Raw genomic sequence first — 144179 nt, 5'->3', positions numbered from 1 at the left:
CCAGGACTAGTCAATGTGAGTACAGGTCAGAAGCTGTCCCCCAGAAATGCCACCAAGCAGGTACTTGGGTAAAGGCATGAGTGCAGGGAACTGCCTCCCTGCAGTGATAGTCATGTTTCACCCAATTTATTCAAATACATCAGTTACAGATAAGTCAAAGGATTGTGTAAAGGTGTCATATTAATGGTTAAGCCAAGGTAGCTATCCATGGCAATGAAATAAAACTTTTTGCTTTCTCCTGGGCATATGATCCCACTTTCCCCTAAACCCTACAGCGTGAATTCATAACACCAATAAACACCTAACTAGGCAAGGAGGAAGTTTTCTGGCTCACTCAGGGATCTGAAAAACCCCAGAGTTGGCCTAAGGGAACAAAGCTGTGACTGGGACCAGGATGGTCTCCTTCAGCAGCAGTGAGCCTTTTGCTGTCGTCAAATTATGTCCTAAATAGGAAATGAAACATAAAAACACCTCTCTAGCACTTCTTCACTACAAAGATAAAACACAGCTGTAATTTGTTGACCAAAGGCAGTGATCCAACTTTGTAAAAATCACAGGGAAATCACATAACAAGACTATAAGCATTCCAGCATCACCACATGGTATTTGATGGCATAAAGAGATTTGGACCTGCACCTTACACTTTACCTCCAAGATACCTGCAAAGTAGTATCAAATACAAAGTGCATCTGAAAACAAAGTAGACTGCATTCAGAAACTGCAAGAATTTCAAATACCCAAAATAATTTCTAATTATTATTTAAAACCACCCACAAAATAAAAAGCCCGAAGCTCTGCATGTGAAGTTATAAGCTCATCCCACGATTAAGAACTAGAAAACTAAGTATTTGTAAGAGAAAGGACACTGATAGCAGTGTGCCAGCAATGATCAGAAGTACAGTGCTTAAAAAAGGACAATGAGATGCTTCCATACAAAACCTTGATGCAAAATATCATGGGGTAAATTAATCTCTCCTTTGACTTCAATGGCCTTTCACTGAGGACTGAAGCATCTGAATTTAGGAGGTAGAGTTTTTTTGCTAAGATAATTAAAAACAGAAAATAAAACTATTAGGCTTCTAAGTTTACCTCTAAAAACCATATGATTTTTTTTTTTTTAAAGTAAACTTTGAAATCCCAGTATTGGTACCCCATCATTTGCAGAAGAATATCTGGTTTCCTATCTTATTTTCTATGGATAGAAATATACCCTTCCTACTCTTACAACACTAACCAGATCTATATTTACTTACATTTTTTCTTCAGTAAGTAGAAGGTGGTGAAAGCCACTATGAACTTGATATACTTACTTCTGAAGGGGAAGCCCAGTGAAACTATATATATAGTTTTATTCTTCCTCTGGAACCTAAACAAGTAGAAAACACAAGTATAAAGAAAATTAGACAATTAAGAAGACTTTTTATATTCAGAAAGATACATGGTTTGACCAATAAAAGTTTGACATAATTGTTTCAAAAATATTTACCGTTTAAAAAGGTAATCTCACACTATCAGTTTAGCATCACTTTTTGCAATTTGAAATACCAGAAGTCAAGAAAAGATAGTACAAATAGGTAGCACTTTTACACTTCAATTTTCTTTAGCTCTGAAACTAGCAATGAAGTTTAGTGGTTTTCAGTCTCTGGGCTTTTTAAGGCACATTTGGCAAGCTGTTACACAATTTGTATTGCTTTGCTTTTAGAGAATGGTTTTGTGGCCAGAGCTAGAAAGCACTGACTGATAGTTCTGAGCTCAGAAGACAAATACAAATACTCAGAAGACAATACAAAAAAAAAGTGGTTTGGAGTTCCACTTATTTATAGGATGTAATGCATCTGGCATAAAACAAACCCAAGAAAGCATAAGGTTGTTAAGTTTTTGTCATGTTTTATTCCCAGCCAGCACTCAAATCCCACATAGCTGCTCGCTCACTCCCCCACCAGTGGAATCAGGGAGAAAATCAGAAAGCTAAAAGCTGGAAAATCCATGGCTTGAGATAAAGACAGTTTAAGAGCGACAGAACACAAGCAAAGAAAAAACAAGGAATGAATTCACTGCTTCCCACAGGCAGGCAGGTGTTCAGCCATGTCCAGGAAAGCAGGGCACACCCCATCACACTCCAAAGCCACCTGAAAAACAGAGCATCCCTTATATATGAAGTTCTGATTCAGCCCCTGGTGGCCATAAGAGCTTCTATGAGTTACAGGATCACCATGAAAACAGGAATCAGGATGCGCTTCCTTGGCATGACTCTATTTAACCCCAAAATTATTTTTTTCTCTTCAAACTGGGTGAATAGAGTCTACTTAATATTCCTTTATTTCCAAATGAAAACTATTTCATCCGTAAGGATGGATATTTAAATTAATATTATTTTTTATACTATTTTATACTATTTTTATACTATTTTATACTATTTTTTATAGTATTCAGAATTATGTGTACAATTTGTTCCTGAACCCAAAGCCTCATGACCAGAGACAACGGAGCAATATACTCTTCCACCATATGCTTTGGCCTGTGCCAAAAAACACCCGATCCTTTTCTTTAATCCCTGGGTTAGTGTTCAATATAGTAAAGAAAATATCACTTGTAATTGTTTTAAATTACTAGGCATACTTGGATCAGACATTTGTCTCATACAGAATGATGAAAGACCAAAGCTGACTGCCTTTGTGGCAATAATGACTCAGGAGCATCAAGGAAGTGATTCCCTTTCTGCTGATATCCCCACTGCCCAGTCTTAATATCTCTTTACCTCCAACAGTATCTCCAGAGAGGAAAGCTTTCCTGACAGGTTACACATTCTCAGTAGGAGTCTACTGAGCCAGGTGCTGTGCTCAGCTGCACACACAGGATGCAACACTGCACTTTCATTACTGAAATTTCTTTGCCTGTAGGAGTCCCTGCTGCAGAACAAAAGTTCAATGTGCCCAGTGCAAGGGAGCATTTGCTCCACTGAGGAATAAATGCCTGGTGCAGAAGGCCAAAACAGAAATTGGTGCATTTTCCTATGTGTATATATATAAACTTCCCACAGACATGCACAGCTCTTCCTGTGCATGGTAACATCAAGGATTCTTGCTTTTACAAAACCAGTAAAATCCAGCTCTGCCTAGCAGCTACCTGCAAAGCACGGGAGCTTTCCTTTCCTCATGTGAAGCACATGAAACGTTACTCCCTGCCCACACAACCCCAAAACCCAAAGCTGTTGTTTCTCTGCACACTTGCTGCTTTGCTGTCTCCCCTCAAGGGCAGAATCTTGGGGGTTTCATGTAATTTGTATGAAAATGTAATGCTTTCCAGCTCTTTCATTTATGTTATGCAAAGTCAGTATTCTCCTCTCCAGAATTTAAAGCATACCCAGTGAAACTTGACAGGTAAGGGAGGGTAGGTGGAGGAAGGTCTTAGAGGTCTGAGAAAGTGAATATAATTTACAACGCCTAAACCCATAAAACCTCATTAAATATGTAAAGGCAGCAGACCTACCAGGAGAGGAAACTGGGTAGGGCTGGCCCCAAGCACAGAGGACACGCTCTGCAGAGACTCCCTGGTGACCTTCAGTGGGGAGAGGACTGTGTGAAAGCCAGGGAGCTTTCCTGCACTGTGGCTCAAGTCCTGGGGGATGCTCTCCAGCAAGGCAAGCTGCTGGGAGACTTCTCCATTCACCCTCCCCTGCATCAGCAGTGCATGAATGTGGGTCTGAGTGTGGATTTGTCCACTGTGCCACTCCTTTGCTGGCAGGGATTGCTGGGGTGAATGAGAAATCATTACCCATTTGCACTACATCCAAAAACCATTTCTGTGAAGTGTCCATGGGTTTTTTTTTTGCCGTTTCTGCTATAGATCTGATTATCTAGTGTTTTGGGCATATAGGTAGGGTGTAGGAAATATAGCTGTCCTGTGAGCTATGATCTCAACTTACCCTTGTCTCATTAAATTCTCCCCCAAGTCCTCTCAAACCAATTATAAGGAGACCGTTATTAAAATGCTAAGTCTAGGAAATTCTCAATATTAACAATTCAATTTTTCAGACAAATGCTGGTCTTTCCCAAGCATGTCACACTTCGTCTGCAGATGGGGCCCATCTCCATGGTCTCAGTAGGAACAGCGTCCCTAAAGACCCCACACAGACAGGTACAGAGCCAGATTCTATATTTCATGTGTTAAATCACACGTCCATTGGTAAAAAAAAAAAAAAAAACAACCACTTCCAAACATTTTAAAATGCCCAGTGTTCTCTAAAAGGAGGACTAAACACATATAATTTACTACGACACCAACTGAAATCCATCCTTCTCCTTCTAGTTCCTTACCTTCTTTTTTCCCCTCTCTCTCCTTTTTGTTCCAGTGAAAAAAAAAAAGAAATATTCCACCTTAAGCATGGCACTCAGCCTCTCAGCTTTACTATGAATATGAAAAACAAAAGCTCAAAAGAAATGCACCTCACTCTACGCAGGTCTCTAAAACACAAGATGCAGTGAAAGAGCTGTCACAAATCTTACTGCAAGTATAAAAAAAACTCTGGGGTTTTTCCTCTGCATGCTTCACATCTAATCAATTTACAGCCTGACAGTATTCCTAGAAAACCTTCTTTCTCACTGTATAAAGGTCTGGTATTCAAGCATTTTTGAGTGATAATTCAATAGGATTAAATTACACTCATGTGACAGCTCAACCTCACTAATGAGGTACATTTCAGTAAACTGTTGACAGAACTGTCTGGAAGGCTTCTTTAATTTACCAACATGTAACAACATGGGAAAAGCATTAGTCAACTAGATGAAGATGAATAAGCACTGGGGTCTGGGGGCATTTTGCGTTAACACATGACAACCTAAAAGTGTTTTTGTCATTTGCTCTTTTTAGCCCAAGGCAGTCACTGAATAACTGGTACCTGTTAGTGTGATTGACTTACCAAAGCAACAGAAGGGATTATATTTACAAATGTCTGTATGGAAAACAAGCCAGAGAAATGTCTTTCTTTTTTCTTAAAAGATAACAGTTGTTCTGTGGGAAGATATCTTACAGCTGCAGCCAGGCTGAAAGAACATTTAAATCTCCTCAGCCTGCCAGCATGCTACATCCAATATCTCATTTCAGAGGTTCTTTTAAGATCAGAAATTTTTAAAGCTTGTTTAAAATATGTAATTCCATAGAGCTGTTAACTAGCAACCGTATATACAACTTTTACTAAGCAGAGAATGTAAAAGGAAGAGTAAAGGATGCAGAGACAAACTCTGTGGCTTCAAGTGACACGAAACACTTCATGTGCATCAGTTTCTGAACATACATGCTATTAGCAGGCTTAAATAGAAGCTGGGAGGCACTTAAAGAACTGACGACATCATTAAACTAAGGAGACACTTAGGGAGACTAAAATGCTTATGAAAGTAAAGAAAAACAATGCCAGCAATTTTAAATGTGCAGCTTCCTGTAGGTGTAAATCAGTGCAGGCGATTTTAAAGACGTCATGGAAAGTCTCTTGCCCAATGCATTCAACTAATGTATCTGCTGCATTTTTAAAACTAGGAAGATTAAATACTTACAAATAGCATAAGATTTAAGCAAAACAGGTTGCACCATGACTCGTGGGAAGTGGTCCACTGCAGGAAAAATATGCCTATTTTATCAGGTTGCATATTCTGTATGTGTGCGTGTGTGTATGTGTGTGTGTGTATTTTATTCTATTCTTCCTTGGTATCACCTGGTGCAATGCTCACAGTTCTGTGACTTTACGTCCTCAACAGGGACTGTCTGTTTCAGAAGAATTAAAACTTTTCTTGGTGGAGAAGGGAAAAAAAGACAAGTGAACCAGTTTTCCAGTGTAGTGGAGACAAGATAAGCATCCTAAAATAAGACTGTGATAGAGGACAGAGGGGTAGCAGGAGATTTTGTAGGCTTACCAAAAGAGAAAAATTCAAAGGCTGAATTCACTTGAAGGGGAATCAGACCCCAAAACCACATAGCTGTCTGATTATATTGAATTTAAACAATATGAAAAGAAGAGAAACAAAAGAGGCATCAATTAATCTTGCCATGAGTAAAGTTGATGAGGTTAAGTAATAGATAACCACTGAGCCTTTTAAAAGATTCATCTTTTCCCATTTGGATTTGTGCTAGTCTGCAGCTGAAGGCTCTACAATTGCCTTAATTTTTTCCATCTGTACTGGCTGTACTACCTGAAGTCATCACTTCTTTGGTCTGTTTCTTATTAGAACTAGACTTTATCTCACCAAGGTAACCCTATTGTCTGTGACCACAAAATGAAAAATTCCAAGTTTTAACACCAGTGAACAGCCCTCCCCAGTCTCTTCAGCATTTGAGACTGGTAAATATGACTGATGAGAAAAGGGCTATGTAGGCATCACCTGGGGAGTAGCATAACTGCTGTGGTCCCATGGGGAGTGTCCCTGTCACCTCCCTGTCACTGAGACACCGATACCCCAGGCTCTAACAGCAGCAGATACACAGAACAACTCAGGCACAATATTAAGGGAAACCTTAAAAGTGCAGAGTAACCCACATTTTGGTCCCTTCACACAAGTTACTTCCTGCAAGACTAAAAATACTGAAGCTCTGGTGCTGGTAGGTGCTTTTGTCCTCCTCTGCCAGCAATCCTCTGCACTCCTTCCCCTGTGACCCCCTCCCTTTCCAGCTGTGGTGCTGGTGTTTTGTATGGGCTATGCTCTTCTCTGCAGCAAATAGTGCGGAGCCAAGAGCTTTTGACTGCATTTGCAAAACTGTTTTGAAAATGTATGGAGATACGTCTCAAATGACAAATACCCAGAAGAAGGAAGAGCAGAGAGGAAAGGTGATTCTCATATATATAAGACCTTTCTTAAAATTGTTTCTGAAGAACCTTGCACCTTGCAATCCCAGTGATGGCTGTCTGAAAGCAATGATGCCACAAAAGTAGAGTAGAAAAATAGATGTGTGCTGTGCTTATAATGTATCTTTTTTTAACAGTCTGAGTCTCTGGGGCTAAAAAGGGCTGGTGCGTGACTTTGTCTCTTCCTCAACTCAGATGCAGGTGCATTTATTAGGCAGCAAGCTGAAACCTTTTTGTCACAAAAAGTTAACTTTTTTTTTCATTGAGTTTTACTATTTCCTGGAAAGGGGATATACTTACACTGTTTTCATGAATGCCATGCCAGAGCAACTCACAGTCCTGGTGCATTCATCGTCACGGAATTACTTGAAGGACACTATTACCCACTCTGTGTATGGTAGAACTTGAGCTCAGAGCTAGTGCATTAAGACTCAGTGACTTGCCCAACATTACATAAATTTGTCTGCCACAACAAGGCCCTGAGCTTGGGCCACCCAAGGTTGTCTATATGGAAAAATCAGCAATTCAAAGAGTCTTCTCTTCGGACAAACCAGCTTCTGAAAACACCTAATTCCCTTCTTAATTGCTTCTTAGGTCTACCAAATGTCTATAGTTACCACATGACACCTTGAATAAAGTTCAGGATGATCTTGAATAAAGATCAGGTATATTAATAAGTCTACTGATGGCTTTAAGTGTTTTTCCCGTTCTTCTATTTTATTATTACAGTAATTTCATGATTATAAGCCGCACCATTTTGACTAAAATTTTGGTCCGAACCCAAAGTGCGGCTTATAATCAGGTGCGGCTTATATACGGACAAAGAACAAAAAGTTGCTGTTTTAGTTTGGAGGACAGGTGTCTGCTGAGAAAGGCAGGAGTTTCTCTTTGAAATGGAGAATGCAAACCCCCTCCCTCCAAATTATTATAATTTTGAAATCAAGGGGCTTTCAGGCAAAGATATGGGAATTAGGAATAACAGTTCTTTACTAGGGAAATTAAAATAGAAATACAGTACTACAAAAAACAAACCCCAAACACTGACAGAGTCAGAGTACAACCTGACACCCCATCAGGCAGGGTGTTGGTAGCAGTCCCATTAAATGGTGGCTGCATCCTCCTGCAGTGACAGATGTGGCTCAGTTGGAGCAGTGCTCCTGTACAAGGTGCAGTTTCCCTCTAAAGGTCCTTGGTGATGTGGAGAAATCCGGTTTTCCTCTGGAGTCCAGTGGAGAAAGGGGTTCCCTTAGTGTCCCAAAACCTCTGTTTTTATCTTGGTAAGAAATGTTGGGCTCTTCCCCCTGGCTGGAGCAACTTTCAATGGGATGCAGTAATTTTATCAGTCCCACAGTGGGACTCAATGGCCATGAGCAGAAAATGACTCGCTGGAGGAAGGATGGATTGTGAAAAGATAAAGAACAATGCTCTGCCTGGTTTCAATGGATGACCCATTAGCAGAATATCTGCCATTGAGATAAGGATCACTGTCCCCACCCTCAACAGATGGTGATAGAACAGATACCTTTTATCACACTCTGTATTGTAACCCAAGACAGTTGCTGAAACCCAGACATGCAGCTTATAATCAGGTGCGGCTTATATATGGACAAAGAACGAAAAGTTGCCGACACCCAGAAGTGTGGCTTATAATCGTGAAATTACTGTAATAATTTTTAATTATGGCATACTCAGTAAGTGAGACTGACAAGTCTGGTGTGTACTGGTGAGCAGGGAAAGGCTAAGAATCCTAGCCTCCAAAATACCAAGAGAAGTAATTGTCTAGCTTGTTGAAAATATAGGGATTCTTTTTTTTTTTTTTTTTAAAGCACAGAACTTTCCTAGCTAGTCACCAGTATCCTTAGGAATAATTTCAACTGGTTTCCAGGGGAAACAGGCAGGAATCTCGTAAATTCGTTCCTGCCTATGAATACCTGACCCTTTACAGAAACAGAACTACAATTATAAGGAGAGGTGCTCTTTCAGACACCAGAGGTCATAGGTTTCCTCCCTTTTCCCTTCTAGCAAAAATACTTGGAATTAGTAGGACTTAAGAAACTAGTCTGATCCTCTGTAATGAAAAGCAGCCTTTTTCAAGTCCATCTCATGCATTGCCAAAAATTTGTAAAAAAGAGGGAAAGTTGAAACATCTCATTTACTTTTGGATGACAAAAGGCAGTTTCAGAGCATACATGAACCTAAAACACTTCTCTTCCTTGATCAGGCAGGATTTAGGGACATCCATGGATTATGACCTAAGCTGTGTTTTCTCTCACATTCTCTGATTTTCTCAAGCTCAACAGATGATGCTAAGGAAGAGAGCGTTGCTGAATGAGCACAAAGATCTAAATGCATGTAGGCTCTGCAAGTACAGAGAACCACAGAATATTCTGAGCTGGAAGGAATCCACAAGAATCACCAAGTCCAACTCTTAAGTGAATGGCCTATACCGGGATCAAACCCACAACCTTAGCATTATTAGCTGGAAGCAACCACATCACAGACATCCGGCAGAGAATTCACCAGTGAGTCAAAACTGACACTCCTCCGGCACACGAACAGAATTACTAAGTTTGTACTCAATACAGGGGGAGCAACTGGTCAGTGCAGAACTTGAAATAGGACACTGGGGTGACAGAAAATCTGTTTTTGAGTGCTTCTTGCCCAACAGCACCAACATGCACACCATCTGAGCTTGTGGCACTGCTCAGCCTCTGCAGCACTCTCAGCAGCCTCCATTGTTCCATCCCATAAGGGAAGGACAGTAAGGCCATCACATCTTCCTGACAGTTTTATTGTGCAATTCCAGAGCTGGATCTTCAGGCTATTTTCTCTCTGTGTTGAGACATCCACAAGTTATTAATTTACTATATGCCCATCACTGTCTTGATTCTTTTGTTCAGTCAAGAGTGCCGTAAGTCAGTGTCCTTTTTTCAGGACTGTAACACAAGCACCTTACCGGTGCCAGTGCCTTCGGGCAGCGATATCTGCAAATCCTGCACTTCCCAGTCCACAGCAGTGCAGGCAGCTGTCAGAAATGGCAGCCAGCTCCATCCTGTCCTCCTTGGCTCCAGTTCCTGGAACACAAGTCCCATTCCTATCTCTGCTGACCAAGGGTAACCTCTGGGGCAGAGGTGATGGGCTGGGCTGGAGATGCAGTACCTGCACATGAGTCAGCAGCGCAGGGTGGCTCCTGCCTGCAGGTGTGGGCCTGAACAGCAGTGCAGCAATGACCACAGGTAACACCAACCTGGAGGCATCTCACAGCCAACAAACAGCTGAGCAAATGGCTCAGGTCCCACCTTGTCCTTCAAAACATGTCCTTATTCAGGTTCGTGCAGCACCAGCTAATACAAGACAGAGACTGCAATTGTACTAACAAGTACAGCACCTGTCCCAAAAAGTCCACATGGCTTATTGGCAATCCATGGCCTTGAGGTGTTCCAAGAGAGTAGCTGGGGGGGCAGAGTGTGGAGATCCTGCTCCATCTTTCAGCTGAGGGAGGAAATCACACCCTAAGCTGCTACTGCTGTTATCACCCTGTTCCTGCAGCTCCTGACAATTCCAGGTCTGCTGCCCTTATCTGCTAGAAGATCTGCCAGCCAAAAGACGACACACACGTCTTGTTATGACAAATTGCTTAATTACAAGTTTGGCAATATGTAATACTTTGTATTTGCTGCTATCGTTAAAGCTGAAGAAAATGAAAAAAATATCCATTACCCTGGGAAAAAAGTCTACTCTTACCATAAATTTCTGATAAAGAAATGAAGTAGGTTCCAGTTTAATCACACCAGCAGTAAATCAAATATCAAATTTAAAACAACGAATTACAAAGAGCCTCCTCACAGTCACTTAGCATTGATAAATTAGTAATGTAATATTAAATTATTCATATCTTTTTTTTTTCCTTAGGACTATAATGATATACTGTACACAGCACTGATAATTTACTTAGGCTGAGTCCATTCATTTAATTATGCTGCTAAACTTGGTAGGCCAATTGGTCATCATGAGAGTTTCCAGGCAAGCTAATCACAAATATATAGAACATGTCCCTTATTGTCCCCAGCGGCTAAGTGCTAAAATGCTATTTAGTGCTCAGAAGGTTAATGTCCTGCTTATGTAAATTGTCCAATTTAACATTCAGCAGCAGTATCATAAATTCTGGCTCCAGGATTTCATTAAACGTATGTTCAAACTAGTTGACCTTAAAGGTTAACAAGCACAAGTTAAACAGGACAATTATTTAACTCGCTTCTTATCAAGAGACTGAAGCGCTCTAGCCATTTAATAGTTATGCATACTTCACAATTAGAATTCTTAAAAGGTCTCTGATAAAGCGGCAGGTCATGAATTTTCATAAGGATGTCAGATAATAACTATTTATCTGCACTTGTTTTTCTTTCTTATAAACTTAAACTTTGATCTTAACATTCAATTAGAAATGATTCCACAGAGAAAGACTAGGTGACTCAAGGAGCTTGTCTTCACATTAATTTGAATCTAAATTAAGCTTTAAAAACATTGCATCCATATTGTCTCCTACAGAAATTAATTCAGAAGTTAGCGACCTATTCTTCATGCAAAAACCATTTCAGCCTTTCAGCATTGGGCGATCGAAAACCACTGAATGCCAAATTATTACATCAGGTTAACAACTGCATTTTAATGCAAATCACAGGAAGAAAACTCTCCCTATACATCACGAAATAATTTGTATCATACACAATCAGCTTGCCTCGTACTACCTAACCAAAGATGAAGACAGATTAGTCGAGATCATTCCTTTTTTACGCTGCCCTATTTCTCACACAGCCTCTTTTCCGGAGGCCTTGGTGAAATATGAACAGCAGCAGCTCCTGGAAGTGGCTGCCAAAGCCACTGCTACCAATGGCAGTGGTGATGCATTGAGAGCAGCTCCTCTGCTGACATTTCAAATCCCAAACACAACTTCTAAATGCAACAGGATCAAGTCATAGCTTCAGGGATACATTAAAACAGTAAACATACACGAGAAATCTCTGGAGATGACAGTACCTATATTCCAAGGAAGTCATAAGAAACCTTTTTTATTTTTTTCCAAGCTCAAAGGTACAAGGTGATTTCACTTTCAGATAAAATAGCAACTACAGTTTTATACTTATAAATCATGCTATTGCCACAGTATTTTAGAAGGAAAGGAAATGCAAGAGAAATTGAATAGTTATCTGAGAGAGAAAAAGTCTTTTCCTTTTTCAATATGATTATGCTTTCATCCAGCTCATGAGGCTTTTTTAATTTTTTTTTTCAGATTGGTTCCTGAGGGTGTCTGCTGAAAATAGGACCACAGGCCATTTTAGAACTAGGGCCTCATTTTTTTCAGTAATACATATTAAAAAAATGCAGGTCAGCTAGAGTAAGTCCATGAAGATGGGAAGTTGGCTACCATTTTCCAGTCCTCTATTTTAAAAGTTTTCTCTCCTAAAAGAGATCAGAAAGCCACAGACTTTGGCAGTCAGGACAAATAGTCAAGAATAAAGTTACGTCATCTAAGGTTTGAGGGGAAGGAACTAAGTCCCTGAGAGAGCTGCTACCTGCAGTACATTTAAGCAGCCCAAGGAAGTGTGATATATTCTAATTTTGTGAAATTAGTAGATTACTTTGGCTTGCTTCGCCAGAGTTTTGTTTCCTAAAAGCACTGTAATTTAATGATGGCAAAGCAGCACATGATGAATACTCATCTGTCTTTCTAAAGGTAATTGAAAACGTTGCAGAAAGAAAAGAATTTTCTAGCATCCTGGAAGTGACAGCTTTTTATGACCTCATGTGTGGCTCCTTTTCCAAACTTCATCTTTTGAATTCTGGCTTGAAATTCTTCCTGAAAGAGGACATAAATAAAACTGAATGGCTAATGGACTAAAAACACTTATGATCAGGTTTTCATAACGAACATTATTAATGGCTTCCTTTGCACATGCACTGACATATAGTGCAATACTCATTTCTAAAGTAAGATTTAGAGCCCTATTTGCAATAAAAAGCTAACAGATGCAAATAAAAAATGAGAGATTCCATTACATAGCTACACACAATGGATTTCTATTAAAGATAAACAGCAACATTTTCTTCTAAAGGCAGAAAGAGCTTCATTAGAAACTCACACATGTATGTAGGATTCACATTAATCTTCCCAGACATGGGTATGTTTGTTTTATTGCTATCAACAGTACTAAAACCTTGGGTCGGGTTTTTGAGTAGCAATGGATACACACATCCTATTTTGGCTCTTCCTAGAGTTGTGAATCTTCACACCTGAAAAATCAGGTTGAGAGAACCCAGATTATCTCCAAACAATGCAAAAAAAAACACCAAGTAGCAAAAAAACTCCAAACCAACCCTTCCAGAAAAAACACAACACCACCAAAGAAATTTTATATCCTTCTGCCCGACTTCTAGTCTTTCTCCCACATCATACTACCACCACCTTTTTCTCTTTAACAAGCACTAACAAGACAGAAATTAAATCCAGAAAGGAAGACAGACAACTTGAAGACTTACTATTGTATAAAAGTATGTCCAATTATTGGTTAAGATCACCACAAATCCTCTGCTCACAAATCCAAGATTTAGGTAAAAATTTTTTCCCTATTTAGAAAGGCAAGTCATTTTTCCTGCTGCCACCCTGGGACCCCAGGCAGCCCCATTCCTGCAGATCAAAGGAAGATCCTGTCAGCATGGGGAGGTTCACTCAGGCAAGGAGGCTGAACAGCTCCACAAGCCTGATTTATTCCACAGGACTTACTCTCACAACAAACCCATGAACATTTACAGAACCGCTTTTGAATTTAAAGGTAAAGCTTATTTCTCCAACTCCAAGTTCTTTCAATAATTTCCATAGATCCATTCCAAACATCCAACTCATTGCATCAAAAGAAATTCTGAGATTTCACTTGCATTAATTATTTCTGGTGGGGTTGTGGTGAAAAAAAACCAGTTTGAGTTTAGTGTCAGTATTCAGATGAAAGCTGAAAGAGCACTACTATAACAGTTTTGCTCACTAGTAATTCCATCATTAAGATACATCACTAGAAGTGTATAGGCAAGAAAATGAACTTAGCAAACAATGACTAGTAATTATGGTTTTGCACAGGCAACAAAAATACGGCATGTAATTCTATTTTGCTGGAACACAGTGAGGGATTTGCTTCTAAATTTGGGGGAACCAGGAATTTATTCACTTGTCTTTTACTAAAAAGGAAAGACTCCTAAAACACTTTGAAAAATAGTCCCAATGTCAATTGGGAGGGTGCCTGTTGTTAGAACCCAGGGAAACTTGATGATGACAGATTGGATGATGAATCTCTCCAGCAAGTTTCTTATGGAATGGGCTTCTGGCTTGACAGAGCCACCTCTTCCTTTAATTCAACATGTCTAAACATACATTCACTGAAGAGTTTATGTCCCTTTAGATATATCCCAGGGCTGGTAATACTCTTGATAGATCTCACCTCAATTAAATGAGTCTTAACTACTATTGTTGGCCAAGTTCTCCTTCAGCTGAAGGAGTATTAACTGAATTCACTGACTTGTAGATGATTTTCACTGTGAGGAGAAGGGAGTGGAGGAAGTGGAGGAATTGATTTTTAGGAATAAATTAGTTTGCAGCAATACATCTGAATGCAAAGTTTAGTTTTGTATGTTTAAAGTATTCTTGTGACCTTACTTCTAGGAAAGTTCAGGCTTCTAAAAGCATACTAATCTGAGAGTTATGACAGGAGACCAGTTGTAAACCAATTCCCATTGTGCATCAGTTGCTAGGAGGAAAAAAAACCAAATATTTTACAGAATATTTGCTGATATGAGAATTATGGTTTTTCATCAGAATTGGGTGCAAGTAGCACACCCCAGTAACAGTTCTTGTGCCTGCAAACTCGTGTATTCACCAAGGCTTCATCAAGGTAATTACACACAGGCTTAGTAAGCATGTTTTAAGAACTCAGGGAGAGATTCTGTATGCTGAGAAGTCACAGGCATAGAAGTCTTGCTGAAGAGGGGTTTAGAAGCTTTTTGAATCTGGACTTCATTTGGTTGTTTGGGGTTTTTTTACTGACTGGTGTAGGATAACTTCTGTGTCAGGTGGTACTGAAGGGAGGTCTATCAAAATCTGGTATTAAATGAAGTGCAAGCATTTGTGCACCTGCTGATCTTGTGCAAACAAGCTTGAAGTAAAGTACAAGTTCAGCTAAAACCCAGAATTTTCCTGTCTTAGGGTTTAAAAAAATAGATCATGAAAATTTTAAGCTAGTGTAACATGATTTTTCTTTGGCTCTTACACCATTGCACAAGGGTATTATCTCATCTTCCTCCATTATCCCAGTACAGATTTTGCTTTGTAGTTGCAATACTGTTTTTGGCTCACTCTTCTGCATCTCTATTTTATAATGACTTTTATGGCCAATGTGAAATCACTGCAGTGAGGCTTCAAGTGGTTTTGTGAAGACTGTTATAATAAGGAACAAAGCAGATCTGGAAAGCTTTACTATTTGAAGTAATAATTAAGTATACTATAAAAATATTTAGGTGACAAATATATAAAGCTTTCAACTAAAAATATATATACACTTCCCCGAGATTATTCTGTAGTAGGAAATGACTCATAATTAGTCACCTGGCAGAATTATCTTTCTCTGCATTTTGTTGCTTTGTAACTTGTGTCCCTGCACAATCCTCAGTGCATACAAGCTAATTCACTATTCTGGCACCCTTGTCCCACTTGGAAGTTTAATGACGACTTGGGCATTAGGCATTTGGATTTCCTTCTACTACAGACAGGTCTAGCCACAATCTCTTCTGTGATTCCCAGGGAGCAGGAGACAACTTTCTGAGCTTACCTAAGTTTTTCTGATTTTTCATACATGCAAGTTTGTTCTTCTCTTCACTAATGATTACTGAGAAGTCTTGAAATTATCAGCCATAGCTGACAATAATTTAAATGTAAAAAACCCATCCCTAAAGCCTTAAAGATTTGGATAAAATATTCATTGACCATCTTGTTCTCCCACCTGTCCTCCTTGACGAGTCCTTAAACATTTAAAATCTACTCAGAACACAAACCCACACTTTTGGGAACAAGCTCTCTTTCTCAGTTGCTTATTGTAGCTCCAGCCAACTCTTGTGATGCAAGTATCAATAAAATGGAAAAAATCTGACATGAATTCCTACAATTCCAGTTGGTTCATGTTTTGAACTTGATTATGTCAAGCAATACATCACTACCATAATTCATTCCTGTGAAACATAGGAATAAGAATGATTATTGAGTGTGAATAAATGAATGAATGGGGCTAGGGAAGAAACACAGAAAAAAATAAGATTTAGGTACATATTAGGTAAATAAAGTCCTTTTATCTCTTTTTCATTTTTTCATGTTGATGAGGAAGAAAATAATAATTGCTCCTCAACATGACACATAAACTTACACATCATTTAAACCAGGAAGCTGTTTTGCAAATGGCACCATGGTGATATATAACAATCAACAACCGCATGCAGAATAAATGGTGTCAAATAATAGGGATAGTTTCAAATTCAAGTACTTGAAGTTTAGAAAACACAGATTTAAGACTACCCAGCATCAGTTCACGCATACACAGGGTGCAAACCTGTTGCATTCAGTGGGCAAGATTTTAGAATTTCTTTTTAGAATAATTTTTCAGTCCATGATTCTGAGCTTGGGGTTTTTTTAATGTGCACAAGAGGTCTTGTATTTTCTATGTTTTTCATTGCTGAAGTAACTAACAGTTGCACTCAGCTAAGTCCACAAACATGTTTATGTTTAAAACTACAGGCATAAAGGTTTGCAAATGTTGTATTTACCACTCTGTGTCTTCCTCCTAAAAACATTAAGATTTACTGCACTGGTGTTTGTGAGGTTCAGGGATCAAATGAATTCACATGGAAAAAAGAAAGTTTCCACCTGACCTTGCTGGGAGCTGGACTAGAACTCTCATGAGGTAAAACATTTGCAGAGGACCAGGCAGTACTTTATTATGATTTATTAAATGTCAGTTTATATGAGTTTTATTGAATATGAGATTAGAGCAGTAGTTATTATATGACAGCACAGTATTCTGTGATTTACTCATGAACTGCTCTTTTTTTCTTCATCTGCAAATAACCTGCAGAGCTGAGGGGGAAACATGGCATCAGCTAAACCAAAGAAATGGAAATGAGAATAAACATGTTTAAATCTTGGGGCACTGGAGAGCTTTATCATGCTCATCTCCTATTTGGTGTTATTGATCTCTCTTAGTGCAGGAATCAGGCAATGAATATGACCTACAAAAGTGGCAAAGATTTTAAACTTTATTATACGTGGAATTCAGTCGTCATTGGAACAGAAAGGACAATTATTCAGGGGATATGTGCAAGTCAAGGCAATTTGTTCAGAAAGGGAAGAGGAAGAGAGGGATAGCAGCCATAGGAGAAAGGTGGAAAAGAAAAAATAGCTGGAAAGATTCAAAACACTTAAGCGTTCAGCTGGGATAATATGGGCTCAGATCTTGGGAAGCTGAGGATAATGGCACAGGAACATGGGAGGGTGGCTACAATTCTCCATTTTCACAGATGCCGGTAAGAATTTCCATCACAGAACAAAGGGTTACATTTGTAATTATCGTATTATTTTTTTCATTTCTATTCTATTGAAATTTAAGCATGAAGAACTTGATACAAAGGCTACTGAAGGCATCTATGGGTGTCTAAATTTATGTCCACACCCATCCAAATAAGCCAAAACTGGAGTCCTTTTATTTAGGCTTTTGGTGGCCTGTACCCAAGGTATCGAGAGGCTCCACTCCAGAATGGAGATTACAGCCAAGAACTACAGCATGACTCAACTTTTTTAGGAAGGGTAATCCTGTCTGCCTAGGCAAGACTTCCTTTGCACAGAATGAGACAAGCCTGTGGAGACTTTCCCACAGGAACTAAGAGTAGTGCAAAACTTACCCTGTTTGCTCAAGCACAAGGTATGTTACTCTGACCTTGTTTTCCTTTATATAAAACCACTGCACATTTCCCTGTGAGTCTGTACCTTTGTGTTGAAAAACATCCTGCAAACTTCCTAGAGACAAACTGAAAAGAGACTTATGCAGATGTTGGTCACTGTGTTGCTGGGATCTACAAATTCATTGTAACTATAGAACACACCAGGACACAGAAACTGTACAACTCCAAAGAGAAACCAAAGGGAAGTTTAGTCTTTATTTGTTTTCTCTTAAAAAGACAGACAAAGAGACCTGGGGTTATTCAGCCTGGAAAAGAAAAGGCTCTGGGGAGACCTTATAGGACCTCTCATTACCTAAAATAGCTTAGAAGAAAGTTTAGAGGGACTTTTCACAAGGTTGTGTGGTGACAGGACAAGGGATGGTGGCTTCCCACTGACACAGGGCAGGTTTAGATGGGATATTAGGAAGACATTCTCTGCTGTGAGGGTGGTGAGACACTGGTGCAGGTTGCCCATAGAATCTGTGGATGTCCCATCCCTGGAAGTGTTCAAAGCCAAGCTGGACGGAGATCTAGCAACCTGGTCTAGTGGAAGGTGTCCCTGCCCATGGCAGGGATCTGGAACTGGATGAACTTTAAGGCCCCTTTCAAACCAAACCATTCTATTGATTCTATGTATTTGCTGTTGCTATTTTTGTAATGAGGAATACATAGCCACTGCTTCAACCGAGTTTTATTTCAGTATAGTTGATATTTAAACTTTCAGCCAAAAAAATTAAATTTTAGGGAAAAAAAAATTAGGATTGCAAATTCCTGTGCCATCCTTTTTGTAGTTTTGGGTTGGATTTTTTCCTGATGTTGGCCCTGGTCCACCCACAGATCAAACTTTTGTGCACTTGTTTCATTAGCTAAGGTTTAACTGCAGACCCATATGCCAGCTTGTGCCTCTGCTGCTCTTCAGTCACAGCTCATAATAAACTGATAAACTGGGATGTAACTGCTGCTTTGTCTGGTTTGGAAAGAGTCTGTAGTCTGGTTATGCCTCCAGCATTCCTCAGACCACAATTTCAACACAGAAAACATTCAGACCAGAGTGATGGGAGACAATGACAGTCATCTGAAATGAGGTTTGGCAACAAATTTTCTGACAAATGCTCTGGGATAATGCTCGCAGAGAGAATTGTGCTCTCGGAGATGTGACTTGTTAATTCAGTCTGAGGGAAGAAGATTCAGAGCCGTCATTTATTGGAACCTATTACAGGACTTAATCTGAAGATTCTGACATACTTCCAAGACAAATAGGCTACCACAAGTGAGACATGTTCAATAAGGTGTGTATTGTAGGAAATGAGGGCTGTAATTGCCATGCTGAGAGAGCTTGTTGTCTATGCAATTTAATGACCTTCCCCTCGCAGCGTCTCTTCCGACACAATGTGGTTCAGAGATGAATCATGCCAAGCACATGGAAAGGGTCTTTATCATCACACAGCAGACTTGACCAAATGGTTGCTGCTTATTATTGGTGGGCACCGTAGGATTTGAGCCCCACAGAGTAAAACATTAGGAATTACACCTCCTGTAATGCTTGGGCCTCTTCATTAAACATCATGGGGGTGTTTATAGTTTCCTTGTTACTCTGCAAATCACAGCAGTGGCCCCAGTTTTTCAGCACACATTTTCTTTTTGCTTGTAACCATGAGTTAGACTGAAATTTGTATCAGATAGCTCCACTCAGCAGCACAGATTATGACAAAGAAACAAGAAATCCAATCCTGTTTGTCCTCAGCACTTAACCAAGACATACTCAAGCCTTTTAATCTTTCCTTGTGAAACAGTTTCCCCAGTCATGTCAGAATATCTGTCATCATTTTCTGACCTCTCTCCAATTTCTAATTTTCCCACCTGATGCTGAGGCAGGAAAAGAAATTTCCTATCTTGGCTGCAATCCACATCATTGAGGAAAAAATGTGGAATGACAGAAGTGCAAAGACACAGGTCACTTATTGTGCAGGTTTGCAGCAAGAAAATAAATAATTATAAAAATATAGGGTGCAGAAATTAAACAACCTTTTTAAGATTTTTAAACCTGAAAAATACTGAAGACTATGCTACATGTAACAATGTACATGTAACAATTTCCCCCTGTATATTCATACTACCTATATTCATACATACACTTGGCAATGTCCATGGTTATTTCTACTTCACTGCTTTGGGGCTCCAAGGAATCCTGGAGCTTCTGCCCCACTCCCAGCACATTTTATTGCTACAAGAACAGCAGCTCTTGATAACTGATTTTCATTCATTTAGTTTATAGCACTTTTATGTAAGAAGTTGCCTAAGATTTGCTTCTTTTACAGTTCTGGTGTTCCATCGAGGTGGTGCTGTTCTCAGGGTGTGCTTCGTACAGATGCATAAACTTCAGTAAATGGATGACAGGCAGGGCTACAATCTGGCCTTAAAATCTGAGTGCCTGTTTAGTGGTTGTGAAGTGAGAAAAATTTAGTGTTACTAAGATTTCTCTCACCACACACAGTGGAGGATCTGCTGTTCTGACCCCCCCCAGTGCCAACAACAAACACCACCAGTAAGACAAAGCGATTTCAGTACATCAGCTGGAATTTGCAAGTATTTTCAGCCCATACTTTTGGGCCTTCATAGTAAGCATGGTGGTGGAGCCTTCAAATCCCCCTTCGCACCAGGCAGCCCATGCAGCGCTGTTTATTTTACAGCCCTGTTTATTTTACCCACGGGCCCATGTCTGCCCGCCCGGAGCCCCTGAGCCGCCGCACCGCCCCGGAAGCGCCGCCGGCCTGCCCGGAACCTCTGGAGCCGGAACGCAGGTTGGCGGCGCGGGGCCGGGCCGGAGCGCGGCGCTGGGTGGGCCCCGGGGAAGATGGCGGCGGCCGTGGCGGGCCCACGTGGGCGCGGGGCCGCGGACACGGACACGGACACGGACAGCGGTAACGGGAGCGGGAACGGGGCGGGCCCCTCTTCTTCTCAAAAATCGCCGGCCGCTGCTGTGCGCTGTCTCTGATCTTGGAGGCCTTTCCTCTCTGCCCCGTCCGAGCCCGCCGGTGGCCCTTCATACCCCCGCTCCGGACCCTGGGCCGAGGGCCGGCGCCAGGAACGGGAGCTCAGGCCCCGGCCCGGCCGCCTGCTGGGGCCGCTTCCCAGCGGTGTGTCCCGTGGGTGGCGTTCCCGCGGTGCCTGGTGCTGTGGCTGCTCCTGCCCGCCCTGCGCTGACCCTTGGGCTTTTCCCTCTCAGCCCGGAGAGTACGGACAGCAGCTCCTCAATTCCCTGGGCCCACCAAAACGGCTTTCGCTGCCCTCTTTCTTGGCAGAGGGGAGAAAGACTGTGCAGAGCTGTATGAGTTCCGTGTCTGTGCGAGACCGAGATGTGCTTCTCTCCTAAGGAAACGCCTGGGACGCTCTCGTTCCAGTGACTGACCCTTAATGTGCGGTTCTGCCCCGGTTCTCGCCTCCTGCCGCGTTGTGATCGCTCCCTAATTCTATCCTGTAACTGGATTTCTTTTTTTCTTTATTTTGGGAGGACTCAGGCTTGTGCCCGTTTGGAGCTGTGGCGCGCATTCTTTCTGTAAAGAGTGAAGTACAGTGATGCGAATGTGTATTTCACAACACACACACACAGAAACAATTAGCACTTTTTATATTCAATCTGTGCTTTTGTATTCAATCTGTGCCAGAAATCAGTCTTTTCAGTCCAGAATATGGCCCCAGGTCCTACTTCTGATCGAGTTAATCTGGTTTAATTTTTTTTTAATGGCTCTTCTTTATCTCATGCTGTTGACTGATACTCTGATGTATTAAAAAATAAATTATGGCTGGTAGTGGAAACCTTGATAAATTTTCTGTAATTGTTGAAAGCAAAATGTTGTTGGCATTATTCTCCTATTTTATTGGCAGAAGATGTTATGTAAAGGAAATGATACAGTACATGCTTTTGCAAATTTCCTTTCTGTGAGTCTGATCTGGTTTTTATGGCTATCTGCAAAAGTTGGATCTAAGCAGTGGGGGATTCAGGTTTGGACTTTTGGTAGTTGTTAGCTTTTGTGGGGGATTCAGGTTTGGACTTCTGGTAGTTGTTAGCTTTTGTGTGTGTGTAAAAAAAGTCACAAGCGGGAGTTGATTCCTTGTTTAAAAGCTAAATAGCAACATCCTAGCATGGACAAGGCCCGGGGTAAAAACTTGACATTGTTTTATGTGTAGGAACCAGGATGTGGTTCCTATATGTGAAATGTCATGTGGTGATGCAGTTACTTCTTTGCAGGTGATGGTGTGAATTTATCTTTTATTTGAAACTTGGAATATGGATGCAAATACCTAGAAGGTGTTAAAGACTGAAAAGGATGCCTTTAAGTAGTTACTGAATGTGTTGAAAAAATTTGTCAGTTCTAAATTTCCAATTTATAGTAAGGACTCTTGGAAAACACCCCATAATTTATTTTGAGTGCAGCATGACATACCACTGTGTTTACCTTGGTGGTAATAAAATTCATACTGATAATGACCAAGTATTCAGTAATTATTTCTCTTCCACGTTTGTTTTGTAGCCATAGACCCTTACTTAGTTCCATCAGGATAACTAAATGCTCCCTAAGCCTCTAAACATGCCTGGGCAGTAGAAGTTTTGTTTTAAATTGGTCAATGCCGCTGTTTTGCTGTTATGTCGTTTGTTAGGTTTTTTCCTGGTTTAAACAGGCACATGGAGAAGGCAGAATAATGAATTAGTGTGGCAACAGAGTGTATGTTTATGTTAGCTTAGTAATTAAATAGACAGTTGATTAATGAGGAATATCATTAATAGCTGCCTGCATGGTTTTATAGAGAACAGATCTTGTGAAGCATTCCTGGCTTCATCCTCTTAATGGTTTGGTTGATAAAGGTACTTCATGTGATACAGGAGTGCTTACAAAGTAAAGCTCTTGGCTCAGTAGTACTGTGATTTAAAATTTAAATTTTGTCTTTTAAGGAGTTTGAGAGTGGTAGATGGATGAAAGTGAATCAGGTGGGGAATCAGTCCCTTGCTGGTGGGACTGACTGGGATCAGAAACCAGCCTCCTTCTGTTCAACCCTTGATTTTGCAGCCTTGAAAGTTGTATATAAGGTCATTAATTTAAAATTTAGTGTGACACAAATATTAGTGGAATAGTTGTTAATGGTGGCAGGACTTTGTTGTGCTCTGCTCTTGATTACGTAGTGAAGTGAAATAACTGAGCATATTTTAGCACACCCTAAACCTCCAGCCCATTTCATTCTAGTTAATTATTTGCACTGTTAAATACCTCTATTTTTGCAGTTTGACCCACTGAACAGAGTAAGGAGGACTAATTCTTCATGTATTTGTTGTGCTGTCAATTGGGCTGTTTTCAGCCATCTTAATGTTGCTTAATTCCAAACTTTGCTATTGTAACTTCAGTTCCTTCTTTTATTTTGAAGGGCTCACAGGAGTAAGGAAACTTGACTTTGGGGTTTTTTTATTTGTGTAACTTGAGCAGTTACATACCCCAGAAAAGCTCAGTGCCTCTGGTTTCTTTTGAGCTGCTTGACTGTCTTGATGCTGTATTTCACAAAGCAGTCTCCCCTGGGTTCATTATGCTTAGGTAATTGTATTTTTGCTGGCAGTATTCTCTCTGAGCAGGTTTTGCTGTCACATAAGAAATGCCCCCCAGCTTCAGTTTAATTCCTGTGGCTGTTTGCACTCAAACACCAGATGTCACTGTTGCAGTTTCTCTGTGAGTCTGTACATACATACACACATATTTGTGTGGATAGGCATCTGTAAGTTACACTTTTTGAACTGGAAAACAGACAGGTTTCCCCTCACAATTACCAGCCCTAAACATAAAAATATTCAATAATGTAATAATAAATATCCAAGGCTGCCTGTTCCCTTTTGCCCAGCCTCTTTCAATCACTTTAAATCATCAATGAGGTAAGCAAGCACTTGCACTGCATAGTTTCTAATAAATTCAGTATGATGGTGTGTGCCTGCTTGAGGAATTAATTGTAACAGCACATTTACAGTAATACCTCACTCTGAACTTGGATAACATTTACATGTGGAGCCAATGGCACTAGTGAATGATTCTTACTAGAAACAATTCCTGACACTTTTTTTTTTTTTTTAAATCCCTAGGTTCTGAGTTAAGCTCAGAACTTCCAGAAGACAGCTACTCTTCAGGAGGTGAAGCCCTGGATGGTGATGATGAAGATGAAGCAGCAGCCCCTGGCAACGTGGCTGAAGAGGCGGCAAGCTCCAAAGATGGCCCAAGTTCAGGATGGGCAGATGCCATGGCAAAAGTGCTCAACAAAAAGATTCCCCAGAATAAGTCCACCATCTTGGCCAAGAATAAAACCCTGGAGAAGGAGAGAGAGAGAAAAAAACAAGAGAGGCAAGAAAAGAAGATGAGGGTGAGAAAGAAAAAGATGCAGTATTCCCTGTGCAGTGACTGTCAGATGGGCTACATGCCATATAGTCTCAGAGTATTCTCTCAAATCTCTGCTGAGGCTGTCTCAGTTTTGCAGTCTCTCCTTCATGGTGATCTTGATTCGCTTAATTTTTTTTACTTCCAAACATGCTGTGTAAAGTTTTTTCCCTTACTGCTTCTTCTGGGTCATCAGGCAGGCTGAACTTCGGCAGCAGGAGTGTTCCAGTGTGTCAGCTTAAGGTGTTTTCTTCTTTGAGGGGGTGAAAGCAACTGCTTTAAGCTTGATTTTCTAATTGGTGTTGTTAATTTGGGGTGAAATTCCCTTTGTTGGCATTACAAATTGAAGTGGTTCTCTACTACAGAAAGTGAGAGGGAGAAAGAGAAGAAAACTACTTCCATTTCAACTGTGCTATGACTTCCAAAATCAAGGCATCTGGGTTGAGGTTGCAGAAATCATTGATGTGGTTGTACATTTTTGTTTGCTCCCCTCAACCATTTTCCTGATTGGAGTTTTCTAGTACTATGTCAGTGCCCTAAATTGCTTCTGGTTCTGAAACTAGTATGAAGAAAACAAAACCATGCTGGCAAGTAAGTCATCTGTTTGTGTCTTCAGTGGAACTTTTAATTTCAGGCTCTGATTGATTTACCTTCAGGCTAGAAACACCTTAATAGTTCTAATGTCTCATCCTACCAGTTCTGTTTCAGTGGGATAACCAGGTTATTCACCTGACAGTTTGGGACATGCTGCAGTTGGGCCATGGCTTGCCTTTTAACTACAGAGAGCTTCAGTACAGCATCTGCACAGTTATGGCTGTCCTAAATACCTGCTCTCATCCAGTGAATATGTGAGAATACCGCAAAACAGAGATGGGCCACAGGTTCTCAAAGTGACTTGTTTACTTTAGAAAAACTTGAAAGCAATTTGCCTTTCATTGATTTCTTGCTGATGAAAGGTAGGATAGGGCAGTTCTTTTGATCGAAGGCCAAAACATGGTCATAAACTCAGAAATTCATAGTAGTCTGCCTGGAATTATAAAGATAAGGACTCTGAAATTCCATTAGAGACTTCTTGCATAAAACAAATTTAATGGAACATCACCAGGCCTAAAACACTGTAAATTGTTCAGAGGGGAAGAAAAAAGTCTTTACCTTACTCCTAAAGCAGAGGTCATGAAATGCAGTGGTCTCCTATTGCAGCAGGAACAAAGCTGGTGGTGTTGTGTCTGCTGGTAATGGAAAAGTGGATCAATTTGGTTTTGGAACAGAGCCTCCAAAAAAAGACAAAAAACAACATTGTTCACGACTTGTCATCTGCTAGACACTTGGTGCTCTTCCTGTGTTAGAGTTCTGCCTGTTGGTGCTCTTCCTGTGTTAGAGTTCTGCCTGTTGCACTCTTTGCTGAGTGTCACTTTGGTCACAAAGCCATGCTGGGACCAGTTCTGTAGGGGGAAAGTCAAATTCCCAAGGCTCAAAATGTGACATGCCTGTCTTGATGACCCAGGATTTTATTATGTATAAATTTTTCTGTGAAAAAGAAAAATCTCAGCTTGTAAAGTCTGGGATTTGAAGGCTATCTTTGAATAGTTTCCTTGCTCAAGGCAGTCAGTATGGAAACATCTCTCTCCTGGGCTTTTGTTCCTGAAAGCAGGTGACTCTCTGAGATTTGTGTGTGGCCCCTGTTGTGTCAATGCAAGAGACTTGCTCAGACCTCTTGTCCAGCCTTATATTACAGCTCCTTTTGCTTTCAACCAGACTGAACTTTGCAGATACCTTTTTTCCTCCTGCTATCAGATCCTGCTGCATTCTCAAATGTCCATGTTGTTTCACATAACAATATTTATAATGCAGCTCGATAAAAAGCGGGAATGGGAAATGATGTGCCGAGTGAAGCCAGATGTTGTCAAAGACCGAGAGAAGGAAAGAAATCTTCAGAGAATTGCCACAAGGTAAAAGTTTTTCTGAATGCTTTCCTTAAATATATGTATATCAAAAAGAGGAGGAAAAGGCTTGTGCAGGTAATCTGTTTCCAATCAGATTGAACTCTTAAGAAGTGACTAGCAGGAGCTGAGAGATTTATAGACAGGTCTGCATTGTACAGTATCAATTTCAACAAAAGATTTCAGAAGCTTTATGAAAGAGTAAAAATTTAGGTGGGAATCTAATGTTTGCTTAACAGAAGTGCTTTGTTGGATCCCCTAATTTTGTTAATTTAATGCCTTAAAAATGCAGAACAGTTGTTTCTACTGTTCTGGTTTTTTGCCTCTCCACAGAGGATTCACCAGATCCACAGCTGTGAAGTTCAGCTGCCTGTTCACATTGTGGTAGTTTGGTGTCACAGAACTAGTTGAACATTTTGATGTGCTGCCTGTGTGTGTCTCCTTACCCATCCCTCTGCCTTGTCCCCCAGCTTCAGCTGCCATTAAGAAAATTGCCTGAGTAATTTAATAACTGATTTTAGGACAAATAATATGCTCCCAAGGATGAAACATGCTCTAGGATGAAATTATCTCAGTGCCATGTTAACCAGGCTTACTTCAGAGTCTGAATAGCTGTTTGTAGATTTGTTTGTTACTGGTTCCTAGGAATAAATATGAAGGAGGACTAAAAATCAAAAGTCTTTTATGCTGTAGTAAATTGAGGTTTGAGGTAACCATTTTGGGGAGAAGCAGCCATCCAATATCTGCACTGATTAGCTTTAGTGGGAAGTTCATTTCTGTAAAAGGAACTCGAGTTTAAAAACTTGCTTTTTTGTCCTTTTCCCTGTTGCAGAGGCGTTGTACAATTATTCAACGCTGTCAGGACGCACCAGAAGAACATGGAAGAGCAGATGAAGAAAGTTGGGGGCTCTGAGAGGAAGCGTGCTAAACTGATGTCTTCTGTTTCAAAGAGAGATTTCATCGATGTTTTAAGAAACGTGGATGGGGCTAAAGGGGGCAAGAATCCTGCTGGAAAGGGCACAAAAAGTAAACAGGTAAGCTTCATCTGTGAGGAAAAAAAAATGCTTACAAGGTACCTTCTCAGTATAATGATTCTGTGTTAATGTGCCTGCTCTTCGTAAACCTGTGACCCAAATGGCTGGGATGTTCTGACACTTCTGGAAGGGAACAAGTAGATCTTAGCCTGTTCCCTTTCTTTTGATTATCAAAATACAAAAACACTGGAAACTCTTCAGATAAGACATCGAACGTTTTATGCAAATACCTTGGTTTAGTTGTGTGTTTAAAAAAACATTATGAAACACTGGATTTTATCTTGGATTTTGCACCAGGCATGGAAAAAACTGCTAGATTATGTGGGTTGTGACATTTGGAATTTGGCCAGTAATAGTTAGCTCCTTGAAATTGTTAAAGACCTGGAGGCTGCTCATCTTACATGGTGTGTTAGACTGTACTACTTGTGTGTCCCCACAGTTTGGTCATGTCAAACTCGCTTCCTTTGAGTGATGATGGCATCTGAAACTGAAGGATTTGCCACACAAAATGAATACCACAACAGAAAGAAATAGAGATGCATGAAACCTTCTATGTAGGCTTTTCTTTCTCTGATTCTCTGTGCATTGTGCTGGTGTGGCTTTCCTTGCTCTTGTGATGTTTTGGAAAGAAATACTTTCCACTTTTTCCAAATGTGTTTGAGACACAGTGTAGTTGGACTCGTCCAACTTCATCAGTTCTTTCAGCTCACCAAGTAGCTCAGGGTTGAAAACAAGTTGCTCAGACACACTCTTTCTCATATTTCAGAAGCTGCACGTTTTTGAAGCGTATTTGTGTTCAGGTTTGAACTCTGTGCTTGGTGGTGGGTGGAATACTGCAGTTGGCGCAGACACACTGCAGTTAACTAAGTGCTTTTCCGTGCCAGGAAGAAATACTTTAATCAGTTGGGAGACAACAGTTTGTCATATGTTTTTTGTTTGTGTGCACTTGGGGAACATGCTGAAACACTGCCTGGCATGGACTGCTCATACAATTTTCATGCAAGTGCAATATTAAAGTATTTTTTAAATTCTTGGGATAATGAGAACAATTTAGCTTGGTGCTGACACTTTATTTCTCCTTAAATAATTCCAGCTTGCTTATTTGGGTGGGGGGGCATATGTATGTGTGTGGTTCTCTTTTTTTGGTTTGTTTATTTGTTTTTCCTCCCTTGGAATAGCAGAATATTGGAACTATGGCACTGCCAACTACTATTGTAGTCAGCATTGAATCAATAGCTGAGCAAGAACTGGGACCTTTGTTTTGTGTTACATTGTAGCAAGGCAATTTTTTAATTACTAGGTCACAAAACACAGATTGCAAATGTTTCTATACTAAAAAATAGTTTTGTTTTGGCAGCATCAGTAACAGCATATTTCCATTCAAGACTTCTGGAGATGCTTTAGATGCTGGCTGCTTAGTGTTGGGTTTGAGTATTAATGTAGGTACTGCTTTCACATTGCTTGTGCACAAAAGCTGGGGTGGGGATCAGGGTTTTTGGTTAGGTTTTTTAATTGCATGTCTACCTAGACAGGCCACCCCCCTTCCTCTCTCCCTTGTTGCCTTTGCTTCAGTGACTCTCCATTCAATTTAATACTGAACCAAACTTCAATAACTCCTTTGCAAGCTGTTCCTAATCTGCCTTCTTTTCTCTTGAGAACATATCTTACTCATTTAGCAAGCTCCCTTCCTGGTAGTTGTTGAGGCTTGAGGCTGAAGCCAAAATCTGCTCTTCATTCTCCTTCTCAGAATTACACAAATATTTAGCCACTGAACAGTTCTGCTGGCCTCCACCGTTGTATCTGCTTCTTGGTCTTTGAGGGTGTTTCAGAGGGTAAGAAGCCTGGATGAGGCTTTTCAGTAATAAATTTGTTGCGGCAGGATTTCAGCAGATTGTTTGTGCCATCGGAAAGCTCTTGTTTGTTTGTTTTGTGGGTTTGTTTTTAGCAGTTGAGGGTATAGAGTGTATTCATTTTGAAAAAAAGAGGAGGGGGGAAGAATACATTTATTTATCTCAGCAAAAACAATGGAAGAGATGCCAATCCCAAAATCCAGGCACTCTGCCATCAATTAAAAGGCAGTCCAGAACAATAAAAACACTACCCCACCCACATAAAACAAGCAGTCAGCAGGAAAAATAGCAGAAAAAAGTTTTACCAGTGAAAGCAAACCTTTTTTTGACTCAAACCTCGTGCTATGCCATGAGACTTGACTGTATTTTGAGAATGGGCAAAAGCATTTTCGTGCTCTGCAGGAGTTTTAGAATGCGAAATTTGCTTCGTATATTTGAAAGTTTGGCAATTTCTTACACGTGTCAGGGGTTGTTGAAGAAATTCCTTATAAAGCTCTGTTGATTGACTATTTAGTCAAGTATATTTATGTGTGAAAAATAGAAATTAAATGCTCTGTAGAGGCCCATCTGCAGCAGTATGATTTCAGAGTAGCATGACCACTTTTAAAATTCTGTTCTCTGTTCCCATCAGCTTCATGTGTTCCTGGAAAGGACAGGTAATCTGTGCCCCACCTAGAACATTGTTCATATTCTTGTTTACTTTTAGCCATTGGCCTAAATACTACTTGGCATATACCTACCAACATAACTATGAAGGAAAGACTGGAAGGCTGTGTAAGTTTTCCTGTGCCCTTCTTGTGAAACTGAAGCCCTTCTTGGAGTTTTGTGTGCCCAGCTGGGAGTAATTACTTTTCTGAGCTGGAGCCAAAAGCTTTGCCTTTCATATCATTTGCTGTTTATCAAGGTATTTCTTAATCCTTGCTGAGCCAGCTGACTTGTGTAATATTTTTTCCTGTTTTTTTCCAAGTTACTGTGCATGATGCTTCCCTCTGGGTAAGGTCATCTAATTTCTCTGCCCTCACCACCTTGTCTGAAGCCTTGCAATGTGGGAGAAAAATGTAGTAATAAAAAAAAAAATTAAATCCCACTTGTTTGTGTTCCGATGGGCTTTTTTTTAAGTTTTGGGGTGGGTTTTTCTAGGAATCTTTTACTGGCAGATATGAGAGCTTTCAGTTTTGTTGAACACAATCCTTACACACCAGCTTTTCATTTCAGGAAGTGTTGGCCATATCTTCCTGTAAGGCACTACAAGAAACATTATTAAACTATAGGTTTAGAAAGGGTCCATATCAGAAATGCTGCTTTTTCAGGCCTGGAGGCTGAAGTAATTTTTATGTCTATAAAATGAATACAAAAGTAGGTAGTGGCACTAAAGGAATCCTTATAGGAACCTTTTGTTTTCTTTAGGTCCTTAATAAATTTCAGGGTGTTCTGAGGAAGTACCTTTGCTTCCAGGGTTGAGTGAAGTTTGTGTTCTCTTAGAGTTGCACAGGTATGTTGTCTAAGGTAGCAAACTACATGAGGTCTTGAAACCTTAGTTGTAAGAAACTAGAAAATTCAGAGGAAATTCAGGGTTATTCTCCTAGCTTTCGGTTTGCCAGTGACAATTTCATCTTGACTTTTCTCTTGTCATTTGTGCTGCTCCCTGTAAACTATTTTACTGTGTGGTAAAACATTTTTTAGTGACACATAAACAACTGGCATGAAAGTTACAGATACTCTTTATGACAAGCATGACCTGCACTCATGAACCTTCCATTTTTAATTGGGACTTTGTAGCATGATTTTGCCTCAACTTGTAAGCTTTCTTACACCAGATCTGTTGCAGAGCATTTCAGTGGTGACAGTAAGAGCAGGATTTCCTGGTCTACTTCAGTAACCATGATCCAAATTCTGCAAGGTAATCTTACTGTAAGCTAGGCTGACTACACGACCCGGAGATACAATTTGCTTCCTGTGTTGTGATGGCATCTGGAAAAAATTGGTGTCTTGGTCTCAAAATAGTACCTATTCCAAAATAATGTATTGATGGGAAGGAAGATGAGTGCAGAAGAATACAAGTGCTATTTCGTGTCAGAAATTGCTCATATGGTACGTAAAGTGCTTTTCTAGAGAAATTCCTTCTACCTCAAACATATTTTATAAATGATCCAAGTATGTGGTAAGTAATTTGTAAGGACAGTGATTAGAGTCAGGCTTACTATAGATTTTTCTTCTGTTCATAAGACTTCATTTTAAGCAGTAGTTTGAAGATTGTTCAAGGGCGGGAGGAATGCTACACTTCTAACTTTGCTGTTCTTGCTCTGGGATACAAGGAGTGGCATGGGGGCTTTCATTTTCTTAAGCTAAATGGGGGTATAAATTGTGCTTTCCAGCTTAAAAGTCACATCAGTTTAAAAACTGAGAGTGCATACCTTCTTTTCCTTGCAGCTTCTTGAGTGCTGGCGATCAGCATGCTCTATTTCTTTCCACTGCTTCCACAGTGTAGAAATGAGGAGGGTGAAAAATTATTTTCATTCATATACTTCTCTGGAGTGACAATAGTCTGAACAGTTGCTTCAGCCTGCGTTAGGAAATTGTTTCTGAAGTGTGGATGGAGGCAGAGATGAGTTCTGGAAATTTGGTAAGGTGTATCAACACCTCTTTTAATCTTATCAGGAGACTTCCTTAGGTGATAATGGCATTGCAGAGTAGCAGAAGTTTATTACTACAGCTGTTGTGTGCTGGTTTTACAGACCTAATTGAAGGAGTAACCAGGCATGCATGTATTCCAGCAGATTTGAGGGGGCAGCCAAGTATTAATTTAGTTCAGCTGTAGCCAGAGTAGATGTGTTCTCCTAGTTTTAATAAATGTCTTCCCATCACATGCACAAAAACTTTTAATCTGGACTCCTTTGGATCCTGCATTTGTATCTGTTTTTCCCAACTATGTGTACATTCTCTTGAAGGTCACCCCATACATGTTTGGAGCTGATGCTTTTAATGAAGTTTTTTGATTTTGTACCAGAAAGTTGCTGACAACTAATTGTATGCTTTATTCTTAGGAATATCCTCAGGGATAAATGCAGTGCAGCCTGCCACCAGTATGTTATAGCCTATATTCCTTTTCTTTAAGGAAAAGGGCTGTTGTGTGTATTAGAGGTTGTTTGATGGTGACATTTTTGCTTTAAATCTGTTTAGAAGTTGTATTCACTTAACAGAGTTTATGTCATCAACAGGATTAATTTTTTAAGATGTGCAAGCCCAGTTCCCTGATTGTTGTCATAGCAGGTAATGCACATCTGTGTTAACATGGGACTGTAGAGCTTTGTCAATATTTAAATGTCAATTTAAATTTGTCAGTGTTTCAGTATTTAAATTTGATTGATTAGATGTCAAGAACTTGACACTGTAAATTCAGCTCCTCATGAGACAATTAAGGGTCATGTGAAGGGCAATATTTTACTAGGTTTATCCTTTTTCCTGTGGTTTTATACTCGATATCGCTTTCTGTCCTCTTTTTCAGATATTTGATCAGAAATCAGGAAGGGAAAAATCGTGTGTCATCATGAGTCACTCACAGTTCAGCTGAATGCTGCCTGCTAAGATGCAGATAGTGTGTGATCAGTGAGGACAGATATCTTAAGAGAATTTGGATGCTAAATGCCTATTGGATCTACTGAGGTGGTGACCTGAGGTTTGGGGAGGGCGGTCTTCCAGATGTTTATAACTTGTCCAAATCCAGGCAAATGTTCATGGAGATAGCAAAAGATATGTAGCCAGTTCCAAAACACATCCTTAACTGATTTTTAAGTTTAAAAAGAATGAATGATGCAAGGTTTTAATGGGTTCTGTAGAAAATGTCTCTTTCTTCCTTGGAGCTGAAGACAAAATATTTTAAGTTTGTCTTTCTGTGAAAAGGAATGAAGTGGTTATATTTGAAACATTGCAAAATCCTTCAGCATGAAGCAGTTGAAATTTGGCAAATTTTTAAGTGAATATAAACAGGGACTTGTGATTGAAATGTCAGGCAATGCTGAGACAGCTCCATCTGTCATATTTGAGAGTAACTTGCCTTGCTGTTTGTTTATTAGTGCACAGGATACTGTGATAGTGTTCTGTTTTCCCAGAAGATGTTGCAAGGCTTTTTTTTCAGTAAAACTTTGTCTAAAACAACCACATTTAAAAAACTTGTGGCATACATCTTCTTTTGATCTTCCTGTGAGTATACAAAGCACAAAAAGTCAAATCCTATTAGACTTTTATCTGGTAAATCAAGTTGGAAACCTTATAAAAGCAGCTCTCCACTTTTGGCTTTGTTCATAACTCTTATAGGCAGGGCAGTGTACTTAGAGAAAAATACATCTAAACATTTCATAAAAGTTTTATAGAAAAATGTTCTCTGGAAGTAAGAAGGTTTGGGTGGAGCTTGTCTATCTGAATAAGTTTGTTTCCCCCATCTGAGCATTTGCTATTGGAAATTATCATGAAAAGTGATTCCTTTACTTTGAAGTTTTATTAAGGTATAAAATGTTGTGATTTCCAGAGTGTGTGTGTTATAAATGACCTCTGTGGGTACCTTCTCATCTGTTTATCTTGGTAGATACACTTCAGGAGTGGTGGCTCAAACTGCTTCCAGCTTGCAACAGTTAGAGGGTTGCTGAGTTCAGTACATTTTTTTTCATTACTATGGGAAATCCCAGCCAGTTTTTGATGAGTGTTTCTGAAATTTACTGAAAGATTAGAAAATGTACTTTTTTAAACCTGATAGCATTATAAATTATACTAAAACTGCCTCTTGGAAAGCTCTGACCTCTTTTTGGTTTGCTGCTGAACTTTGGACAGTGCAGGTGGTCTGTGCCATTTCTTCACCTGCAGCTGTTGGGAAAGCCCATACAGAAACATAGAAGGAATGGTCAGAAATGCAGACAGAGGGTAGCCAGATGTTTAAGATAAGGGATTGAGATCCTGGTCAGTTTACATCTTCCTTCATCAGGTTTAAACTGCTTTTAGAAAGCAGCCTGGGAGTGTTGAGGGGCATGGTCTGTTCCTTAATGAGCTTGCCACTCACACATGGCATCATGGGGGGAAATTACAGGGATATAACGTCAGAGAAATTTGGATTTGGAGACCTCTAGGATATGCTGCAAAAACTGTTGAAGTAAAACCAAGGGCAATGACAGTAGGGAGGTGAAATCAGACAAGCTGCTTAGCAGACATGAAGACATCATTATTTCATATTTAATAATAAAATTGCACAAAGGTTGGTTCCTTGTAGGCTCTGTTTCAGTTTTTCTTTCCCTCACCCTCCTACCTCAAAGTTTTTTGGATCCTTCTTCTGGGATTCAAAAGTGGAAATTATGAGTCAGGAAGAGGAGCCTTTTTACTTGCCTCACTTCTTTCTCATCAGCTGTTCTGTGAGATGATTTCTTAAGTGCTGGAAGAGATGGGCATGGTCATTACTGTAGCCTTTATTGTTTGAAACAACCTTTTGTGACTCACTCCATTATGCCTATTGCTGAATCGTAATGAAAAACATTGGATTGTTTTAGCATCATTTATTGGAAATAATTTGAGTGATATTCATATTATCCAAAAATTTGCAAGCTGCTAATTTATTGTAAAAAAAAAACTAACAAAAAAACCCCAAAAAAACCCCAGAAATAACCCAAACAGCTGTAGGTCTGCATGTTTTCTTACTGGGCCAACAGGCAAGCTTTTGTAACAATTTGCAGAAAATTTTAGGTACCCAGCTGAGATAGCACATAAGTGTCTTTCATAAATGGGTGACATCTGAAAAAAATCTGTTGTGACTGGAAAATGTTTGTCTAAAGTTGAAAGACATGAGGATGTGACTTCTGAGGGATAGCACACTGGAGGCCATGATCTTGACTGCATGCTTTTTTACTAGGCACTCTTGCTATATCTGTGTATTTTCCAGGTACAGCTTGGTGGTTCAGGAACTGTGCAGCTTGTACCAAAGATGTTTTGGATCTGAGGTGATGTTTAGGTGCATCTTTGAACTCTGTCATGTCCTCATTATTGTGGGAAATGCACATTAGGAAATGAAGGACCAGCTGATAGAGAGTATTTTTATTACTTTGAGAAGCTGTGTGGCATTTATTTCAGGGTTGAAATCTTGCACATCTAGAAAAGTTCTTTATTCCTTCACTTTTAATCCCATCCAAACAGAAGAATTCTCAGTTCATTATCTTCCTTTTAGTTATAATGATGGAAACTGGTAGGGAGTTTCCATATTAGATTGTTCTTAGTAATTAACCAATATGCTTTTAATATAAAATGACCAATATTTTGCCTCAGACCTGAAGCTCATGACTAGCTAGCAAAAGTTGTTTTTTCTCATGGAAAGCACCATCTTTTCCAAGTCAGAACTGTGATTCAGCTAGCTTGGTCACCATAACTGGCAATACAGATTCTTGTCTGATAAGCAGTGAAAGTGTAACACACTGTTTTAAGTACAAAGGTCTTGATCATGTGTTGTTTTCAAGCACAGTACTCAGGGGGTGTTTATATCAAGTATTACTTGGTGTTGATGCTGTGCAGTGCCAAGTACACGAAGCAGGAAAGCTGTGGAGATCTACAGGTGAATAAAGGGTAGGAGTAACAGGTGAGTACAGGCATAGGAATGGCCACTCTGGTAGGCAGGAATTTCACTGTCAGTAGTGTGGTGCTGATAAACAGGCATGTACCGATGAGGGTGATGAAGAGTTTTATTCTTACAGGAGACAAAAACTAGCAGGACTGAAAATGAGTAGCAGTGGCACATAGAAAGAGTCTATAAACTGTCTGCTCCGATGTGTTGCATCAGAATCTCATACAGGGAATGTGTGAATGTATTCCTGTCTTTCCAGATAGCTTTTCTGTAATAACTTGCAATCTGCTCTGAACTAATCTTTGCTTGGTACCTACTTAAAAATTGGTGGACCTTTTCTGTCTTTATGTTAGTGGAGTGTTTTCTCCTGGCATTGTCATTTTCCTTGTATTTTAAAGAACATGAGTTACAAATTACAGTGTATTCCACAAGGGAAACTGCCTGTATGGGTGAAGGTTCGTGCCTGTGTTGTAACTTAACTACAGGATTGTTTTGTTGGGTGAGTCTTGTTTTCAGGTGAGTTTTTATTGTCTGTGAGCAGCTCCTGGTGTAGCATGCCCATGCTATACATCATGCTCATTAAAACATGAGAAGGGAGTCTTGATGCCAGTATGGCCAAACATGTCTTGCAGCAACATGTGGTGGAATTCCTTGTGCAGCACAGGGGTTTCTGAGATGGCTGCTGTTGATGGCTGGAGCACAGCGCAGGCTGAGGAGTTCCAGAGCGTCCTGTGTGCAGAAGGGCCCTGTGTTAAGCTTGAATTCTTAAAATATTTTTGCTTTTCCTGACAGAAATAATAATTTATGAGGTTTCTGGTGAACCAAGCCTGAGGAAATCTGTTCTCTCATAAGAATTTTTCTAAGATTCTTCTTTGCAACTGAGCATTTAATAACGGTGGTTATGAATTTTCTTCTTTGCTTAGGCCCAGATTAATGCTTGTTTTTAGAAATTCTGTAATTGAGTTCTGACCCCTGTAAAGTTGGACCATGTTTAAGCCTCTGCGTGCCAACCCAAAGCATTCCTTCTCATTCACACATCCCCAGTTGTAGTAAACCCTAGAGGAGGATGTGAGGATGGGGAGATTCCTCGTGCAGGTCGTTAAGCTCTGGGTGGTCTTCTGGCTGTGCTCAAAAGGAAAATCACTATTTGTTGTGCTTGTAGTAATAATTCCAGTGTGTTACTTTCAGAGAAGTTTGAACAGGAACAGCAGGTCCCAAAACACACTGTAAAAAAATTTCATTCTTAGATTTATTTACTAGAGTTGCCAGAGCATTCTGGTGTGTATGGGAGAGCTTATGATCTGAGTAAATCCCCTGTGCCACTGTTGATACCCACAGTGTGGTGTCATTTCAAGTAAACCAGGGTAGTTTAGTGCAGTTGCTCTAATTTCTCATTCAGAGAGAGAATGCAAATGGGTATTGAATAACTCTCACCCTAAGGAATAAATGATTGTGCAGAATTATACTGCAGCAGAATAGATTTCTGTTGTGCAGCTCACACATTCTGCAAGCTTGAAAAAGCTTCCCAGAGTGAGTTGCTGTGAGAATTCAGCTCAGAAGTTCAACGTAATAGCAGTGCAGGTTGTATTCTCAGTTTGCAGATTTGTGGGGTTTTGGCTGTTTGGGATCAGGCTTGTGTAGGAGCCTTTCTTACAGTCAAGATCTTGCTGCAATTCAAATCAGATAAAGTTGCAGGCAGCACTAATGATCAAACCCAAATATTATTTTCCTGTTAAAAATCATTACATTTTGTTTTCTGCTTATATTTCTGCTTTAGATACTTTGGCTGCATTTTTTTTCATTTCTTAGCCTGAAGGGAATTTATTTTCTTAGCCTGTGAGCTTGCATATTGCTGAAAATGAACTTAGGAGAAATTATTTTGCTGGTGTTTTTTGGTTTTCATTCCATCCCCCTCTTCTGCTGCAGAGGTATTACTATTATTATTATTATTATTATTATTATTATTATTATTATTATTATTATTATTATTATTAAGATTTAACATAGCTCAGTGCATTCCTGTGCTGTTTGTTTGGGGTTTTTGGAGCTCAGTTTTCATGGACTTGCTTGAGGAGGAGAACCAGAATAGAAGCAGTCATTCAGAGCAAGATGCAGGCTGACAGGGAAGGTAATTGTCAGATGTATGTGAGAATGTGTTCTGGCAGTCACGCTTTTTAACTTCTTCGTCATGACAAAAGCTTTGCTGTGTCTCAAGGTCTTAAATGTTTGTGTTGAGCAAAACAGAGCAACCTGGGGAGACAGTTCAGATTAATTAGACACGTTAGAATTGTTTTCTCAGTGCTTAAAGTTGTTGCTTGAGAGATATTTATGTTAGAAATTCCTCCCCTGACAGGTACAAATAAACATTTATTGTAGGTGATGGTAGAGAGAGATGCCCCTGCAAGCTCTGGCATTTCATCTTATACACAGAGCAAAGGCGTGGGGGTCCAGTGTGCTGATTGCAATCCCTAGGTCTGAAAAACATTCCTTTGTTCAAACCATGGAGTTCCTGTCTTCTGGACACAGCTCTTGGGGAATCTCCACGGTGCTGTAGGTGTGTTTGCTGCTTTGCAGATACACAAGCTGGAGTGTACTCAGGCTGGTGGGCAGTGGAGTGAAATGCTGTCTTTTGTCTGATTTCAAGGCATATCTTTTAATGCCATTACTTAGCAATAAGCACTGTGGACTTTGGTCTGCTTGAGCAGGAATGGGCAGAGAGGATCGATCCCACACCTCGGTGCCAGTGCTGCCTGCCACAGCTCCACCGTTGAGTTTGGCAGGTCTCAGTTGAAGATACTGTCTTGTCATTTACCAAGAGCAAATTCTGTAGCTCCAGTTTTTTGTGGTAGTAAAGAAATGAACAAAACCAGGGAGATTTCTAACTTGATCACACAGCTGCTGCTACCACGACGCTTTAATAGACCAATTCCTTTAAAAGCATCCAGGAGGCAGATCCAGCCTGGATCTTGCAAGGGTCAGCTGCTTGTTCTGTGTGACAGAACTGAGCTTTGTTGGAGCTTAAGTTTGGAGCTTTGTTTGGTGATTTTACTAGGACTTGGCCAAGAATTGCAGCTCATCTTGTCCTGGTGCAGCTTTTAGAGTATGTCTTCGAAGCAGAATGAGGTCAGGAACTATGTCCCCACTACAGAGCCCTACTTGTGTGAATATTTAGCTAATGCTGTGATAACCTAGCCAGTAGGCAAGATTTTTTGGGTTTTTTTATTTATATGGACTCTTTTCAACTGGACTATGAATCCATCAGAGCAGGTATCAGCACTAGAGTAACCAACCACAGTGTGTGCTTTGGTCTGCCTTATTTCAGCTCATGATAACAAGTTCATCACCAGAAATTAGTAAAACACCAGTGACTCTTGAGGTATTTTAGTAATTGCAGCCTCTCAGACCTTTTGAAATAGGTTGTCACACCCTTCTGGCAAAGAAAACCCAATTCCAATGTATAAGAGAGAAGAGGAAAAAAGCAACAACACAAGAATTTTTCACTCATTGCCTTACTGAAGAATTCACATTATGTAGCATTACACTCTGTTGTTTATATAGCCTGCTTTGTTTTCATTTGGGGATGTTCAAAGGGGACTTCAGGGTTGTAGTGAGATGTGCACGAACAGCTGACTGGGAGTTCAAAAGCATTTGTGTAGATTGAAAGCTGGTTTATTTTCCACGTGCCAAGAATCAGTTTTGTTTTATTTAGATGAAACTAGATTATGGCATTGAAAACCCAACTGTATTAACATTCTTACATAAAGCAAGTTGGGAAGTGATGTTACAGTTCAACTAATTGTTAATTATACAAATACTCTTGCTGCATATTTTCTTAAGACTTTGGGAATGTTTTGTGATGCAGTAGATTTGGAGAGTTTTTATTCTGAGGGGAAAATAGAGTAGTAAATGAGTTAGGAATGAAGATACTAAACAAGACATTTTCTTCACTTGGAAGCATGCTTAAAATTGATTAAATATTTGCTTTCAAGCATTTAATCTTCATCTTTGAGGCATGAACATGCTACCTCTGTCTTTCTCCTTTGGGCTTGTTGTAAAACTCTATTCAGGCCTTTGTGGTGCCTTACATAATGGGTAATGCTATGGAGGATCAGCATCCCTCTTTTGTTAAAGTCCTGCTTTTGTCCTGTTGTTCACTTGACATAGCCAGACAGAAGGGCTAATGGTTGCTGAATAGTAGCTTGTGATGAATTTGAGGATTGAGCTTTTCAAACCCTGAGCCTGCAACTGTCATTGCTGATAATAATCTATTCCTTCTGTGCTGTTTAAAAACAAAAACAAAATAAGAAAAAAAAAATCCCTATTCTGCACATCTGGGAAAAAGGGAATTCTGTTGAGTTTATTGTTGAAATCGAAAAATGTAGATTATTTTGTATAATATATGGGATTTAAGCATTTTAGATTTAGGTTTTAAGCTTCCATTTAAGTATTTCAGATTCAACTCTCTTAAATTTCACTGTTCAAATAGTGATTTATCAAACATCTGGGATTAAGAAAGAAAGAACTTGGAGATTTTTGTGATTTTTTTTTAAGCTATTCTCTACTCTGCAAAGGCAAAGATGTACAACTGCAATACAGTTAAAAAGGAGAAAACAATACTACCCTGTCCTTGCATGCCAGAACAGACTACCTGTGTTTGCACTACTGTAGTAATGCAGGTGATTCCCATGTGAGTATTTTAGGGTCTGCCTAGGGACCTACCTTATCTGTAGCTCTTTCATTCCAGGTGATCAGTTGCCCTTCCTGAGATGATTTTAGGTTTACTGGGTGTAGCACTTGAAGCAAGAGTGGAAAGTGGTTAGGAGACACTATCCTTAGGAAGAGGGGAATTGTTGGATGGGAGTAGCCATTAATGAGAGCATCTGTGAAGGCACCAAAGCAAACCCTAAACCAAATCCCAGTGCAAACATCTCGAAGAACAGCTGTAGAGTTTCTCTTTTTTGAGCTGCGCCCTGGGAAATTCCTTTTGGGAAGGAAAGTGTTAAGACTTGTTCTTTTTTTGTGAGGGCAGTGTTTAATAAAGAACTGCAGAAGTCACAGTGATTACCTATTAAAAACACATACCTTGTTTGGCAGACTTTTTGCCAAGATAACTTCTGATGGTGTGATAGGACGTGTTTTATTTACAGTAATGTACCACATTCTTCATTTCTCTTTTCTCCTGCAATCAAATTCTATATGCTGTTCTGTCCCAAAGATTGATTCCCACAGGCTTCAGCTTAAATAGGCAGTGGTATCACATTCCTAGATGCAGGACAAAGAAGAGGCATAGACAGATGTCTGTAGTGATCATACATTCACTGCTGGTTTTGCATCCAGTAGGCAAATTTTGTCTGCAGAGGATGCTGAGGTCCCTTCTTTGGAGCAGGGGAGTGGGGAAAGCCTACCTGGGGTGCCAGTGATGACTTTATTTTCAAAGACCCTGCAGAACTAAAGGAGTGTTTTCAGTGCCCCTAATTCTACTTTGGTAGGACAGTTTTTTGCTTGCCTGCTGGACACTGAGCCGCGTAGTTCCTCAGAAATGTTTTGCTGCTAAGGCACAAACTGAAATAAATCCCTGCCCTGTACATTGAGCAGCTTTCGGTATTTCCCTGCGGTAAGGATGCTGTCAGAGCGCCCAGCTGTCGTTTGGAAGCGTAGCCACAGGATGGGGCTGTTGCACTGCCCACCCGGGATCTGTCACCTCCGGGAACCACCGAGCGCTGCTTGCAGTGCTGACCTGGGACTGTGCCCTTGGCTTCATTATCCACCAGCCCATGCAGTCCTTAGCCACTTCCAACAGCTAGGAAATTTGGAGTAAGGTGTTGTTGGCTTGCTAAGAGTAGATCAACTTTGTTTCTTTTCGAGGCAGCTTTGTACCATATGACAAGCCCAGGTAGTGAGGTAATAATTCACATAAAGGTGATTTGGTTCACGTATCACTGAATATGTTAAATATTAAATTGGGGGGGAGTTAAGCCTTTATTAAATCCATATTTGTGTTTTAGAAATGTGCCAAGAAGTGTTCTAATGAAGCAGCACCTGGGGGTTAATAAATGATATCATGAATCCATTCTGATTGCCAAGAAAGATTTTAATAAAGGAAGCTATGCCCAGGGTTGACTGTTTCGTCCATGAGGAATAATTGTTTTATTTCCATACTTCTTTTATTGGTTGGTTAAAACAAGTTTGCATTTTAGCATCAAGTCATTTTTGGTTGTTCTGGGTGTTTCTGTACCATTTGCACGAAGAGCTGGCCCTCGGTGTCCTGACTGTAGGAGGTGTTATTTTGATTGCATGGAGACCTTGCATCTTTTACTGCCTTTCACATTTATCTCGTTCTCTGTTCTCTCTTCTCTTCCCCTCAAACATCCAGGGTGAAGTGAAGTCTGAAGAAGGGCCAGAATGGAATATCCTGCGTGATGACTTCATGATGGGAGCATCCATGAAGGACTGGGACAAGGAAAGCGATGGAGAGGGCAACAGTGAAGAAGGAGGTGGTTTGAAACAAGAAGACGACAGTGACTGAATGAAACTGAAAACCATTCAAGATAATATTTTATCTTCTTAAGTTTCCTTGGACAAAAAGTCAGCATTCTGTGAATGTACAACACTTGGAGGATAACTCTTTTAAAAGAAAAAAAAAAGACTTACACAACCTTGGAGTGTTTTCTCCTCCATGTCAAACTTTTATTTAATATAGCTCCATTTGCTATACTGAAATCCTGAAATATTTTCCAAAACAAGTATAATTTTCAACATATTTCCAAAACATTTTGTACAGTCAAAATAGTGGCACTTGCCCAATGAAAGATAGATTTTGCCAAGGTCATTAAAAGTTTATACATTAGTCATGGCAATTGATGTATTAGTGTGCCTGCATTTCCAAATCACTGCTGCACTTTGAAAAGTTGTTGCAATTTGCAATAGGAATGGCTTACAATAAACACAGAAATGCCCTCACCTTGTAAAGTTATTGGACTCCTATAGAGTCTTTACTACTTTGGCCAGAAAAGGTTCTGTAGATAATAAAGGAAAATAACCATTAATGTGGTAGTTTGGTCTTGGAGCATTAGTTTGATTGGAGACAACTCTGGAAACAGAATTGTAAAGAGAGAGACTTGACCCTACTGATAGGGTTTAGTATTTATATATGTGTATATATAATAAGGTTTTTCCATGGCAAGTCTAAGATGGTATAAGCTAAGAGTCTGGTAGGAGAGGAGAGGACAGTCATTGCCATTGGTTTCACTGGGGAGGGAGAGCTTTTCTAGGAATACCACAGAAAACTGTGTTCAGTGTTGCCTCATTTGTGGTGTTCTGGCCTTTTTCAGTGAGGAGCCAGAGCTCCAAGATTCATCCTGTGGGTTTAGTCAGCTCTCATGCTAATTCCTCAGGTCTGCAAAGGGTCAAACCAGAGCCCTTCCTCTTAGGTGTGGGCCATGACAATACAAATTTGGAAGTAATCTCTCAGGGTAACACAATTGCCTTTGTTTAAACTACAGCCATATGTCCTCAGTAGTTGCTGGCTGCAGAGGTGCAGAAACTAACACACACAATAAGAACATATTTTATGTAAGCACATGCATACAGAAGGAATTGTGTGGTGATAAGGGTGTTATAAGTGAGAGGCTGGGGTTGAATTTTGCTTTACTGTTCCAGACTGACTGTCTGATGCTGTGTCATTTGTTTAACTTTGCTATCACATTTCCCCATTTGCTATGTGAAGAAAAAGCCTTGGGGCCTATTAAATGATAGTTAAAATACATGGTACTGTTCTGTCCATTTCTACAGATGCCTTACAGACAAACCTTTCTTTGTACCTGCTTACAGGCAAGATATGATTAGAAGCAACTTTGAAATTTTCAGTCTTCAGCATGGAAATGTGCAGTAGGATTTAGATTTTCCTAACAAAGGCATTGTTTGAACTTTGTGTGTACTGCAGGATAAAAAATATGGGTACAAAATGGCAGAGAAGCCCATCCCAACAACTGGCAATCATTGCCTTATCCCTAGCCTATTCATCTGGTATATATTGTAGCGTAATTCTTCCAGGAGAACTCAAAGCTAACAGCAGAGATGTTTAGGTTTTCAAGCTGTTTTGAGTGTTAAACATATTAGATATCTGAGGAGACATTAGTTTGTGGCCTGATATTTATTATCACAAATGAAGGCATACACCCAAAATACCAAGTGGCAAAACCACAGAAGTTTGGCATCTGGTTATCCTGGCTTGTGAAGGCTCAGCATCTGTGCAGCTGTGCAGTGAGAGTCACCATCTCATCAGTGCAGTGCAGGAACGTGCAGTGGCTTGGAAACACGCATGTGCTTCATGAAGCAGCATAACATTCTAACCTGACACTGCTTTCTCTCTACAGAGTTCAGCTGCTTTCTGTGGAAAAATTACATCAGCACCCTTAAATCTACAGTTGTTCTCTAGTTTCATATCAGCAGGTTTCTTTCCATAATCAAGCTTCTGGAAAATAATCTAAGTTTTCCTTAGGAACTGTGACATCCTGAGGTGATTATTAAAAACTTCAGAATGCTTTCCAAATGCTTTTAGAATACTTGGGTCTTTATTTATGCGTTTTTGGAGTAATGTTTTGATTAAAGCACTGAAGTGTCTCTTGTGTGTTTAAGAAAAATGTGGAATCTATCAATATTGCTGAAGGTGTTTTGAGCTTCCATTTCATTTAGAGTGCATAGACTATATGTGGAGAGCATTTCTTGCCTTTCTAGAAGCATAATACTTATATTTTCATGTATATTGAGTAGTTATTTAAATGTTTTACTGAACCTTGTCTTTGCCTTGTACTTTTTTTTGTGCCATATACTGAGAAGCTCTGAGAATTGCTAAAATTACTAACTACATGTTTTGATTTTAGGCTGCTTTATTTCACAAGTTTTGTTTTTGTTGACTAGCAGTTCAAAAGATCTTGTTTTGCCCAGGCACCTTCCAGTCTCTTCCCTGGGCTGCCCTACCCCCTTTTTCAGTAATGTTCTTCCTCTTCAGCTGCTACTAAGAACAACCTTCAGCACTTTTCCCAGCAGTCAGAGTGCTCCCTCTGTTTTTCCTGCTCCCATGAATATCTCTGCTCAAGCAAAGCTGTGCTGCTGCCCTTCATTCCAGAGAGCATGAATCATCTCAACTTTGTATATTTCTGTACCTATCTATATAAAGCGAATAAGGATGGGGTGGTTCCAGTTTTGTTAGGCTTCAAGCCAATTCCAGAGTATGTAAAGTTTAATATTCTATGGATTGCACGCAAAGCAAGGGTTTTGTTTAATAAGAGAAGGCACAGGGTCAGTTCTTCCCCATGTCTCTTGTCCCCTGGTCTAATTTCTCTTCACATTAATTGTGCTTTTTTTCAGCAAGGAAAGCATGAGTTGGCCTATGCAAAAAAAGTAACTGTCTTGTCCCTGCTTTTCTTCAGCCTCCAGTTAGGGAAATACTTTGGGAGTTGTGATGGAATATCCTTGTTGTGTCTGATGCCACTGTACCACAGCATCTTCTCTGCTAAGCTTGGAGAGAAGAGCTCCCACTTCTGCAGCAGTGAGGCAGGTTCTCCTGGGTTCACAAGATGAGCAGAACAAATGAGCTGGAAGCTGCTGCCTAGTGAAGATGGGGCTTTTTTGTCTGATTTGTTTTAAAGAGAGAAATTAATTGTTTGGAGGCCATAAAAGTTTTTTGACTATCTGATGCTTCCAGAAGAAGGTGGTCTGTAGAGCTGCATCTGTTCAGAGCTGGCTCAGTAGCGGTCTCTGGGGAGGAAGGCAGAAGTCATCTGGCACAAAACACTCTGCACAACTGAAAATGACAAGCTTCTCATTCTTATGAAATGAGTCCTGGCACAGTTAATATACACACAGAGCAGTCATCAGTGTTGTTCACTTCCAATCCCTGCAAATTGCTCAATGATTTCTTCAAGACTTGCTGAGGTAAGGAGTGAGAGGGCCAGGAGAAAGCTTGAGGTAGTGGAGACTCAGGATCATGTTACACAGATTGGGTCCTTGTGCTAAATAAGATGTTAAACTCGGGAGTCTAAGACCTCAGACACTGGAGACTGAACGAGTTCTTGATTAACAGATGGTGGAAGACTGTACATTTCATTTACTGCTGTTCTAAAGCAGTGGTTTCTAACCTTGCAGCATGCAAACCTCCAGTGTTTCACCTCTGTAAGTGATCTAGCAGATAAGGGCTTTTTCGTAATCATTCTTCAGACTTTTAGCAATGGCTGATACTTCTTAGACAAAGCATTGTTTTCAAATGCATCTTTTCAACTGCTCTTCTGTCTTAAGGGACATGTTAAAAATGAAACTCCAGTCAAACTGAATACCTTCAACACGAAAGATCCTTGTGTTTGCGTAATGCTCCATTCCTTGAAACTACTTACATTTGTTTAAATCCATGTGTTAAACCTGTTGGATACAAAATTGTTAAATGAATTAGGGTACTTTCATCAAGCTTTTGGATGTGAACTCATGAGCACAAGCAGTTTCCAAGAGGTACTTTGGAAGGTTATTTTAGGAATACTCGTAAAAAGCATTTCTTCACAGTGCCACGGTTGGTTCAATAGCCCATTCTCTAATGCCAGTGCATGAGCTTTTGGAGCATCATTTTACAACATTTTCTTAGTGTTCCTTCACTGTTTTCAGGAAATGTGGTGGTGTAATTGTGAATTGCTAACCAGGATCAGAATTGCATTGAAGTTTTCATACCACTAGGATTTCTTACAGACATAGTGTTCTCAGAAGTCACTGAATAATTAATAGAAAGTGTTCACTTACAGGATAAACTGGTTACACTTCTTATCAGAAACTTCATGCCATAATTAAGAAATGGTTAAATATAAAACCTGCTGATGTAATGTTAATAGTTCTTTAAGTCATGTGTTGTAGGTGTGTGTGATCATAAGTAGAAGTTAATGGGATTTTTTGCCATAGACTTAAAATCTGTAGTACTTAAAGATTCCACTAGCCATTTATGAGTGCTTTATAAAGTGCATTAGGAATATAATCATGGAGATTGTCACTTAAGGCCCATGGCTGTTCAATCACTTTCTTGCTTTGAACTTTGCTTTTCTGTCCTGATAAAGGAGGACATTCTCATCTTGTTCAGAACAGAAAAAACTTAAAAGTGTTGCTTGATTCAAGCAACAACATAGTGAAAAGCTTTCCTGGTTATGTGGATTTTGCATTGGCTTTCAGGTTGAGTACAGTTTATCACAAAGAGGATTTTCTTTGGTTTTTAAGTGATCCATAAATTGCAAGTTTTGTGGGCAGTGAAGCAGCCTTTTACTTAGGGTGCCCTGTGTCCAGGGACAAGAACTGGCCTGTGTCCATTTCAGGAAGGGTGCCTGAGGTCAGGCAGCTGAATGAAAACTGTCACTGGAGAGCTGAGTGCCTGAGCTGCTGGTAATTGAGCCTGTGACATACCTGCCCACAGCACCTTCCCCACAGTCACACCTCGCAGGGCTGCCTGGAGGTGAAGGGCAGTCACCACACATTGTCAGTCTCCCCACCACAGGATACTCTGCATCCTCACTTACAACCCCAATGAGTTTCAAAAGAAGTTCACGTTGCACTCCAGTGCAATATTGCTGCAATAGTGCAGTTTTGTACAAAAGGTAACAACAGTGTGGTTTTGTATATGATGGGGTTTTTTTACAGGAGTGAAGTATTTGACAGTACCTGCTGAAATTTGGTACATCCTTATGAAAGACATACTCGTTAATTAAGACTTCATAAATTCCGAAGTGTCTCTCCATGATTAACAGAAAAAGACTGAAGATTTTTCAGAACCTTCTAACAAGAACCTCAAATTAAGGATGCATTACTCAGTCAAAGCAATGTATTAGACCCAAATATAAATATACTTCCAGTATGAACATTGATCAAATTGGGAGGATATTCTTTCTTGTGGATTGTGTTAGAAGGGGACTGGTCAGGCCTTGCAAAATGCTGAACATCTTTTTGATGTTGTAGCACTGCAACCAGCAGGTCAGACCAGGATTGCCAGTGTCACTGCTGTTCTCTCCATCTGCTATGTTTTGCCTTTTTTGTTGTTGTTGTTGTTTTTAATTTTTTTTTTGTGTCATTTCCTAGAATTAAAGAAGTTGAATACATTTTATATGAAGAAGATAGTTCAAGTAAGAAGGGAAATGTGTGTCCTTCTATGTCAATACTGTGCCTCCCAGACACAGGCCATTGTCTTTGATTGTCATTCACTTCAGCTGCTGGTGAAGCACATTGCTGGATTATCTGTCTCATGATGAATTAATTTCTTTTAATTTCATAGGGCTGCAGTGATGAACTTGTGGACTCAGGTCCTTTATGTGAGACACTACTGGATCTGATGCACATTTGCAGCCAGTTTGTAGGCATTTTTACACTGATTAAATTGTTGATAAACTGGATGTTCAAATGGCACTGGAATTTGTGAGAGGAGGCATTTCAGCTGTCAGTCTGTACCCATGATGGGGAAGTTTAGAGACTGGTCCATAGAGCCCAGCTAAAACCAGAGGGGTAGTTTACTTTAATTGCAATCCCATCTAAAAGATCACTGATTTAGGAGAAGCAAATATTGAACATCTTTGCCACTCTGCAGAAGTGGCCTGATCAAGATCTAACTCTAAAATAGTCTGGATATTGATCAAAATTACTAATACAGAAATGGATCTTTCTGTTCTAATTCTAGATGGAGTCCCCACGCTCAAACCATCTGTATGGGAGCATGTAGTTTGATCAGCCATTGAAGAATACTGCATTTATTGATTTCAGTAGCCAGGCATAGAAAATGGGTTTTGAATTGTGTAAGGCTGAGAGGCACTAATCTGGTTAGTGTAGCACAAAAGCTTGGTACTGCATGAGGTCTGGTTTGGTTGTGGGTTTGGTTTTGTTTTATGAGGCAACATGAAACAATGCATTGCTTTCTGTAAGCTTTCTAGGATGTTCTTGAACACATGTCACTTAAAAACCATTAGGAAAAAATATTTCTGAAGCTGTGTTAGCTTACTAGAGCTTTTCATCTGTGCAGACTGCACAGGCAGCCTGTGAAGAAGTCGGGATGCCAGACCCAGAGCCGTTTTTTCTTGTAGCTGCAAAATATGATTTAAATATGGCATTACTGGCTGGCCCATTTTTGAAGTTGCTGCCAATTAATCTTGCTATACACGTGATTTTCTTAAAACTTCAACAGCACAATCTGAGTGCACATTCTAACTTGAGTTACATGGTTTTAATTTGTTGAATAAGCTCCAGTGGATGCTCTGTTAGGAATCCAATATTTACAGATATCATTTGTGTGTTACTTAATGAGGTATAACCCAAATCATCACCATGCAGTTCAGAAATAGAAGGCAACAGCTGTAATACTGAGAAGGAGATGCAGGTCACAAGTTCAAACCTTGAGATTAAAGGGATGACTTTTACCCTACCGTCTTTACTTTGTCATGCTTGCTATAAGTAGATGTCAAGGCCCTCTGGTTTATAAACCACTGAGCTTATATTTCTCTGTCTTATTTTAATTATTTTTATTTTTAGTTAGTGAATCTGATCATTTTCCTCTGCTGATATTTAAGTCTTACTGACTTAAGTGGAAACAGGATTTCCTGTGGTGATTAAAACCACAGGTGCTAGGATTAAGGAAGGCCTTATTTTCAGTGGCACATGGACTAAAACTGGAATGATACATGGAAGATTAGTGTGGCATCCTCAAGGCTGACAAACAGATTTGGGAAAGCACATGAGGGGATCAAACTCCAGGAGGTGTAACCATGGGGAAACTTCTCTGGCAAAGTTTTTATGAAGACTTGAATCTTAACTGATTCAAAGGTGGAAGTCAGCTGTTGGAAGCAGAAACCTCTTTGGATGCAGCACTGATGTTGTAGCCTTTATAGAAATGTGTATGTTTTTAGGATACAGGGTTTAGGCTATTGATGCTTCCCTAGACCCCTAATTTCTGGCTGTACTCTGTGGAGACAAGGTACAACTTTACTGGAGAGATTCTATTTTAGGAGTTGTAAAATCCCAGCCATGAAAGATATGGAGAATAATGTAGCATTGAAATACAGACTAATGGTGATATTCCTTTCTGTTCCCTTTTTCCTCTTATTCATAAGAATTTTTTTCCCCTTCAGATTTTTGTCATTCTGGCTTGAGGTGTCCTGTCTAAAGTTCCAGTGTTGTTGTTGTTTTGGGTTCCTTTGGTGGTCCTTGGCAACAGTTTTTTGGGGGATAATTGCATTCTAGATGTCTTTTATTAAGATGCAATTTTAAACACAGACTATACACTGCTGTATGGGCATTACAGCTTTGTGTTCCTAATTGATGGGGGGAGATTATGCCATTCTGAAAGTTCTCAGAGATGACATCTGAATGGCTTTTTGGATCAGATCTTGTTGACTGTCACTCTTGTAACTATTTCCACTGAAATTATTAAATCTATTTGTAGGAATGAGAATTTTTTTATGTCTATAGATATGTATGTATGAATACATATATTTATAAACATACCAAAATGTGTGTGTGTCTAAATATATATAAAAATAAAAGTTCCTATTCTTGTTATATATTTAAAAGAAGTTCTGGTTCAACAAATAAATTGTTTCTTTATATAAATATCGGAAATATACCTTTGATTTGCAAGTTGACAAGTAGTTACATATGTATATATGGGTAGCAGTCTTGCGTGTCAAACAGCATGTTCTATAAAATAGCCTTTATCTTCTGGAACAAGAGTGCTGCAGGAATGGGCTGTGGTTGTGTGAAATGCAATCCTGGGGCAGTGGGGCTGCTTGTGTTAGTAAGGTCAGCAGGGTTTGCTCTCAAATTCATCCAGGCGTTGCAGCACACACTAATGAAATGTGCAGCACAGGGGTATGGACTTTTGCTTCACTAAGGATAATAAACAGTAAAATCTAAGGTTTTATTATAGTATATATTACAATTTTCCATTATTTGTCATCTCCTCTTTGCCTCACCTTTATTAGGTGCCACCTTGGCTCTCCGAGTTGAACCTTTATACGCGTATTTTTATAAAAAGGAGAATTCAAAACTTTTTTTTCCCTAGCACCCTGCATCAGAATGGCTGAGATTCTACACGACCACAGTTATGGCTGCAGATTTCTGTGCGTGCCACAAAGAATTAATTGTGCAATCATCCTACACTCGTCATCAGTGTGAGAATTTACAAAAGTCACCTCTTAACTTTTAAAAGTTATTCCTCTTCCAACAATGTTCTTTAGTTTATGAAATGTGACCAGCCACCTTACTTAATGACCTGGTCGTCAGCAGTTTTAGAAAGATTATTGCCTTTGTATTTTGCACAGCGCATTTGCGTATAACCAAAACAATCTAAAAAGAAACCACAAATTGTAAAATCCTGACCACGTAATTTTTAACTTAATAGGAAACATGAAACCTTTACATTTAGCGAAGTAACTTTCCAGGTGTCCCTGTTTTTCTAATAAACAGTTAGTGTTTATTAAAAAAAAAAAAATATGTAAAAAAGACAGTATTGTATTGAATTGAAAGTGCCAAAACAGATAAGTTCTGTTCTCTCCCCATATGCACGCTAAGAGCCCATTCCCACTTTTTGACTTACAAAGCTTCCACTGACAGCAGCCCCACCGGACAAGGCCATTTCACAGAGGCACAGGGAAGAGATAAATGTAAGCTGACTTAACCTTCAGTCTCTGATAATCCCAGCAGCTTTTGAAATTGGCAGGTAGTCATCAATACAAGCTGTTGTGGAATGAATAAAAACTAAAAAGCTTTGCAAGATAAAATACAAACCCATAATTGCAATAATAGTCACGAAAGTTAACAGCAGAATGTAGAAGCAGAATTACCTCAGTAAAAGGCCATGTTACAGTTGAAACCTGTGACATAAAACTTTATCCATCTTTGTCAAGTGCCTGCAGTTTGCTTCTGCCATTTCTGACAATTTTTGATTGCCTTTTCTATGTGTTCCTCACTTTAGCAAGGTAAAAATGACACCTGTTTGAGTCTAGTTTGCAGGACTTCTATGGCAAAAAAAAATGTGCAAGGGGGAGATTTTGGAACTAAGACCAGCTCTATCATGATGTATATGTTAGAGTACATAATGGAAAGTCGATGTTTACGAATGTGGATGTGTATTTGAACGATTTGGCTAGCAGGTAGGTGTCCCTTCCTGGAGCAAACTGGAGCTGTTCAGGCATGTGTGGTGGGCTTCTGCAGCTGCTGGGGATTTAGCCCAAGTGGCCAGGGCTTTTGGAGTGGAGTATGCATGCCTGGGAAGTTCTGCATGGCAAAAACATCACCATGGTGACATCGGGAAGTTTTGGGGAATCCAGCTTTGTTGCAGTCACACAGCAGAATGGAGACGTGCACCGAGGTAAGCCTATGTCACACTAACAGGGTCAGAAGAGAAGCAAAGGGTTTTACTCAGATGAGAACAAACTCAAGATTTATCTTAATTCTTTTTTTTTATCCCCTAGATGGTCTAAATGACACTGAGGAATCATTGCCAAATCAGAAGGAATCTCAGCAACTTTCAAAATCTAGTCGGACTGGTTTGCTGTCAGCCTGGCTGGATTTCTGGCAGCTTACACGGAGGGCTTCCCTGGAGCTTGGACCTCCTGCAGCCCCGTGGGCAGCATGGCCAGCTGGGCACTGGAGGCAGGGGGGTTGATGGCCTCCAGCAGGGCATCCCTAGGGCTTCAGGGTTTGGGAAAAACACTGCAAAGTTTGGATTGGTTGGGCTTTTGTTTTTTCCCCCACCAATAACAAACTTTCAAGGATCAAAACACTTTGTAATCTGGCGGGTTGTGTGATCTGTGATCTGCAGAGGGATCCTGAGAGATGGGGTAATTTCCCTGCCTGAGGAGGGTGTCCAGCACTGTCCCAGTCACTGCTCTGAAGCCCTTGAAGTGAGTAGCACGCAGAGCCAAGTGTTACAGGGCTGTCATTGCTGTATAAGGAATTCCTTCATGGTTTCAGCCGCAGCTTTTGGAGGAAATAATGTAATAACCCTTTTCTTTAGAAGTATTTGCAGTTGAGGTACCCCATGTAACAGAGCTGATTCCTCAGCTGGCTAGCAGTGGAGCTGTGAGATGTAACAGCTCGAGGAACTGTCCCCTTGGTTTTGTACAGGTGTGCTGCAGAAGTGAAACCAGCTGAGTCTACATGTTGAGCTTGCTTGTTTATTTGAGTAATTTTGGAAACGTTGCCATTCCTGACACTGCAGCTGTGTTTTTGAGGTCAGTGGGAGCAGGACATTGACATGTACAGCAGTAAAAGAGTGATGTTGTGGCAGAGAGGTTTAATCTGGCCTTGCAGGAATTCATGGATTTAAGTGGAAAGCACTATTAACTCTTGCACCGTGAGGATGCAATCTTGGATGCGTGTATGGCTGTACACAGCCACATGCTGGTAAAGAATGAAGTTTACTTTTAGAGCCTGTGTGTGTACACATACCTGTCAGAAATATATTTTCGTAGCTCCTCCATCTCTCGGAGAACGTCATCGTTGCTGGTACCCGCAGCAGTCCGAGGTTAGCTGGCCGTGCTGGCTCAAGATTCCCCTGCAGCAGAGCCCTGCCAAGGCAAACAGCGTGTGGCAGCTCCGTGCTGCTGGGTGCCTCCATCACCCCAGCACGCAGCCACAGCTGCTCAGAGGAAGCAGTTTTCCTCACTGGGAAGGAAAAAATTGCATTTAATTTGGGGACTGGCGTTCTCCAGCTTTGGGAAACGTTTGAAAATTTTGCAGAAAGAAGATGGTCCCTGAGGTGTGGTCAGCTGGAGGAAGCCTTCAGTGGTGTTTAGCTGGTTTGTGTCTTACATGATTCTCAGTGTGCTTCCAGGTCCCAGTCCTGCTACCTCCTTTCTCCTGTGTGTGTTTACCCGCAATACCACTGGCAATGGCTGAGCTGTTCTTGGGAACACCTATGGCCCTTCGAGTACCTCTCCTACACCTTTCTTCATCTCTGAAAATAGAGGTTCTTCAGAAACAGCCTTGCCTCTCTCAGGATGATGTTATTGGAAAGTTCTGGCAAGTAAAACCTGTGATAGCTTAATTCAGAAGGGAATGTGAAGCTAAAATAGGTGAGAGTAAAGAAAAAGCCTTCTTGATCACTTTTTAAAGTTAATGTACAGTGGTGATAAATGAACTGTAAAGCAAAAGCTTTATGGCATTAAGTTGAGGGATGCTTAGTAGACTGTGGAGTGATTTCCCTGGGGCAGAGTAGGGTATGGATGGAGCCTGCGATGTTTGTTGTGGCCAAAAGAGGCAGCGGAAAAATTGAATTACAGGCATAGCCAGAGCATTTGGGGCTTGAGAGTTTCTGTCAAGTGCAGATGAGGATGTATTTGCACGCTTCTGACAGGAGAGGAGACCTCGGCGAAGGAGCAAATCCTCCTCATCTGTCGTCTCTCCCTCTTTGGCCGGTAGTACCGATTACCAAGGTATCCGGGGAGCAGCGAGAACTGCCCAAAGCACACTTGGAAGTGAAAGCGAGAGGCAGTGCCGGGGAGCGTTCTGTGACACGGGAGCGGGCAGAGCTGCCCCGCAGCCTCGCACAGGAACGCGTCTGAGCGGGGTCCAAGAGGCGTGTTACTCTTCCTCTAACGCCAGAGCGCTACTTGGCCCGATTACTTTAATAATAGGTGCAAGAAGCACTCAGGCCTTTATTTAAGAAAGAAGTAAAATAAAAGTCTGGCAGGACTCGCTTTTTCTTCTCGGCTCCGGGCTGCCTGCCCTCTCCTTGCCCCGGGGCGAGGCAGCTCGGCAGCGGCCGGGCTGCGGCGAGTCCCTCGCCGGTGGCGCGGAGGGGAATAAATAGCCGGGCGGCGGCGCGGAGCCCTCCGCTCCCGCAGCCCCTCCACGTCACTTCGCAGCGAGCCGAGCACGTGGGGCGGGGAGATCGTATAAATCTCCCTCTCCCTGCGCGGCCGTGATGTTATCTGCTGGCACCCGTCCCCTCCGCGCAGGGAGAGCCGAGGGGCCGGGGGCGGCAGGCGGGGGGCGCCGGGCGGAGCGCTAGAGCCGCCGGGGACGGGGCCAGCCCCAGCCCCGCGGGGGAGGCCGGCGGGCGGGGAGAGCGGCGCAGCGCTGCGGCCAGCCCCGGGCCGGCTCCGCGCCTGCGACCCGCGGGAGGCTGCCGGGGCGCGGCGGCGCTGCCTGGCCGACTGCGGCGCGGGCTCGGCGCTCCGGCAGGAGGAGGAAGAGGAGGGAGCTGGGAAGAGCTGTGCGGCGCGCAGCGGCCCGGGCGGGGGTGGGCCGGTGCATGCGGCGCGGGGCGCACGCAGCAGCCTGCGGGACGCGGCCGCACGGGGGATCGCCGCTCGCCGCGGGCGCCGGGCGCCGCCGCGGGGCCGGGGCCGCCGCCTGCCGCTGCCGCGGGGCCGGGCCGGGCGCGGGGGCCGGGGCTCGGCGCCGCCGGGCGCACACGTGCGCGGCTCTCGGTGCCCGCGCTGAGCGCCGCCGGGCGCGGGGCGGTGCCGCTGCCCGCCGGGAGCCGTCGGGCGCCGCGGGCGCACGGCGGGGCTCAGCGCCGCGCCGGCACCCTCGCTCTGCCGGCTGCGGCAGCGCCCCGTGATACCCGGCGCTGCGCCTTCTCGCCCTCCTTTTTTTTTTGGGTTTTTCCTTCCCCCTTTCCCCCACGCTCCCCCCCGTTCGGATTTTTGTTTTACAGCGCGCTGAGAGCAGCGTCTCTGCCATTTACTTGATCTGCAGGTTTGTTGTATCTATTTGGGGGCTTTTTTCCGCACCTTTTTTTGCTGTCCGGCTCACTCCACCCCCGAATTTTATCTAGTTGTGGCAACTTGCTTTTTCTTTTTTTTTTCCCTTTTTTTTCCCCCTTATTATATTGCTGGTATTTTTTTCACTGGCGCCTCCCGTGCGTTGTCCGATTGCGAGCCTCCCTCGCAGCCCGATTTTTTAAGAGCATTTTGTCTGCAGATCTACCCTTTGTTTGCACAGATACCCTTTTTATTTTTTCGATTTTTTTTTTCTTGCTGTTCGTTGTTAAAGTCACTTTTTTTTTTTTTTTTGGTGGTTGGGGGGGGGCGCTGTATTTAAACCCTTAAAATGCACTGCTATCTGCTGAGCGTGCTCCTCACCGTGGATCTGGCCACCGTGGCTCTCAGCCTGTCTACCTGCAGCACCCTCGACATGGATCAGTTTATGCGCAAGAGGATCGAGGCGATCCGGGGGCAGATCCTGAGCAAGCTGAAGCTCACCAGCCCCCCGGACGAGTACCCCGAGCCCGAGGAGGTGCCCCCGGAGGTCATCTCCATCTACAACAGCACCAGGGACCTGCTGCAGGAAAAAGCCAACCACAGAGCCGCCACTTGCGAGAGGGAGAGGAGCGACGAGGAGTACTATGCCAAAGAAGTCTACAAAATAGACATGCAGCCTTTTTACCCCGAAAGTAAGTGCTCTGGGTTCGTGCGTGTGTGCGTAATTTGGCCCCCGGGGCTTAGCGGTGCTCAGCGCGTTTAAAGAGGACCCCCAAGCATCGGAACCTCCTTTGCTCGTCATCCTCAGCATCGCTTCGGTGGAGGCTTCTAGGGTTTAATTTAGGTGACGGGGTGTACATATGACCGGGTGGGTGTGTGGGGGGGGTCACCTGTTGCCCCGGAGGTTTCCAGAGCCCTCTGAAGTCCCCCAGGAATCCCTCGGGGTGCCTCCGCTGCCACCACCACGTACCTGGGCAGAGCTCCCCACTCCCGGGATCCCTCTCCCTCCCCAGCACCGGGATTCGCTCCCCGTGTGCAGCCTCCAGAAAGAGCCAATATCTTTCCACTGCTCTTGTTTCCCTTGGAGTGTCTGGAGCGGGCAGGTTTCCATCTCTCCATAACTGAAAAGAAAAGGAGGTCTTAAAAAAAAAAAAAAAAAAAAGAAAAAAAAGTCGCCGGCTCGTCTTGTCTGTGTCCCTCTAGAACATTGTCCCGCAGAGTGCTGTTCACATTGGTGCTCGGAGAGGGCAGAGACCTCCTCCCTCCTCTTCCCACTTTAACTAGCCTCCCCTTTCGACTAGTGGGACTTTTCATTTCAGGTACAGAAAAAACTTTTCCCTTCTGAGTAGCCTCGGTTCTTGGAACCTGTCTCAGCCCGTCTGCCTTTTTCTGTTTTTAACCACCTTCTGGTGATCCATGCCACGTTTTGCACAAAAAAAAAAAGAAAAAAAAAATAGGTGCAAATGCTCTGTGCTGATCAAATCCGCTTAGAGTGATTAATAATCATTACGACGTGCCTGTTTGTTTCGGTAGTGAAGCCTAAGTGCACAGACTAAAAAAAAGAAAGAAAGAAAAAGCACCGCACTGCCTTAAAAGAATCTAGATCATCATCATACCGAGGAAAGTGAAATACCAGAAGCAGAAAATAACTTCACCGTTCACATAACCAAAGTCCCTAGTCATTTCATTTAACTCGCTTCCCTCCCCCACCACTTGATGCCCTATATACTTGCTGTCTGTTTCTCAAAAGCACATAGCTCTTGCTTAAATAGATAATTCAGCCATCTTGGTAACTTTATCCTAGAGTTTCTAATTGCATTTTCCCCTTATTTATTTTTAGTTTAGCAAGTTGTAGCTTTGGGGCTTGCTCCGTCTTGCATGGGATAGTCCTAGGATGCCAGCCAAGGTATCTGAACCCCACGCTCTGTGCAGCTGCCTCCTTTTCTTCCTTTAGTCTTAAATGACAACATCAGGTACAGGACATCCTGGCAGTCAGAGCCATTTTATTATTGTAATTATGGCACCATCCTTAATAGCCATGATAAATACACTCCACCCTTGTTACCCTTGGGGAAGAAATACTTTCTTTTTATAAAAAAAAAAAAAATAACCACATATTTGGATCCAAGTGGGTATGAGCAGAGCGATTCAGTGTAATTCATAGCCGCAGCGAGAGCACAGAAGTCATGCTTGTTTTCCACGTTGATGTACTGTATTATTTTGCTGGTGGTTTTGGTAGAAGTCAGCACTTCCCTTGGAGACCTATTAGATCATACCCAGGGCAGAGCAGCACCTATGGACAAAGGTTGGGAAGAGGTTCAGCAGTGCCTTGGCTTGGGGAGCTGACCCTGTGGCAGAGAGTCTCTTGAGAATTGTAAAGTGCATCTGTCCTGATCACATCTGTCCTCTCTCCTTGCTTCAGCTAACTACAAAGAACCTATAGTCCAAAATGCAGCTGCACACTTCCCAGAAAATTAAAATATCTGTGGTGTGTGACTTGGATGGTATTGACAAAAGAGGATCTGTTTTTAAAATAGGGGCCAGATTTGGTCTGAAGTATCGATAGAGGCTTTGGAAGAGTGAAGGAGATTGCAGGTATCTACCAACAGAGTGCATCAGACGTTTGGGATCCGAGGGCCAGCGAGCAGCAAATCCAGCACTACTGTGCGAGGGCTGTCGCTAACATCAGAGTAAGTAGGTTAACTGTTTTTCCACTGCTCTCTAGTTATGCTGGATGGAGCGAACCTTTCCAAAAAAGACAGTAAGGAAGAAATCACTCCACCATATTTTAAAGGAAGAAATTGAAAGTGCAGCTCTGGCGGCCGCAGGCGCTTTCTCCTAGGCGTTTCAGAGTGGATTTTTTTAACTCTACAGTGTCTGCTGTGCTGGAGAGAGGCAGGAGGGAGAAGGGGATCAGTGTGAATGCACTGGAGGTCAAAAGCTGCTGGAAGGCAGGCATGGGAAAGATCAGTGGTTCAGTTTTTACCACAAGTTGTTAGCGTTCAGTAACTGACTACAACCCAAGTATTACAAATATGCTCTAATTATACTCATAGTCAGCAATATATCACTACAGATCACTGATAGGTCTTCGTGGGGCATTTTGTAAAGTTCAGACTAAATATTTTTAGCAATAAGGAGATTTAAAAGGAAAACTATAAGAGATATTGTATATACCCTAAGGCATATTTTGTCTTAAATATTATCCTTGGCCAACTCTACTGTATAAATACAGTAAATATGAATAGAACTGGCAAGATGCCAATCTCCTGGGATGAATTTTAGTCAAGAAGGTATTTATGGGATATAAATAATACTGTGTCAACATTTAAAGAAGGGATCTGATTAGTTTTGAAATTATTCATATTAATCTTTTCACATGCTGTTAATTTAAGGCTCAAACTAAAGTTGTGCTAAGGTTTACTGATAGTTTGCACTGAGGAAGTAAGGGGGCATCTGGCTGGAGAGTCCACTTGAGGTTAAGGACACATCAGGATATAGGTGGAACTTTAGAGAGTCAGGGACTGCCTGACCCAAAAGCAACAGATGCAAAAGAATTGTCAGAAAAATATACTACAAAGACATTTGGAAAAAACCAGAAAGCTTTAGTCTGTCAAGGATGCCTTATGCTCAGGACAGTATGCATCTGTATGAGTCTGAATCTCTCCTAAGTGGCAACCAGAACTTGAGATTTTTCAGAGCATTTTAAAGAGGAAGGTTGGATATGGTATTCTGTGAGCACAACATCAGACAGTGCTTGGGAATTTTGTGCCTAGGCAAAGTTATCTGAGTAAATGTTTAAAACTGGTTACTGTGAGTGCTGGATCACGTTAGAAGCTTATTATTTACCAGTTCTTCATTGAATATCTAGGACCTGATACTTAAGCTAGGTGATGATTGGCATTGCACTGAGAGTAAACAGAAATTTAATGCCAACACAATTAAGGATTGTGAATTGTAATGCTAATGAATAATGGGGCATACTTGAGAAAAACAGGCACCACATGTATCTAGAGGCAAAGGCCCATTCAGTCATCTTCATTCAAAGCAACTTTTACCACAACCAGTGAACTGGTTTGTAGTGATAGCTTAAGGCAAATGCAGGTAAATATTGAAATTTTCTGCATTCTTGAAGATAGGTTTGTAAGTACTCATTAGCCTAAGAAAAAACAGTTCTTCTGGGTTTGGGCCTCTTTTTTCATGTGTTTTAGGCTACCGTAGTGTGAAGGAGCCTCCATGAGTTCCATCCTGCACTGATGGTTAGGATTAGTCTTCTCAGGAGCTCTGTTCCTTGAATGTTGCTGTACGTGGGCCATCGTTCTGCTGAACATTTGCCCCATGAAAGACAACATTATAAGCTGGCAGGGCACAATGGCATGCTTCTACTTTATCAACAAGGACTCAATTTACCAGCAGTTACACATATGTGGGTTCCTTGTCTTCAGAACTGCTCCTGCAGACGGCTCCCAGCACTGACTGCATCATTACCACAATGTTAACAGCTCACCTGTGTTTGCATTTAGCACAACACAGAGTCCAATCTGTCAGGTTTCCCCGTGTTATTAATGATATGGAAACAGACTCGGGAGGAACAACTTATTTTAAAACTTTCTAGCTATGCCGGACCTATGGTTGTGCTCTGGAGCACGTCTTGGTGTTTGCCAGGGATTTCAGAGAGCACCTGAAGCAGGGTGAAGGCTTTCCCAAGGAGAGACATGGGGGGAACAGTTCCTTAGTCCTTAAAGAATGACAATTAATGCAATCTTCGTAGGTGGAAAACCCCAGGAAATTCCATATGGCTTTAGAAAGGCACAGGATAATTTTCTAGACAGTAGTCCTCTACCATACTGAGAGGGATAATAAAATAACATGCTCTGGTGCACTAATGAAGGGCAGCACCACATGTGCTTCCTGCCTGGCCTCTGAATCACCAGCCACTTTTACTGTAAGCAGGGTGCCAAGCTGGGAAGCAGGGGGGAAGGTCCAAGAGCCAGTCTGGAATGATACATGGTCCTTGAGTTTCTTCCAGAGGGTGAAGCCTACAGAAATGCTAAATAGCCATGACTCCCCTCTTCAACACTGCAGGGTCAGATGAGCTACAAGACAGGGCTATATTTCTAAGTCCTTTCCATAACCCTCCTGGAATTTCTCTCTTGTGTCTGTTTTAAAGGGGCAATTTTCACTGTTGTTTGGTGAGTGAGAAAGTTTGACAGAATCATGGAATCATTTAGGTTGGAAAAGGCTTTTAATGTCATCTGAGTCCAGCTGTTAACCTGTCACTGTGAAGTTCACCACTCAGCCTTGTGCCTGTGTGGCACATGTATGCTTTTAAATACCTCCAGGGATGGTGGGTGACTCAACCACTTCCCTGGGCAGCCTGTTCCCTCCTTAAAAGCCCTTTTGGTGAATCTTCAGCAGCGCCCCTGCTGCTCCCCACCCTCCAGCTATTGACAGTGGGAATATTTCAGTCCCAGAGACCTTTCTGGAAATGTGCCCTTGTCTTCTGCTCCATGGCTGACGATGTGCAAGGAGTGCCCAGAGCTTGTGCCGTTCTTGCTGGCTCTACTTGCAGGACTAATGTGAGTAGGTGATTGAATGAGGAAAGCAGAGCATCATCTGCATTAGATACTGGTTTTGGTCTTGCTCCTCTCTGGTGCTCTGCCTGAGAGCTGTAGTGGCCATCAGGGTGGCTGTGTTACTGCAGAGTTACTGCTTCCATTCTTTTGCTGTCAGCTTGAGATTCCTGTCTGCACCAGAGCTGGGCAAAAGGATGGATGAGAGAACTGGCTGTCATTCTCAGTGAGCTTCTTCAGCACAGCCCTGAAACACGCACGGAGCTTCACACACATGAGCAGACTCATTAGCATTAAGGCTCTGTCTATGCCTAATTAGCTTCCTGAGTTGGGGCCCGGTTTGTGGCACATTTGCAGGGATGAACAAAGCCAGACAGTTCAAATCCCTCTCACTGTGTGGAAATCTGTCATTTGGGCATGGGAGCCCAGTGAGAAGGAAATGCTTTACAGCATGCTTTAGAGAGGAAAGAAGAAACTCTTCAGTGATCCTGAAGAAGGCTGACCCTGTTGGGCAGCTGGCTTCCTTTGCCTTTGCACTGATGTGCCAGACTGCTCCTGTATTACAGATAAAGAGAGGAACCCCAGGGTATGGTGACAAAACAAGTCATGAGTGAAGACACACGAACATTTTTGCTACTGTTGTGAAACCACATGCAGCATGTTTTCAAGCAGGCAGATTTTAGCTTGAGGAGGATATGCTCCCCAGGTATTATTTAGTGTAATAATGTGTTACGGATGTTTCTGCTGGGTTGTTTAGATTAAAGGATTGGTTTGGTCGTTTGTTTGGGGAAAACTTGCACCCTGCCTTCCACCACAGGCTGTTGCTTGCTTCCCCTTCAGTCTGTGCTGTGGATAGTCAGTGCCTAGCTCCAGCATCACTCAGTTGGCTTCTTGCAGTAGTCAATCTGAACCAGCAGTGTTTCTTCTTAAAACATCTCCCCCATGCTTGTCCTTACTGTGTTGTGTTAAGTGATTGCAGCTGGGCACCCGACTGTGCAAGACATACAGCTGCAAGGTATAGAGGAGAAACTCAAAGATTTGTCTGTAAAAAGACAAGAAAATGTTGGGGAAAAACCCATTAGGTCAAGGGTTGTGTTTTATCTCCTTCCAGTGTGACCAGTTGTGTTTGGATTTATGAATTTCTCATGAGGCTGTTCACTGCTGTGATTCTCTCACCTTGAATGGCACAGGACTAGCTTTGCAGAAATGAAGTGCTAGACCGGGCTTTGTTAAACCTCTCTGGTCTTTATAGTTTTTTACATGTGTTTGGTGCTCTGCAAGTTGATCCACAGTGGAGAAGTTGCTTCTTTGGGTACAATGGTATTCTTTAAAACAAACAGGTTTTCCAAAGGGAGCATGGCAGTTAATGTCACTGGGAGAGCTTCTGGCTCCTTGTGTTGGAGGTTTTGTTGGATGAGTTCAGGCAGCTGTGCAGAGAGACTTCTCACTCACTGTGAAGAGAGAGGCTCTGCTGAAATGCAATCTTGTGTTGTTGTTTGGGCTCTCTGCATCCATGTTTGGTTTCCAGGAGATGTTGGACCTCACAGGCACCCCTGCAGCAGATTTGTGGCAGAGAGTGTGGAGAGGATCTTTGGAACAACTCTCCTTTGTTCAGGTTTTAATTTGGACAGTGACTGACGTGGTGCTCATTGATATATTCAGGCTCTTAGTTGCAAAGCTGAGCTTTTCCCTTCTGAATCCCCGTTAGGGAGGGGAGCCTCTTTTTGTTGTTATGTAATACTTAGTACAGTGTGGTGCTGATTTGGGGCTATTAAAAATAATTGTATAAATTATAAAACATAAGTTGACCTCATAGGTGACCCTGCTCTGAGCTGGAGGTTAGACTTCCAACATGAATTAACCTGTAATCCTTGTAATACTACATTTTAATACAAGGAAAACAATGCATTGGATTTCAGCTTCCACAGGGTGGTCTTGATTCAAGTAATCACCATGTTTCTAAAGATGTTCTGCTTTCTGCCAGTCTTGGATTTGTCACTCTGCTGTAGCTTTCTTGCACCAGAATGTTCCTGTTCTTCTCTCCCTCTGCACACAGTTTTATTTTGCTTTTCTTGCTTGAATGTTGCTTTTCAAATAAGCATGGTAAATTGCATGAAAATAGACTACTGTATTGGACTTCAGCAAAAGCTGTGGCATAGTTTTAGGCGAACTGAGGAGGGGCGGGGAAGGAAAATGTTGTGATACTGACCTTTCCCTTTGCTTGTTTGGCTCCTTCCCATCATATCTAACCCACACTGCACTGACAAATACCGCATCTGTCTTGACAGGCAAGTTCACAAATAACCATTCATTCATAACTTGGAGCTGCTGTAAGACTCCTTATGGATTGCTTAATCTGACAGTTGTGCGTTTGAGCAGAGACTTTGAAGCAAAGGCTTTGTAGGATGACCGTGAGTTCAGTCTGACTTTGTGGAAGCTAGGAGGGAGGTCTGGTGTGAAAGAGGATACTGTACTGGAGGGCGTGTTGTGTGTGTGCATGCGTGCGCACACGCGCGTGCACACATTCTGGAGCATTAAAACATCTGGTGTTGCCAAAGCCCAAATGGGAATGTTCTGGGAAAGATAATTTAATTTTTTTTAGCTCCTGGATTCATTTCAGTGATGGTAATTTCAACACTTCCTGGGGAGAGTCTATCGGTGGTTATGTGCATCAAATGCAGCAGTAAATCTGTCATTCTTTCCATTTCAGTTTTTCAGGCTTACAACTTCGTTATTTTTCCCTGTTTGGCTGGTGTTAGTATCCAATGTTTTCCCTGGCTTCATCTCTTTTAAACCCCTGCCTTGAATTTTAAAAGGCAAGCTAAGCCTGTTGAAGTTCCTTCTCTTACTTGTTTTTGTTTACTTACAGCATTTGCAATTCAGCAGCTAGCTCAGCTGAAATAGTGATGGCAATATATCCTTACCATAGTGATGATTGAAAGATAGGAATCAGAACATGTTTGTTTTCATTCCTTGGAGTGGAAAAAAAGCCCCAATCTACGAAATCCCCCAACCCTGTGGGTGAACTTTGTAATCACAAGGCTGAAAAACTAGTAGGTGTTAGCAGCACTGACTCTTTTGAAGTGGTCAGAGAGCACCTCACAATCACATATTTGATGAAGGCTTCTGCACAATAATACTTATTAATCCTGAGCCCACAGTTGTGTTTACAGCTAATCTTCAGTACCCCAAATTGAGAGGTCCTTGCTTATTTGAGTGGGCATTGTCCAGTATGTATAAAAGTATATGTATAAAAGTACTACTGTTGGCCTTTGGGAAAACTATCATAAAGATCTCTAGCACTGCCAAGATGTACACTTGGAAGAGCACCTGCAAAACTTCCAAACAGCATGTACAAACAATGCTGCACATTCAGTGTGATGCAGCAGTGGGTTGGAACAATGGCACAGGTGGAGACCAGGGCTGCTGCTCCCTGTCCCATCTCTGCTTGGTCCCATGGGGGCCCAGACTAGCAAAGCTGAGACATCTCTGCTCCCCCTGAGCATGGAGAGTCAACTCTGCCCTTTGCATCCCAGCTCCTGGCCTTTGTGCTTTGGGGCTGTGGTGCAGGAATTGATCCAGCACTTAATGGATGCCTAGTTAGCAAGGTTTACGGATGCCAAGGTTCAGGTCCGCTGGCAGTTCATTCCTGCTTTCAAATGCCTGCAGGGGGTAAAAGGGATACTTGCCTTCTGGGGAGGATAAATTATATATTGTATTCACCAGCATGATAGGACATTGTAAACAGTCTGGAGATGTGTTGGATCTGTGCAGATCATTGATGTTCTCATTCTCACCCAGTCTCCAAGAGATCCAACCCAGTTTTCTTGGCTGTTGCAGTTGGCTCTGGGCCTCCCTGGCAGAGCAAGGGCTTGTATGTCTTCTGCTAATCACTGCTTTATGCTCGTATTTTTCTTGATGCACGCTTTGGAAGTGAAGTAGCCACATTTCAACATTGAGGCTTGCTGAAAGATGTCTGTAGGTTTTGCTTGTTGTGCTCGTTGCGTGTTTATCCAGCCTACGACAGCAGGCTGTTGCAGCAGACACACATCTCTGGGTCTGTGAGTGGGGAACAAGTTCCAGCTCTCTTGAAAATCAATCTGCTGTTCTGATCTGGTGGTGTGATAGGAACTGAGAGGCTCCCTGCCAGGATATACATTTGCAAAGCAAGGGAGCTAAGTGAGCAGCTTTGGCCCAGTTGGGATGGACTCGGATCAGATTGTTGGGGGCCTGACCTTTCTCTCCCTCTTTAAATCCCCTGTTCCAGCTTGCATTTCTCCCTGATGCTAGGAGCCAGATATCTGGAAGTTTCACATTCCCCTTGCTAATCAGGGAAGAAAAGAGCCCCAAAAGAATCTAGAAAAAGAGATCTTTATGAAGGTGGCCATAGTCTGAGTTACAACAGTATCATGTGTCTGAAGGAACTTGCCTCCTTCCAAGCTGCAGTCCCATTATTTACCACACTTTATTGGGAAACCTGATTTTCCCTGGCTGGAAGTGTATTTGTTGAGGTAGAGTCTGGAAAGGAATCTGCCTCATGCACACTTGCCACCACTGGGCCAGCTATACATGTGATACAGTCAAACCTTTCCATTTCTCTGCCTTTTGAGAGTATGTTCCCCAGATTAAGGGCCCTGGTCCAAAGCCTGCTGAAAATGCTGGAAGTCTTTCCACTGGCTGCAGAAGTCTTTGGTCAGGTATTAAGTGTCATTCCTTTGTTTCAGGGAGTGGCCACATCTCCAGTGTATACTGGGGTATGTTACTGTAATGTGGTGCTTTGTCCTTTATTGAGTTTCCACTGGAGACATTCTTCTGCATAAGGCCCTGAAAAACAAAGACCATGATTGAAAATAAACACCTTAGTTAGCTTTATTGATGGACTCATTTGTTGGCAGATGTCATCTGGGATCAGCATATGGTGGCAATATGGCAAGAAGTGCAGAATCCAGAGAAGGAGGAATGAGTTAAAGTCCTGTACTTCTTAGGTATTCCACATCTTCCCCGGTCTAAAATAAATGACCATCTGACTGCAAAGGTCTTGGCAAATAATCATGCCATAATATACCTTTATCATCCTCCCTACAGCAAGTTTTTGTCTAGAAGTTCACCACTCCACATCCAGAGGCTTCTTAGAAACACGTGCAAAATCAGACCTCAGCGCCAGGAGCAGGAAAGAATCTCAAGGCTTTGACTAAGAATGTGGCAAATCTCTGAGCAGTGGACTGTAAAGAAAGGTCAGGGCTAAGCCAACAAGGTGTTTTTATGTTATCAATAAAATCTTGAAGTCAGTTCTGCATAGAGCTGGAGCCAGGAGGACCATTTCTGAAAGCCAGTTTGCTACATGATATATGCTGAGTTTACAAGCTGGAAAGCCAAGAAGTTTGGGAACAGGAGCTATGCTTATAGCATGAAGGTGCATGTGGTTTTACATAAAGCTTCTCTGACTTGATGTGTCTCTAAGCTCCTAAAATAACGAGTTAACTTTTTGAGATACTTTTTTTGTTTTTTTGCATGGATGAAGAACTGGATCAATTTAATTTGAGTCAGTAAAGTCACTCCAGATTTTTTCCTGTGATGTTGAAACTGGATTCTGTGCCGTGATTGTTTAGGCAAGCAGAACAGTCACTGTGGCCAGGGCTTTAAGCAGCACCTGAAGGAGTGGTTTCTTTGTAGCCTTTGAGAATCCCAGCCTTTTGTTCACATGAAGACTGAGTCAGTTAAATCTGCTTTGCTGATAAGAGATGTCCTGAATGCTGGTTTATGTCATATTTGTACTGCTGTGTACTTCTCAAAGCCTGAAAGGACTCAGCATCCACTACAGGCTGTTGGGAGTTTGTGTGTTAGCTTTTTGTCCAGAAAAGCAAAGGAAAAAGCATGGTTTGTATTCTATCTACGTGGTACTTCCTGTGTCCTGGTGGGATGAGATTTCATTTGATACAGAATATGAGACCAAATGGTTTAGTTCTTGTTTAATACAAGGCAATATTTTAATGTCACAGGATATAAAGTGTCTTAATGTAAGGACAGCCAAACCTGCAGGCAGCTTTCTGATTGAGCCTGTATGTTGCCTGGCAGCTGAAGGAGATGCTCATCTCAGCAAGGATGAGATGTTCTTCTCAGGGTGTAACATTTCCAGGTCTGTTCACACTCACAGCTAATCAATGGGATCATGCTTTAGAAAGGATGAGACTGATATTGCTCTAGGAAGCTTTGAGTTATGATAGAATGGATAGGTTAAAAAAGCTGGAAGCCCTCTTTATGGTCTTCTGATTTCTTTACCTGCATATTCCAGGCCATTGAATTAATTGAATTTAATTGAATTTTGAATTAATTCCTTTTTGAAAGGGAGTTCACAGCACACTTGGTAAATTATTCCAGTGATTAATTAGAGGGACTAAAAATGAGTGTCTCTGTGGTTAAAGTTGTTTAGCTTCAAGTTCTAGCATTTGAATCTGGTTTAAACCTTCACTTGCTATTTTGAAGACCCATTGTCAGATCTGTGGGCTTTCTGTAAGTACCCACAGGAAAGTGAAGTTTTGGAGAGGGGAACAGATCTGCCAGGAGCTTGGCACGAGCTGCTTTATCCAGTTTCAAGTGTCTGTCAGGTCTGTGGACAGCAATCAAGCCACATCTCTTTAAAGTTAAGTGTGCTGTAATCCATGAGATACTTCCTAACCTTTTCAGTAATTCTTATGGTTCCCCTCTAAAACTCCTCTGCTTTGTTCCTGTTCTGCTGGGACTGTGGACAACACTATTGAACACAGTATTTCAAGAGTGGCTGTGCCATTATCAAGTTACATGCGTGTTGCAAACTCCTTTAGTTCAATACTACTCAGTTCATGCAGCCAACTTTGGCAGTAGCTTTGCCACGAGCTCTATAAGGAGAAGTTTAAATTCATGCTTGGGTAATTAATCCACCAGGGTCTCTCCCAAGTTCTTTTCAGAGGTGCTGGCTATCAGATGGAGTCTCCTACTTTGTAAGCATGGGCCAGTTTATCTGTCCTACAGCTGTATTTCCATGCTGAAAAACATGTACATCTTGATAATTCAAGATTCAAGTGACTCTATTTTTGGTGCATCTTCTTCATTATTTAACACATCCATATCATTATTGAATCTGCAGTTGATTAGTAATGGTTTGGTTTCCTTCCAGATGAAGATTAAAAATATTAGATAGTAGAGTACAGTAAAATGGGACTTTTGTGGATGCTTTCCTCTCAATAATGGTTTGCTGTCTACTATTGTATTTTAAGTCTCATAAAAATACAAGGCTTTGATTCATTTACTGCCTGGCCCTGTTTGTGTCCTGTTTCCTAATGAAGCCATTATGTAGCACCAGCTTAAATGTCTTGCAGCTACCTAAGTCCATTGTATTAAAATAGTTGTCCTTCCTACCCATAGGTAGTCACTCACTAAGGTACAGACCAGTGGGATCTCTTTTCCTGGAGTTGCTGTGGATTATACTCACTTAGTTCCTCTGAGCTCATTCTCATTCCCACACTTCACATATTTTTTCTGGGGTCAGTACAAGGCTGACTGTGTAAGTGCAACATCATGGATTACCTGTTCAGGGTTGTGTATGGACAATTATGTTCTGGCTCAAATCTTTAAGGTATTTTTCAGTATTTAGGATTTATTGAAAGCTAGTTTTAGTATACATTCTTCCCTAGACAGCTCTTTAAAAAGTCCTCATTCAAGTTACCCAGTCTTACTTGTTTTATGGTGTTGTTTTAAGACCTTCTGAGTTACTGCTGGGGAAAAAAATGTTCATCTTATACTTGCCTGGCTTTTTTATCTACAGAAGTGTATTTCATATTTGTGTACTACTGCTTCAACAGTTTTTATGTAATGAAAGAATATCACTGTTAAGCTTCCTTAGTACTTAAGTAAATCTCATCTCTAAGTTTCTTGGCCATGGAGCTGGTCTGCCCATTTGGTTTTTCTCATCTGTTATCTGCAGTTCTTATTTTCTGATGTTACAGTAGTTCTCAGCACTATTAGTTTTAGTTTCTTTGATAATATATAGTTGGATTTTTAAACTTTATCTTCTTAGGGTGGCATTCTTACGGTTTCATTATGGTTCACAGACGATTTCCTAACCTTATTGGTGGCCTTATTTGTTGATTGTGTATCATTTCTACTTGTCCAGCAAGCTGGGTGTCAGTCCATTATCCTGTCCAGTTTTCTCTGTAAACACTTCTGTCCAGTTGATTCAGTTCATCATTGTGTCATCTTTGTATGAGTGTCTCCTTCATAATACTAAACCCATCTGTTCAGTTCTTTGGGACTTCCTGATTTTGTGCAGAACATGAAGGTAGTATCTTCTACCTGAGCTTTGAATCTTGCCTGTCAAGCAACTCGCTTCCATCTTAAAAATAAATCAGTACGTATATCTGGCTGGTGATGGGTTACCTGGGGCTTGTGCCTTTGTCACCTCTTCCCTCAGAGAAGCTGGGGCAGATTCACACTCCTGCTGTGAGGTTAGTTCTCTTGTCAGAAACCATAATTTAGGCAGGCAAATAATATTTTTGGGTTTATTTTCTGTGTACAGTAGCACAAGAGACGGGAGCCCTCCAAGTCACTGACTCAGTTGGTGACTCCCTGTGCAAAGCAGTTAGTGGATGTGTTCTTCCTACCCCACCCAGAGGTCTGAGCCCTTAACCTATAAAGAAATTTCACTGTGCTAAAAATAGCGTAGAGGGCATAATGGATTGTAAGTCATCCTAGTGATTGTGACTTAGTGAAAGGACCTTGGCATGGGGGTTATCTGTATTTTATAGTTGATATGCTCCTTAGCACTAAATTGGAGCTAACTCTAGCAATATCTTCATGGAGCAGTCTGTTTGGGTTTTTTTAATAAGTTACTCTGTCAAAGAGAGTGGCTGGTCACTCTGCATTAATCCTCTCTGTTTTAACCATGATTCCATGGTAGCAGGATCTGTGGCTAGCTGGACATGAAGCTCTGCAGATGAGTTTGTCCAGATTTTGTTGTGTTCTGTCCTGTCTGTGTTGCAGCTTCTAATCCTTCTGTGTGCATCCCTGTAGTTGTTTCCGGGCTCAGTGAGCAGACACATTTCCCACGCAGTGCATGAGACATTTTAGGGATCTTCAGAAGTACCTGGGAGCTTCCTGTGCCAGCTGCAGTGAAGAGGCAGAGGAAGGAGTTGAAAGCTGAGCACCTTTGCATGGGCAGGCAGGTGTGTGTTCCCTGCATGCAGGCACTTCTAGTGGCTGCAGAGATTTCCTGAGAGAGGCTTTGAAATCTCTGTGCTTTTCTGTTCCTGATTTGCACTGCACCAGGGTGTAAATCATTTTAATTGTAATTACTGTTACAAAGCAGGAAAGATTGAACAATTTTAATGTGGTTTAAAACTTTCACTTCCCTCTGTCTCTAGCATTCATCTGTTGTCTGCTGTATTTATCTTAATCATTTAAAGATGTGTTGCCTGTGCTTTGAGTCTGTGAATCTTGACTTCTCTGCAATTAAAGAAAAACCCAACATAGTTTTATTTTGCTTTTTCCTTCTTTGTTATACTTTTACTTCTTGTATAATTCTTTCTGCTTTTTGCTTTTTTTCTGCCTGGAGTGAAAGGGTTGGACAATCCAATCTGGTTTTCTTGAAAATGGCTTGCTTTCATTTCCTCCTGCAGGCAGGGAATAGTTTGGAAAGGCTGTTCTCTGGACCCTTGGCGGAGCAGGAGGAGGCAGCCAGCTGTGCTGCTTGCCAGGGGAACAGGAGCGCTTCCTGGCAGAGGTGGGGCGGCAGGGACGGAGCGCCTGCCCTGGGACTTGCTTTCGTCTCCTCCACTCTCTGCAAGGCAGTCCTGAAACTTCCTGACCACTGTTAGGTCTTCCAGTTAGAACAGCTAACTAGTGAGGCCCACTTGTGCAGAAAAAAAGCCATAAAGGAAGAACATGGAGCTTGCTCTTATAAACAGCAATAGATTAAAAATGCTAATAAGGGAAGATGGGTGCTCCCACGTGTCTGATCACCATCACTATTCACCTGGTACAAGTGTCCTTTTCATATCATCATCCACAGAAGTTTCTTCTGGTAAAAATAAGTCTATGGTTTATCCTATTCCATTTTTAGGTTTGAATGTGCTGGAATGTTCTGATTCCCCCCTTTTTTTCTTTTATATTTTCCTTTTTTCTTTTTTTTTTTTTTTTTCAAATTCCTTGGTATGTTTGGATTTTTGGATTTGCTTTTGGGTACCCTGAGTGTTGCAGAATACCTGAGCACTGTTGCTGAGGTGAAGTCTTGGGCAGGAGGAGTGCCTTGCAGTCTATCTTAGGACTCCTGCAAACAAGTTGCTGTCACCAACACTGCAAATGCTTTACTTCTTGGAGCATTCTCTGAAGTGAAATGTTGCAGGTTTCCTGGTAAAATCTAATTAAAGCTTAATTCCTTAGTCTTTATTGCTAGGGCCTTTATCAGAAATACACAAGAAAGCTTCTCTTTTAAGCCTCTGGGAAAAAGTTTGGAAGTATCTATCCCCTTTTATGGTTTCATCAGACATGTTTCAGAAGAGGTCCCAGTGTGAGAATGAATCCCATGGAGAAGCTTTTCTTTTGTTTGCCTCCAAGTCTGACTCGCCTAAATCTGTAACTGTTTGCTTGCCCTCTTCCTAAGGCACTTCAGTGATACCTGGAGATGCCATGGATTCTCATGCCACCTTTTTAAGTGACACAGCCCTCTGTACTTGTGCTGGTGCAGCCTTTACCATGAAACTTAGGTGAAGTCAGCAGGTGGTGAGAGGTTCATGGCTTGGCTGGAAGTCACAACTGACCTACTCTGGTGACAAAGCTCCTGACCTGAGGAGCTGATTCCTGCACTGGTACCAACAGTGATGGAAAATCTTTAAGCTGTACCAAACCTCAGCATCCTGGGGGAACTTTGCCCATGCTCCCATGTGTTTTCAAAGGTGGAAGAAACAATGTGTTTGACGCAATGTTTTGTCCACTTTTGTGAAAGATTGGTTATGGTGAGGTGAGCTTTACAAACTTCCAGTTTGGATTGTTGCAGTTCATGATCCCGCAGTTGGATGCAGAAACTGCTGATGGCTGACTTGACAAAAAGCAGCCAATGCCATCCAGAGCAAATACATCTCGTGTACTGTGCAAATGGAGTTTGCTCTGCCAAAATACTTCTGGTCAAAATTTGTGTCCCTGACTGGAATTTGAGAGCTTGGGAGCCTCCTGAATTAGAGATTTTGTTTACCTCAAGTAAATACAAAAATATCCATCTTACTTTTAGCATTGTGAAGCAGTGGGTAGTGTTTTTGGGTACTGACAGCTAAACAGGTGGGCACGAGCACCCTTAGTTCGAGGGCATTGGCAGCTATTCTGTGTTGTTTGTAACCTTTTCATTGCTTTTGACCAGGAGCCTTAAACTTTTATTGATGCCACCAAAGGAAAAAACCTACATGAAAGCAGTCTTGTTCTTCTATGCCGGAAAAAGTGAAAAATAGAGAAAGAAGTTCACTATGGATATTGCTTTTTTTTTCCCTTTGGTGTTATTGAGAGGTGCTAAGTAAAACATCTATGGGTAGGAAAGGTCCATCTGGGGAGGCTGTAACTGCCCATGTTTAGTGAGTCAGGGCTCTCCACAGCTCCTGTAACAGAGATCCTTTTCTTTGCTCCCATTCTGGTCCTTCTAGTGCATCAGCCAACTTTCACCCCATATTGCAGCTGCTGACAGAGAGGTTTTCTGATGTGTGGAGCCAAGGGCCAGCCACAATTTGTCCATGTATTTACAGGGATCATTTAACTGCTCTAGAAGTGCAGCCAAGTATTTCTTGATAGAAACATGCTGCATCCATCTAACAACACTATCCAATTGAGGCAAAGTGGAGAATGCTGTAATACTTGTATTACAGTAGTTGCTGAAGTCCCAGTGAGAGATCAGGGCCCTGGTGCGTGAGGCACTGTTGATCTCAGTACTTTTCCCAGCCCTACAGACCTTCCCATTTAAGCTGACAAGTCAGATAATGATGCTCTGTGGTATTATCAGTTACACTACAAAAGGCACGCGTGCTTGAAACCAGAGATTTTCATGTGATCTTAAATATTTCTTCATGTGAGAGTGTTCATCATCTCATCCAGATTCTTATCTAGGAAGTGATCACACTTGAGAAATGGAGAAACTTCATGTGTTCATTCACTGCTTTCACTGCTACTGGTCTTTTTTTTTGTTTTGGTTTGGAGTTGCTTTTTTTTTTTTCAGGGCCAGACATTAATCTTGGCCTAACAGCTCCAATAACTATTATTTCTCATCAGCAGCATGGTGAGTCTGAAAAGAGAAATTAGAGTCAAGAGGATATTTTCCCAGAAGATTACAGCAGTTATAATGGAGGTCAAACTTTTGGCTTCAGCTATTGGACTGTTTCGCTTTAAACTCGAAATGCGCATCAATGAAAGGAGCAAGTTCAAAGTTTAGCATGAAATAATGCCAAAGACTAAGGGGAATAAAAAGCATATCATAGTAATTTTACAAAAATTCGCCATCACTCTTCACACTGAATATAACTTTTTAAGCAATATAACAAGCAGTCCCAAGATAATGAATCACCAGTGGAGGAAAGTGTCATACAACATAGCGTCCTAGTTTGGGGAATTCACAATCAGGGAATAGAGTATCAGCTATAATTATTTACTGTGTTGTTTTAAGCACAAACTTGGTTTTAATACCCCAGAGAATTTACTCATTATACTTGCATTATTATAGATGTCAAGTATCCTGGTATAAATTCCTTTAGCACAAGGCTTATCTCTTAAACTTAAGGAGCTGTTATGATTTATTAGTTAGTTCCAGGATAGTTGCAGCAGACTTCCAAGTGCATTACCCAGGAAACAGAATGCTTCGAAGAAACATTGTTAAATCTTTGAGTTAGCTAGTCTCAATGTGTGTAATAGGTATCCTGTAAAAATCATTTCCCACAGGAAGGGTTTTAGAAGCCTGCCAGTCACTCTGGATGCACTGGGAGCTTTCTGTGCATGGCCCCTGTTGTCTAAAGGTTTTCGTGATGACTAGAACAAGCCTTAAATCAGAGCTACTGAGGATTTATCCCTCAGGAAGGTGGAAAATTGATCATTCCCCTGCTTTCTGTGGCAGCTGTTTGGATAGCTGGGGGCTGTCTTTATGTAACACCCTCAGCAGGCTCTTTTTGGCTGAGCAACCCAGCTCATTAGTCCGTGTTTGATAGCTCAGCAGTAATCTCATTCCTCCGCAGCACCTTGGTGGGTAGAGCTTGTGCTTTAACTGGGAACCACTGATAGCTGCTGGCTCAGGGCACTTTTCCAGTCTTGCAGCCTACCTGCTGTCTGTTTTTGTCTAGACCCCATTTCCCTCATTTGCTAACAGGCTTGTCAGAGTCAAAACTTACAGAAGTCAAGATAAGTGTCACCTGTGGTTTCTCGTCTATTTGTAAAGTTTGTTATCCAGTCCTGAAGGCACTTCAGGTTGTTTGGACACTAATTGCTTCTGACAAGGCCATGTGAGCAGTTATTCAACTCCTTGTTTTCTTCCAGGTGCTAACAAATTGCTTGTTTGAATATTTTTCCATTCTCTTCTGACTTTAATTTCTCACTACCCCTTATTTCCCTCACCTCCTTTTATTTTATTTTTTAATAGATTGCTCCGTTCACATCTTTTGGTGCTTGACACTGTATTTAAAATTACATTTTTTTAATTGCAAGAGTAGTGTATTAATTTGTGGCAGGTATTTTCAGAAGGTTAGGTAATTGTAGAAAAATGTGCAGGTGTCCACAGTCCCTTGCACGTAAGGCTGTGCACTGGAGCTGCATTGCTTGTATAAGAGAGGTAGAAAAAAGAGGGATTGAGTGTGTCAGAGAGACTGTGCCTGGATCTCTGCCTCTGATCATGGTCTGTGTTGTTTTTTACACTGTGCTGTGGCCCTGGTTCATCAACTGATCTTTTAATTGGTTTGTAGCTTGCTGTGTACTTGGAGAGGCAAAACAAAGTTTGTTGAAATGTAGTGTTAACAGACAACGGAATTGCTGATTGTATGTTAAAGTCACTTGTCAAATTTGAACAGTGATCATACCTTTTTTTGTTTCCAAAGTCACCCTGAGGAATGATGAGTAGTGTCTGTAGTATGTACAGGAGTATTCTATAGTATCTTTTACTCAAGTGCCTACAGGAGACTATCAGCTAAGAAGAATAGAGCTCTGCTGTGACTCTCCCCATCTCACATTATTATTATTTTGATTCCTTTTTTCAGATGGAATTAGGTTTTGATGCCCTTTCAAAAAAATGGGAGCTATGAAAAGAATGGAGAAAACAACTTCTAAGCATTTTCTCTCAGGCCTCTCTTTTCAAATAACTGAATGAATTAAGAAGTAACTTTCCCATACTCTTTTCAAGAAATCAAAATAAGACTGTATCATCTTTCTGACTCAGTCTACAATGTTGGCTAGGTTTGCTATCCCAGAGCATACAATTGGTATTTACAAGAAACACAATTTTCTACATTCTTTGGGCTTTTGTTCTTTGCATAGGGACTACTCAAGTTTCATGCTAGCTCAGTACCCTGCCCTGGTCTCCAGGACAGTGGTATTTCATCTCTTCTGATTAATAAAGGTTTTCAAACATTATTTTTTTCCAGTGGCCTGTGTTTGATGCCATGTTACTTTGCACATGAGCTAATCCTTTTTTACATTTCCTCTTCTCTTTTTTGCTTCAAGTCTCAGTGGCTCCCTTGCTGTATCCAGGTTCCCTTCCCTCCACTCTTGGTGCTGTCAGGGAAGAAAGAGGCATTATGTATTTGCAGTGCTTTAGGCAAGTGGTGCCACAGATTAACTGGAGATGTGGTTTATCATATGTGAGTGCTATTCATCTAATCCTGAGATTACATCTTCCATAACTTACTTCTAAAATGAACTATTCAGTCTTTGTTTTCTTTCATGACACTCTGGAGCCATTGGATCTCCTTGCTTAGCCCTGACTTCACTCCATTTTGACCCTATCCTGTTGGAAAGAGATGTGCAGTGCTGAAAGGAAATATTTTGTATGTGTGTGTGATCCCAGTTAACTTCTCTAATAAAAGACTTCACTTTTGCTGCAGTGATGTACTGAGAACTTATCTGTAGTACACCATCAACCCTTGGAGTTGAATCATTTTTTAAAACCTTTTTTTCACAGTGATTTTAATTTTTATGATTATTTTGTGCATTCTAGTGATACTTTTGTGTATGCAAAATAACCTATTGCTCTGTAAATTTCAGAATGGCAAAAAAATTGTTCTTTGTTGCTTGGTATGACTGTAGGGTGGTTAGCTGGTGTGCCATACTTCTCATTTGTATCTGTGATCCTGAGGTGCTGGTGGTACCTGTGCATCAAGAATACGGAGCCAGGACAAAAGTGTCACCACATTATTGATGTAGTTCTTGTGCATTTTGAAGACAAATTCCTTCTGAAGGAAGGAATTCACCTCTGAAATGTGGAGCTTTTGATGGAGGCTCAGCCTTGAGTTGAGGAGAGCTAGAATAGTCCTGAAGCATTCTATGTTTTGTATAAACAGGTGTGATATTTCACTGTCACCTGTTCTTTTATATCAGTGTTGAGGAGGACTCTGCCTCCAGGGTATGCAGCCAGTGCTTCAGACAAAACACCCAGCTGAACACCAAACTCTTGGGACAGTTCTCTGTTTCACAGCCCCTTTCCAGCGCTTGCTCCCTGTGAATATGATCCTTAAAATAAGTATCATGTGTAATTTGTGGCAGTGCCACAGGACTGAAGCAGTAAAGGCTTATTTCTGGAGCCCTGCTTCTGCAGGCACAGGTCAGCTGAATACCTGCAGAGCCCCACCAGTAGGAAGTATGACTAATAATGCATGTAGAGCAGAAAATTCAAAACTTGCCATGAAGAGCCACCATAGTTTTCATGCTCCTTTGAACAAATGTGTTTTCGAATCATTCTTTAGCTTATTCCAAGAAGCTGCTGAGGCATTCCTAGTCTGTTTTGAACCTTAAGAAATGCAGACATTGACCCTGTAGTTGCTATCCATATTCATTATCGCAGTCATGGTGTTGTATGATGCAATTTGTGGAGCTCTTTCACTGAATGTGATCTCTGTCTGGAGTCTGCGTTAGTTTTGGATTCCTCTGAATCATAAATGGTCCGAACATCTTTTTCTAATATTTAGTTGGATGTCATTTTGTTAGTCTGAAACATATTTTTTTATATTTTTCATTTCTCCATGTGCACATAAGTGTGTCTGTTTGTATGCACGCCTCTTTCTCTAGAAAACTTTGTCTCGAACATTTACGCGCACCCGAAAAAGCAGAAAGTAGAGTTGCTTGCCAATGTAAAGCAAATTTTAGGGGGCACTGCTGTAAAGATTGAAAGAAAATAGGTGGAACTTCAGGTGGAGGCAAAGAGTTGAAATCAATTGAGCAAAAGCTGTCATTAAAACAGGAGGCATTGAGCCATCTGTAGTTGAGCTGGGGTGTGGCTGCATTGTCCTGGTGATGCCACGGACCTGCTGGGGCTGTGTGTCCCTGCCCCTGTCACTCAGGGTGCATTGCTGTCCTGCACCACGGCTCTTTGTCATGGTGTCTGCTCCAGGCTTGAGAAGGCTCACCGAGGAAGAAGGAATCAGGAACTCCTCTGTGGTGGTGTCTGTCCAAAAGCCAGTTCTCTGCAGAGGAATCTCAGGCAGACGGCGGCGCTCGGAGTGGTTGATGTTTGCCGTGTTTCGGGGAAAGACGTTATCTTGCCCTTTGGAAAATCCAACTGGATCAGTCTAGCTGTTTTATTTGGACACAGGAAAGCCAGTCTAGCCTTGTAAACCTGAACACTCAGCTATGAATAGCACAGACAAGAACTGAGTGCCCACTATGATAGGAACTTCTGGATTTCCTCGTGTGTTAACCTGTCACGAGGAGGGCTCGTGCTATAAAATTACATTTTCCTGTCTGTAATGCTCTGTGTTACCTTGTGCAATGCAAAAAGAGAGTCCATACCTGCAGCAGCCCTTGCAGTGAACCATACCCTTCCCCATTCTCCTTATTCCCAACTCTCCCAATTCTCTTCCATCTCAGACACTAGAAGGTTAAAATACAAAAACTGCATATATTGTAACAAAAAAAAAAAACTTAATCCTTTTTCAATCTGTATATGATTTTACTCCAGACAAGGCAACTTTCCAGATTTACATAAACCAGCATTGGAAATGGGATGGTTTTAAGACGCAGAAAACTGTCTAGGACATCTTACTATGTTAACTTGAAATTATTCAGAAAAACAATCTCTTTTTAAATCTTTTCTTCCCTCCTTACTTTTCCTTCTTTTTTGTTTCCGTTTTTTCTTGCTTTTCTGGCAATAAATTTAAAAAAATTTTTTAGAATTTTTTATGAGTGTATCACTGTTCAGGAGTGATCTTGGGGGGGCTTTCACCTGCTCAGAAAGGCCATTGTTTATTCACTCTTACTGTGCTTGGACCAGTAGAGACTGGATGCCACAGTTTAGATCAGATTGGAAGGAGGTGGGTTTGTGTTAAAAAGTAGACTGTTGGAATAAAACATTTTTAGTCCTAAGTATCTAGAATGTTTCCAGCATTGAAATAAAAAAAGTTCAAGTTGGAACAAGGGGGTCTGAGGAGCTGTGGTCTTCCCACACCTTGCTGCTAGTCAGAGGTTCTTGCATAAATGTCTGTGATGAATACTGGTGTCTTTTCAGATTCAAAGGCATTTTGTTTGTTTCTACTTCAAATTTTGAGAGGCATTTTGGTCCATTGTTTCTGAGGGTTAGGTTAGCAAGGCATAGCTTTCTGCCTCAAGGTCAAGACCTATAGCCTGTATGTAAATTAGTCAAGTTATACCATTCAGGGCTTGTACCTGTTGGGTTGGCCAGCCATTGCATTCCCATGGGAAAGAAGCTGGGAGTGCTGTCTCTTTCTAATTTGTGCTGACACAAAGCATCTAATCCATACAGTTAATTAGTACAAGCAAATGTTGAATTCAGAGGAGTTCTTCCAGCCTTAGGGGGTCTTGCAGTTCTGAACAGAGAGCACTTGGAAGTTAGCATTAGTCAAGACTGAGCCTGTATGGACACAGCCTTAGGTTAGAAGGTGAGAAATGCTTGGAGTTTATCCTTGCCAAGCTATGCTACATGGTACCAATCAATAAGGGTTGATTATAGAGAATTTGAACTTAGTTATTGCTTTATGACTGTTCTTACTCTTCAATATCAGCTGGCTCTCAGTGTTATTCTGTAAACCCAGTTATGGAATGACAGAAGTTTGCCCATGTTGGTCCTTGCTGTTGTGCAGTTCACGATGTGACAGGCAAGGATCCTGTAGGACAGGGCATGACAAGCCAGCCATTGTCTTTTTTCTCGTCTTTATTGTGTGAAGGATGATAACAAAAATATAAATGTATGTTCTAGAAAGGTCTATTTGGGACGCTGCTCTTTTCAGGGACTCTAAAAAGGCATGCAGCACTCTTACCTTCTCCTAGCTCCATTTCTTAGAGGGCATTTCTCCTCACTATGGTTTTGATTTTTAAGAGGTTTGTACAGTTGTGGGATACAGTATCTTTATTTGAATTGCATAAAGCTAGTCAAATCCTGTTTGGCACTAGGCAGCAAGGCACCTCTGAGATGCCAAGAAGAGACTCTACTGAGCTCTAGATGCTTCACATTCCAGACCTGTTACCTTGCTAGTGTAATATTTACTGAATTTCATTTCAGCTGGACATGAAGAGCAAGCCTGTGAAGGAAAGGAGAAAGGGAGTTTGGGGGATTTTAAGCTTGTGGAAGAAAAGCTTGACTGAACTAGTACAGCATGCTAAATTCTCCCTGGGTAACTGACTGACTTACATGAAGATATGTAAAGAACAGTCACTCATGGGCACTTTGTTCATGCTAAAATCAACGTGCACTGCAGTAAGAGGAAAACAGGAAAAAGAAGGAAGGAAAGGAAGGGAAGGAAGGAGGGAAGGAAGGAAGGAAAGGAAGGAAGGAGGGAAGGAAGGAAAAAAAGAAAGGCTTACTGTAGCTCTGAATGAAAAGCACCGAGCTTTTGTGTTTGCAGACATGAATGGATTCTTGAAAGGGCACAAGAGCAGTTCCAACACTTCTGCTCCTCTGCATGCTTTGATTGATTCCCAGATGGTTTTATCAACTCAGAGGACTTCTCTAGAGAGGGTCATGGTCCATGGTTCAACTGGTGCTTGAAATCTTGTTTAAAAACAGAGTTAGTAAATGAGCAAAGCTGAAAAACTGGAAGTCATGGACATTTTTAATGGGTGGAAATCATAAAATCCAAAGCCTGAGTATAAATGAGGAAGCTTTGCAAAATCACCCTGATATTGCATGTTTCAGTCCCACAGGAGTGCTACTGGAGAATTACTTCAGATTTTTGTCTACCAAACTAAGTATCAAGGAGAAATTGGATATAGGTCAGTTCGACTTCATTGAATTATGCCTTCATGGTATTGTAGCTGAAAAAAAAGGCTGTGATTCCAAATATGATGTGTAACAATTGTGCAAATTCCTTAATCCTGTTTTCCATTCACTTATGTAGTAATTAAAACCATAGACCTGGAAACTATTTTCACAGGCAACTTTCATTTGCAGAGACCTATTTAATTCTCTATGGTTTATGGCTGTATATTCAATTTTACTTTTTTCCTCTTCCAGAAGAGGGTGGAACCTGATGGTGTTACCTTCATTATCAGTCTGTGCCTTGGCTTGGTTTCTTACAGGTTGTTCAGAACATAACAGTGTAATTTTGGGAGGAAAGAGGTTTATTTCATTTTTGTTCTCCTTAGAGAGCACCACAAAATGCACTAATGAAAGAATAATCATAAGCTTAAAGAGGAAGGAAAGTTTTAAGGCACTAATTGAAGAGGGAAAATGCCTGAGTGGTTTAAAGGAATGAAATGGTGGGAGAGCTCCAAGGGAGATGAGGCAGCAAAAGTAGAGGAGCTGCCACCAAGTGTGATGAGTGACAGATGAGTGACCTAAAAAACATGGGTTTTTTTACACAGATAGAAGGAGGAAAAGGAGAGCTGAGGTTTTGAAAGGTACATTGCCTTACAGGCAGTAACCTGCAGCCATAGGTAACAGGCAGGACTTGGTGCTCCAGACCTTGGGCAGCAGGACACTACTCTCTCTAGGTCCATGTTAAAAGGAAAAGTAACTTGGTTTATGGTATACTCTTACTCAGTGGTCAACCATGACTGAGCAAAGACTGCTGCCCTGCTGGGTTCTGTAGGATGCACTGTTTAATCTCTGTGCAAGGGACCTGCCTTGACCAACTTCTGTCAGCTGAAACTGTACTCTCTTCCCATACTAAAACAAAAAAAAAATATCAGGGGAGACTGGATGACTAGCCTGGAATATAATCCAGACTGGGGGGGCCTGGAGAGTATTAGTAGGAGGTGATTGTCCACAGGCTAATTTGAGAAGAGTGGAATGAGCAATCTCTGCAGAAGGTTGATGTTCATTTTCATCTTTCTCACCAAGAGCGTGAACTGCAAGGCCGCCAACAGCACAGGCAGGAAAGCTATTACCTACTCCTGCTGCTGCTCAGGAGCCTTTCCAAAACACAGGTTGGGTAGGTTGGGAAAGCAGTAACAAAAATCACATTCCAGGTGTGAGCTACATGGAGGATTTGGTCCTGTAGGCTCCCCTCAATCTGAGGAACATGAGAACTGGCTTCAACCTGTGCTCCCTCAGTGCTACGAACTCTCAGGCAGGAAATCCTTTAAGCACAAAGCTCACAGGATGACTTTGAGAGGACTGTGTTCAAAGGGAAGCCAGTGCCTAAGCTCTTTCTCTGAAGCAGAGTGATAGGCTTCTTGCTCTGTTTCTGTGCTAAATGTTCAGACTGGTTTTACCACTTATATCACATTGAATTCCAGCTGATTGAATTGCCCTGCAGATGTATAAGAGGAGAAATACAACGTTGGACTTGGGAACAAGAGAAGTGATATTTGGATTATTCTGTGCTAAGGTAGAGAGGCACACAAACACAGCAGCTTAAACTGAATTGTGAAATAGCCTGAGAATGTCTTTTTGCTGCCATTTCCTTGATTTCAACACCACTGAGTTTGTCATGTATGACGGCTTTGTGGTTGTTGTGACACTGTTGGAGAAAATTGGATTTGGGGAAAGTTTTCTTAGTTCTTTAAATAATTCAGAATGTTTTCCAGTTCTGTTTTTTTCTCACCAGCGCAGCTTTGTTCTGCAGCGGTACATTTTTTCTAAAGCAGATTTTTGCATAGTTGCATTGCCCTGGCATAATATAATCCTTAGGACATACCCAAGAGATTTCCTGCCATCCTCGTGGATTTCGTAACAAAGCTTGTGATTAGAAGCCCTTCTATGCAGAAGATTAAAAGGGAGATGGCATTCACTGCCTTGAGAGGCAGCTCAAGTCATCCAGCACTAAAGGCACAGGTTGGAGCCTGTGAGGAGCGTGTTTGCTGTCAGAGTGCAGCAGGATGACTTTACAGACAGAGACAGGCGATGGGTAACCACAGCTCGCCTTAAGGGAAGCACTGAGCCCATCTCCTTAGGGAGTTAGCCTTGTAACCCTGGTTTCTGACAGTGAGAGGATATGGCTGTGCTTCTCTCTAAGGATCAGGTTCAAACACTGGAACTCCTCACTGGAACTGCTTTCAGGGGTCCCCAAAAGACCACTCTGGTCCCCAGGTCTGGGGACACCTGGCTGGGCTGGCCCTGTAGCAGCAGCATCCCATGGCTCTTGCCAGCATCCTGACCCTGTGAGCTGGTTGACTTCTCTTCTTGGGTGCTGCTGAGGGAGGGCAGCTTTGTTACCTGTCCGTGGATGGCAGGTCCCCCCAGGGCAGCAGGATGCTGCCTCCTTGGCCTCGTACCTGTGGAAAACCCAGGAGGTGAGAGGAGGGAGAGATGCAGAGTGTGCAGAGCTCTGTGCAGGCATACCAAGCTCCTCTCACCGACAGGGAAGATAGATTTATCACAGAAGTCATTTTTTGTGTGAATCTGAGGGATTCAGTAAAAGTATGCCTGAATAAAGCACGTTTTTAAAATACAGTTCATTAGTAAAATGGCACTGTGGTAACATGGTGAAGCCAGTCTGAATCCTGCTGGCTGGGCTGGGAGTGCAAGTGAAATTCATCAGAAAGGTTTCAGGAAGAGGAAGGATTTAAAAAAAATAATAAACATATATAGATTTTCTCAAGCACACACAGATAAATCAGACCTTACACCTAATCTGCCATGGAGAAGATACAATGTTTTTCTTAGATAAAAACTATTCAAGATGACTTGGTTTTCAGGGGGGAGGTGGAATCATTGATGGCTGCCTAGGGGGTTTCAGGCATGCAGTCAGCATCCCAGTGCCTGTGTGAAGCAGTGGGATGCACAGCAGTGAGCTGGGCTTGTGGTCTTGCCTGCCTCCTCAGCCTGCCAGCAGAGAGGTCTCTTGGTACTGAAGGTATCGCTTCAGTAGCATGCAAGGAGAAGGTTTGGAAATGGAAGAGAAAAAAGGTCTTTGTCACAGGGAAGAGTGTGGGTCAGTCTTGTGAACAGGGGAAGGTTGGTTTGCTCTGTTTTCACTCACTGAGGTCATTGCAGCCATACAACCTCAGCTGAACTGTGCCAGCAAGTCAAGTCTTACTCTGCCTGTGAGAAAGGTTTGTGTTCCCTGGTGAGCTTTTTCTTTTTACCCCACCTTTTTTTTTTCTTTTTTTTTTTTTAAGATGAGATAGGCAATTGTACTTGCAATTCTTCCTTATGATTCTTAGCTGAAAGAGGAGCAGCCTTTCATGGAGAGAGATGAAAGACACTAGGAGTATTTTTCTTGCATTCCAGTGTAAGTAGAATAGCAAAGTACATACCTGAGACGTTTCCAAACACAACACACATCTATTACATATTTGATTTCAGTGGTGATACATGATAACCTGGGATTTCATTCAAAGGATCCTGATGGGGATTTGAAAGGAGTTCTTCTTCCCTGAATGTTCACAAAATAGCTGCTGAAAGCTGAAGGGCCTTTTGTTGGCAGATAAATTCACAGAGAGGCTGGAGACAGTTTCCTTGTACTGAAAATCTTCTCTGTGCTTGCAGTTGTGGAGGTGAATTCCTGGCCCTTTTGAAAGTGTTGGGGATGTTTGGTCAGTGACTTCAGTGAGACCAAAACTTTACTCAGGTTTTTGGAGAGGCTTTGGTATCTTTATAACTTCTTGTAATGCCTGTTGGCAGGCAGAGCAGCTTTCCTGTTAGCTTATTGTGCACCTTCCCTGGAGAAAAGGATCAGCTTCTCTTGGGAATGCATGGTCATGTCCTTGCTGTGCTGGCATCAGTGCAGGAGTGAGGGACACAGCTGAAGATGTGTTTTTCTCTCTCACACCATTAAAATTGCAGTGGTGAGATTAGAGGGGGTTTATGTGTGAGGGTGAGTGGTTGTGCTGTACCTTTACTCTGTATGCTTTAACCTGCTGCAAGATTAAGACCCCTTTGTTGAGAAACAAAGATAGTAGTAGGGTTTGTGTTTACATTCCCTCTCTGGCTGCTTCACATGACAGGTGATGTGTAAAGAGGACTTTGAGGAGAATTGAGGTCAGACCTTTCAGACTTCCTAAAATGCCTGGAGATTTACATATGTGAAAGATGGTCTGGAATGGAAAATTCAGTGTTTGCTGCTCTCCAAAATAATCCCAAGTAATTAAGTTACATCAATTAAGCATTGCTTGAAATTTAGAACAGCTGAGAGCAGCTCTCGTGATGTGTCAGTGTTGTTTGCATTACCCAGCCCCTGTGTTTCAGGTTGGATGAGGGGAAAAAAAAGCCAACAGCCTGGAAAGTTTTGAAAGCAGGCAGAGAGAGGAGGGTCTGGTGAGCTCACATGGTGGAATTTCTCTTCAGGGAATTCACATTCAAGCAGTCATAAAGGCAGGGGCAGAAAATGTCTTCTGAGCACTCTGCAGGTGTTGTTATGTGAGGTGCAGGTTTTACTCATTTCCATCTACCCCAAATAGGGAAAAGAAATACCAGGCATGGGGCTGTACTATGAGGGTCCTAGGAGGGATTCCATCCTCCTTTTTAAGAAATAGGAGTATTTGGGAGTGGTCACGCCAAGCATGCCTGGTTGGAGTTCTGGTTTTGTGTTCCTGAAAGGGAATGGACAAGTTTCCCCTTTCATCTTAGCCAGAGGCTTCAGTGATTTCAACAAGCTTTTGATTCTCCTCCAGCTTCAGAAGCTTGGAGCCAGGCAGTTGATTTGAGAGGCTGTGTTTATTCAGATTCTTCTAGAAGTTAATACTCAGAGAGCTTTGTTTTATAGCAGAAGTGGTCTTCTGGGCAGCCTTTGCTTTTTTCAGAGCTGCAGAAGAAAAGTGCACTTCGCTAAAGGAATTCACTCAACAGAGCATATTCTCAGGCCAGGAGACTTTGTTAAGGACCAGGACTGTGTCTTGTAGGTACCTCAGGACTGCTCTGTGGTGGTGAAGTAGTTCCAAGTTTGTGCAGTCTCTGCTGGTTTACCTTGCCCTACATCTGAAGATGTCAACTCATACATGCAGTCTGTAGTCCTTAGTTCCAGGTGTCTTCCTGTGTGTTCCACGGGTGTCACCTTTTTGTTCCAGCTATCCCACACAAACAACTTATTTCCTACAAAGTAAATTATGTAGCTTGTCTGGTAGGGCTGTGTATGTTTTCCTTAAGTATTTTTCTCCCACTGCTGAAGCACATCCATGATTTCTAATCTTCCCTGTAATGAGCAGTGATGGGGACAGGTTTTTTTTCTGTGGCAGGCTGCACCCACCCGAACTCTCCTTCCCCTTGCAGCAGGAGTGTGTGAGCCAGCAGTGCCTGCCTGTCATTCACAGGCTCCTGGAGACTTTGTCTGATGCTTTTGGTCATCTCAGGTAAAGCAGAAGGCTTCTGCTGCTTTTCTCTTTGGTATTAAATTTGATTTTCCTTTACCTTTTGGGTGGAGGAATAGCTGGGAACCTTTTTCAGAAGGGGTCCATTTAGGGCATCTGCTGCAGCTCAGACTCTTGGTGTTGCACCCCATAGGAGGTGAACAAACCTATGTGATGTTGGCCTAGTTTTTATTTTTCTATGGAACCCATAAGAGAGGGAGGAGAGAAGAAGCCATCACTGATTATATAGGATAGATATTTTCTCTTCCTTCTTTCTGCCTGGTGTGAGTAGTATGAGTTTTTTTATGCTAAATGCTCTTTTGGATTGAGTGTACAAAGACTAGTGACTTGAAATAATTGTGAAAGGGTGGTAGAGAGAGAAGGTCCAGTGGAAAAAAGGATTTAAATTAGGGCTTTCTGTCTGATAAGATTCACTTAAATCAGACAATTGAGTGATATAGCAAAATTACAGCTCTTCTTACAATGGTCTGCATACCAAATTAACATCCAAAGCAGTCCATTTCAGCTGCAGCATTTAAACAAGTTGAGGTTAACCTTGCAACATGTTTTGACCCAGCCCCCAGGGAGAACAACTACCAAAAAAAAAGAAAACAAAAAACAAACAAAAAAAAGAAAAGAAAAACAACAAAAAAACCCCACCCAACAAACAAACAAACAAAAAAAAAACAGAAAAAAAGAAAAAAAATGTGTTGACCTGTTACAGCCTTAAAATGACAATGGTAGCTTTTCAAGACAAGGTTTATTGCCCACTTTTAAGACTCACATCCAACTCTAACGTCTAAGTAGGGATAAAGTGACAGAAATTAAGGGAGCATGTAATAAGATGCCCTTCCCTTTGCATCTTTATGGTGACCCACAAAGCCAGGGCTTAAACCTTTTCTGTAAAAGAATCCTATGCAGCAGCTTTGCTATACCACTAACAATTACTTGAGTTTATTTTGCTACTTGTCTTTGTGAGAACTTTAAACCTAAACTTAAACTTAATCCTGTGATTCTCCAGAGGATAATTACAGTGTCTCAGAATCCTTATTGTGCCAGTTGCATTTTGACCTGAAGATGACTGCAGGATGTTTTTCACCATTACAGAATTTGAAAGTACAAAAGACAATTATGTAAAAGTGTTGTTAGAGTCCATCAAACTCCAGAGCAATAGGAGTACCTTAAGGGAATGAATTATTTGGGTAACTGGAAACCTGACTACCAGATCTGTTTACTGTTGAGATCATTGCTTTGGCTAGTCATCTTTTGATGGTGAAGCAATGAGGAAGTAGTAGCAGAACCAGAAGGCTCTTGTCAGATTTTAAGTAAGGAGCACATAATTTCATAAACATGTCCCCCCAAAATTGCCTCTTTGCCTCATTGTGCCTGTTTTTTAATCTGGAATGTCCTGGAGTTGTTTACTTTTCATATATTGTCATAGATCTTAAATGTGTTTCAGAAGAGGAATAGCAAGTGGTTCAACAGCAAAAAATATGTCACAAAATTTGTAATTAGGTATTTATTCTTTCTCAACTTGCTGTGTTCCCAGTGGATTTTTTCTGACTTCCAGTGCACAATTCCTCCTCAGTAGCAAATGGTTGATGACAGATAAAGGTAATACCTCAGAGGCAATTCTGTAGATAAAAACTGGAATATTGGAGTAAGTCTCTTATGCTACTTTTGTATTGTCTGACTTTGCAACCTTGCTGCAAGAATCCTGGAAGCTGTGCCTGAGGAGGAATGGCACAAGTGTTCAGTCCAACAGCACGGGTCAGCTGATGGATGTGCTCATAGCTTAATGTCATAGTGGGATTTCCCCTTGGGGGCCAGTCCCAGTTCCTGGATATGACCTATGGCTTGCATTACTAGGTCCCCTTTGATTGCAGAGAAGCAGTTTCCAGCAGGATTTCACAGTCACATCAGGGTCGGGAGGGGTGAGCAGAGTGATTATTATGGGCTTTGGGAGCCCAGATGCATTAAGCAAACTTCTAATTTCTTGGAGAGAGTTTCCCTGGAAAAGAGGAGAGGATTTGTGTCCCAAGTGTGCCTGACAGGAAGGATGGGATCCTGCTGGAGAGATGTGCTGTCACAGCTGACAAGACATTCATCCTCCCAGCGCATGCTGCTTCACTTGCCGTGTCTTTGGAGGCAGCCTGACCCAACTCCTGGCAGGGAGAGAAGTTCACACACAGGGAGAAACGATGTCACGTTATGCTGCTTGTTAAGAAAAAAAAAAAAAAACCCATAGAATTTGCTATCAGTGAGCTGAAATCTAAACAGCCTAAATGGTCCTAATAGTTAGAGAGGTTAGGGAAGCTTGCCAGAGCGTGGAAAGCATAACAACTGCATTTAATAACAATCAAGCTACTCTTATAAATATTTGCATGTGCTGCTTCAAAGCCTACTACATGGTCATTCATGTACTGCAGTTAGAAGGATGAGGAGGGGGAAAAAAAAAAAGAGAGCGAGAAGAAAAGGGCACTCCGTGTTTTGTAGCTGCCATAATAAAGAATGGGCAAAGCACCAGAAAGAAAAGAAAAAGGAAAAGAAACCCTCCAAAGTTTAATAAACACAAAAGGGAATAAAAATAAATCTTTGGAGCATTTATTACAAGCCCTTGATGGAAGGATTAGATTGAAGCTCTCAGCCTTTCCAGTGTGGGTGTATGTGTGAAGGCGGCCTGTCTGGCCTCTTCCAACGAGACAAGAAAAGTTGTTTACATTTCCTAACTTGGGCTGTGCATGTAATTGATTTCTTTTTGTTTCAATAGCAGAAATGAGAATTCAGAGGGAAAAAAAAGCCTCATTTGGATACAATTGAATTTAGGTCTTTTTCCTCGCCAGAACGAAAGCTCAGCTCTCAGAAGAGCTGTGTCAAACAGAGTGTTTTGCTTCTCCTGAAATGTCAGTACATGCAGTACTGGTGAGGAAAGCTGTGGAAATGCAGTTCATCAGACACAACTGCGCAAGGCAGGAGTGTCATCCTTTCGTGCAGGTTATTCCTGATTTGGGGAATATCTTCAGCATGGAACAAACTTCCTATCCCTGCTTTCAGTTTCAGAGTGCTTGGCTACACCTTGCTCTCCTCCCAGGTGCTCCTGGGGGCCTGTTTTGGATGGTTGGTCAGAGAATGTGTTCAGTCCCTCCCATTGACAGTGTTCCAGCCTGGAGCAATAGTGAGGGATGTGTTGGGATGGGTCTCCTGCACCCTTCCCACTGATGCTTTTCTGCTTTGTCAGAGCTGGGCTGCTTTCTGTCCAGGTTGCTGGCACAGAAGCCTGGAGGATGCTGGACGTTGAACAAAGCCAGTAAGAGGCAGAAGAAACCACAGTGTCCTTATGCACTTAATCACTCACATACCAGAGCACATTTTAACCTGGCAGTTCGGACTGCCCCTTGTAGAGCAGCTGATGAAGTTTCAGCTTGTTCAAGAAAGAAAAAAAAAAGCAAGAAAAAGAGTAAACTTGTGAGGCTTGGTGTTTAGCAGCCTGAAGGGAGGAAGAGGAGGATGGATGCTGCCTTCACCTTCTCCAGCTGTGTTGTGCAACTCGTCTCAATTGTGATGGTTGTGGTTGTGATTATTACAGCTGGAAGTCTTCAGGTTTTTTTGAGGGTTGATTTAATGAGTAATTTAAAAATGATAAAAATGGAACCTTTCATTGCATTTACTATTCTCTCTCCCACCAAAACAAAATAAATCAGTGTTTTCCTAGCTACGGGAAACATATCGGTTTAATTCCACTCGTTAATGATAATAGTTCAAAGAATACTTCAGAAGTCTTGTCTGCAGCAGGGTAACTGTGTTTGCAGACCAGCTTGGTCAGAGTCATCCTGGTGTCTACTGGAGTCATGGGGCCAAGCCAAAACCAGAAGGGAATGCAGAGGTATCCAGCTGAATCTGAATTCTTGCAACTGTCAGGTTAAGGTGGAGTCGCAAAGAGAGATAAATTGCAGCATCTGAGATCACTTAAAGGCTAATCCAAAACCTTGTAGACTCCATAGGGTTCTTACAGTTCCTTTAAAGAGAGTTGCAAGTCTCATTTCTCAGACTTCATGTTGATTAATTTTCACATAAACCCCGATTGTGCAGTCAGCCATTCCTTCTTTTTTCATCAGTCCATGAATAATGCCTTTTCCTCAGTTGACATCCTGTGGATTCTGTCATGAATGATAGAGTTAGGAAATCAAATTTCTTATGTGAGATTTTGCACATAAAGATGTAAAACTATCTTGCAAGGGAGATGAAACTTCTGTAAGACAAGAATTTCTGCTTACTCACAGTTGTCCCATGCCTGCCTTCCAGTGGAAGGGAATACTTGTTTGCAGTGGATACAGATGCACATATGTGAACACAAAAACAGGCACACTGAAAGGGTATTCATTCTCTGTCATCCTTATATATGAGAAAGAGAGAAAATGTAAATGCAGGAATGGCTCAGGAATATCCACTCAGACACATACTCAGAGATTTGTAATACACAGTACCTAAAACAAAGAAACTGGAAAGAAGGCCTACAAATATAGCACAAGAAAGTTCTAGGAATAAGGAGCTAAATATAAACCAAACTGACAGTTAAATAGGGCTTTTCAATCTAAAATAAAGTCAAGATGAGCAGGGTTTGTCTGTGCCAGGGCAAGTGAATGGCTGCTACTTTGGCTTGTCCACAGTGAACAAAATGGTAGGTTGATGCCTCAAACAAATGACAGGGAAGGACAACTTACAACTCATCCTGGAAGCATCAATCTTATATATACATATTATTATGCCAAATTATATTCCTAGTAGGATTAGGTTTGGCTGAAGAACAAGTAGTAGTCTCGGAGTTTCCTACAGCAAGAAAAATAAACTGAAGATACTGTTTCTCTCCTAAAGGAGGATGTAATCTCCAACCAAGTAGGTTTTATAAGAATTTGCAAATATGAGCATCATATTTGCACACAGTTAAGCCTTTCTCAGCAGCCCTTCCTTGGTATTTTGGGAGACTCCAGCACTGATGTGTTGCTGATGGGAAAGAGGAGTGGCTTTGGTGTAGGAGTAATTTGCATCCCTTTGCCTTTGAGTTCTCACTGTGAGATTGTAGCAGTTTCCTGTCAATAAGAATGGTAGCCAAGAACAGTGATTATGGTGCCTGGAGGGTTATTTTCAAGCACTGCAGATGTGAAAATCTGAGAACTTTTTTTTTTTTTAATTAAATGGAATCATAAGGAAGTATGAGGCTTCCTGTTCATAGTTGTACCTGTTTGATCATACTGAGGGTCTACTTTGGGGAGTACTCTTTCAGAGGATTGTTTTGAAATGTTTTGAGAACTTGTCATCTCTCACTTACAGTGCATCTACAGTTGAGGCTGAGATTATTTCTTTATCATCAAAGATTTTTCTCATAGCTATATTTATTAAGTAGTCAGTTTGAACTTACTCAAAGAGCTACAACAAGTGGGTCATTAAATCTGTGAGAACGCCTGTGCTTCCTCAGCTGAAAATGCCTTCCCAGCCCCCACATTTTTCTTTTTCCTATTTTTTTAATTTATCCATTTCAGTTTTCACACTGTAAGAGAAGAAGAAACCGTTCCCTCGATTTGAACAGAGATTTTTATTAGGCATTTCATCTCCTCTCTGAGGAGTGTGAGCTTGTCTCCTTCCACTCTGTTCCCCTCTCTCCTTTCTGACGTGTTTGGGTGTCAGGCAGGGGTGCTGTAGGCAGATTTCTCCTGATGCTGCTGCTCTGGTCAATGTGGAAGGGCTTCAGATGATGACTGAACCCCTTAGGGTTTCCTGGTTTGTGCAAAACTACCTTGCTACTTACCTTTAGTCAGAGTTTTCCACTGGGAAAAGGAGAAACATTGTTTTAAAACCTAAACTGAGATGTGTAATGCTACTATTGAAGACTTGAGGCCATTTTTCTGGGTTTTTTTTCTGCTTTTCCCCAATATATAGTAAAGGGTGGTTATGTTTATGGCTTTTAACTGCTTCCAAGTGGTCAAAATTCATGTAATCCTTTTTGCAGTGTCTACTGTCTGCTTGCCTTTTCCCTTTGTTTGTCCTTCCTCTTCTCTTCCAGCCCTCATTACTATAATCAGAATGACTATTTTGTTCCAAAAATATCCTTTAATAACTAACTATGGAAAATTCATGGTCCATATTCTGGGGGGAAGTGGTTTTCAGAGAACATATAGATCAGATGAGCTGCTGTTATTTGTTGTCTTAGCAGATCCCTGTGAGCACTCTGTAAGCCTGAGGACATTTACAAACATGCTATGTTTTTTTCTCAATTCATAAGTATTCAGGATTTTCCCCCAGTAGGTTGAAAAAGGGGAGGTTTAAATGCATGACCTGAAATAGAGTTGAATGCAGTTGTTAATCTCTGTTAATATGGCACTCTTATAAAAAACACATGGGGTAGATTTTCTTAATTTTTATTAAATTGTTAATAGTACTAAATTGACCACTGGAAGCTGAACCATACTTAAGATATTTCCCTGACTGAGGCTGTCTTGCATTAAAATGTTTGAAGGAATATTTTGTCATCCAGAAGAGTCATGAAACCCCTTTGCTTTCTTGCAGATGCCATCCCACCGAACTATTACAGCCTTTACTTCCGAATCGTCAGGTTTGACGTCTCGGCCATGGAGAAGAACGCCTCCAACCTGGTGAAGGCTGAGTTCAGGGTCTTCCGCCTGCAGAACACCAAGGCCCGCGTCTCAGAGCAGCGGATAGAGCTGTACCAGGTATGGAGGCGCCTCACACACCTCAGCTCCCCACCTTGCTGCTGCAGAGCCACCTAGCAGGCAGAGCAAACCCTGGGGAGTTGAGTCAACTCTCTTGTCTTGGTTTGAAAGGAAGGTGTCTGCTAAGGAAGGCAGGAGCCTCTCTTGAGATGGAAAATGTAAACCCCCTCCCTCCAAGTTACTTCAATTTTGAAATTAGAGAGCATTCAGGCAAAGATATAGGAATAGGAATAACAGTTCTTTACTAGGAAAATTGAAATAGAAATACAGCATTACAAAGAACAAACCCAAAATAATGACAGAGTCAGAGTACAACCTGACACCCCGTCAGGCAGGGTGTTGGTAGCAGTCCCATTACATGGTGGCTGCATCCTCCTGCAGTGAGAGGTGTGGTTCTGTTGAAGCAGTGCTCCTGTAGGAGGGTGTAATTTTCCTCAGAAGGTCCAGTGATGATGTAGAAGAGTCTGGTTTTCCTCTGGGAATCCAGTGGAAAAAGGGTGATCTGATGTTCCAAATCTCAGTTTTTGTCTAGGTAGGAAATGTTGGGCTCCTCCTCCTGGATGGAGCATCTCCCAATGGGATAGTGTAATTTTATCAGTCATGCAGTGGGACTCAATGGGCCATTAACAGAAGGTATCTCCCTGGAGGGAGGATGGGTCGTGGGAAAGATAAAGAATACTGCCTCACCTGGTTTTAACAGATGATGATGGAATACATACTTTTGGTTACATCCTGTATTGCAGCCTAAGACATCTCTCCAAAGCTATCTCTTATTTCAGTGCCTTCCCTAGAAAGGATGTCACTCGAAATCATACAAAGCTGAGATATGCACATTTTTTCTAGCAGTTAAGCCTCAGGACTCCAGAGTTTTAAGCCAGCAGTTTGCCCAGGTGGCCCAGAGGACAAATGGCATCCTGGATGGTATCAGCAATAGTGTGGCCAGCAGGACCAGAACAAGGATTTTCCCTCTCTCTTCAGCCCTGGAGAGGCCTCATCTCAAATCCTGTGTCCAGTTTTGGGCCCCTCACTCCAAGAAAAACATCCAGGTGCTGGAACATGTCCGGAAAAGGGCAGCAAAGCTTCGCAAGGATTTAGAGAGGGAGCCCTTTGAGGCGTGGCTGAGGGATGTGGGGGTGTTTATTCTGGAGAAAAGGAGGCTCAGGGTGACCTTACCACTCTACAGCTCCCTGAAAGGAGAGTGTGGGATTGGCTTCTGCTGTGCAACCAGCAGCAGGACAAGAGGAAATGGTCTTGAGCTGCAGCATGGGAGGTTTGGGTTGGACATCAGGAAGAATTCCTTCACTGAAAGGGTTGTCAGGTGTTGGAACAGGCTGCCAAAGGGAGGTGGTAGAGTCACCATCACTGTAAGAGTTCAAGAAATGACTGGACATGGTACTTAGTGCCATGGTCCAGTTGACATGGTGGTGTTTGTTCAAAGGATGGACTCCCTGATCTTGGAGGTCTTTCCCAACCTTAGTGACTCTGAGATTTTGTATTTCACAGCATATAAAAAAATGAGAAAACAAGACATCAGAAAAGTTATTCCCAGGATCTCTGTCTCCCAACACCTGACCTGAACTGTAGTTTATATAGAGGTCAAATTCCTCTCTCTGGCCCATGTTCAGGAGAAGCTTTTTAAACCTTCCTTGTAGAAATGGAATTAAAACTTAATTTGCAAAGCTTAGGAGTTTCAAACCTGGCTTCTGTATAAGTAGTCCAGGGGTTGAGGCAGAGGAGCAGACAACTCAGGGTTTGTGCAGTGAGTAAGAAATTGCCCCATGGCTCTTTCGCTCTGGAGTGTTGACAAGATTTATGTCATTTAATCTTTAAGGACTTCAGAGCCTTTAAACTCATTTAATGTAGAGTGTGTGCATTTGTGCAAATACTGTCTAGAGCATATTTCATCTAAAGCATAGTTCTCCTCACTGAGAAACATAGCAACTAAAAGGGGCCCAGCTCCCAGTTTTTACTGAGTAAAACTCAGGGGTGTTCCAGCAGCCTGTGACATGTTCTGCTGAAAATGCTGATGGATAGGACACCACCTTCTAAAAGTATATGGAGACCCTCTTTAGCTCTGTTCTTGCTGCCTGCATTAGCTGTGCTTGGGCACTGTCCTGGGCTTGCAGCACTGTAGAGTCCATCTTGGGTCCAGTGGGTGCAAATTTGAGTCTTCTCCCTCACTTTTAGTAACACTCACTTCACCTTTTCCTGCCTGGTCTGGTCAAGTGGAAGCCCAACTTGAAGCAGAGAGAGGGGACAGTTTGGGTTCACAGGCTTGCTAAAGTGACAGCAAAAGCCAGTCTTGGAGGCTGACAGCAGGAGAAGGGTATTGGTCTGTTTAGATGTTGTTTAAATGTAAGAAAAGCTTAATTCCCATTTGAATGTGGTTCAGGTCCACAGGTGGTCACTGGGGGCTGCGACCTGACTGCCATCCTTTCCAAGAACAGAATGGCAGAAAAGTTAAGCAAATAATGTGTTATTTTTTAAAAGGGAAAGCTAAGAACCTCTCTTGAGAATCACTGGTGTTGCCTGTATAGAACAACCATCCCAGAGAAATACCCTATGAGTCCCAGTGACACTGCCACAGCAGCCTGCTGAAACAATTGTATATTCTGGCTTGACCTCACTGTTCAGACATCCTAAAAGGAGTCGATGGCATCTCTGGGCTTTCTGTTGTTCTACTTCTGAGCGCTATTAGTCAGCCACCTGAAAAGAATACAGCTGTGGTTGCCTGAGCTCAGTCCATTGCCTTTCTGTGTTTGAGGAGCGTGGGACACAAAGAGTTCAGCAGAGGTATGGAAGAAAGGGCCTTTGCTTGGCTGGGATTTTGCCTTGTGATGAGAAACAGCTGGGGCTTACTTGAAAGAGCCTGACTCCAGCAAGCCTGTGCCCATGGAAATGACTACGCCTGCATCCAGGGCAGGTACTTGGGTCCCTGGATAAATATATGGCTGGTGAGTAAGGCAGTTTCTTTTTTAGGCTGGGTGGAGCAAACTAAGTGAAGTGTTAGGTGAGTAATGAGTGCAGGTTATTGTAGGATTAGATCTTTTCTCCACCAAGTAACAGGCAAGCCAAAGGCAGCATGCCCTGTGTGTTTATGCCAGGCATATTTTAGGCATGTTACTTTGTTCCTTGCTTGTGGAGAGGCAAGCTGTCTCTGGATCATTTCCCTTTGGTCATGTTTATTTCTTGCAATCTTGTTTGCAGCTCTTCCTAAAACCTTGCACTGGGATATTAGAGCTCTGGTGGGCAGTCTGAACTGCATGGGAGCCTTGGCAGGAGCATGAGAATCCCTAAATGTTGCTGCAACTGATCTCCATCACAGCACATGATGGTAGGATGTAGTGCTCAACAGGAAAGGCAAAAGCAGGGAGAAATTGGAGACAAGGACCCAAGATGCTTTTGGGTTCCTTCCAACTTGAAATATTCTATGGTGTATTGTAGAACAGTGCTATAGAAAGCATTCTAAAGTTTACTGTGTTAATTCTAGAGATTAGAAAGAAGGAAATCTATGCAGATGAAGGTGAAGAAGGATGGGTAAGGAGGCATTGGTGCCCCAGTGTGCTGGAGCTTTGGGGCTGTGTATTGATGTATTGAGAATGCAGATAGAGTTGTCTGGTGGTGAACATGGTACACACATGGCAGGTAAAAGGGGAGGGTGAGGAAGGCCCTCTTTTCAGTGGGAGAGGCAACTATCTTCTGCAGGGGCTGAAAACTTAGTCAGATACCTGACTCCAGCATGAAAAGCCCTGCATGGAGAGTGAGCCTTGCAGAGAAGATTGCTGGTGGAGTTGGCATGAGCAGCTGCCGCTCCTCCTCTGTGCATGAGCTTTGCTTCCTGTCTTGTGACATACATGCTGGGCTTGCCAGGGCTGTTGTGCCCAGAAGGAATAGTGTGGTTTTTCATCTTGCATAAGCAACATTTAATTATTAGGGGGTTTTTTTCTCCTCCAACCAAGTTTCAGGTTGCCTAGTGTTTTGCTTTGTTGTGGGGTTCTTCTTGATGAGGGTTTTTGGAATTCCTCTCATACCTGCAGTTTGAAGGAATGGTTGTTCTTTGTCCCCTTGTCTTTCTCAGTCAAGCAGGAGGAGAGGGGCAGAAGCCTTCTGGGGAGAATCAGAGCTCTCTTGTGGTTCTATGATACAGTCCCTGAACATGTGCACATCTTCTATTGCCCTCCAAGAGCTTTCTTATTTAGTCCAGTGGCAGTTCAGCAGTAGCATACACACCACCGATGTAGAAGGGACAACATTTTTCTAAAGGACTATTTAAGGAACAGCTAGAGACAGATGTGCAGGGTAAATTGAAAAAATAAGCAAGCAGAATATAAATATTTTGTTTCTCTGCCTGATTCTTTCTTTGTGTGGTCCTCTGACCCCTTAAAATGAAAGAAGAAATGCAAAACTGCACCTTTTCAGCTAAGCTTTCCTCAGGCTGTACTTGGCTCCCTTTTCCAAACCACATCAGAAAGGGACTTTGTGTTTTCCTACAGCCCTTGTTTGCACTGACTCCAGGAAGGCAGTCTGGGGCTGCTTGGCATGGTGAGCCAGGGCTGTGGCCCCTTGTTCCCAGCTCCTGGCACAGCAGCAGCAGCAGGACCCTGTTCCCACCTCAGAGGCTGAGCTGGAGTGAGTGCTTGTGAATCTGCTTGCCAGGTTTTCTGCAATCTGGATTTCTCCAGGCAGTGAATCCTAGAGATTAATTCTCATGCAGGTGCCCTGGATGCATCCACAAAGCCAGTGGGCAAGTAGTAATCCCTGTGTGCAGAAAATGTCTGTTTTCACCCAGAATACTTCTCTTGGTATTTAAGGATTAGTCAGTCACATCTGTGTGTTCCTGCACAGATGGGAAGTGCATTGCACATACTAAGTAATCTTAGGGTGGAAAATAATAAAACTCAGAGAAGTAGGAATTAAGTTACTTTTATAAGGCTGGTATGAAAGCTTCTGTCTCTTCTTGGCTCTGGTTAAGTGAACCCACAGACAATTAAATTCTTTAAAGGCACTACCTTTTCTGCTGTTTCTTCTGCTCCAGAGGGAGGCTTAACCCAGTGGTTGTGCTGCTGATCATCAGCACGCTGGAGAGTGGGAAGCCCAAGGGAAGGAAGGAAGTGGCGTGACCTTGGACAAGGCGCGCTTCTCCGTCCTTCCCCCGTGCCATGCTCGCTCAACGTGCACCAAGACCTCAGAAAATATTGAGAGGATAAAGTGCTTTTGGGGAAGGGAGGAGGAGTAATATTAAATAAACAAGTTTTAGCATCCTCCAGTGGCCCTTGCTATGTTTTTAAAGATTTATGCCAAATGCAGGCTTTATTGGAATTTGATCAGATAAAACTCAGTTGTTATGGGAATGTCTTTGTTCATCAGTTTTCTTGCCTACTTTGAAGACTTCATCACATCTTTCTTTTATTAAGGTGCTTCTGTATTTATGAATAAAGTTCCTGCACCCTTCAAAAAAAGCCTTGTCTTTTACGAATAAGCATTCCAAAAAACAAATAGGCACCACTGCAAAGCAGAACTAGTGGAAATCCTTACAGGGTGAAAAGACATCCTTCAGAGAGGACTGTGGTGTTGGGTTTAAGGTATTTTTATTATGTACAGGCAGTCAAACAATAACAAGTAATAATTACTTCCTGTGGAAGCGGTGCCATGTTTTGTTAACACGTCATAAAGCATCACAAAAAGAGCAGCTGAGGCGCTGTGTTTTATTGTTATCATTGAGGCTGCTGTGGGTGGGATTGTCTGAGAGGCTGTGGATGGGAGGGATGTATCCACAGGATGTATCAGAGCAAGGGCTGGGGCAGATGAGCAGTGCTGGGGGAGGCACATCAGATTGCAGTGAAGAATTTGAAAACAGGAGCAGACCTTTGGACTTTCCATGCTGGGGAGGGCCCAGTCTGTGTCAAGAACTCCTGTGGAGCTTGCTTGGGGTCTAGGAAAAACTGTCTGTCCTGTAGGCAGTGGTGACCCCCACTTCTTCCAGGGCCTCTCTCCCTGCTTGGAGGTATGAGGAGGAAGATGCTGTGGAACATATTACCCCATTATGAGTCAGATTTAAATACAAACCACAGTCAGTTGTTCAAATACTTTCAATTCAGACAGTGTTTTGTCTTGTTTTTCGGTTGGGGAATACGTTTAGAGTGAGCTACTACAGATTTGGGCCAAATCTCCACGGTGCAAATCTGAGGCAATTTACACTGACTGCAACAGAGATCCTTCAGGCTGATCTCTGTATAATCAGGAGCAGAGGGGCCTTGCTCTCTTCTCTTGCCAAGAAGTGCCGTCTCTAATGCCACGGAAGAAAACACCATGAAGCAGGATTTGTGGCTGTGAGCTGGCGCAGGATGTCTGTATTACAGATATCACCTGGGGCACTCGGTTATAATTGACTGCCATCCCTGTGACCCACATCTAAAGTAGAGCATTTGGATCTCACAGTTTATGTATTGCTATCCTGAAACCAGACTCTTGCATTTTGAAAGGTTACGAGGTTATGTTGAATGGCAAATGCACAGTGCTCTTTGAAGTGCCAAACCCAGTATAAAGCATGGATGTAATAACTTTCTACTCTATCAAACTCCTTTTTTCCCCCAGCAACAGCTCAGGACCAGAGGAAGTTAATTTGCAGTGTATTTCAGTTGAATTGCTGTTTTCTCCTTGTTCCAGAATTCCCTTTTTCTGGTTCCAAATACTGTATACCCTACAGAAAGATGTCAGTACGTGGGAGACCACATCTAGAGTACCTTCAACAAATACTCTGTGAACATGAGGAAGCATTTATGGCTGCATCATCTTCACTGTAATTTGAGAGCATATCTCGGATGCAGCCACCAGGAATAGAGCAGGAATAGAGCACTTACTGAAGGCAACTTGAAGAAATACATGATATTTCCCTCAGCTCCTGGCAAGGGCCAGTGTGTGCTTCCCAGCTGGACACTGCCATGTGTAGAATTGCAGACCATGGATGACTGTATTGCCATTTTTGGTGCCTGTACGTTATTGGAGGTGTAGGAATGCCGGCCATGGGTCTGAAAACAACAGCTGGGTTTGGGTTCCTGCTCTTTGGGCTAGGATTTGTTGGGGTAGCCAAGCCTACATTACACTGGGACATGAGCAAGTTTGAACCAGGCAGCTCAGTGTGTAATCACTGGGCTAAGGAGCATCAGGTTGGTTTGATGGCCATGTGCTTGAGAGGCTGTTGGAGAGGGAAAGGTGGTGTTCCTGTTCTGGAGAGGTGTAGGAAACAATGTGAGGCTTTGTTGGAGAGAAGCCTGCGTGAAGAATAGATGATGGGAGAAGACAGAGGAGGGTGGGAGTGGTTTGGGTGGAAACCTGTAGGTGGTGGGAAGAGAAAACAATGAGGACAACTGTGAGTTATAGGGAACAAGGCTGGCAAGAAGGGAAGAAAGAGGAGGGACTTGTGGAAGAAGACATCTTGGAGGAAGTACTGTGTCCAAATACTCATTTAGCCAAGAAAGCTGCGTGCCAAAATGTTGTAGTAAAATACACATGAAGATGAGATATGGCTGTTGGGGACAGGACCAAGGAAGAGAAAAGAGCTTAGGAGACTTGTGCGTAAAGGGGAGATGAACACAGGAGTACCCTGCAGGATCTGGGAGATTTGGCTAGAAGACAGGAGAGCCCACTCTGTTTCTGTTGACTTTGGCTCCTCTTTGTTGATATTTTAATAAAACATAATGTGCCTTTGGCAAGTTAAAGCTAAAGGCTAGATAAGTTTACAGGATTTTTTTATTTTGCTTCATTTTATATAAAATCTTTCTTTGGAACTATCTTAAAATCTCCCAAATGGCAGGAAATTGCCCTCAATATTTCAGAATCTTGCAGGAGAAGGACCCCAGACCCCTCCGTTCTTGTTTATTACTTAAACAATTCAGAGTCTTCCTGCCTGCTTAAACATAAATCAGGCTGTACAGCCTCGGGGCTCTGTCCCCAACTTACACTGCACATGTATCTTCAGCATCAGGAGGAGGGCCCTGCTTGGGGAACAAATGGAGAGGAAACCCCTTCCCAGGATCCATTCTCTTCTCAGAGCTCATCTCCTCACTGCAGGGTGATGCAATGAGTCAGTCACAGTGATTCCATGACATACTTGACTTCCCCTCCCTTTCTGACCTGCTGAAGTGCTCATCTCTTCACCCACCTCACACTTCACCTTCTTTTACCTTTAAGTGAGCATCAGCCAACACTGTAAGAGAATCCTTCTGCAGCTGTAGCCCATCCAGATATAAAAGAGGTTGGGTTATGTGTGCAATATGTTCTTTTTATTTGCAAGTTTGCATGAAGAACGTGTCTGGCAAGTTCTGAGCAGATGGATCAGAGAGCTATGGGTTTTTTACAAACTTTGGCAAGTACTCCATACCTTTCTTTGTATTTTGGCAGGAACTCTGCATCTCATATACTAGTCTCTAAAGATTCTGCCCTCAGTTTGAGCCTGACTCGGAGACCACTGCAAGTAATGGAAAGACTTCATTGATAAGCAGGGGGACTCTAAAGCCCTTTTAACTCCATAGCACTGAAGGCAGAGTCTGAATTACTCCATTGCAGGAGTGGCTACAAGAAGAGCTTGAAAACTCACACTGACAATTTTTTAAAAAATACACAGCCTGTCTCTAGCACTTAGAAGCAGCTAAGATTTTGATAGCCAGTAGATTATCTGGCAAAAGGTACTGTATGGAAGCTTTGCACTTTACACCATATGTTTTCACATATAATGAGTAAGAAACTGGAGAGGTTTGCAGCAGAATCAAGGATTTACCTCTCCTTGTGTCCAAGATAGGATCAAAGGCCTCAGATTTAACCAAGGAATGAGAAGGTAATTGATAATTACCATGGCCATTTTTTAACTGTAAGTTCCAGAAAGAGCTGGCTGAAGTCCCTGAGAGCTGTCCGGGGAGACCTTTGGAATATGGAACTGGGCAGTGAGTGAATCTTTCAGCAGGGTGAATGCTATGTAAGAATTTGGAAATGCCAAGCAGCTGCTTGTGCAGACCTTGGGAATCTGGTCATTCCAGTGTAGAGAGTTAGGCTGGAGTCCCCTGCAGTTTCTTCTAGTTCAGAAAGGGTCATCCTAAATGACAGTTTTTGGCCATGCTGTGCATAGCTGAACTTATCTCTGCTCTCATGTTAACCAGCATATGCACATCATTTGCCACTGCATCTCATTGTTTGGGCTTACTTACTTTAAGCTTACAAGTCCATGTCAGGTTATTTCCATTATTTTTAAAAGTGCCATGAAGTTCCAGTGGAAATCATGGATAATGGCTGATAAGTAAGAGAAAGAGTAGTGAGCCTGCCAAGATGTTGTAATACACAAGAACATCACAGGAGTCTGAAATGACAGAGAAGGGAAGGAAGGAAGTTATCAGGGGGCCAACAGCATCTGGAGGGAGGAGATCAGACAGTCCAGAATGAATGGAGAGGAAAGACAGAGTGATAGCAGGTTTTCACAAGATAATGCCATATTTACTGCTGTTCAGTGACTGCAGAGCCCACACTGGCTGATAGCAGTGATCATTTCAAGTTCCAAGGCAGTGCAGGAAACATGATGGATATTTTTAAGTGGCCATATGATCTTATTACTATGTTTGGAAAGTTCATCAACTTGTTTTAAGAAACTGTAAGTCACCAAAAATATTTCCAAAGAGTTGGTGACCATAATGCTCAATCCCAGCTGTAAAACACTTTTGGTTTTCTTGGCTGCAGCAAATGTATGTCATTGATGCATCAGCCTGTGTATCATCACTGCTGAACCACATTCAGTTTTTTGTTTGTTTACTTGCTGAGGAGGTGGTGAATTTATTAGCCGAAACTATTCCACTGAAAATTATATTTAATTGTAATTTTCCTATTCTTCTGCATCTGACTGTGATGACAATAGAAGACTAGAAGTAGTTACTGGCCAGAATACTAAATCTGAAATGAACTAAACAAGTTGCTGTTCTGGAGCTCTGGTTATTTGAAAGAACCAGTGTATCTTCGTGTCAAATTTTTTCCTTTTAGCTGTGTAATGAGTCACAGAGACAGGCTGTTCTGGCGTCTGCTGCCGGTGGTTATTGTCTAGAATACATACACTAATGTGTTGATTCAGTTATCCCCTGCTTTAGCTGCCTAAATATATGAGCGGGGGAGTAGGCAAAGGAAACTTTGAGCAAAATAATTATGTTTCTTTTAACAGTCTTGGGCTCAGGAGGTTCTTTTTTAGTTTGTTTTTGAACCAGTTTAATTACACTGACACCGAGTGCTGCTGCTCTGCTTATGTCAACTTCTGATATGCCCCATTCTTTAAAGAAGTCATGTTTTTCTGCTAATTTTGCAAGCATTCTGCTTTGTTTGTTATCATGAATTATGTAGTGTTCTGAGTGTACTTTACAGTTTATAAAACACAGACTAAGATAATCCTTATCCTTACTTTTATACTCAGAACTGTGTGATAGTTGCTTGAGGGTATAAACATGTGTGCCTATGAAAAAGCAGTTTCATCCTCCAGTATTTTAATGAAAATTTCAGCTACTTGAAACTCAAATTTTTTAAAAATATATCTGTTAATGCTTTCCAGTTATTCTGAAAAATAAACATAGCAAGTGATAAAAGTAATTTACAAATCAGTATTTTCTGGAAACTCCTTCTGAAACTAGCTTGTGTCAAAACTAAAATTTTTCACTACTGAATGCCCTGGTCATGGTGATTTGGGATATGCTTTCAAGATAACATCTTGGGTCAGCCCCTGCCAGCTGAGCAGAGGTTCTACCCCAGAAGGCTGAGCAGAAGGAAGAGCAGATTTCAACAGGATTTGTAAAATACCAGAAGTCTGGCAGGCCTGATGAGGGTGGCATGTGAGTGCTGTCATCACCCAGATCCCCGGCTGGGCTTCCTAAACATATGGAGCTGTACAAACAAGAGCAATGCTTCGTTTGCATCTGGCTTCTTCATGAGCCATGCCTTGCAATTAACTGCATGATTCATTTATTCCTGTGTTTGTGTCACCTTGATCTGCTGGCAGTAGCTGCATGTAAGTGATATCTAGAGACTCTTCATGGCTGTTTGTAAGATCATATTTTCACCAGGTGTTTTCAACAAGCCTCAGAATTGAAAAAGTGTGTGAGAGATAGGTTAGCAGTGGGTATAGGAAAAGGTAGGTAGAAGGCAGAGTACAAGACACTGGTGGAGAGGAGATTAATAAGTTTTTTAGTTGGTGGTTTTCCTGTGAAGGGAGGAATCACATACAGAAATGGGGTAGAAAAATCCCTGTTCTTAGAATTTAGAACATTGCTGCTGAATGAAAATCACTGTGTATACTGCTCTAGAAGTCTGGTGGATCACCTTTTGGTAACACTTCTTCCAATTCAGCTCATCCCCACAGCAAGTGATGATAGCCATAGGTTCCCTGTGTAATCATTTATTGTAACAGGCAGTGCTATCCCTCTGTTGGAAGCAGGACATGCCTGGAGAGCCATCCTCATATCCAGAGCCCAGGTGTGTTGGCTTGGAGCCTGCTCTGAGGCTGTGAAGGTGTGCCTGCTCACACCCGTACCATGGCCGGCTGTGCGTGCGGCGTTGGGATGTGTCCCTCCTCAGCCAGGAAGGTGGGGCTGCCTCTGTGCAAACCCTGTCTCCTGCTCATGCAAATGATGGGATCTGTGTCTCTGCATGCAGTGGGTGATGCCCAGGATTCCCCCACTGGAAAACCTTAGCCTTCCACGTCATGGCCTGTAGTCAGACCAAACCTTTTCTACTTCTTTAAGAGGGTGTGTTTGGGTGAGGTGCCAGAAAGAAGTAAGAAAAGATTAAAGGGGGAGCTTAACTCAGTTGACTTTCTCTTCTGTGGATTTTCTTTTTTCCCCTTGCCTTCTGTTAATATTTTTAGTGCACTGAGAGCTTTTGCAGAAAGGCTTTCATTTAGCTCCTGCAGGTACAAGCTGTGCAGCAGCAGTTCTGATAACGGCGTTTGATGTGGTGTGACGGGCTGGGCATGAAGGTGAGGTGGTGTTTATAGGTAAGGCAAGGCAATGTTTATAGGGGAAGGTAATATCTCTTCTAAGACCAATCAGTGTGGTTGGAAGAAGAAGACAAGCACAAAAGCTGCAAGGCACAGAAAACGCTTTTATTCTTTTTTGAAACTAAATTAGTTGATCTAGTAGGAAGAAACGATTGGAAACAAAGAAAGGGAAGTTTTTTATTGAGGATATAGGCTTGAGGGTGTGAAAGGGTGTGTTGCTGATAGGGAAGGTTAAAACTAGAAATGTAGGGCAAAGTAAAAAGAAGCAAACCAAAGCAGGGAAATGGCAGAGAGAACCTAAAATGCTTATTTCGTGTAGTAATTTCTGGAAGACTCATTTGAAGAATATATTGTTACTGTAAAAATTTCTGAGAGATTCCTACAAAAGTCTCCTTTGTTTACCACCATATAGAGTGCAGTTGCTTCAGTGTGGATGGAAATAGCAAGCAGTGTAGGAAAAGAAACTTAAATCAGATTACTTTGTGGGAGAAAATGGTCTCTGAGGATCCAGCCTAGGATTTAACCCATGGTGTCAGTTGTGGAAATCATCTCATGCTTTGTTTGTAGCTTTTTTACCTCATTGTTTATAATTTTCTTCCTGAACATGCTGCGTAAACAACATGGAGAGAAACTGTACTTTCAGATGTTGTAGGTACCACAGGATGGGTAATATCCAGCTCTTTTAATCCACAGAATCCATCCTGTCCCACAGTGCCATACAGTTCAGAAACACTTTTCTTGTCATTCAGCTCAACAGTGGGAATGGATTTTCCTTGTACCATTGGATACATGCAGTGATGATTTCTTGTACTTTTACAAATGCCTTTTATTCCAGGTATAGACAGCACTTGACTCTCTCTGTCTTTTGGTAGCAATTGGGATAAAGACGGGGATAAACACATTTATTTTTGATACCAAGGCACAGCTGTGTCTTCAGAATATGTCTAAGACCAATTATAGTTAACATCAGGAGATTGCTTTTGGCACATCACTTACTTTTAGTCCTTACATCACTGCCAAAACTGAGGTATGCAGTTTTGGAGTCTTTGGAAAGATATGACTGTGCAGAAAGGAAGAGAAATGAGCCAAGTTCTTGTGTCCCATTTGCCTCACCCCGCTCAGCCCCAACACATCCTTGCATAGTGACAGCTGCATTACATCCTCAGAAACACTTGACCTGATAAAGACCAAAGGGAAGGCAAAGTTATATTTGTACTTCTCTGGGACTTTCCCAGCATTGATTACTGATTGTCTCATCCCTCTGGCACTTCTGAGCAATGGTAGTCCCCTTGCTGCTGCCAGACTCTCTGTAAACAGTTGTTCAGACACTTTGTTTGAAGGTTACCTCATAAAAAGGAGTCCCAATATTCACTGTTTGAGTGCCCTTAGTTTCTACTGGGGAACTCAGCATCACCTACCAGGGGCCCTTAGTAATCTTCTGGAATTGAACCAACATCTTCTTATGGCTTTTTGCTAAATGTGTTGATCAGAAAGAAGACAAAGAGCTTGTCGTGTTGCTATTCTTTTCATAAGACAAATGTTGTTGTAGGAGCCACGCTGTTGGCCTGAGAGAGAGAGATCCAACACTGCCTTGCTGGGTAATAAATAGGGAGACTCTAATGCTGCCTCCACAAGCTGGACAGAACCTGAGCTTTTCAAGCCTGTTTAATTACAAAAGGCCTGATTTTATCACGATGACATAGTTTCACACCTCTTTTGAAATATTTTTCTTTACATGTATTATGTGGTTTCACCATGATTTTATTACAGCAGTGCTTGCTAGATGTCAGGTTGTTCTGGGCTGAGAAAATGGGAGGAAACAATGAGATGTTGTCAGTTACTCATTTGGAGATGGACTTGGGTGCTTAAAGGACAGAAAAACCCAGAACAATATATGAAGTCGCACAGCTGGCATGCCAAAAGTTACAAAGTGATGTTATCATGTGGTATCTTGATTGGAGCTGACTTAATGTTGCATGGCATTCCAGCTCCCTGCATCACAAAACTATCAACAGAGTAATAACCAGAAAACCAGAAACCTGTCAACAGCCAGAAGTCCAATTGTTTTTGTCCTAGAGTTGGGGTAAATAATAGCAGGCTATGCTTGTATATGGGAAGGCACTCACTGATTGTTTGCCTGGGATGAGGAGGACTGTGGGCACTTGAAATTCTGGTCATGCAGGGCCTGGGTTTCTTTTGTTCAGGTGTTTTTTATTGCTTGGTCAGTGGAAGCTTTGCTAAAACATTTGATACAAATAGAAATACAACCTGCATCAAAGTTTGGATGGAAGCAGCCTCACCTGTTGCACAAATCCATGCATGGCCATCTGTTTAATGTATGATTAGTCCCTGAAATCGAGGGAAGGCTAAAAGCATGAATAAGGCAATACCATAGCTTAGTTATAGGGGAGCAGTGTGGTATCTTCAGTGTACAGACTGCATTGTACAGCCTGGACTTTGGCATCTTGTGCTCTAACCAGTGTAGGTATTACTCAAGATGGTAAAATAGCTCCTTTTGATTGATGATTACTGTGATCTCTTCAGCACTTGTATTACAGGATAAGTTTTCAAGGCAGTTCTTTGTGTGTGATGTTTCTCATGAAGGAATATGTGATGGTGTGTTTTGCTTGGGAGCCTAAGCTGGTTTCATCAGGGTGTTTTTATATTGTTCTTCTCCTTACACACCCTAAGAAGAATCTTTCTGAAAATGTGCATGAATGTTCATCTGCTGCGTAGAGGTTTCAGCTGTAATAGTTTCTTGTGCTATTTTCTAATGCTAGTGGTCCATTTTAAAAGCAACCAGGTAAATGCTAACCTGTAGGCAATATTATTTCTTGTTTCTTGCAGGTTTTAAAATCCAAAGAATTATCATCACCAGGACAGCGCTATATCGACAGCAAAGTAGTTAAAACAAGAGCTGAAGGAGAATGGTTGTCTTTTGATGTCACTGAGGCTGTACATGAGTGGCTCCATCACAGAGGTGACAAAAAGTGCTGTTTGCCTTCACTCCTGCCCCAGCTGCTCCTCCATTAACTCAGGTTTCAGAGTTATTCCACGTGTAAAAACCAACTCCACTCACTTTTATGTTTTGCAGACAGGAATCTTGGATTTAAGATAAGCTTACATTGTCCATGCTGTACCTTCGTGCCTTCCAATAATTACATCATCCCAAATAAAAGTGAGGAGCTTGAAGCAAGATTTGCAGGTAATGAAAGAAAAAAAAAAAACTCCAACCTTTTAAAATACTGTGGTATGTACTAACTGAGGAGGGAAACAAAAAGCTGTTTGTGCATCCTAAATGGCATTCAGCTGATTGAAAAAATTGCTCATTTGAGAATCGTGATTCTCAGCTGGTAGGAAATGGTACTTAAATCACAAGGGTAAAACTATATCACCTGAACAATTCTAAAATCAGATGGCACAAGAAAGCTGTCTCATTCCATGCATGCAGCTTTGATGTCCTTGAGAGTCTGTGCTACAGTTTGCAGCATGCTCACAGGATGTATGTACAATTTTGGATTTAGTGAAGGCTCTTGCACAGTTTGCCATCCACTATTGGATAGTAAGGAGAAAATAGCTCAGTATTTTCAAAGTAAACCTTTTGTTGTTCATCCTAGTATTGTAATGAGTCAGACTTAGTTGAAAACATTGGAATGAGTGGGAATTAAAAAATAAAAAACTGTGTAATGAGGGTTTTGAATATATGTGTCCTTTATGGACAGCAGACAAGGTGATATGGGTACCAACATCATATAAGCTCTCTTGTGCTTTTAAGCCATGAAACTTTTGGTTTCACACAGAGAAATTATATTTAATTGACTGTACTACAGTTACTATCCACCAGCACATATGAATCTATAGCTATATTAGAACCAATTTTAACCTAAATTGTGTTCATGAAATTCTCAATTTTTGAAGTGTATCATGATTTGTTTCACTTGTGGTCCAAGTATTTGGCTATATTCCTTGTCAAGTATTAAGTTTTTCTAACCATTGTTTCACTGCATTGGAATTTTTTCTTGTAAATAAATACATGTACTGTACATATGATTAAAGCCATTGTGTGCATTTAAAAATAGTTAGTATGATGTTTGGTCATTGTAATTGCTTATGTTAAGAAAAGAATAGTGTATCTTGTTCTGTTTAGATGGTAGTATCTGGTTGGGGAAGTTAATTTTCTAAAGGAACTTACTCCTATGAAAGGCCAGTACCTTGAGTGGCTTGTCTGTGCTATTGCCATGGTAAGAGGCTAGTAAGGGAGTTAGTGTTAAAAGAGAATACAGAATGTGGGGCCATGGATTGCCATTTCAAGAGGAAATACTTTGATCTGTGTCTTTGCCGTGCCCATATAAAGGAAGAGACTAGAATATCTGACTTCCTGGGGAAAATTAGCAGATTTAAATAAACTGGCAATGAAAGGGAATTTACAAGTATCGGAAAGGAGTGGATGTGATGGAGCAAACTAATGGGATAGAAGTAAGAGTGGGAAATGAAGGTGAAGTATCCAGAGCAGCTTTAAGTGTGTTAAAAAGTTTCAAAAGGTTGAAAGTTGGGAGTGCTGCTGTAACTGAAGCAACAAAATAATCACTGCTTGGGGCATTTGAAGCTAAGACATGCAGATGCAGTGACTGAAATTGCCTTCTCTGTTACTCATTTAAATGTTTCTGGTAAATGTACTGAAATGCCATTAAACTAATGTGAATGTGGGAGGGTTGATACAATAGCTAACAGGAGAACTGTGAATATCTGAGGCAACTTGGGTTGAAATTTGCCCCCACTTCCCCAGTAAACATGCCCAGCTGACACCACCATGGCCCAGTTTCTGAGAGAGTTTTTTTAAAGAGATGGTTTATTTAATTTGTGAAGAAAAAACAACACAATGTTTATCACCAAAATGTATTTTTTGAAGGTATTGATGACTACACATATTCCAGTGGTGATGTGAAAGCTTTAAAGTCCAATAGGAAAAAATACAGTGGGAAGACCCCACATCTCCTGCTAATGTTGTTACCCTCCTACAGACTTGAGTCGCAACAGCCCAGTCGGCGGAAGAAGCGTGCTCTAGATGCTGCCTATTGTTTTAGGTAACTATGCCTGCACATCCAGTGTTCTTACACAGTCCTGCCAGCCTGGGAGGTGTCATGCACTTGTTTGTCATGGTTCTTTACAGTTGGCATTTATCCTGAAGGCAGACCCTGATTCTCAGACCCAGGGTCTGTGTGCAGCAGGTCTCTGCCCGGCGCTCTCCAGTCCCACAGAGACAGGGACAGATTGTTGTGACCCTAGACAGCAGAAGCTCAGTTCCGTCTGGGATGATTCCCAGATGCATTAGCCCCATAGTTAGAGCCAAATTATCACCTTCACTTTGTTCACCTACCCAGAGTCTCCCTTGTAGGACCTGGAGAAAAACCCTTGAGTAGTCCTCCAGGGAAGCCGTTAGCTTTGTGTGTATGAGCAAGTCCTGCCATGTCTGAGCATCCTGTAATTGCTGTAATTTCAGTTACAGCATAAACTACTATTGATTTGATTTAGTTGAGAATTTTTGTGACTCAGACTTGCCTGCCTGTAAAGGATCATTCAGGGAGCAAGCAACTGGATTGTTTTTATTCGTGGTTTTGTCTTTGTTATGACCGATGTGTTTGTATTTTATTTCCCAGGAATGTGCAGGATAATTGCTGTCTGCGTCCACTTTATATTGACTTCAAGAGGGATCTTGGCTGGAAATGGATTCATGAACCTAAAGGATACCATGCTAATTTCTGTGCAGGAGCCTGCCCGTATTTATGGAGCTCAGATACTCAGCACAGCAGAGTAAGTAATGGATTTGCTAATTTCCAACTTCTTGTTTTGTAACTGCAGGTAGAGCTGTGTTTCTGGGACTGACATCAGCATCAGTGTCCAGAGTTAGTCTCAGTAGCTAAGCATGATGAAAATGTGGCCCTATAGAGGAACTCACACATGGCCTTAAGCTAGTGTTGAAGCAGGAGAAACATATTGGCCCAGAGATTTACCTTTTATTTTTTTTTATGTTCATTGATATGAACACATGGTTGGATTGAATACTTTTTGTGAGTATGTAGCCCTTGGAGGTGGCTTGGAAAAGGCCTTTTGATTTAGAAGTGAGTGGAAGATGGCACAATGAGTTTGGTCAGCAAAGACACAGAGGGAGGCACTTCCAGAGTAACAAAAGGGCTGAGTTATCCCACCTGGTCATCACATGCTTTTATGACCTGCCATTTCAAGGTTAGCACCTGCTATGCTGAATTTAATTAAAATCTATTGATAGCTGTCTTATGGGAAGGAGGGACTTTGTGTATAGAATGTTGAAGAGCTGAATCATAGTTGTCTGAGATGGGACTTTTTATTTTAGGGATTAGATGTGCTATTTTAACCAACTGCTTTAGGATGAGTAGTATTCTGCTGTGAAATGCTAATTTACTCTCACTGAGGATGTCTAGACAGTAAATGCAAGAGACAGCCATTTGCATCATAGTTGTCATAAAGTAAGAATTTCACCCTCGGGTCCATACTAAGAATGATGTCTCCCCTTTTTCAAGCCTCCCTTAAAATGACAGATCAGTGTCAGCCAGCAGGGACAACTCACCGTGTCCAAGGGACAGCTTGAGTTCCTTTTGGTTGGTAAAACCATGCTACCATGTTCTTCCTGAGTTTGCAGACCCCTTTAGGGCAGTCACTGTCTGTGATATTGTGCTGTTAGCAGTGTCAGCAGGCAGGGGTATAAATAAGGTGAGTATGTTTCTGTGCTGGTGTGGAGTAATGGTGTACACATTTTGGAACTGCACTTGTTTGTAAAGGAAAGAGGAAGAGTAACTGTCATGGTCACAAATATGTGGTTTGGATAATTGCCCAAGGAGCCAGAAGTTGCCTAATAAAGTAGTTAGTGTTGCTCTCCTGAACAGATCTTCTGTCTCTCTAAGCAGCAAATGTTGTGTGGAAGTTCTAGGAAAAGGTCACTTGGTGTTTGGCTGAGGCATTAATGGCATCCTCAGGAGCACCTATGCATCATCAGTGGCTAACCCTGCATACTTCCCTTGCAGAGACCCATGCATAGGAGTCCAGGGTGACAGAGGTGATAACTCCATGCATCTGGCTCTCAGCAGGAGTAACTGCACCTTGAGTCCTGGTGCATGCAGGGTGGCATCAATAGACTTGATTAACATAGCCAGAGGGTAAAAGAAGTGCCTATGCTCTGAAGAGGTCTCTTTTCTCTTTGGTCCAATCCAAAATCCTGTAAACACAAATGGCAGCCTGAAGAAACAGATAAAAACCTTTCCATTTCCTCTGTACTTATAAATACAGTGTGCCTGTTGATTCAAAGGGCCACACTTCAGAGGCAGACTCCAAGGATGTACCTGCTTTGAGGCTTAACTGTATGGACAAAACCTTAGGAAATTCAGGCATATTGTGAACACCAGATTGAAATGGAATAGCATAAAAAACTCCCTAAAATCCAGGAATCTTCTTACCACTTTCAGTGGATTCTCTCAGGTGCTGTGGGAAGAGCTGATGCAGAAAACAGTTCCCTCATTAGAGGTAGCTGCCCTAATCTTTTTTGGTTTCTCCTTCTAGGTACTCAGCTTGTATAACACCATAAATCCAGAAGCTTCAGCCTCTCCGTGCTGTGTATCCCAGGATTTGGAACCTCTCACCATCCTTTACTACATTGGAAAAACACCCAAAATCGAACAGCTGTCCAACATGATTGTAAAGTCTTGCAAGTGCAGCTAAAGGATATCCCTGAAACAGCAGGATGTGCATTTGGGAAAAAAAAAAAAAAGATAACCAAGGAAAAAAAAAGAAAGAGAGAGTGAGAAGGAAAGGAAGAAAAATAAAAAACCCGGGTTCGTTTTTTTAAAAGGAAAAAAAAAGAAGAAAAAAAAAAGCGGTACTAGTCTGAACTGTTTGAAAGTTTGTTTTTTTTTTTTAAACTGGCATCTGAAGCAAAACATTGAAGGCTTTTTCCTACATTTCACCTACACATAGTGTGAGATAGACAAGAAGCAAGGTTAAAGAAAAAAGAAACCTTTTAAAAAATAAACACTGGAAGAAATTTGTTAGTGTTACTATGTGAAAGGAAAAAAACAGGAAAATCCCATGAAGTGGAGTTGCTGTATCTGTCCCATGCCTTACTTGATCTCTCTGTATTGTTATGCAATAGGCATCCTACCCATTCCTCTTAGCTATAGAGTTAACAGTGCATTATTTATTTGTGTGTAAAAACTATCAAATGAACATTTCTGTATCACCATTGGAAAAACGAAAACCAGCCAATGTGGACAAAGTGGAGACCAAATAAGCTGCCAGAAATACATATAAAGCCTAAAGGAACACAAGCTCAAAAGAATCAGAAAAGTAATGGTTAGCTTAGTTCAATTAAAATAGAAATCAGTTATTACATTACTGACAAACTCTGCCTTTAAAATACCTTATTTTTCCTGCCATCTGCCTAGAGAGACTTCTTGTAAGGTCTCAAACCCTTGTTTTAAATACTGAATAATTTACTAATAAAGGACACTCTGTTTCAGTCTCAAAGACAAGTCTATAAGATTTTTTTTTTACTGTAAATGATTTAAATTGTCAGTTTAGTAAACCAGTGAAATATTTAACATGTACTGGTCTAATCTTCAGACCTTAATATGTTGCTGTATAGCTATGCTATGGGAATTTTTTTTGTTCTTTTGGTATATGTAACCATACCTAGAATATTACAATAGGTGGGTAGTAAAAGCCAGCTTAATTGGAAACATATCTGTAGATCTCTATTTGTAAACTATTAAAAAATTACGTACTTTATGTGTAATGTGTAAATTTTCACCATATTTTTGTACTCTGTAATACTGTCAGCTCTCATGACTTTGAATTTTAATTTGGGGCTCTTTTTGATCACTCAGAATCATGTGTTTCCCTCTAGCTGGCCAGTATGAGTAGAGTCCCTATATTTTGACTTGCACTACAAATACATGTTTTATAATAATTGCTATACATGTGCTTTGTATATTGTTCATCATTATGACATAAGCTACCTGACTCCATTTGTTTTTCTGTTTCATAAAAAAGGATGGATTAAACCAATCTCCTCCCCCCCTGCTCCTCCCCTCCTCCTCCAGTTGTCCCCGTTCAAGGCTCTGACCGCGATGTCGTTCGGAATTCCAGGCTTCCCATTTTCTTTCGGCTGTAGGCGTTCAAACAGATGGGCAGGGAGCGAGGTGTCCAGAGAAGAAATGTGCCAGCCTGGCTGAGGCAAGCCCTTGCAGAGAATGGCATCCAGCACTGTGCAGGAGGCTGTAGGCAGCAGATCTATATGTATTTATACATTTATATATCGCCTGGCTGTAGGCGGCCATCCCTGGGTGGGAGCAGAGTTCACTCGGATGCATCAGCCTGGCACATCGGTCCTGCTGCTCCTCTGCAGGTCACAGAGATTTGCCTTTGACTTCTGCAGGGCCCTTCAGGCTGTTGGGGTTTGTGTAAGGATTGGCAGGATCAGACCCTTGGTTTTTGCAAGTTCACGTTAAAGCTTCCTTTAAAAAACCGAGAAAGGAACGTGGGGGTTCCTTGGGTTTTGTTGTCATTACACGTTTTCATATTGTAGAGGGAGTAAAAAAAGGAAAAAAAAAAATCACATCTCAAATTTCATTTTAAAAAAGCCCCAACCTAAATAAGAATAAAAATAATTCTGAAGAAAGCACAATCGTTTCATTTCACGTGATGAATGCTTCTGCAGAGCAAAGCTGGAAACCTGCAATGCAAGGTTTGGTTGGATGAGAGGGACATTTTCATTGTCCTGAGCAGTGTTGGGAGGACTCTCCTGAGCTTGGTGTTGTCAGCTCCAGTTTTAAGAAGTGCAGTTTCTTTGGCTTCAGCAGAACACTGCTGCAAAACTGAGGTGCCATGGTGGCTTGCACAGGCGGCTCCTCGGGACTTCTGTGGAGCCTGTGCTTAGTGCCTAGATGGGAACATAGCCCCAGAGATGATCTAATCCCACCCACTGGCTCAGGAGAAGGTATGCTAGACTTCTGATTTATTTAGTGAGCTGAGGTGAACAGGTGAAGAATCTGTCCTGCTAACACTTGCTTGAGCCAGACTAACTCCAGTGAAAAGATGCACTGAACTCAGTGAAACTCCTCAGGGTAATGCATACTCTGGATTTTGTTGTAGAACAACAGCAAAGTTAGTTTTATCAGGTTCAGTATGAGAACTGTATTTTTGTTGGACAGGAGAGAAGACAAGGGTGAGCACATTTTACAAAACTTAAAAATATTTTTGCAGTTCTCTGATACAGGAATGCAGCTGAAAACCCGTTTTGAAAAAGTGGAATGGGAGATAGCATAGTTGTCCAGTTCTACTCACTGTGTGCTGGATGCAGCTGAAAATTTGGACTTGGATTTGGAGTTTTTCTCTAAGCATAAAACACTATTTCTCTAAGTCACTGCCCCAAGATAGATTTTTTAAAAATTTCTAGTGTTCTTCAAAATGCACTGATAATATTTGAAATTCTCTATTTTAAAGCTCCTACATTTTTTTTCTTCCTTGTTCATTAAGCATGTATTTCCCTTTAGTTACCAAAGGTGTTAGACCTGATCCTACAATATGCAGAACTCATGGGTGAAATTCCCCACTGCAGAGTGGGGTAATGTGAGCCCTTAGCACCTCTCAGGTCTGATGTAAATACCCCTCCATGATCTTTAGATGCGTCTGCAGCAGCTCAAGGGCTTTGTGCAAAGGGGACTTATTTTGGTGAGGTGATTGCCACTGTGTGAGCAAAGTCCCTGAGAACTGATGGGAAATGTTGAGCATCTTGAGAGATCAGACCCAAGGGGCTGGCTGGGGCTGAGGGGGAATCATAGCACTTAGCTGGGCGGGGTAGGACAGCACTTCTTATGTGTTGAGCATCAATACAACTGTATGGTTGGCATGGTTTAAAGGAGAAAAAAGAAAGGAACTTAAAGGACAGCTGTGTTGTACTTTGGTGATTGATTACTCTGTATTTTAACACATTGTATGTCTGTTTTTGTGGTGCTCTAGTGGTAAATAAATTATTTCAATTATATGCTGGTGTTGCTTTCCTACGGCGGTGTTCTTCTGGCACAGGTCATTCCTCAGCTCTGGAATGTTAAATCCCTGCAAGGCCTGATCTGGTGTGGGATTTTGGCATGTGTGACCTTGATGTGGTCTGGCACAGGCTGAGGTGAAGAGCATCCATCCAGGGTGAGGGTGGACTGTATCTGCTGTGGGGGTTCTCTCTCCTCAGCCTCTGCAGTGGATGTCTTGCTCTGCAGACAGCTGCTTTGGTGGTATCAGTTTGCCAGGAGCAGCCATGTGGCACATGGAAGTGTTTTTTGACATAAAATAGGATTCCCTAGTTTGTTGTCTGTTTTCATGCATTCTGCCATGTGCAATTGCATTATCTAAGCAAGTAAGAATTAAGGAGCCTGGAACTGCAGCTTTTCTTTATCAGGCTCAAGTCACTTAAATAAATAAAACTGATGGCAGGAAGGACTTCAGGATGAATCATTGCTTTTAAAGTTGATAAAATTATATTCTTCCAGACCAGGGACTGCTCTTCCTGGTGCCTTCCCTGGCACCTAAGGAGTGCACAGCATTTCTTGGCTTGAGTGAAAGGGCATGTTTATACCAGATTATTTAGGTTTATTGTGATAAATTATAACAAATTGACTCTGTGGCCTGTCAATATGTTTAAGAATGTAACTTGGGATGAGCACTGAAAACAATCTTAGGGGTGATTCCACCACGGTTATGCTCCAGCCTTAATTGATTTCAGTGAGTTTATACAGGCATAAAACTATAATAGTATTTCGATGCTGAGCTTGTCTTCCTTTTGTTAACACAGCCTCTCCAGACTGTATCAGAGAAGCCCTTACTGTGCTTGAATCAAATTGTGGTTAATAAATGAGGAATATTCAATATAGGGAAAAACCCAAACCATGCAAATGTCTTGAAAACTGTTTTTTGGGCCAAAGTCTGCCTCTTAGTTCAGACAGAACAGATTCTATGAGGAGCCATGAGTTCTGGAAGAAAATAAACCAAGAGGTTATGTAATTATATGTGGTTATAAAGTAGATGTGAAGTAATGTAGTTGGCTTGTCAGTGGGTATGGGTGTAACAGTAATTTCTTCATCTGTATAAAAATAAAATTAAATGGAACAGAAAGCTGATGAGAACTTCCAATCAAATTTGATATGCTCATTTAATGAAGTAACCTGCTGGAATCTAATACAGAACCCCTGGGGTATAAACCTTTCTTCAACCATATGGTGGTCCAAGAAACAAATACTTCCTATAAATGGAGTGTTTTAGTGCCAAACCAAGATGATGGCAGGAGGAAGGGTCAGTGATCACTGGTCTTTGGGTCATAGCACATACTATAGGCAGGTCTTGATTTAATGATTCACAAACTCATTCCAAAAAAATTTGCTACAAGAAAGGGAACAAGGAAGATAAAAATGGCAAAGGGGACCAGAGTCTCTTGTTGTTCAGTGAAGTACACCATGAGCTCTCACATACTGTTTGATCCAGCTGATTAGAGGTGGATGCAGCCAAAATGTTGACATGTGAGTACACATTTGATCAAAAATCAGGAGGCTGGGGCTCTGAAGTAGTGTTCAAACCTGAATCACTTTTATGAAATTCTGTTAGGTCCAATCTCTGCAATCTTTGTAACCAAACCTTAATCACCAGAGTTGTTGCTGGGGTGTGTAAGGCTTTGAGCTCAAAATGTCAGAAGTTCTTGCACTTGAGCTGCTCTGAGTGTGCCAGATGCAAGTGTCACAGCCCAGTCTTCTATTTTTTCTCCCAAGAGCAAAGGCACATAAATATACTCGTCACTCATAGGAATGATGTTTGGAAGCAGTCAAAATGTCCCTATGCATCCAGGTGCTGCCCAGAGGGCTGGGAGTGTTACAGGTCACCTCATTCTTCAGGGATTTAAAGACCAGCATTATGGCACTATGTGATGGTTTTTTGCCATCTGATGGAACCCACATGAAATGAATTGATGGATTCATTCCAGTTCCTAGTGTAAACTTGTTGGCAGTCTCCAAGGATATGCAGACTAATTTCATCAATCAAAAGCAGAAAATATCTTTATCTGGACCAAAAAAAAGCCTTTCTTTTTTTATTTTTTTTCACTTTGGAAAAATGTAAACACAAGACAAAATATGCAGCAGTTCATGGGCAAGTTATGCATTCCTCTGCAGTGTGTAACCTGTTCTCAAAGAGGTGGTCTGGATCAATTTGTGAACAGTTGGGAGGGAAAGCTGCATTTGGAGATACTCTGAAATATATTGTTTCCTCTGCTTCTTCTATGAAACCCTCAGTTACCATAAAGGAAAAAAAATAAGCCAGAAGACTGTAAATAAGCAAATGAACTGACATTTTTCACTTTAAATACCCAGCTCTGATATATAACACAGAAGGTGAATCCTGCAGATCCTGAGTGTCAGATGCAGCCAACTGATGTACACAAGCTTGGGTCACAGAAAGCAGAGCAGCAAGGATGAACACAACAGTAGGTTTTTGTCAGCATTAAGTATGGGCCCTGCATAACACCACAGGAAAACTGGACAAGTTTTTGTTGTACTTTTTGCTTTGGACTGCTTCCATAGCACAACGGGCCATTCCCATTTCTCATGCTTTAAGAAAAGAGGGATCTTTAGGGAGGTAGGAATTTATCTGGGAATAACTGAAAGTCACTGATACATTTTGAGATCATTAGCAGGCAGGAGACATAATTTAAATGAGCTCTTAACAAAAACTTAATTAACTTTTCCTGTAGCTAAGCACCCCTTGCTGTTCTCCTGGCCTCTATCTCTTGTTTTAGTGTTAAAAGTTCCTCCTGTGCTTTGCAGTAACAGATGGTGTCTATCAAATACTCAAAATCTCAGCAAGTATCCCAAGGACTGAGGAGGAGATCTCAAGCATTAAACCTCCAGCTTTCTCTAGTTCCTGGTCCCTTAAAGCAGTGCTGTAACACACCAGATGATCCACAGGCTGTGCACAAAGCAGGACCTCAAATGCACTCTCAACAGTGGGCTAGCCATGCAAAAATAAATGCAAAAATACTCTGTTTTGATCTCCACAAGATACTCATGGACTCATTCAAACAACTCTCACTGATCAGAGTTGTAAGCACTGTGAGCAGTGTAGAAGGAATCCATGACTCTCACCCAGGCGAGGGGAAATTTATCCGCAGAGGCCGATAAATATGTATATGCAAAAATGTGTCATGGGTTGCAGTGAGGAAATCCCCATTGTTCTGGTTTTTAGCTCGAGTAAATTTCTTCTCAGTAGCTGTTAAAGTGCTGTGGTTTGGGTTCAGCATGAGAATGGTGTTGATCACTCACTGATTGTTGGGGCTTTTTGCTAAGTCGTGTTTAGTTTAGTCCTAGGGCAAGGACAATTTTTCGTCCTTGTCTCATGCTCTGACAGTGAAGAGGCGAGCAAAAGAAATTAGAAGGGAGCACAGCTGGGACAGGTGACCTGAACTGACCAAAGGTACATTCCACATCGTAGAACATCATTCCCAGTATATGAACTGGGGGGAGTTGCCAGTCTGGGTTCAGGAAGGGGGTCAGGCTGGTGGTGAACAATTGTATTGTGCATGACTTGTTTTTACGCTTTTATTGCCAGTATTATTGTATTTTACTTTATTTTCAGTCATTAAACTGTTCTTATCCCAACATACAAGTGTCATTTTGGATTCTCCCTCCCCATTCCTCTGGGTGAGGGGGCTTGAGTGAGCAGTTGTGTGGTGCCTCATCTCCAGCTGGGTTTAAACCCACGATACACTTGCAAGCAAGAATGTACACAGTGAAAAAGGAAAGAATCAAGTCATGCTTGATCCCTTGCTGTGCATACATAGATTAAATGTATATAAATTTAAAGACCTCTTTAAAATTTGCATTGGGATGCAATGTTTATGTGTTTGTGGGGTTTTTTTTTTCCTATATTCATAAGCCACTCCCTCTATTTGCTAAGTAACTTTGCACTTTCTGGACAATTTCACTACATGTATTCTTAGCAGTCTTGCTGTATGGCCCCAGGGAGGAAAAAAGGAAATTTCAGAGACCCATTTTCTTCTGGGTTACTCCACGATAGCAGTTTGGGTTTGTAACTCACATTGCTGGATGCAGGAAATTACTTTTGGAGGCAACAGAGTTGAACTGACTGGTCTTATTCCCAGCTCCCTTCAGCTTTACTACAGCACAACTATTTCAACAGGGGACAAACCAGGCTTTAAAGTCATTTGTCTAAGAATAGTCAGGCTCAGTTTGCTATTTTACTAGAACCTTCACACAAAGCATATGTGTTTGTGAAGTGTTTGAACACAGATTGCCACAGTAGGCTGCAAGAAGGCATTTCTATTGCACATTTGAGCTTATATTTGAAATCTAGAAAGATGATGAACATGGCAGTATTCTGGTGGAGGAAATTGATCTTATTATCATTTAAATTGGTATATTTTGCAAGGTGTTGCTGCCATTTTTATCTTATCCGGCAGCATTGAAAATAACATTCTCTGATGCTGGAACCAATTCTTGTGCTGTATTTATTGCATGGGTGTAATATATAACTATAGCCTGGGGAAAACTATCCTTTTCAGTTGCTTATAGTGCTCTCAAATAGTTTTTGGTCTGACCTTTTGATATTGGAATCCAGCCCAGAGATAAATTTGTCTGCACAGTTTTATCAGGCTTTGCTGAGATATCTTTGACTTCTGAGAGTAACAGGTAAGTATATTTGCCTTGCACTTTTCAATCATTCACAGGTCAGCTTGAGAGCAGAATTCAATCATTTGCACTCTAGTTTGTTGTGGTCATAGCCAGATGGGTATATCAGCCTTCATTTCAAATATGAAAGCAGATTTCCAGTGTTCCTGGTTGTAAAGAAATACATGAAACCATGAGCTGTGCTGAATTAACACAGCAACATCCACTTGAGTCTGCGGAATTACCCAAGCAGACCACGGAGTGAAGTTTTGCTCTTTGTAGTTTTTTAATGCAGAATATGTTTTTTTTCAGAGAAAAGGCCATTCCCCCATGCCTCTGGTATACAGCAATGACATATCACAAGTGAAACAATTGCCATCTTTTTTCTTTGGAATTTAAGAATGAAAATGTCAGGATTTCAGGTTCTTGTTGAGGAAGAAAAGAAAAAGAAAAAGGAAAAGAAAAAGAAAAAGAAAAAGAAAAAGAAAAAGAAAAAGAAAAAGAAAAAGAAAAAGAAAAAGAAAAAGAAAAAGAAATGTAAACTGTTTTCAACCTTGCCGATATTCTTCCCAGAAAAAAAAAAATGCAGCATGAACTGTTCCACCTGTGTAAATGCCTAGTGAGAAGCCTCTCCAGAGTGAGCCCTGCCCCTTCCTATCTGTGTTAAGAGGGCAAACACCTCAGTGCCAATACTCTCCACCAGCTAATGGACAGGGATGACAGATGCCTCTCAAAACTGCTTTTAGCTGCACTTCTCTCTTGCAGTTGGGCATTTTTTCACTGCTGAGCAGTGGCAACTTGACAAGAGAATAAAACTGTAATGGCCCTTTGAAATAAGGTGATGCAGAAGACAAACTGTGTTCAGACACGTCTTGATGTTCAACCACTGTCTGACCTAAGAGAAAATGTAAGTGTGAAAGAATCTCATTCAGCAAAAACTGACCACAACCAACAGGAATCATTCCCTGCACGTCTAGAGACAAACAGGCAGAAGGAGAAGGGTTTTTTTACCATAGACCTGCTTAGGAAAGTGTAGGAGCAGTGACTCTCTCTCAAGGCACTACAAAAAATGATGACACATCCCTAGGCTGGCCAGGCACTGCGTGGGAGTAGCTTCATCACAGTCTAGTTTCAGCTCCCTCATGCACTTGGGTTGTTTGGTGGTATGTGTCTGTCTCTGAATCTTGATTTATTCCTTTGAAATCTTTTCAAGGGTAATCTGCCACAGAATGTGTTTGTATAAAGGGATGAAAGTAGCAAATGTCCACATGAAAAACAAAGGTCAATCAGACACTTTTTATGTGAATCATCATTACACCCATACTTCCTGCTGGAATAATTAGGAGATTTGTTTAGAACACTGTGCTTCTTTTGATTTATTCCAAATCTGTTATAAATTACTGACTAGAGATTACATGCTGAGCATCTTTGTACTAAAATAATTCTTAATCCATACCAAAAATTTTCAATTTGCTGTAAGGGAACTGCTTCCAGAGGCTAAAGGACAGATCTGATTCTTTTATCTCTTCATTCTGCAGCCTGTCTCCTGAAGTTTCTCTGTATCAACGCCACGAGTTCCTGGTGTTGATTTTCTTGTGTCTTATGTTCACATCTCTTGAAAAAGTTTGTCCATCAGTTTGTCACATAGACCATTGATAGCTAGGAGATACACGTGACTTTAACTAAAATGGGTTGGCTTGAAGCTGTGTTCCTAAAAGTGAAAGAAATCTCCCAAATTCTTAATCAAAGTGTTTTTTGGGTTCCCAGTCACAGTCACTCCTCTTCAACCTGCCTCCAGAAACTGAACAGAAGGGACCTCTCGTGATGGAAATAGAACAGGAAGCCCAGAAAGCTCCTTAGATCTGTTTACAGGCTTGGAAACCTAAATAAAATCCTAGCTAAAGAATACTTGTGTGAATACAACTAACCATGTGCAATGATCAAGTACAGCCACATTCCTCTTGTCTTAAAAAAGCAAAGGAGACTTCTCTGCAGAACTCATGGTGAAAAGGGATGGTTAAAATGGGGATGTCCCTAGAGGTGTTCAAGGCCAGGCTGGATGGGCTCAGGGCAACCTGATCTAGTGGGTGGCATCCCTGCCTGTGGTGGGGAGGCTGGAACTCCAAAATCTCCAGGGTTCCTGCCAAGCCAAACCATTTTGTGATTCACGATTAGCTCCAAGTAAATCATGAAGTTAACACTGCTGAATAGCCATTGGATTTCCAGCATTCAATTAACATTTATTAGCTTGATTTGTGTATTTTTGGGAGGTGTTAAGATAAAATTTGGGGCATTCAGTCAGCCTTCAAATCCAGCATTTTTTAACTGCTTAAATGAGAAATTTAATTTTTGTGTTAGTAGTTTAATGCAGCAAGCAAACAGAGATAAAAGTGTCTTGAGAACTACATTTAATTATAATCACTGCCACAAATGCCAGAGCAAGATGTGTCTCTGTCATAAAAGAAAACACAGTAAAACAATATTATGCAGTTTACAAATTCCATCAAACCACTGTACAAATAAACAATGCTACTGAATCACACAACAAATCATCTTACAATTAGGCCACACAAGACCATCTGGTTTGCAAACCAGCCTACAAGCCAAAGAGGAAAACTTTGAAGATAAATATTGCCATATGTGGAAGCCCAGGAAAAATATTGCTTACTAGCACGGAGCATCATTTTGAAATGTAATTCTCCGTGGGAATTGAAGATTTCTTACTGAGGCTAATATGTTTTGCAAGAAACTTCACAAAATGGAAGCATAAGGTAATACAGATAGGCCCAGAGACTGCAAAACAATGAAAAACCTTTTAAAGCAGCTGGATTTAGCCTGTCTGCTGCTTGAGTACCTAAGTTAAATTGGAAGTTGTAACATTTTGTCTGTCCAGGACATTTGTCTAGTTGCATAAGGAAAACATCCTGTTCTTTCTCAGTCAAAGTGTACTGATAATGGAAAAAAGTAGAATTTGGTCTACATCAGCTTAAGTAGCATTATTTTACCACTCCTTATTAAACTGATAATCAGAGATTCTTAGCATTCTGATGGAACAGTTTTGCACAACTCAAGGTCTAAGGATCAAGATTTACAGAAGCAAACAGATATTTGGAAAGTCTGTCTTCAAGTCACATTATGGCTGTGCAGTTCAGGAGACTGGAATTCAGCATTCTTTAAAAATCAAGGCACTGTAAGACACCTAAAAACAGACACCAAGAATCAGTAAAAATGTCTAAAATCTTCTCTCAAAGATGTTGGCAAAGGAATATGTTTTTTCTAAAGTTCCTCCTTAATATTGGTGATTCAGGGTTGTGTCCTGAAGCATAATGGTCAGTAAAGGAGAATGTTAAAAAAAGAAGCAAATAATAAAAAACACAAAATCAACATCAGCCACTTATCCATCTGAACAAATTTTGATTTAAATAAAAAATACAGAAGTGTTTCATTTGTTTGAAATTTACAATCTCTGCTGTTCTGCTGGTTTGTTCCCAATTTGTTCTGCCTTATACCGTGAAAGACCATGAACATTTGAAAAGGGTTTATCTTTCATGCTTTGAAACAAATAAATGGAAAAAAAAAAGTTGAAATATTAAAAGGGATAGTTCAAGACATTTATAGAATGGTAAAATACACTTTAAATTGTATTGGTTAATATGAATTATATAGGGTATAAAATTGCTTGAGAGCTTATAATTGACATTTCTGGCTCATTAAATGTTTTCTTTGTGTCACAGGTATTTCTCATAAAGTTGATCAAAGGTTTGGATTCTCCAGAAGGTGGCTCATATGTTAAGAATAACTCAGAAGTGCTGAAGTCACATTTTTATTCTTGCAGGGTTACTAATGAAATCTGTACTCTTGGTACTGAGGGTTTCCTAGAGATGGTTTTAAGCAATGTTTTTACAAACTAAGAAAATACCTTTAAAAAGGCAGTGCCCACTCCCAGTTTTCAGCCTCACAGCAAATGTAACATCCCTACAGTTGTCCTGATTTAAAATTTTTCCCATCTGTGGTGTCCAGCGCATCATCCTTTGAAGAGATGTTATAAAACTAATTGGGGTTGTAGAGCTTTTTTTCACTAAGGTGTGAAGTTACACACAACAGTGTCACATCTCAAACTGTCCTGCTGCACACTGAACAGGGTCTCCATTTGCTGCATTAGTCCAGTCCAGCCACTCCAGACATTTTGGGAGAGGTCTGATTTATGTCAGCACATGCCTTGATAAAACAGGAAGAGGAGTAAAAGTGTTGTTTGCCTCACTTTGGGTGGTTGTAGGTTTGTGGCACCAGAGTATTTTATCATATTTTATCATATGGATGTTGCATGTGACAGGGAACACTACTTTGAATATTTATGAATATTTATTAATATTACCAGCTCATGAGAGTATTTTGCTCTCTGGAGTTTCTCCTAAAACTCCTTAGAAAAAGTGGAAAGAACATGGCCTGTTCTAATCCAGCTGTAACAAGTGAGTCTTTTCTCAGGTTTTCTGGCTGATGTCTTACCTGGTTTGAGGTGCAGTCCCTGCATTTTCAGGTTGTTTGGACTACATGACCAATGCAGAATGGAAGATCTCTCTTTTTGGCACCACTGGGCAGCAGTTTTTGTGGAGATTCAGAAGGTGATATGCAAAAGCTCTGCCAGTTTGCATCATACATAGATCACAGTTTTGTCAGAGTCATGTTGGTGATTAAAATGGTGAGCAAGCAGGCTGTGCAAGTCTCAATTTATGATCTTTGCATTACTTGATTTTTTATTTCAGACAGCAGCAGTTGTGTCACCAGCATTGACAGCAGGTCTAGACCTACCCAAAACAAGAGGAAGAACTGATCTTTGCCCTTTCACTGAGACATAGACAGCTAAAGCTGAGGAGAAAACCAAGACAAGTGCTACCACTGAAAAGGATTTTCTCCCCAAATGTCTGTGGCTTTGACAGAGCAGCACCAGCTTCTCCTGGCTGGAGATGTGCTTGTGGCTGGGCATCAGCACTACCCCAGAGATGGCTTAATACACATGTGAGTCACAGGAAGGAGAGTTTTGGATGGCGAATTTGGAAAGGATGTGCTGGGGTAGGGCAGGGAAGGGCAAGAAGGGTGCCCATGGCTGGGAAAAAAGGGCACTTATGGTCACTTATTCATTTATATGGAACACTTCATGGTGTTTCTTGCTCTGTTGTCTGCCTGTCTCCTGGTATTTCCACCACAGCACAGGCTGCAACCCTTAGTGTGCAAACAAACAGTCAGGAAGAAAAACACCTCCTCCCAAGTGCCTGGATTTTGTCTGAAATGTGAGCAGGAGATGCAGGAGATGAAATCTTCCCCATCCTTGCTGAGGCCTGTCTCTGCAGCTGATTTTGAGCAGCACTGAGTCACGGCAAAAGACATCATGAACTCCCTGAAGCCAAAGAAACCCTTGCCAGCATCCCAAAGGGGATTCCCAGCCACCTCACTCATGTGCAGTGCCTCTGGCATCCAGTGGCTTGCCCAGATTCATTTATTTATTTGTTTTATTCACCTCTGTTTTGTCTGGAAAAGACTTATCCGTTTCTCCTCCCGCGGCTCCCAGGTCTTTCTTTCAGCTCCTGCCAAATCCAAGGGCCACTAGTTTTGCCAGCCTCTTTGGAGGAGGAGCCATCCCTTGTCCCTTGTCCCTTGTCAGGCTGGCCAGCAGCCAGCTCCTGGGAGGTGACCAGGACTGCGAGGAGAGGGATGTGGTGCCCCAGCTGGAGGGAGAGCTGGCGGGTAGGAGATGTGGTGTTTGGCACTCTGCAAAGCCCCTGGGGCTGAAGCATCGCCCTGGGACGTGGCTTCAGCCCTGTGCTGAGCTTCCAGCAGGGACACAGCTCCCTCTCACACAGGGGAGACGGGAAAGGCAAAGTGGATGGAGAGAGCAGGAAAAGTGATGCTCAGCGGTACTGGGTTTGAATGCCATGAATGTGGCTCTTAGCACCTGGCTTAGCACTGCCACAGAAAGCTTCTCTCCTCCCTGCCAGCGGGTGCCATTCTGGCTGGGACAAGACTCTCAGCTGCTGCCACAGCCAGGCCATGTCTTCCACGGGAACACAGTTTGGTTCATTGTGTTTTCATCCGTGCCTCTCAGGGAGCTGCCCAGCTGGCATCTGCAAGGAGAGGGCTGAAGGGTGGCACACCCTGGCACTCACACTGCACCAGGGGAAAGGAGGGGACCCTTCCTCATCTTTTGGGGTGTCCCAGGCTGGCATGGTGTCCCAGGCTGTGCTCCCACCCCAGGCTCAGACCCATCGTCAGAGCATCGTCAGCAGCGCCGAGATCCAAAGCCCTTCACTGCGGCTGCACTCCCAGCACTGTCCTGACATTAAATAAATAGCGAAAAAAGAGGGATGGAGAGAGAGAGTGAAACGTACACCCTCCATTTCACACAGTGTCCAAAAAGCCTGGCTGTCAGCATCCCGCTGGACTCCCTCCAGACAGGTATTCATTACATAGATTTGACTTTTTAAATACGATAGAAATGAGAACTGCAAACTTAATATGTTTTTCTTCTTGGGAGATGAGGGGGCAGGAGGGAGGGGAATAGCATTTACCTCATAATTTCCCTTTCTCTTCCCCCCTCTGTGTAAGCCACATTATTCTTTCTGCAAAGGTACTTGGGGAAACTTGCTAAAATTTTCCCTCATGCTTGAAATTTACTTACCCTGGGTAACAGGAAATGTGGTGTCTTGTGATGTAGATTGTTATACCAGATGGTAATCTTAGCACATGCTATTTGTGTAGATCTGCGGTGCAAGTGAGTCATCACTCGTAGCTGACCTTCACTGCTGTGAAAATACTCCTTTCAACAATAACAACAACAATGACAACAACAATAACAAACAACCTTTCGGCAGGGCCTGGCTCTGCCCGCCGTGAGGACAAGGCCCTGCTGTGCCGCGCTGAAGGTGGGTCTGGGCTCTCGGCACAGCGTGCTTACAATCCCTCTGGAGCGCGATCCAGGGCTCCTTACGAGTCTTTCCATTGGCTCTGCTGAGCTCTGGATCAGGCCCAGGTCGTGTTGCATCACATTTCTTTACAGCCTCCTTACGTTCCCCTCTCTGCGCTCCTCTGTTGACAGAAAGCACTTGCCCTTCTTTTGCCATATAGGAACATCCTCAGCCCCATAGTCAGACCTAAATAATGGGATCAGCTTGCTGCTCTTTCCGAAGTCCCTGCAGCACTCTGAATTTAGCAGAAAGAGAAGATTGTGAGATGCATCACCCCAGAACCTAAATTATGCTTGCAATTTCCTCACCTTAAAAAGGAGTATTTTTACCTGAGGCAGGTGACAAAACCCATTGATATTTCAGTGGTTTTGCTGGAGCCTCGCACAACGCCTGTGGCAGCTCAGCCTTTCTTATCCCTTTTTGTTGCCTGCACAGATTATTCTGAACACAGGTTCCTGCTTCAGCAAATCTACAGATCTAAGCCCAGATCCTGCATGGAGTCTATTGGTGCAGGATTGAGCTCATAAATTGAAATTACAGTTGTTATTAGTAGTGCCACTGCAGTTCTGTAGAAATCCAGACATAGTATTTGACTCCAGTGTTTCCTGCAGCAATGAATTCCACTCTGGGAAGAAGCATTTCCTTTCATTTTCCTGAAGTTGTCCTTCTACTGTGGGATTTAAGACAAAGATTCATTTTTCTTTCCATTAAAATTAAAATACTGGATGCTAGCAGAGAGTGGTTTCTGGCTCTTTGTAAATATCAAAACCTCAGACCTTACTAGCTGTGATAGCTTTCCAGAGCTATTCTTCCAGGCATTTCAGCATCTACTTCACTGTGTCCTAGGAAAGAGGGTGAGAGTTTCAGACCAGGGTATATATTCTGCTTAGAAAGTTGTTTGATAAAATAAATAATGCATTTAGGTAAGGAGAGCCCAGAAGCCTATCATATGTCAAACTTTTCAAAACCAATTACAACTCATATCTGATAGAGTGAAAATCACACTGGCAATTAGATCAAGAATGGCTGATTAAATTCCTCAGGCTCCCCAAATCACAACGCCAGTATTTGTTTCAAAGACCTTATAATTACTGTATTTAAAAGGCTGTTATTCAATACTCTCCTCTAACTCTAAATTGCTCCTGATGTCAGCTCGAGGTACATGAAATCCTGCCTATGGCATATGCTGTGGCTGATCAGTGCACGGGACCTTCGTGGCAGCATGCATATCTTTTGCTCTGTACTAATCTTCCCTAGGATCAGAGGAGCTGGATATTGTAGAAGAGGCAGTAGGTCTGACTAAAAGCCTGTTAAATCAGTGGAAAAACTGGATGTTAATGGACTTTAGATCAGGTCCTTTGTGACTGATTTTGCTGGATCACTGTTGCAATAAAAACGCCTCTTTTCTCGTTCTGAACTGTACTTATCTCCCAGCCAGGGAGTACAAGTGACACATTCATTCATCTTAACCTGCTCCACATTTTTCAGCTGCTTTTATGAGTGGGTTGACCAAGCAGGAGCTACTTGCAATGCAAAATAAAAAAATTACTTTGGAGTGCTGTGAAATAATGTATTTCTTCTACAACCTGTCTTGTTCAGGAGAATGTCATATTTGCTACGCTGTCCTGCTGGTAGCATTGATAAAGTGCTTTACAACTGAAGTCCATTTTCTTGCTCTCACATCCAGTATATTCAGCCCTTGTAAAAGACAGAAAAATTCCTGATGTTTGAAAAAGTTGCTTCTGGTGCCAAAGCAGACAGAAAACGTCTATGCTCCTGTAGAAATGCAAGGGGAATAAAGCTGTTTCTAAGGGGATAAATGTCTCTCCTATTTCCTATTCCCTGTTACTTTGGTTACTGTTACTTTTAAACATTCCTAGCATTTTGCACATAATAAAAAAATGGCAAAATCCCTGTTCATTTCTAGACACTATTTTCAAACCAAAGCTGCTCGTGTCAAAGAAAAGTGTAAAGACCAAACTCCATCCCACTCCAGTATAGCAACCCATTGTAGGTAAAGCTCTTACTATTCTGCTTTTTGAAGGAAGGAGATACAAAAAGGAAAAAAAAATGTAAAAACGAGAATAAAAATTGCGCAAGAAGGAGACTTGAAAAACATAATCATAAGACCCAGTGATCTGCCCATTATCTTTGGTCTTATGATCATCATCGACTGCATTTCTTCATTCTGTGGTTTGGTCCAGGATGCAGATCCTATATATGGCCATGCTGTGACATAGCATAGAGTGCTCAGCTGTGGATAAATGTGACTCTCATAGCAGTTATTCCTTGCATCCACCCACCATCACCTCTTCCCCTCTACTGCCACTCTTTCCCCCAAAATTCTTCCTCAGAGGAAGCAAACCAGCAGGCAACCCTTGTCCCCATTCCATTACCAGAGCCACAAAGCAGTGTGTCCCCATCAGGACAAAGAGCTTACCACTAGGAACATTTCCTGCTGGAAGCTTTCATAGCTGCCCTGCAGCTTGTGTTTCTTTTATTTATTTAGGGATCTATTTTCAGCTTGCTATCTATCCATGCTCTTCCTAGGGCAAAACAAGAGTTTAGTGGTCATCTGAAATATTTTTTTTTCCCAAAAGCATTGCCCATCAGTGCCCCTAGGTTTGTGTTTTGCAGGGTAGACTGCATAGGATTTCATTATTTCATTTGTACTTTAATCACCCATGAAAATGACTAAGAGATGCCACTATAGGTTTGTTCCTCCTGAAAGCATTTTATCTTTCATTAAACAGTAGCATCTGTATTTGCACTGTTTTGTTGTTTTTTTTTTAATTCTTAAAAGTGCAAAAAACCTCATTATTTATTTTCCTCCAAGTGTTACATAAAAAACACCCCTGGCTGAAGTATCTACAAATATGGCATTCTCTGATATTCCTCATTTGTCTGTCATTAGTAATATCCTTTAGTAACCTCTGGCTAAGGCATTTTTCAGATATGCAGTTCTTCTGGTAACTTATTTACTCAGGACAGTTTAATTCAGAGGCAACATCTGGATTTCCATGGCAGCCAGTCTTACAGCTTAGCTGACTGAGGTACCACAGAGGTCAAGAGAACTGCCTGTGGTGATACTTTAGCTGCCATTGAACTTAGGACCTTCCTGCCTCCAAAACACTGTGTTGTAACTGTCAGACTCCCCTCTCTCATCAAAAATCATATTCCTGGGGATGATCTTCTTTCCTTGGGCCCTGATTACATCCTTCCTTTTTTATGGTCATTTTCAGGCCAATTTTTTTCTGTTCACTATATCAGCCCTGCAGTACTGTCTTAAGAAACATTGCTTTGCTCTGCATTTGCTTCCAAATCACATTTCAGTGTTTTCTTCAGATGACAAACAAGGTTTGAAAGTGCCCTTTTGACCCTTGAAAAATAATCTTCTATTCCTTACAAATTTCTGGGATGCAAAGGTATTTCTTCATCTGTGATCATCTTGTGAAATCATGTCTTGTTCAGAGGGCTTTGAAGCCATAAAAATCCATACAAAACAAAACTGTATTGTCTTCAGCTATTGTTTGTGTGCTAATTAAGCATCTCTTTGAACAAACGGTGTGAGTTCTCTAATAAACTTGTAATGAAAGAAATATTCAAAGCCTCAGTGATTAATGAGCAGATGTTAACAGGCAGTGCAAGCTTATGGGGACCCATTTCTAATAGTGATGTCAACAGAGAACAATTCACAGACATAATTACTAAAAAATTATCAGAGACTTCCTTGTCAAGTATTTTGTATGTTTATAAAGCTGTTGGTGACTCATTTTAGGCAGTCTGGGAGACTTATTTGATTTGGAATCGGGGTTTTATTATAGCTTAGCTGTTATGTAATAGTTTACTCAGACGGAATGGTCAGCTATTCTTCCATCTCAGCATAGTCCTTATGTGTGCACTGAGATTCCTTGTAATTCTTTCAGCAAATCATATCTAAATGCTTTTCCATACTTTGGAAATACGGTTCTCGTTAAAGCTGAGTAGTAGAACAGCCCTTTGCTTAATTACCCATTAGATTGTCTGCCATCCACTATAAAGTTCAAATGCTGCAGTATTAACCACCCTGTGCTGCTCAATTCCCTGTTCCATGTGCAGCAGCTCTCTCTGACATGCAAGCAGCCTCAGTAAATTTTGTCTGTGTTTGTTTTAGAGGCAATTTCACAGCAGGCAGAGCGCTGCCATTTAAGAAAGGCAGGTGCAATCACTAATTTCTTAGGTTACAGCACAAACTGCAATTAATGTTGCCTGTCTCTCCAGTGTCATTACTGTTGAAGTGAAGTAATCTGGATGTAATTTTTGCACTGGCGCTAAAATCACATTTCAGTGAATCCACGAGTTTCTTTTTCCAGGACATTCAAGTACAACCAGCTAAAGAACTCCCTATCTTTTTCTTTGATTGCTTACTGTCATTCCTTCAGATGAACTCCAAAACCCAGACTTGGAATGTTGAAAAAGGCAAGCACGGCCGTCTTCCATTCCTGGCTCTTTTCTGAGAGACACTGAGGATTTTATATAGCTGAGATGTAGCTGGTATTTGTAGAAAGCACTGAGATTTTTGGATGTTAATGCAGAGTTGTTGTTTTGATTTCTGTGTATCATGGTAGTGACAAGTTGTGGCAGATGAATAATGTTTATCAATATCATATTTAGACTTCCACTACCAAACCGTGCTTGGTGTTGCCAACAAACCAAGATAGTTTTGGGCCACTGCTCTGTGAACTCTCTGTAGCAGACTGTTGGTACCTTTTGGCATACTTGCATGTTTTTTGATCTGCAAATATTATTTAAATGAAATTTAAATAGTCAGCTGCAGTCAAACCTGACACAATTTTCTGGAGAATTATTTTGCTGCACAAACACGGAAGCTTATCAGTACAAACAGGTTTTGTAAGCAACTCAGACTCATACTTTTGTAAGCAAGTCATAATCATTTTGGGGCAGAAATAGCCTGTATTTTTAATATGCATAGCCAGCCAGATGCTTTTGGTGCAGATGAGGCTCTAGTGCACACTCTCAGCCTGCAAGGAACTTCAGAGAGATTTGTCAGAAAAGACACCTTCCTAGGAGAGGGCACTGGTGGTTTGGTACTCCAGGTGTCAGAGTGCTCATCAGCACCCAGGAAGGGACTATTGCAACAGGGAGCAGAGATGTCAGACCTGCTCCTACTCAATTCAGAAACTCTTCTGTGTCTTAGAGAAGAAATGACTCAAGGAGTTTGGCTTCCAAGGGTCCCTAGAAGCCAGTAGGAGCTGGATGCCTAAAACCCACTTCACAAATGCTCTGGGAGCAAGAATGAGCAAAGGACTTTTGTGGCTGGAACTCTTAAGGGAATTGCAGTTTTCTAGGAGATAGTGGAAGTATTTTTAATCAGGAAGCCAGTGGGTGAAATGTTGTTCTTAGATATATGGGTAGATCTGAAATAATTCCTCCTATATGACTGTGGTCCTGGCAAGATCCCCTCTCCTGGAGGAATTGTTTGACAGCAGATGCAAAAATGGAGGGTTTCTAATCACCTTGGTGACTTCTCACTGCTGCAGCAGTTACTCTGAGTAAGTTTTATGAGGGTTGGTTCAAAAACTGAGAACTGGAAAGAACCATTTACATCCCTCTCTTTCAAATTCTTTAGTCAGAACTGACAGTGTGACACCTTGGACCACCTCATCCCCAAGCTTCCCTGGCTCTGGACTCCACACAGGTCCCTTGTGCCAAGGAGAGGGTTGCTGCCAAAATGATGCCATGCAGGTGCTGACTCCCTTTTGCCCACAGAAAATTCATTCCAGCCTGGTAGCACACCCTAGAGCACTTTGGGCTTGTATCTAATACCATACTTTTGCAAACATATCAATGTTAAATAGAGACAGGATGGCAGACACATACTGCAGCTTTTTCTCTTTGCTGCTGTTTCTGTAGCATTACTGGGGAGATGTTTATCTGAACAACATCTATCCTGGAAAACAGGATAGTGTCAGGATATTGACCTGGAAAAAACAACTCAGGACAGAGAAACAGCAATCATTTTTCAGGATTCCCATCAGCATGGGAGACTTGAGAGGCCTTATGGGAGCATCCAGAAATGTGTGTTATCTGAGCTGAAGGAGTACCTTCAAAATTTGGATAAATGATGCAAAAATAAGACTTGCAAGGCTAGGAGACCTCCTGCCTTTCCTGCTGTGTTCAGCTGTGGAGCTCCCATTCCCAGGCCACACGGGATGGCAATACAGCCTTTGCAGCAGCCATGGCAAAACAGAAGCACTTGGTGGGTCAAACCATCTTTGTAGACATCTGTCCTTACCAGCCCTGGAATCTCCCAGAGCACAGATGAGTGTAAATTCAGCAGTGTGAAAATCTCACTCAAGAGTAAGTCCTGGCCGTGGAGGGAAGGGGTACATTGGCCAGTTTGATGTGAGTTATTGCAGGAGCTGAGGTGACCCAGCTGGGCAGCCCCAGGGACAGAACATTCTCAACTCTGTGTCCTTCAATGGCAATGCCATCTGAGATGGAAAATTTGAAAATGGACAAGAATATTTAAAGGGTAAAACGTTATTTTAAGCACACAGTGTTTTCTAAACTATTCACGTATCTAAGCTATACTCATTTATGGCATGATCAAACAAGGTACCAAAGCCTATATTTAAGCATACAAGAACTCTAATCAACTTCCTATTACATGGTCAGCATTGAGTCTCATCATGAAATGCATTCCTTAATTCATGCTTTGAACTGGCTTTGAAAAGCCCATCTCTACACTGCTGAATCACATGTGAGTCTTTCAATACAGCCTGAGCCTCCAGCCAGCAAGCTGTAATATTCATATGAATAGCAATTAGCACCCTTGATAGGTCTTTCCATTATAAAAATATTCTGCTTTTTTATGGAAAGGTGTAAACAGCATGCAGTTTGGTGAGTGGCAACAGCAGAAATATTTAGGGGTATAGAAGAGATGGAGAGAATGACTCATGTATGTATAGCTCTGAGCACCATAATTTTTGAAGTGACTTCTGGATAGGAAAGTTAAAATTGTTACCAAAACAATAAAAATCAGGGCTGGTTTTATTTTGAAAACCTTTGAAATAACTCCCTTTTATATATTTTAAATCCTCAACAAGACCTTTTGTAAAGTTATTTTCAATTGTTTTCTGTCAGAAGAATTGTGGTGAGCTATAAGCATGTGTATGTAAAATGAGCAGTAATAAAAGAACATTGTAAAACGCAAAAACAACCTGAACAGCAGGTACTTTCCAGAAGTGTTTTTGTTACTTTTTGTAAGATATGTTTGGAGGAAAAATGAGTGTTGCAGTGTCCAAATGGCTAAAAAAGCAGACCCAGTAAATAAACCCTGTTTTGGACTGTTTGTATCTAGCTGGAGAGTACAGAGCAGGGAAGGGAGGTGCTCTGCACAGGGACTGCTTGAACTTTGGAAAGGGAAAAGAAGCTCTGGGGGTATCCTGTGCCACAGAAAGAAATCTGTGTCAGAGCTGTATGTGTCTGTATATTTATGTGGTGTGTGTGGGTGAGAGAGAGGGTCCTGGAAGCAGAAAATAAATGAGGGATGTGGTCCTGGAAAGAGAAAACTAGGGAAAGGCCAAAGAGCATTGCTGAGCTGGATCCAGCCCTGGGACATCACTCCAGCCAAGGAAGCTGTGAGTTAGATTTTTTTTTACATGTACATTTTTTATTACATTCTGAGTAATTTCCCACAACATTCCACATTTTTAAGCCTTTTCAGAAGGGGAGAGGGAGGGAGGCTTGAGAAACATCAGAACTTTTTTTTTTTTTTTTTTTTTTTTTTTTTTTTTTTTTTTGAGAAATTCCAGATCTCTTGAGAGCATAAAGCATTTTTAAGGTTCCTTACCCACATTTAAAAAGCTAATGATGACATAACCGAATAGGCTATAAAGGAGCAGCAGCTGCTCGGTGAGGAGAAAACCGTAGGGGGCAGATCTTCTGCTGGCAATCGCGGGTGGAACGAGAGGCAGCCTGGCAGATGTCAGAGTGTTCCCGGCCATCCATAAAGGATTTTTTTTGCGGCGGTGCTCAGTGCGGAGCGAGCCGGGAGCGGGCGGAGGGAACGGGGAGAGGAGTGGAGACACCGGGATCGCACAGCCCGCGGGTGTGCAGGCAGCGACCAAACTCACCCAGGGACCAAACACATCAATCCAGGGACCAAACACATCAATCCAGGGACCAAACACATCCAGGGACCAAACACATCCAGGGACCAAATACATCAATCCAGGGACCAAACACATCCTGCATCCAGGGACCAAACACACCCAGGGACCAAACACATCCAGGGACCAAACACATCAATCCAGGGACCAAACACATCCAGGGACCAAATACATCCTGCATCCAGGGACCAAACACATCCTGCAACCAAACACATCCTCCCTCCATACACATCCAGGGACCAAACACATCCAGGGACCAAACACATCCAGGGACCAAACACACCCAGGGACCAAACACATCTAGGGACCAAACACATCCTGCATCCAAACACATCCTCCCTCCAAACACATCCAGGGACCAAACACACCCAGGGACCAAACACATCTAGGGACCAAACACATCCTACATCCAAACACATCCTCCCTCCAAACACATCCAGGGACCAAACACACCCGGGGACCAAACACATCCTTCCTCCAAACACATCCTGCACCCATTCTCCCTGCTGCCAGACCAGCTCCCAGCTCCGCTGCATCCCAGCCACCCGCCCCAGCCCTTCACCAAGCACACAAGAAGCGCTGCCCACTGCTGGGTTCTGCTTATTTTGCCATAATTGTTTCTATTATTTGTCCTCGTTACGGTCCGGTTTCTTGAAGTTTGTTCTCGCTGTTTGGGCTTTGCAGAAGAGCTGGGGAATGGTTACAACCTTGCGGGTGATGATGGTAAAACTCGCTACATAATTTCTGAGTACTCTGGGAGATACATCCTCCCATCATAACATTTTTATGGCAAGTTTAATGTTCGGCTCATCTGGAATAAGCTGTGAGAGCCACACTACAGGAAGCTGTCAGGGTTACTGCCGATTTTTTATTCTCTTTGGAGAAGAAGAAAACACAGGCTTCTGTCCTCAGTGGATTCTGTGATTTGTGAAGCACTGAAAGAGATCAGATTTCTGCAGAAAAGGAATATCCAATGGGTAATTATTTGTGCCAATTCCAGTTCAAACATAAACCTTTCTTATACAAATAGTTCATGGCAGAGCAAGAGGTATTAAGAGGGTTGTGAGCTGTAACCAGAGTGAAGGGAATGCTAATATTTTGTCCGGACTGGGGTTTGAGTGGTGGGTTTATTGCCACTTAGAATAAGAATAGAGAAATTCCGGAACAGTGCTGTACTTTATTTTTGTTCTGTTGTGAAATTCTATCCTTACAGCTCTGTCTTTCTGTCCACACAGGAAACCCATTTCTTTTCCAACTGGGCAAGTCTCTGCATTTTACATGCTACCCCACATTGTGGGCACTGCAAAATGGCACCAACCTGAGAAGGCTGCACTGCTCAACCCTTCACAAGCAAACTGCCAGCAGGGGAAAAAGGTGGGGAGGAATTTATTACTTCTCTTTAAGTGCTGCAACCACTCACTCTCTTCTGCCACATGGAGCACAGGAGGGGGCAGAGACATACTTCTGAGCCCCCCCTTTGTCCTCCCCCTTCCCCGCCTCCTCTCTGAAGAGTTGCTCCTGTGTTCCCTGGAGCAAAGAGGCTGTGATTCTTGGCAGACTTCATGTCAGCTACTCAGGTCAGGGGGAAGTCATTACTTCCTCCTCCCACACTGCTCAGTCGTGTTAGGTTAGGACAAGACTTTGCAAGAAGTTGCCCAATGTTTGCAATGTGTCTTTCCCATAAAGGAAGAAGCTGAAATGCGTCATAAACCTTAAAATTCCAGAAAATGAAGCCTGCTTCATAGGTGAAAATGTACCAAAATATAATAAATAAAGAATTTGAATATAGTTGTGGTTACAGCTTTCATCTGGGAATGGGGAGAACTTGAATTCTCTTCTTGACCACACCTCAGACTTACTTGGATTTTTGATTAGGCTGAGACACTCTCTGTCTTTGCTGTTGCTATTGCCCTCATATTTCAATAATTTCGAGGTAGTTAGCTCCCTTTGTTGTTAAATTCAAAAACTTTTGATGATAGAAGGGCCTTTATTTTCCCAGCTGAAAAGAGGTTATCCACCTGGGAAGGAGAAATGGGAGGCTTTCCTGTGTGTGGAGTGCCTTTGTCGTAAAGCAGCCCGAGACAGTGAATAGACCCTCATTATTGTTTTAAGGCTTTATTTATTAAATGCAGTTAGCAGTAGGACTACGACAGCAGTAAAACTATGAGGATCTTTTGTCACAGAAATAACATTGGGATCTCAGCTGACATATTCAAAGGAAAAGAGAAAAATGGGTAGGCTAGTGGAAATTTTGCTGAGCCTTCTATCCCTAACCTATTTCCCTTAGATAATTGCATCTCCCATTAATACTAATTATTATTATTTACTATCCATTAGTAGAACTTAGTAATGTAACAGCCTTTTATTTCTTATCACTATTATGGGTAATGCAAGCCTCACAAGGAAGGACAACCACAAGAAGAGCACACAGAGCTCAGCTAGGGAAGCACAGGTTGCCTGCTGTGGAAAAGGAACTCTGCACTGACTTCATAACCACTGTGGACTCCTTCCCCTCAAAAGGAGAGCACCCATCTTATCAGCCAATAAAATTTTATAAACTTGGTAATTTCACCACCTACCCCTTCTACCCTTAGAAAGCAGTGGAAGCCAAACAGGCTTTACAGTATGGTGGCCTAAATCCCTTCTCCCCGAAATTCTCCTCTCCCTCCCCACCATCTTACAGGAAAACTCAGTAACCTGGTACAATATCAGACAGCAGGCAGCTAAGCAAACATCTGGTGCTGCAGAGCATCACTAGTGGCAGTACCTGCTCCCAAGGAATTAACACCAAAACCTGGGGCTCTCATTTTTTCCACAAGCAAGGTGCTCCCAAGCCAGCTCATGCCTGTTGCTAATACTGCCATGGCCTTCCAGAGCTTTCACACCAGAAGCAAATGCAAGTGGGGACATTTCTGCGTGTCACCCACACCTTCCCACTCAGAATTCTCTGTCTTTTCCAGGTTATAAAGATGGTGTGTGCTGATGCTGTTCTGAGCTGCCTGGCTGCCATATCTGATGGTACGTCTTGCACTGGCACTGCAGCAGGCTGGACTAAGCTTCCAATAATAAGCACTGACACTAACATAAATATTTGTGGTTATGCTTCCCATTTTTTCCTTATAGGAAGCAAGCTAAAATTTTGAAATACTTCAGCGATGTGATCAGGGGACAGTAGTGGGAAAAATTTTCTCCAAAACTTGATTTGTGATCAAAATAGGGAAGGAAGATCTGAAAGACGAGAAAATATTTTTCTTAATCAGGATATGGTAGTTTACAACATCTGGATGTCAAAGCAAGTGTTTTGAATTCAATACTATTAACATGTGTCACTTAAGTGAATTTTTTTCCTCCAGAGATGATTGGGTGGTTAAAATTTTTGGCAATGGTTTTGCAGTCTGTTGCTTACATTACCTGACCCATGGTCTGTTTGTCTTATGATGTCTGTGGGAAAACAAAACAAAACAAAACAAAACAAAACAAAAACCAGTTCCCCCCCTCCTTGCCTCTCCTCAGTCCTGAAAATAGCTCAGGACCCAGAAAAAAGCTCTAGGACTGAGTCTCATCCTCTCAGTGAACCGCTCTGACCGGAGGGTAACCTCATGGGATTAATGCTGCTTTTGTCTATGACATCATGTAACACCAAACAAAAAAGTATCTGATTCTTCTTAAAATCAAAGGGACATGATTAAACAGAATATAACAGCCTGGGAATGTAGAAAAGAAAGTTTGAATAAAAGGTCAGAGAAAGATCAGGCATCAGCTCTTGCTCTCTGCAAAATGATAAAACTAACAGGGAGTAGTGACTCAGCTTCCCCTGATCAAAAAGCTCCTTTCTTTGCAGTGTAAACAACTGTAGTTGGTGTTCTTGAAATCCCAGACTGAAACATCAACCAACACTGGAAAATAAGATTCCCCAGAATGCCTTCCCTATCCTAGGCATAACCTGTGGCTGACGTTTCAGGGGATATTATTCCCTGTGACTGGGATTCACTGTCTAAAAGTGGCTGCTGCATGAGTAGAAGGGAAAAAAGGTTTGTGTGTGGATTGTGACCTCAAGAGTGTGAAACAAATATTTTGTTTCAAATCATCCCTTAACCCATTTCAGCAGTAAATTGAGTGACCAGTGTTATAAACCAAGAAAAAACTGGGGAAGTGTGGCTTTGGAGGAATGAATAAAAAATGAAGCTAACAAAGAATAACTCTTCCAAGCTAAAGCTTGGTGTCTAATTTTTTGCTGAATAACTTGTTTTGAAGAGTAAGAGGCTCCTGGCTCTTGCCAGGCCCCTGCAGCTAGATTTTATAGCTACAATGAGCAAGTATGCATCTGTGTAAATGCTCTTTAATTTTCTTTTTACATCATATTTACACTGCTCAGACAGTAAAACTGCTGAATGTTTTAATTAGCACTCCCATGGCTATGAAGTTGTTTGAAACTTCCCGGCGATGTGAAAAGGCTGGCGCACCTCTGAAGGCTGCAGCCGCTCGGTGCTGACCAAGGGGGCGAGGTGCTCGAAGCGCCCCAGTTGTGTTTGTTTTGGGATTGTTTGTGCCGGATTCCTCAGCCCTTACACGCAGCCCGCAGCGTGAGCAGCGCTCCTTGGACATCCCACGCCACTCCATCCATCCTCCAGGAGCCTGGCACTGCCCAGCGGGAGCTCAGCCTTGCAAAGCCAGGCTCAGGGAGGGCTGGAGCCTAGTCCTGCTCCAAGGTGGTTTCACCAGCACCTGTCACCTGTGGGAGCAGAGGAGGGGAAGGTTTCACTCTCAGCATCTTCAGAAATTCCGCAGAAGAAGAAATCAAGTAGTTTGAATGTGATGAAAGCTTTCTAGGGAATCCTTGTTTTTATTAATGCAATTTTAATGTAATTTTCATAGACTTATAGAATAAATGAGGCTAGGAAACACCTTGGGAGGTCATATAGTCCAACCTCATCAAGAACAGTATTTTGCATTAAAATGTGGAGCTGGCAAAACCTGCTGGCTGCAGAGTATCTCCTGTCTTTGTTCATTTTAGAGCACTTACAACTGTGCAAACTAATCTGGTCTGTCAATCCATTTCAGCCCCAGTCCAGCCCGTGGGGTGAAGAGCAGCTCCTCTGGGGTGTTTGGGCTCTGTGTAGACTCTGCCAGCACAGCTGCAAATCAGCAGAGGAGCGACTGCACCGCCAGGGGAAGACTGCAAGAGATGCTCTAATGCATCTGCTCTACTGAGGCAGGACCAAGAACCTCAAAGCTGTGTGGGCTGCTGTGTTTGAAGCGTCCCAAAGACCTAAACTGAAACCATGGATGGTGCTGTGTCTGTTTACAATGTCCTCTGGAACCTTCATAGCTCAGATACCAATCTGACAAGTGATTGCTCTTAGCTTGGACTCAGCATTCCCCTGATGACCAAAGGAACAGTCTTTCACTTGATGTTGGAGAGAAAAAGGAAAATGTTGGGACAGAGTGCAGGGACTTGACAAGGTTGTTAAAAAAGATGAGAATTTATTACATTTATAGTTCAGGTGAGTGCAAGAAAAAGTATGACAAAACAAAACAAAAAGAAAAGAAGAGGAAAATTGTAGGTAAAAAGAAAGGCAAAAAGAAATTCAGATGATAAGTAGTGACAAAAAACCAATTATCCTCATGTTTCTTCAAACAAAAAAGGGAAGCTTAGGAGGACATATTGCACTGCAGAGGGTATTTGTCACCTCTGTGTAGGAGGTGTGTAAAGGTGAGATTTGGTGTGAAGAACCACAGGCCAAAGAGCAAAGAAAAACCTGAAACACTCATCTTCTGTAACAAGCCCAAATTCATTAACATTATATTTTTGGTAGTTTGGACTCTCAAGTTTTAATGTATTTGCATTGTTCTGAATTCTGGTTTGAGGTCAGCTTCTGATTCTTGCCATCTTGTGGTGTGGCGCTGCACTGCGACCATCCCTCAGCTCCTCTGCAGACACAGCAGCTGAAAAACAATGTACTTTCATAAAGGTCTCACAGAAAAAAAAGACCCTCTCTTTGATGATTCGTTTCTATAATTTGCAGTATTTTTCCTGTGTCTAGGTCTTCATTTAAACTCTGTTTCTCTCTTTGTTTCCCCAGTTCTTAGAAGGAGTCCAAACTATTCCCAGTCTGGAACCTGAGACTGATAGAAATTACCTCTCTCCAAATCTCTTTCTAGCTTGAACTCTTGGGCCATTTCCTACTTGCAAAGCCAATGAGTCTCCACACTCTTCTTGAAGCTATTCTTGGATTTGAAATAGTCTGCACTGTTTCTCAGACACTCATTTACCTATTTTTAAAAATAGTGCTTTAAGAGGGAGCTGTGCAGTTCATGCTCCTGTCCTCCTACCTCTTTTATCTCACCCTTCCATCCTCCCCAGGACTCTACTCTTTTGAGCAAGAGACAGTCAGAGGAGAGAAGGCAGACTTCTGGAACCCAAAGTGAACTGCTGTACTCTTGCAGTGCTCTTTATTGCAGCAGTCCACAACCAGGAACCAAGCCCCACAGAGTTACCACAGGTGTTTTCTATTTTTAATATCCTAAATATCAGGCATGTGTGCTATTACTTACAAGCTTTTGTGCTTCAAGGTGCTGGAAAATGATTAATGTGTAAGGGTGTCTACTGCCAGCATCTGATCCAAGTTCACTGACTCTCAGTTAACCAGCTAGGAAAAGTCATGTCTCGTGCAGTAGTTCTGTCTCAGCACTCTCCCTCACTGAGAGGTCTCCACGGAAGACATCTGAGGCTTTGCTGACTTTCAGTGCATCTCAGACTGTTCCAATCAGAGTTGAGCGATTTTGACACTGGGGTCCTCTCTCTCCCCGTTTGCCAGAATAATGACTTCATTCTGGGCTTGAAGAACTTGGAGGTCAGTCAAAAAGATGTCTTGCTAACTGGCTTACCTAAGGGTGGCCAGCTGTGGCTGTCCTCACTATCTGATAAGCCTGGGACCCAGTGAGAAAGAACCTGTGTGTAACAAGTCTGCAGGAGCAGTAGTCCTGTTTAACAGGATTCCAGTATGACCTTAGACTTTATTATCCCAGTTTTATTGTGAAGAAAAAAAAAATCCTCTGGTGTCTTAGTCTGTAGACCTGGTTGCAAAAAGGTGCAGCAGAGGAAATAATGAAACAGATGAGTTAAAATTAAAAATAAAAAGAAATAAGTTCCAACTCAAAGTTCATGTCAAAGTGTCTGTTTGTTTGCTTGTTTGCTTTAAAAACAGCAACAAAAACAACAAAAACCCAGAACTGAGAGTCAAGTGAAAGCATGAATAAAAGCTTCTTTGTTCTAGGATTTTGATCAGAATCCACAAGCTTTATCCAGATACATGAGTTTTCCACCTCTTTGTGTATCTTTAAGAGTATTTAAGAAAGCTTGTGCTGTTCATTGCTGGAGGTGCAATGCAGAATCATAGAATGAATCAGAGAATGCTGTGGATTGACAGAGACCTTCAAGATCATCTGGTTCCAACCCCCTGCCATGGACAGGGACACCTTCCACTAGACCAGGTTGTTCAATGCCCAATCCAGACTGGCCTTGAACACTGCCAGGGATGGGGAATCCACAACTTCTCTGGGCAACCTGTTCCAGTGCCTCGAAACACATTGTGCATTGCATTGTCTGATACATAAAAATCCCCTGAAGTGCTAGTAGATGACCTGAGGAAAATCTGAACAGGTTTCACCAATATTTTTGTTTTCAGGAAATGTTATTTTTCTTGCAGCTGGTATGAATTTTAGCTTTGGTGAGTTTTTTGTTCTTTGTTAGGAAAATGTTTATTTTTTTCTAAGTTAAAAGGTGCAGTGCAAAAGCAAAGCACAGGAACAGCAGCTCCCTCTCTCCTGCCAGGGGCAGTGAGCTCTGTGCAAACTGATCAGAGCCATACAGAGAGCTGCACAGGCTGCAGGGATGATAAAGAGCTAAGACTTTGTGCCTGCCAAAGGGAAAGCCTGAAAAACAAAAGGCCTGTGGGTTGTCTTATCATGTCCAGGGCTGCACTTGACAGCCACAAGGACTAAGAGTGCCCTGCACTCTCAGCCTCCCTCCATACAGATACAGGATTTCAGTACTGCCCATCTTCTTCCTACTTCTTCCCATTTATTGTTTTTGGGTGTTTTAATTATATCTGTAAATGTTTGCCCCTAGAAAAGACTACTCAAGCTAGAGGAAGGCAAGGGTTGAGTATGAGAAATGGTGAAATAAAACCCCTCCTCACTCAAATTTGCCACAGACTCCCTCCAAGACATGGCTGCTTGATAATACATGCTAGAAGTCTGAATCATAGCACACGCTCACCAAAAAAATAAAATACAAAACCCCAAAACATAAAAAGAGTGGCACATACCAAAGTGTGAAAGACTCAGAGATAGAAAAAAGGCTAACAAAAAGAAAATAGAAACCATGTTAAACACTGGTTTCCTCTCAGAGTTTTGAACTAATACAGGGGGGCCAACAATGAGTACACCACATCAGAGACCCTTTTCACCTTGCCCAAAGTAATGAGCTCATGTTTGCAGATTGCCTAACACTTTGTTTTCAAGCCAAAAGTATCAGATTTACAGTTGAGTAACAAATTGTTACAATGTGGGAAGAGGTTATGGACAAAGTACAAATCTGTGGGATGCTTTAACCATCTATGATTTTGTTAGACCATGTAACAGAAAAGAGGCAATCTCGAGCACCAAAGCCCCTAAAGGGGAAAGATGGAATGGTGCAGTGCC

At 41.8% G+C, this 144179-nt stretch overlaps 2 protein-coding genes across 2 annotated transcripts; both read left to right on the top strand.

Annotated features, from left to right (window-relative positions):
* Window positions 1-20701: 20701 nt before the first annotated feature.
* RRP15 (ribosomal RNA processing 15 homolog) lies at window positions 20702-44480 on the top strand. The gene is made up of 5 exons (XM_033055941.1): window positions 20702-20778; window positions 23976-24250; window positions 26116-26213; window positions 27037-27238; window positions 42054-44480. The coding sequence occupies exons 1-5, from the start codon at window positions 20712-20714 to the stop codon at window positions 42204-42206; spliced, it is 795 nt and encodes a 264-aa protein (XP_032911832.1). The 5' UTR covers window positions 20702-20711; the 3' UTR covers window positions 42207-44480.
* A 10723-nt stretch (window positions 44481-55203) lies between these two features.
* On the top strand, window positions 55204-113405 carry TGFB2 (transforming growth factor beta 2). The gene is made up of 7 exons (XM_033056067.1): window positions 55204-56090; window positions 92412-92575; window positions 107439-107571; window positions 107686-107796; window positions 109501-109675; window positions 110249-110402; window positions 112182-113405. The coding sequence occupies exons 1-7, from the start codon at window positions 55748-55750 to the stop codon at window positions 112338-112340; spliced, it is 1239 nt and encodes a 412-aa protein (XP_032911958.1). The 5' UTR covers window positions 55204-55747; the 3' UTR covers window positions 112341-113405.
* Window positions 113406-144179: the final 30774 nt, after the last annotated feature.

Source organism: Catharus ustulatus, chromosome 3 (assembly GCF_009819885.2).
Source record: "Catharus ustulatus isolate bCatUst1 chromosome 3, bCatUst1.pri.v2, whole genome shotgun sequence".
NCBI lineage: Eukaryota > Metazoa > Chordata > Aves > Passeriformes > Turdidae > Catharus > Catharus ustulatus.
The sequence above is the reverse complement of the archived record's forward strand: the minus strand, read 5'-3'. Positions and strand labels throughout refer to the sequence as shown.

Coding starts and splice junctions, on each gene's coding strand:
- RRP15 (XM_033055941.1), top strand. CDS start 20,712: ATGGCGGCGGCCGTGGCGGGCCCACGTGGGCGCGGGGCCGCGGACACG. Junction 20,779..23,975: donor GGACACGGACACGGACAGCG/GTAACGGGAGCG, acceptor TTAAATCCCTAG/GTTCTGAGTTAAGCTCAGAA. Junction 26,214..27,036: donor CTTCAGAGAATTGCCACAAG/GTAAAAGTTTTT, acceptor TCCCTGTTGCAG/AGGCGTTGTACAATTATTCA.
- TGFB2 (XM_033056067.1), top strand. CDS start 55,748: ATGCACTGCTATCTGCTGAGCGTGCTCCTCACCGTGGATCTGGCCACC. Junction 92,576..107,438: donor AGCGGATAGAGCTGTACCAG/GTATGGAGGCGC, acceptor TGTTTCTTGCAG/GTTTTAAAATCCAAAGAATT. Junction 107,572..107,685: donor TGAGTGGCTCCATCACAGAG/GTGACAAAAAGT, acceptor TATGTTTTGCAG/ACAGGAATCTTGGATTTAAG.